The sequence below is a fragment of the Ooceraea biroi genome, chromosome 2 (genome assembly GCF_003672135.1).
Source record: "Ooceraea biroi isolate clonal line C1 chromosome 2, Obir_v5.4, whole genome shotgun sequence".
NCBI lineage: Eukaryota > Metazoa > Arthropoda > Insecta > Hymenoptera > Formicidae > Ooceraea > Ooceraea biroi.
Window position 1 is genome coordinate 4377513 of NC_039507.1, and position 124199 is coordinate 4501711.

Here is a 124199-nt window from a genome sequence, read left to right on the forward strand (position 1 = left end):
TTGCGAATGAAATGGCACGAAAATCGATTGCATTAGCGGTGACGCAAGTTGAACCGTCATCTCGCACGAAACTCGTTATCGTGTATGATGCAAGATTGTAACGAAGTCGCGACTCCGCGATGCTGTTGCCGGAAGTTCGTCTCACCCTTCAGCGTCGGGCGCGATCGAATCGAAGCCATTTCGAAATATCGGAGAAAGTAGAAGAGGAAGAAGCAGACACGAGAAAGGAGACGGCGACGTCGGTGGATGCTTCCTCCATGTGGAGGAGTCGGAATCGTCCTTCGGGTGGCGGCAGCGGCGACGACGACGACGACGACGTCGGCGGTGGCGGCGGCGGCGATGGTGGTGGTGGTAGTGTTGCAAGTGGGGGCACGAAATAAGGGTAGTTTGCGGGGGCGGGGGCGGTGGTTCGTCAGTTTCCGGGTTGTTTCGGAGTGAGTGAGGGCGAGATGGGGCGCCACGGGGGGCGAGCGGGCAGGAGCCGCGAGCCACGACACGACGAGGCGTCGCGACGTCAGTAGAGCGCCGCGCTATCGACCACCGCCACGAGACACCGTCGTCGTCGTCGTCGTCGTCGCCGTCGTCGTTGTCGTTGTCCTCGTCATCATTGTCGTCATCGTCATCGTCGTCTTCCAATATCGTCCTCCGATACTTTACCACATAGTTCGTCCACGAGACGCAGCGGTTTACCTCACCGACAATTCGCGGCGCGAAAAGAGCGATCGCGCGTAAACGGTGTCCCGCACGAAGAAGGAGAAGAAGAAGAAGAAAAAGAAGGCAAAGGGGGGGTAGTTACATTGACGTGGATCGCGAGAAGTTCACAGAATCGTGAGATATCGCGGGAACGTGAGGTACCGCGAGATCGCGAGGTGGTCGGTTCAGTTTTCGGTGAGGATCGCAACACCGGACGCCACGAGGATCGTACGACGGCGCGGCGCACGCACGCGTGTGATTCGCACGCGTGACCGTCGCAAGGTAATCGTGTCAGGAACGTGCGAGAACGTTGGGTGCGTGCGTGAATACATACTCGAAGGATCGTCGTCTGAGCACTACGAGCCACCCCGTGTGAGACCCAATGACTGTCCATCCAGGGACCACGGGACACACATGTTCGTTATAAGGTCAGTGCACGAGCCGCGCTGTTTGCCTTCTTGCCGCCCCCGTAAAGTGCTTTTCTTTCCTTTCCCTTGCGATGGAAAATTGCGAGAGATTCGTCAGAGGATTCTCGATCGTGCGAATTCGGTGCGGAGCACGGAGCGGTACAGGGAAAACTTACGTAAACGTGTGATCTCGTTTGTGTTTGAAACTCATAGAGTTTCAGTTTGGTAGCTTCCAAGAAAGATCGCGCGGAGACGGTATCTGCGGAGAATTCGCGGCTGGGAGGGAAATAACGCGAAAATTTGCTGGTTCGCCTTGTGCGTGGGAATATCGTGGCGAATTTACGGTAGCTTCCACAGACGCGGATCCGTTCCAGCTTGACCTTTAGAATTTCCGAGCAAGTGCGTTAAGGCGAGCGGATACGTCGATGAGCAGACGCGCGTCTCGACCGCTTCCGCGATTGCTTCGCATTCTCGCATTTGCGAGGGGTAAGTCGTGGAACCAATGTCGCGCGCAGATTTATCGTCTCCGGTCTCGTTTCGCTACGTTTCCGCGGGAGAGCGTTCTCAAAATTGCGACGACGAAATCCATTCTAATCGCGGCCGTCTTCCCCTTGCTCCACTCCGAGCCGGCGACTACCGAGGAGACGGGGGAAGAGGGCGAGAATTTGCTCACAGCTAGACAACACGAGCAGTTTGTCCAAGGCTGAATTAAAGGGATAGATTCGTTTCTTCCTGCTGGAGCTGTTCCGTCCTCGCGCGCGTCACGTATCTTCTTTCCAGATTTTGGCAAGCTTCTTACTTTCCGTGCAACTGGCTGCCTGAATTGTTAACGATTTGCACAAAAATGCACGGCACTTACGGCGCGGAGATATTACTTGACCTCCTATTTAGCTGAAGCTACACAGGGAAATTGTACGAATGCATTAACGCAATTGAGCATACTCTTCGAGCGCCGAAAATACGGGAAACGAGTGCGAGTGTCGGGATGGATGTCGCGCGGAGACATCGATTGGAGGGTGGAGGGTGAACCAAAGGGACTAAGTGACGCGACACATTTTTTACATATTTTTCTTTTCTGTTCCAAATTTCTACACATGACATCACCATGGTGATCATCACCACTTCAAAATAGTTTTTAATTAAAGAAGCTTCAATTATCCGAGATTCCGACAAATATATTTCAATTTCACAAAAGCAATTTACATCTTTTACATCAAATTACAGTTTTTATTTTGTTGCATTCAGTTGATTCGTGCTCGCAGTGATAGCAGTACATTTAAAAATGTGTCATCACCACGGAAGATATTTTGTGTCTTCCATTTTCATCCTTCATAGCCGGTGTGTCATCGATGAATCTCGTCCAGAATCGCCAGAAGGATCTCGAACCCTCGCGATTCTCGCGTTCGTACGCGCGGTGATAGTCCTTACGCCTCGCGTAGCCTTCTGAAAAGCGAGACCCTCCGCGATATTTTCGAGTCAACGACGTCCTTGCTCACCCCTAGTCTGCTCGTGCCTCCCCGGGGCGTACAAAAGCCCGCGTTAGGCTCGACATCGTGAGGGGACGATTTCCAAAGGAATTCGCGATTAACGCGTCATCGCCCCATTGCGCATCAATCTGCTTCCGTTTGTCGACCCGCGGGCGACGCTCGTGCTGGTGGAAACAAACATCCGTATCCCACGGCTCCGTCTGTGATTTCCTCCGGCCGTGCGTCTTCCCGAGAAAATGGCGCCGGATCGATCGGGCTTATCACGATCCTTCTGGAAGTTGCAATGCCCTGGTTTGAGAAAACTGTTTTCTCAATATGCTGATTCATCTGCATCATGTGATATAAAGGACCCTAACGTTTTTTAATCGTAACAGTTGTAACCCAATCAGAAACTGCAAATGAGTTAACTTGAGATTATGATATTTTGCAGCGATAATCCGATTTTTACATGAAAGGTTGTTGTTAATTTGATGTAGATTTTGTGTAGCATTTCGGCTACACGAAATTCTCGAGTGGCTTTCGAGAACGTGAATATTAAAACCTGGAATGTGACAGATAATGTAGTTTTCACGTGCTGCAATTATTTTTTAAGATCCTTGTTAGCACAAGGAGGGGAAAGATGGAAATGAGGACGCGGGCAGAGCAAAAGAGGACTTTCAATTTCTGCATCGCGCTGGATTACTCAGTTCGTCGGTTCGTTGCCCACCGTCTTATCCCCGTGTTAATGAAATTAGGAAAAAAAACATACTTACCCCGATTGAAAGTCCAATCCAAATTAAAAGGATGCCGAACCTGCCAAACTTGAAAGGGTGCCAGTGCTTACGGTCTCTAGGTTAGCGAACTGGGAATATATACCTTGGCCCTCGCGTATATTACAGGGTCGAACTAGTTTAGCGAGTTGGACGGGGCCGAAGAGGCACGTGAGGGGTATGAACCTTTCATCGCGTTGAATTTCAAATCCGCGTATCCCACGGGAGAAATTGGCGCCGCTCCAATCGCGACTCGACGCTTACCTGCCCGTATTCCCCCTCATTCGTTCTTTCTTCGTCGCCCATACTTCTCGCACCACTGCACGTTTTATCATGATTAAATGATGTAAAAGCGGATTGTGAAACTCCGTTTATCATGTAAAATTTGAATGTCGACGATGGTCGCGAGCACTCGACAAGCCTAGAGGATTGTTGCAACAGACATTTCGGACATTGGAGAACCAACGAGAGAGAAAGCCGAAGGAGAGCAACGAAGACGTAATCCCTCGTGATCAATATATTTCAAATTAATACTCGAACTCTGTGTCTTCAGTTCCGGTTTACAAGCTCGCGCGGCACGGGTCGTTTTATTTCCGTCAGCGGCGGCGGCGGGCTTCATTGTCAACGGTGAGATCTCGAGAGGTCGGCCGGCTCAGAAGTGCCGGGAGCCTTGACTCAGTCACCCTGAAGTCTCAAGTGTCACCGCGTCCGTGCCTCCGCATACGGCGTACCGCTTATCTGCGACGTGTGCAGCGCGCTGCAGAACAACGCGCGACCGTCGCGCGAGCGGACACGCCATGTTTCCGCGCGTACCGAGAGACAGGTTGTATTGTCGTGGCTATTGTCGCCGTGGCGCGAACCTCACGCACCCTTTTACCCCTACCGCCGTAAATACCCGGGCACGACGGTCGCCGTGCATAAGATCGCGGCGGCTTGCCAAAATGCTGGCCGTTGTTGCGTCGCTCCGGCCGACAAGCTGCGTTTTTTTACGGAGATTGACGTTTACGGGACATGGCCGTTCGTTATTTATTTCCAGCCGCGAGAGTGCCGGAGTACGGCACGTACATATGTGCGTGAGCGTGCGTGGCCGCTCAAGGTGGCGGATTTGACCCTAGTTTAGTGGGGTTTACGCTCGCGCTGAGAATAATTTGCATAACGGCCGGTACACGGCTCGCGGAACGATCGCGAATGAATTTACGCATTTCCTTACGATCCGCGAGGCCGCGGGTATTAATGGCGCGAAACGCTTTCGAAACGCTGGACCCCGCGCGTCCGGGGCCTCAATTAAAGATCTCGAACGGCGTCGCGCGGAATTTACCTCGGCGTAAATACATGCGCCCGTAAAAACTCGGTACCTTGTTCTCTGCGGATATTTTATCGGCAATAATGTAACAAAATAGTAATAGAGAAAACGCGGCGCTACGCGACTCTCCCGCGCTTCATCATGGGACACCGCTCCGGGCAACTTATCGCTCCTACGCTTCCCCATCGCATGTGAATCTTCCTTATTGATTTTTACAACGCGCGACTCCGTCGTAAAAATCGACGAGGAATGTGAAATGTGACGCGTGTTCGCGCCTTGAATGCCGCTTCCTGATGACGGTGCGGTGTGCGTCACTGATGATAGTAAATTTACCGAATTTAAACCTCGTCACGTCGGAATTGCGATCCACGAAGTTAAGCGCGGAAGCTTTGAAATCCTTGGGAAACCTAATCCTGTAATCTTGTGTTAATTAGATAGAAATCTTGGACCTTTGCATCTGCGGCTTGATAATCTATTCTCTTCGGCGCTATAATTTACGATTTGTAGGTAATTAAAATAATTGAACGAGTGTTACATGGATTATAATAAATCCAGAATTGGACGTCTACACGAGTCACGAAGATCAATAAGACTCATTGGTTATCGATACAGGTATACCAACGCAGATTCCAGATATTCCAGCTTATTGATCGCGGCAATCGATAAATGCCGTATCGCGCGAGTTTACTCCAGTTAGAAAATTCCCCTGTATATCACGTCACGGCGAGCGTTGTCCCACTGTTACGTGGAAGTTTGCGAAAAATTCGCGCCGAAATTGACAAACGTTATTGCACTCGCGCGCGCGTAATTCGTAGCGCGCGGAGTCGTCCCCGTCTCGCCGAATTGCGCAACTGCCATTACCATTCTGGTTCCGAAACTTACGACGTCTCGCGCGATTTATATATCGACAACTCGCGCCGGTACCTGTTTACGTTCGCGTCGCGCGCTGGCAGCGCGTTGTAAATCAGATTTCGGCGACGCGTGGTCCAGCATTATTCGGCCGCGTCGCTTTGGGGCCACGCTCGCTCGAGGAGAGACGCAGGTGCCGTTATATGAGAGACGCATTCGCACTTCCCTCGAGTGGACACACTCCGCGCTCTCTTCCAATAAATTCGCTTTACTGCCGCTCATTGAGACGGCTATCGCCGTCCGATTGTTGATCCGTGTTCATCGGAGCTCGTAAAACGATCCTCGTCGCGATCTTCGTCCTCCTTTCTCGTCTGGACGCTCGTCCCACCGCGATACTGCGCGCTGCATTTGCGAGCTAAGTCTCCTTTCAACGCGAATCAACATCAATTGTAATGTGGAGTACGCATGATAGATGATGCAGAGTAAAAAGCGGCATGCGTTATACGAAAGCGCTAAAGTAAGTTTAATAGTTTTCTTAATTTTTTTATCACAAAATGTACAGAATTTAATAAAAAATTATAAAGGTTTTATTAAAGATTTCATTTTTCGAGCTCGGAAAACTTAGAATTAAGGATTACAGTTTACAGAGAAGCGCAATAAGAGAGCAAAGTTTTTATAAAATCGTGAGAGTTTAACATATCGTGACGGGAAAATTAATAGCGACAAAATTCAGCATTCGTGCATGCCACATATTACTTCTTACTGAATCCTCTATCCTTAGTATCCGTAACATTGCATTTGCGTGTGTCGTGAAGGTAAGCCTTGCATTGTAGACACTTTATGGACTCGGTACCAAGCAATCCCTGCTAATGGCCGTCGCGCAATAAACGCGACGCGGGGTGAGAGAGATGCTTAAAGCCGTGGACGGAGTCGACGGGGTGAAAATCGGCGGATTTATGGGCACGCGTCATCCTTTTAGTACCAAAGAACGGGAGTACCTTCTTCCGCGGATATAAATACCGATGAGTGATAAAATTCTACGGTGGTGCGCGCGTACATAACTGCGAAAATGATCATTCCGAGATTTCGGATCTTCCGGCTGGCTGACGACAGCAATATCACTGAAGAGAGAAAAAGAGAAAGAATACATTGACGAGAGCACATAGCAGTAGACAAGAAGAGTCTCGGCTCTCCCATTGAGACGCAATCGCTGAATTAACAACTGCCTTCCGTTCTTTCCTTCAGCCGGATTTTCGACGAAACGCGTCACTTCTCAACGAAGCGAAACTATTCTCGGGAGGGTTACGTAGCTTTCCAGATTACAGGCAGTTTTACGCGAGTTAGCAGGTAGGGCGGCTCTCCGAGGACCGTGGCCTCATGGGGACCGGAATAAAGAGGGATCCGTTGGCGGCATCGGTGTGGCGTTAGAAAGTTCGCCTTGGCCGGTGTTTGCTCTAACGCCTTGGCGACTGGTCTGCGGTTATCCAAACGGACGGAAACCCACTCACGAGAGCACCTGTGGAGCCTGCGGCTCCGCTGCTGCCGCCGCCGCTGCTGCTGCTGCTGCTGTTGCTTTTGTTCTTCCAGCCGTTCTCTTCCCCCTCGCGCCACCCGGTTGCACACCGCCGATGCTGCGCCGGTGGCCTCCACCGTTCTACCTACCTACCTACCTGTTGTGTTACTTACGCTTCGCCTGCTGGTCACACTTCTCAGGAGTCGAGGGCGGGAGTCACTTTAAAGGGATTAGCACAATTTTCGACTGCGACGCCGGACAACCTCTGGATGACTCGTAGCCGAGAGTGAAAATTACGGTGCGCCATGCGACCTGAAGGCGAGAAAATTACAGGCCCGGCTACGTTTCCAGCACCTGGGATGTCGTACCCTTTAGATTACCTGGCAGCGTCGACGCATTCTTCAGGAAAATCGCCTGGAGACATATTTAGTTTTAACACGTTGAGAATTGACACAGTTTAATTCGGGCTTTTTATTAGCGCGTTAGTAAATTGCACTTTACGAGTTACAAAGCAATAATTTATTCTGACAGCTCCTCACGTTCTCCAACTTTGTTCTTTTACAGCGTCTTTCTTACGTTTCTCTAACAATTATCTGTCGCGAAAAATGTGCGCGGATGAAATACCGCAAAAATATGCAGAAATGAGTACGTACCATGAAATAAGCCTTGAAGATGCACTTTGCGATGGAAACATCTCGACCGATTCAAAATGTGACACAACGGTGCTCGTTACGTCGCTCTCGTACTCTCGTCATCGTTCACGGCGGGAGTTCCGTCCCTCGCCCGGCTGGAAACCTCCAATATTCCGGACACGAGAAACTTGGTCAAGATACCTGCAAGTGGGTCGAGTCGAGAGCGGAATCGGACGGAATCCGTGCTAATTGAGCGACCATACATGCCCACGGGATTTCGATACGGTGGCCGCTGGATCGGCATGGAAATGCCAATAGGAAGTGCATCGCGCGTGGCTGATACGACTTGTGATTCCGACCGCTGAGACTTCCCGCGCGAGAGGCGCGGTAATAAATTCGTCCCTCGGGAAAACAACTGGCAGCGATTCGGCTGTGTGAGAGCATCTTCTCGCATACAACAAACGTAGTCGTGCTCTCGATTCTCTCCACTCGCCCCGGACCTGGAAAACGTCGTGGACGCATTCGTGCACACGTGTTTTATGGCTCAGCTCTCTCAGTCTTCCTCGTTCTGGCGGCGTCGCGCGTACCACCATTACCGGGAACGCCGCGACCGAGGATATTTTCGCAGGACGCATTCTTTTCGAAAATACTCGAAACTTGGACGATTTGTCGTCCGCGCCCGAGTCGAACTCGATAAAGCGCCGGTCGCGTCGCATCCGATCAGCTATAGTGCACATAGCGGAATAGAAGGGAACATAATCGATGCAGGCGTAAGAATTGTAGATACGAGGCAAGAGTCATACGAGGAGCCGCGCGGGGGATGAAGGGAAAAGGGAAAAAAGGTTCGCGTACGAAGGACGAGAATGGAAGCACGAGCGAAGGAGGATGAAAGGCGGGGACAGCCTGACGGCGAAGAACTTAATCACGTAAAATTCTTAAAGTTCATCTCGATACGACGCGATGCACTTTGATCGCGGAATTTATGTCCGGGGTGCAACGTACCCGCCATTAAATCCCGTGCTCGTCGGTGCGTGCCGCGGAAAATTCATCGCGAAGATTCGCGGCCAGGATTCATTCTCCGTCATTGATCGGTGTGGTATACAACGCAGAAAGGAGAGAGTGCTTTTCCTTCCCTTTTTCCCCGTCGTAAGAAAATATTATTCTTCCGAGAAAAAGTCGGTGCTCGCCGACACCGGATTTTCGAAGTCCCCGCGGTTTCTTTTAAGTAACTTGCCGACGAGAAGAATGTGTGAAATTCGTCGTCGCCAAGATCTTTATTCGCAATTAGAACTTCGATCCGTCGTTAAATATATTGCGCGATCCGATTTTTAGTCCATCTTGGATATAATTTATTCAAAATTTCTAAAAAAATTCCAAAATATAAAATTTTTTAATCGTTTTGCATCGATGGACGTTCCGAAAACGTGAAGCACAATCGATCTTTGGTTCACGTTGGCGCTCCCACGACTGTGATCGCGCGTAAAGTTGTCTGAAGAAAGCTTTTAGGAGAAAGGTGGTATTCCGGAAAGGAAAGGTCGTCGGTGCGTGTCGGGGAATCGGATTGTCCTCTTATAAGAAGCACATCGACGCTAGATGCGGATGGATCGCGCGGAAAAGCCGGCCATCCTGGGGGTGGCTTTACGGTCCGCTGCTAAAGTCAGCAAAGACAATGAAAACATCTCGGTAAATCAGGAGAGACGACCGGTAAGCAGATTAGTAGAGCTTACAAGGCATTACCGCGGTGCGAGACGGAAGGAGACACGCCGCAGTCATCTCGACTTGGGTGAGCCGGCTGATCCTCTCCCTGCGTTTCGCTCTTTCTCGCAAGTTTCTCTCGTTCCTCGTTCCTTTCCAGCTTTTTCTCACTTTTCGCGTTTCTCGTTCTTTCTCGCTTTCTACTTGTCCGTTCTACTCTGCTGATCGCACTTCTCTCTCTTTTTCTCTCTCTCTCCTCTGGAAGTGCTTTGCACACGCGAAGTTAACCACCCGTGAAGCCAGCACAATATATCTCGGAGATAATTCGCTTGTTAGGGTCGTGCGCCTTTACATTAATTTCCATACAGTCTATCTTGCGACCGTCTCTTTGCGTGCGGCAATAACGACAGCCGTCTTTTCGTGGCGCATCGCGCTCTTTGAAACGAATAATTGCCGTCTCAATTTACCGCGGTTAATGCGTATTATCCCTGCGTCTCTTTCGGCGTCTGAACAGGTCAGAATCCCGTTTCTCGCGCATTCGTAACTGTTACCGGAGGTCTCACACGTACGGTATCTTCTTCACGTGTATATACGACGACTTGTACGCCAGTACGTGTGTATCTCTTAATGTCCGCGCTATGTACATAAGATATTGTTTCGGCGGATAAATGGGTGAACCTTCTTTGAAGCAACCGCACGAAAGCGCGTGTCGCAATATCTAATGCAGTTACAATGTACCATGTATCCGATCTCGATTACGCCAACCGTCTGATTTAGCCAAACCCAGCTTGACTCTCTGGAAATGCTTTTCTAAATGGTACCTATTTACGACACAAGTACTGAGAAATTTACAACAAAGGAGTGAAGTTTTATTTCGTTTGTGTCCAACCGGCGGAAGGATTGTACATAAAGTTGTCGCCGCCTCGCGATTACAATGCTTGCGTCTTGGTCGCAGCTATGTCACTGAGACAAAGGTATTCCTTTCGTGGCACGTAGGTAACTTGGAACGGTGTGCGAGGCACTTGTCGTCGTGTCGATGCCCGCGATACCACCAGTTGCCTGTCACTCGGCCTCGATTGATCGATTCTCGCTTCTTCACTCAAGTCCAGTATCCCACCCTAGTCTCTCCTTCGCCATCCTCCGCCCGTACGTGTCTCGCACGGATGCTTTCTCCATCGTCTTCGACGTCCTTGTTCCCTTTATCGTCGTTTCGCTTACACGCGTATACTCCCCGCACTCGACGTAGCCTCCACTAATTTGATATACGAACGGCGGAGACCGGCTAAAGACCTACCTGATGAGTCGATACGCCCGAAACCGATCCAACGGGATCGCGGTCTGTTTATTGTAGCAACTTGTAACGAACTATATTCACTGGCTCCATTGGCCTTACACGTTTAAGCGGCTACAAATTAATGATACGATGTTATCCCTTGATTGTTACATGCCTTTTCTTCGGGTATATTTTGTTTTCTTGTATTCGCCCGAGTTGTGTAATGCTCGAGGAGTTGAACAGATTAACGTGGTATAATCGTCTGAAGAGAGATACCTTGCAAGTTTCATAATTTATTATTATAAAAACTATAAATATAAAATGCTATATATTCGATAAGAGAAATCTCTTAATCGCTTATTTGTCAAATTTATTTTACGAGCTTGTTCTTTTGCCGGCTGAAGACTGGAACATATTGAGATGTAATTCTACCTCTAAGAAAATAATATTCTCGTATTATGGAAACTACGCGATTAAAGTATAACGAATAGGCTCTAAAAAATTAATCCCGATCGATGCGCTAACTGAGTCGAAGTTCACGAGCCATAAAATCAATGAACCACAAACACTCCGTGATGTACGCATCAGCATCGCTCAGAGAACGATCTTGAGCTGATGACAGGGGACTTTAAGCGTTATAGTGGTTTGGCGTGGCCTCATGAGAGTTTATTCCAATCAAACAGCGTGTTAAGTCCAAATTATCGCGTCGTAAAATTCCGTTAGTCGGCAAGATCCGTGATGTACGGGACGATGTCGATCCCCGAGCGCTCGTCTAAGCCGATGGTACACCTTCATGATAAATATCGTGCTGTGTCTTCTTCCGAGACACCGAGTCATCGAGATGCACCTGTACGCAATACGTGTATGTATACGCCGATCATTGTTGCCCTTACGGGAGCGTAGGTGCGATCGCGCAGGGATTATCGAGCATTACGCTGTGATGTGCGCCGTGACAGGGCCGTAAACTCGAGGTGAGAGAAAGAGAAGGATGGAAAGAGAGGATCGCTTTATGGTGGTCCCTGGAGCAGCATGTGCCGAGATAATCCCCACGATCGCGTCACGATGCCGATGCATTAAAACGCTCTTAAATCCGGCGAAGTCTTGGCGGTAGTCGCGCGCGATCGCAGCCAGCCAGGCAGGTCGCCGAGAGAGTTCAGGCAGTCTATTAATTTGTCATAAACGTAGCACATATACGTGCGTGATACCTGCCGATAACCGGGTAGATTTATAGACCCACCTCTTCGCGCGCAACTCGCCTTCCCGTATTATCGGTAAGTGCCTGTCGTTAAACACGGCCTGACAATCGTCGACGTGTCGACTATGATTTAAGATGTTCCTCCGGTTACGTACGCGTACGTCACTCCTGTCGCCGTGATTATTTCCGGAGATTGCGCTGAACACTGTGTGTGCTTCTAAATACGAATATCGATATGTGAGCAGAATCCGACGAAAAATACGAGAGTTACAGCATTCTAGCTCAAATTGCAATATTAAAGCATGTTGAATGAGGAGGAGGACGATATAGGGTAGTATCCCGATTAGCAGAGTATCACACAGCTTTCCCCGTCTACTTTAGGCTTCCGCGTGTATGATCTCGAGGCTTGAAGAAAAACATACAGGTATAATAGTAGCATCGCTTGTTGAACGTCACTGCACGATGACATGCGTGGCGCGTGTTTGGGATGCTAAATAATAAAATCATCCCGAAAATCATCCGAGGAGCGCCGTTTCTAATAAAATGGGATAGAGCTCTCGTCTCGCGAAGAGCGTGTCGAAGTCGGCCAATCAGACGTGCGTGAACTGAACAGGCTGCCACCAGCCTTGCCGGGGCAACTTCTATAATCTGATTGAAGTCGCTCGATGGGCTAATGAGCAACGTCTCCGCATTCCGTTCTCACCTTTCCAAGCCCTTTACGCGTGCCATTAAACATACACGCGTACGTTTCGAAAGTTTCCGAGCGAGCCCCTCGTGGTTTTCCTTTTACTGTCGGCACACGAGTAGACCGGTGTCGTCGACATTGCGATACGGATACGTGCGTGTACGAACAAAATATATTCGTTATGCAAATTAAGATACTTAGGCCGTAAACGTCAACGGCGTGGAGATCGCGGGCGTTCAATATTCCTATATGGGGAATAAAAATCTACGGCGCATACGTTAAGTTTTACCGACTTCGTAATTACGCACGAAAGAATGCGGTGCAAGATACGTGCGCTTTTAACGATTTCATAATCCAGAAGCAGATGTGCATATCCCAAAATACGTTATTTTCGGTATGTAGATATCTTGTCTCGACCTTACTACGTAGTATACATGATATATTTAATTAATAAATTTCACAAAAGCGATAATTTTTTTCTCAGTGGGGCGTGCGTTCGCAATTTTATACTTACTCGCAAGATACTTGCGATCGCAAGATTTATGAAATTATTAAGTACTGCAAAAAGATCAAGAAGAATTCTATCGACCAGGTCGATCAGTAAGTGTTGCTTACAACTTCTGTTAGCAATCTTCAGACAGGAAAATATCGTTGTTTTCCAGCTAGAAGTTTCAAGGTTTAATTTTTGACAAAGTACAGAACATGCATTATTATTTTTATCGTCGTTGATCCTTTATAAATCTTATCTTGAGAGACTTGAGATTACTTTGTTGAAATATTTTTAATACATTCTTTATATATCTATCCTTCTCATGTCGCAGAACGATATCACTAGCGATTACGCTCGTGCGACTGCTGACAGAACACGTCCGACGTGGCACAACACCTATCGGTGCAGCACAACCAGCAGCATCTGTTTTACAATCGCGAAGGTGGAAACGGTGCGCCGGCGCTCGATAAGATCTCCACGAGGCGGAAACCGGTATCCCGATCCCGCAAGTTTCGCACGCGGAAAGAGGCACCAGTAGCGGTATGATCGAAGTATTGAACTGCGCGGGGCACCATTCACACGTGTACACGATGTGAACTGCGGCGTAATGCAAGCCTATCGTCGCCCATCGGAGACTCACCAGGGAACCGAGGAAGACCGCTCGAAGTGCGGACTACAGTGCCAACTGCGTTATAAATATGTGTCCTGTGAGCCTAAGACAAGTCAGCTAGTACCCGGTACCAATGTCGAGGATGTTAATGGCAAAATTTACGTGCCTTCGACGACCCGAGCAACATCACTGCGAATCTCATCTGATCACCGTGAACGGGGGACCAGCAATGATAATAACAGTAACGCATATTCCGCGCCGTGGCCGACCAGGGATGTTTATTATAATCACGCTAACGTATCTTTACAACCGTCGTCGTGCTAATGGAATTAGGACCGCACTCTTGTCCAGCGCCACTCGATCATCCCGATGCGCTCTTACGTCGCCGGTATCTCCGGTTTTATCTCTCCCTCGCGCGCGTGCTTGTCCTTTACACGCGCGCTAAGTTCCGCCCGTTACCGAGTAATAATGACGATGACGACACGACACCTCTTTATTGCCTGGCCGCGGTAATGGCTCGAGGACTCCCTTCGTTCCTACCCTCGCGGTCGTTTTAATAAGTTTCGTATAATCGCCCGTAGTGGCGATTATACCCGCGCGATCCGCCAACCGGATTCCGCGTGGAAAGCTTACGTGCGCACTTAAGATGCAATTTCAGCCGGGATCCATTTCCACGCTCGTTTCACACGTGCTCGCGGCTAACTCTGTGACAAAAACCGATAACCGAGTTGCCGTGCGTACTAGAGTTCAGTTCATTCCGAAGAGGAAGAGAGATAGAGAGCGGGAGAGAAATGAGTCGAGCGCTGGGCGAATGGAATCCAATTAGTAAGTTTAACGCATCGGTCTTTGATTATCAGAGTGGCGCAGCTTGAATAGTCGCATTAGCGAGAGTTGGCTTAAGCCTAAACGAGTTCGTCGTAGATGTTCTCGCTTATGTCACCCCCTTAAGCGACATGTTTGCTGCACCTCTAAAGAGCATCATTATCAATGTAACGATTATTAGATGTGTCTGATGCTTATTTGCAACTATACTTTGAAAACATTTATTGGATTAGGTGATAATTAAATCAAATATATTAATTTATTCATAGATGTATCCATATTTGTATGTATTTATAAACGGTATATTTTTAACAATAGCTAGAAATCATTAAATTGATTATATATATATTATTTTTGCAAGCTTTAATTCCAAAACGTCTCTTTTTAATTTCACATCTCGATCAGTTTTATATTTCCCTAGCGGTCGGTTCATGGTTCTTTTTCAGTAACGATCCCCCTGGACCGAGCGCGGATCAATGTTCGCGAGAACGTTGGACGATTTGTAACAATTACGGGCTGATGCCCGAAAGCAGATAGTAGCCAGTGGCGCGACAATAACCCTATGTCATCCTGAGCCTCGGACACGGGCTCATGGAGCAAGGGTGTTGCAGGCGAACCGCGCCTCGGAAACGCTTGGCGTCCGGTAATCGTGTTAGCGTGTAACGGTGCCACCCTATTCTCGGTCCCTTCTATCACGATCTCGTCCGTTAAAGCCGGCCGTTATGCAGTCGCGTCCAGTATCTATCGCGTGATCGTCAAAACTGTTTCCGTAGAAACAATATTTTGTAATCAGATCAGAATCGTTAAGGCAGGCGGCGTAACGCGTCACGTCGCGACGCGTAAACGGGGAACGGATTCTACGAGCACGATGCACGCGAGGTCATCCCTTTGTTATTACCCCATTTTGCTATATATAGAAGGATCATAAAACCGCTCGACTACCGACGAAAAATAACGCTCGGGAGCTCGTTATCCTTGTCGCCGAATGTCAGGCGGGAGCGGCGAAACAATCCTGGGTTCGCTTCTGGCTGGAAAATCACATTTCGCACATTAACGAACGTGGGAGACGGAAGGGGTCAGCGGGGTGGGCGGAAGACACAACCGAGGAACCGCGAGAACGGTGATGGGGAGAGCGAGAAACGCGACGAGAGAGAGCAGACGTGCGTCCATTTCGCGTATTTGTCCGCCGGGTTTTCTGTCGATCGGAATGTACGATAGGCAGCCAAACTGGTCGCGCACTCCGACGACAGGCGGGTCCTTCCCCAGCGCGTCCTTCGCCGATCTTCTCGATCCTTTTGCCTTTAATTTCTCTCGAGGAAAACGAGGATCCCTTGTGAATTCTGTACGGATTTGCACACGCTCGCGTGCGATATCGATGCTCGGCGATTTTTTGTCGCGACATGCCCGATAGCTTTATCGATAAAGGCAGTAACGTATTTCGGGCTGATAACCGCGATACGTTAATAACAGGATATTATGATTCGCGATAGATATCCGTGACGAGGGGATCATTCTCTGCTCCTCCTATCGCGCCTCCTCCTCGGTCCTCTGCACCTTTGGCCCAATGGTTCTCCTTTTATGTCCCTTGGGAATGTTTTCGGGCAACGACGAGTATTCCTCTGGACATGCAAGCGCCTTGGCGCTGACAGAAAGAGAGGGAAAGAGAGAGAGAGATGCAGGGAAAGGGAGGACACCGAGGGCCTCGTGAGTATAATGGGCTGAAACACGAAACGTATGCAAACCTGAAATAATACGACACTCGCGCGACGGGGCCTTTCGATGTGAGATCCTTCCTCTCTTCTTTCCCCTTTCGCCGTTCCTCTTCTCATATCGCGGTCCCGGTGGTATCTTACGTACCCTCTCGCCCTCATCATATTTGCCGCGGGCCCAATAATTCCAAAAGGTCCGCATGGAACTTGAGACTTAAGACAATATAACGAGACCGACGGTCGCCGAAAAAGCCCTCCCTCACTTCTCCCTCCCACGATCCCGGGATGCGAGATGTAGCCTCTCCTCCTCGCCGTGACTCAACCCCGAGTGCATTTGCATCGCGAAATTCGCGCGTGGCCAAAATATATCAAGAGATTTTGCTTGAAGCGGTTCTCGCGGGTGTTCGGCGTACGTTTAATCACTTAATCAATACAGAAATTAATAGCGGCGCATAATTTACGGAGAGAGGAAGATGTCGGCGGCGTCTAGTTCGTCGGACAAAGCTGACGCCCGCTCACGAGCTGTGAAATTTAATTCGTGGCTCCATGCGAGGCTCTCATGCCTGCCAGCCGATGGGACATGGGTTGCGGGTTAGCTCGGAGCACGCGTACGTGTGTGCACACGTGTATCACCGTCGTGCGTGTCCGCGTCTGTCGTGGGGGTTGCTTGTCTGAAAGGGCGACAGGCTGTACCTCGGGGCGACGTCCCGACAGTCGGTTCCTCTTACAGCACTTCCGAAATTATAAATTAAATCTCATACTTTCGTGGGAGTCGGCGCCGCACGCGAGAATCGTCTATCTTTCTATTTCATCTCTTGTTTCCTCTCAGCGCGCGGAACGCAGCACAATAACCGTGAGATTCTTGTGACTCACGCGATATATTGTTATACGATATTGTTTGTTATTATATAGGGTAAGAGGTACAGTTATTGATAGGGATACAGTTATTGACACATTAACTCTTTTAACTTAAATTTCTCGTCACATGCACGATGCTCGTACGCAAAGTTTATATGCTCGTACAAAGTACCTTTTCGCCAACAGATTTACTGAGTTATCTTAGATTTCTGTTATTGCGTTTCGAAGCGGGCAGGAAAAACATGCACTGATCTATTCGGAGCATCGCCAGGAGTGGGTCAGTGATTGTTTTTGCTACCGCTTCGAAACGCAATGACAGAAATTTAAGACAACTCAGTAAATTTATTGGTGAAGGAGTACTTTGTACGAGCATATGAACGTTTCACACAAGAGCCATGCATGTGTCGAGAAATTTCAATTAAAAAAATTAATGTGTCAATAACTATATCCGTGTCAATGATTGTATCTCTTACCCTAGTATCTTTTGATGTTGTCAACGTCGATGAATACGTCAATCGATTTTCGTAATAGAGGCTCGTTGGGACGGATCCGCAAATGAGAACCGATGGCGGTGTACTTTTACGCATTATTATCGATAATGCTAATAACGTTCTCGGCAGTGCTCGATCGACAGAAAACGAAGTCAGTATTGACATGTAATTGATCATCGCCGGCCGCGGCCGACACTAAGGAGATATCATTTTCAATTGAATAATCTGTCTCATTATATCAATTTTTGACCGCACCTCGACGCCTCGTCCCGTGAGAAACCCCACGGCGGTAGCGCCGTCCAATCAAAGAGAGCCCTGAGATAGTCCCGGGTACCGATAACAGAATGCAGGCCCAACACCGGACTACGAAATGCAAGTTCGATGAATCGAACTCGTGAGAAACCAGGCAAGTACCCGTCATCGACCGGTGATTAATAGAGAGCGTCGCGATACCGGCTGTCCTTAAAGAACAGGACACCCCGATTTCTGTACCGTTCTATGCTCTCTCCCTCGCAGGCCTACACGGTGTCCCATAATCGCCTGACAACTCGATGCTCTTCTAGGAGCGCTCGGTGACGAGGCATCGATCATCGAAAGTATTTCAGGCACGCTTTGTATTGGATTCACTCTCGGTCGAACGGCATCTGCTTCGGTATCTTGGTGCATCGGAATCGCATGCGTTTCGAAAAATTTCCACGAAACTTGCATTCGTTGCTTACCTACCTACTAGAGTGATTTTTATTATTGTTACTTGACATATTATTGTATGTGAAAAGATTCAATATAAATTTATCTATTGATTAAATTTAATATAATTTCAGATATTAATTGATAGAATATTTGCAATAACTAAAGCTTTATTAATCGGATTTATCTACATATTTTTTATTATACGCGAATATATTGTAAAAACTATTAATTTATTGCGTTAATAGTTTGATCGAAGAATGTAGCGTGTTATTTATTTCAATGTCGTCGAATGGAATAAGATTTATGTATGCGAGAATATCGACGGTATCGTGCACAAGTCGCCATTCGGATCGACAAATTACTCTGAGACTAGTGCTAGACAATGACAAGACGGAATCGTAAACCCGTCTTCCGTGCCGTAACTTTTTTGCCTTGCCTTTCAAAGCTTTTTCTTCTCGGTGGGTTGCGCTTCCCAGACACATCGATCGTAATGTATTGCACCAGATTACTGGGAACTTCACAATATGTCGGTTAAATATAAAAGAATATGAGACGATTTATTAGATTATTTATATATGTGATAGCATGTTTGAACTATATTCATATTAAATATAAACTATACACAAATTATTAAAACTTGAGAATATTTTATTATAGAATATTTTCTTCTTTACTTTTTACTTTTCTTTATTTTCAACAATAAAGATGGACAAACAAGTGTTGAAAATTGTATGATTACAAATATTACTTAATAATTAAAGTATTGCGTTAAAATCCTTTACCAACGGAGGAAATTAAAAGAAAAATTAATTAATTGAGTATATATAAAATCTTGATGTTTACATGGGATAAAAATCTAGAAATGAGATCAAATCCTCGAAATTCGCCCGGAATTCGGGCGCTGACTCAGAATTTACGGTTTTTCCCGTAAGCAGCCGACGTTGCTGCCGGGATGAACGCCCTCGCTTCCTTCGTCGCGTACGTGTCTGTGGCATTTGTCCAGAAGATCTTGACCTCTCTCAATTCGACCCTACCGCAGTGGGGTCAAGCTGTCAGCGTACTTATTCTCATGGGTACATATCGATCTCAATCGGCGTTTCATCGGCGCTATCGACCATCTCGACGAAATTATAGGCCGCATCCGTAAGCCTCAGTGACTCGACACAATGGTACCTATCACCTGCTTGGCTCTCTCAAGATAGATCCTCCCACTCATTGGATTGTATCTCTCGTATCGGGTCGAGCCGGCGCTTCTTAATTGGTCGGTGTTGACTCAATGTACTTCGATACGTCATTACATTGACTGAACTAAATCTCTGCTGTTCGTGAACGTTCCTCATTGCTATCAAAGTTATCATTGTATTATCGAAGTTATCTTTGTAAATCGCGGTCACTTTTGATTAATGTTGTATAATGGGAGTTATCTAATGTGATTGTTACGTCTTTGAAATACGTTGTGTATTTTATTTTTGTCACTTGTAAATTACTTTGTTCTTCCTCTATAATTTTCACGCATTTTTCATTTTATGTGAAACATTGCTGCCGTTCCGATTCGGGGAACAAGAAGCATGGGACGTCGTCGGCTATATCTGCTTCAGTAAACTGATATTGAACGTATCCTTGTTTGTCGCGTCGGCGAGATTGATATCGTAATCATCGCAGGGAGAAAAGTCGCGGGGGTGAGAGACATGCAAGATAGAGCGACTTTGAATGGCATTACACGCGTCTGCCAAGGGGCATTCGTCACTATCACAAGGGGGGTCGAATGGAAGCAGCTATCGGATAGGGATGTAAATTATTCGTCTGCGAAGTCGTAAAAAATGCATCTGCGGGGGTCGCACTGGGAAACGTCGGGACACCCCGGAGCGTACGGCTTATAGATAGATATGCGAATCGTGTATTGGTGCAAACTTTCACCTACGGTCTACTGAAAAATTGATAGATATGAGCGGACGGCGTACTGCTACTTCCGCGTTTCTAACATCACACACAAATGACATTTAAATCCACATTTTTCTAATTAAAAGGACAATTCGGAATAGTTTTCTTAAACGAGGTCTATAATAAGGATAACGAGAATTATTGCATAAGAGTTCATAAGAACAGCGGGTTATCGTCATCGGTTCAATTTCTCGAAATGCCGGGGCACTCGACACAAGCTGAACTCCTGACACCCTCGTAACTTTTACGGGCGTATCAAAAACACCTTCGGAATGCCATTCCCGTTCGAAACAAGGTGAACGAGAACATATGGGGTCACAAGAGGGTGGGAGTATTCGGCGAGAAGACAGAGGCCAACAAGGAGGGATAATCGAGAGAATCAATGGACGAGAGCGAGACAAGGGAGTACGAATGCTCAGTGGGACATATGTGGGTCCCCCGGGGGCTGATCCGCTCGGCGGGGCCCCTGATATACGCCATCGTAAACCCCGTGAAATTGTGCCACAAGTATCGGCTGATGCCTCCATTAAGACCCGCTGATGTTATTACAGCCGAGTCCGCTCTCCATAATTTTTGTTCTCTTTCTTCCACCGCTCTCTTCTCGGTATTCCTCGTCCGCGCCTCGCGTTCGTAGACAACGTGTGTCCCAGTTTCCGCTGTATATCTCGTGTCCCGACAGCGCAGTGGCAGCGCAGCGCTCCACGAAGAGCGCGTCGCGCGCGAACGCGCGCGCCCTTTCCTTTTTTCTCCCGGCGTGCGCTGCGCCGCGCACATCCGCGCGCTCGAGATTCCCAACCACCCTTCCGCTCTCCCTTTCTGCCTATCCCGTCCCCGCGCCGAGGCAACCCTTTCACGGTTTAAATCAATCATGCATTCCTGAGAAATGATTACGACCGCGGCTCCAGGTATGGGAAGCACAGCTGCCCGCGCGTGTAATTTACGGTGAAACATAAAACGATAAAAAACGATTGACGAAATTTTCGTTGATATCTGGCCGCTTTACAGTGCATTTTATTGCGACTTGTTGAACTAACGATGACGGCTTCCAATTATGAACGTGCCCTTCCGCTTGTTCCTCCAGTCGGATGGTGTATCATGTCATTAATCACGTTTTGAACGCTTGTTAGGCTGATTATCAAAATGCGTCTACTCGAATAATACTTTGATTTATTCGATAGAAGTATGCGTGTTTTGCTTCTCTAAAATATGATATTTTTTTAGCTGTAACTGCTTTCTTTGTCACGATCTAGTATATATACAGTATGAGCAAACATTGGAGAAGAGAACTATCCCGAGTCTTCTGAGAAGTCTCGGGCAAGCTAGAGGGGATCAGAAAACATGACGATAGGCGATATCTAAATATGCCAATTAAGGCGGCCCTGACCCGCGCGAACTCTGACCCACAATGGATGGCGGAACGACCGATCTGTGCAATGACTCACTGTCTACATGGATTTTTTGAATGTACCGATTAGACGTTGCCTACGATACGCGCCAAGGTTTATCGCTTGAATGAAAAGTGATTTTGTGTTTTCATAAATTATTAATATCAAATATGTGTCAACTTCTCTTTCAAAATTAATAGACTATTTATATAGATCAGTGTCTTTCTTTTCTTCGCATGAAATATGGACATCCATTAAACGAACACTCTGTGAGTCCCCCTTCATAGTTATTGACGTTCATTGTGAATTTTATTGTTGATTAAAAACCGAATTTAAATGCGACTACAACCAACGTGATAAATTGGACGCAATGCAAAATATTTTCGTCATTATGCGGTCGCGGGCGCTGTGTGAATTCAGAGTCTCTCGCACAATTCTCACAACGAGATCGTGGGCCGTGAGGTGAGCGCTGCACCCTTTTTTTGCGGGGACGTTAACACCCTTCGGCACCGACGGAAGGGCTTATTATACGAAACCGATCCGTCGCGACACCCCCTCCCTATTCAGAACTACTTCTTTTTATTGGTCGTGCTTCGTGCCTCGCGGCTTCGCCACCCCGGTATTCATATGCAAACACGGGGTTGCCTGTGGGTCTTGTTACGTTGTCAATGGTGTTCAAATTTCTCGGGGTCTCGTTAATGACGCCGTAAAATTCGGCAGGACCGGTCGCGGTTGAGCACCACTGGCCCGCTAAGCGTATGCCCCAAACAGCCCTATAAAAATTCAATCCACGCAGTCTTAAAAATAATAACGCATCACTAACCTATACGGGGTCCCATAACGTGCAGACGTATGGATGCGCGTATGCATCCTACCTGCGTCGCGCCTGCGGTTCTACCGGACGTTTTTCTTCCTTCTTGCGCGTCGTCGTTCCCTTTGTGGTCTCGTGGATCGTAAGTGGCTTTGTTGTGGCGCAATTAACGGGAGAAATCACTTATTCTCTTTTACCGTTAATTGAATTGGGATCAGCGACGCTATTGTCGAGGAGTCAACTGCAAGATTCCTCTATTTACTCTCGCAAAGACTAATCTCATTTTGTCTCATTTGCGAAAAGTACAGTAGTATACAATTTATTCAATGAATGTATCTTATCGGATTCCTTTTCCAGATATTAACGCCACTTTATTGTATATTTTTTAATATGTCGCATCATATAGGAAAAAAATTTCTGATTGAATCCATTCACTTTGCCTGTCCAATCGCGAATCTTTCATGTTGTGACAAACATCACATAAAGAAATGTCGATTCGATGTCGTAAATTCAAGGCAAATGCACGTTTCTTGAGTCCTTGAAATCTTAATATAATTTATTGCCTTTTTCGTACTGGTAAACATTTATAAAGGCAGCTTATGGAAATGGAATATCATCTCCCAGTGAAATAATACGCTGAAATATCGTGATGCTATTCTGGATACACATAATGTGTATCCTGAGAAGCATAACACAAGCATTTTCAAAAGTTTTGAGGAACAGTTGGCACTCGTTGAGTTTTACTGTTACCTCACATTGTAACATTCAAAATCCATTTGCAGTATTCACAGAACAGTTATGATTACGATAGCAAGCGTATATTTATTTACGCTCGCTCATGCACGCAATGCTACAAAATAAACATATTACTTTTCATCGCGGTTTATATTTCATTGTGAAAAAGCGTACGTACTTTATTGCAATTTACTGCAAAAGCAGAAAAATGCTCTTTCTTAACTTCTTTAACGAGGCATGCATTATCAAAGCAGATTTTTCAAGAAGCATAAAAGGGATATTAAAAGAGGGAATCGATATTTCTCTCCGATGGTCCTCGCTCGTGAAAATTTTAAATACGTGATCTCGGCGTTTCTCTTGCGGCGCGATTATTATAATTTCGCCACCCTTGTGTTTTACGAAGTACGAGGGCCACGTGCTGTACGCGCACGCATCCCCTCGGTGATTTACTGCTAATTATCGTCCTGCCCGAATAGCCTTACGCCTTCCCGGTGAGAATCGGCCAGTCAACGACCTCCCGGCGCGTCCGGGAACGCGCCGTTTCGCAAAAATCGACAACTCACAACGTCGTGTGGCGTGCGCGTTTCGCGGCGCGTTACAAGCACCCCGACGTCGTATCCACGTCGTGCACATCGGACGGTCGATTCTGGGGAAAAGGACCCCGTGCCGCAACGAGCCGAGCCCCATGAGCCTACTAAATTATTGTTCTTGCATCGCGGTGCCAAAATGTTTACAGCCTTCGCACGGCGAAGGTACGAGGTACCAGGATCAAGAAGGGAGAAGGTGGAGAACAGGAGGTGGAGGAGGCGCGCGATGCTCAGCCTCGGTTAGTTATGACTGAGCTAAGAAGAGCCGCCTTCCCCGAAGAAAGCCATGTCCGTGCCTCGTGGCTACCTACCTCGGGTAGGTTTTATTCTCCGATGGTGCGATGGCAGTTGGCGCGCACCACCGTACATACGTACGAGCGTTATTGAACCGCGACCGAATAATAAAAGTAAAACGGGGTTATGCAATAAAATCGATACCAGGCCGCGTATTAATTCGGGTAATATCGATGCTGGGCTCGTACCGCGCGGAGAATTATCTCGCAGGCACATTGCTTGTAACGATGCTTTAATAGACACGATCCTTTCAGGGTTACACTGACATCAGCGCATTGATCACGCTTTAATTATAGGCGCTATTTCAAGATCGCGTATCGCTCTGCCTGTGAACCGAGTGTATAGTTGTATTTAAATAACGTTCGACAGCCGAATCTGTATATTTGCTGGAGTATTTTAGTGACGGAGAAAGTTGCGTGGGAAAATAGCCGGAGACATTGGCTAATCTCGCATTCTCTTGCCTCGTATTCTTTCGCGGTCTTCGCCACCGCCGTCTTCTCCTCCGACGCTGACGTCTTAGCGATTGTAAACTCGTGAGGTTACTGTCAGATCCTCAGACTGAGCAGTGAAAAAGTCATTGGCACAGTGTGTAACACCCCAGCGTATACGCGTCTCTACGCCACGGCGTAATTTTTCCGTTATATTGTTTTTCCCACGTTACGAGTAGCGCAATAAAAGTCGTTTGCTCCCATTCACGGATACGGTGGAGTCATCTCGATATCGCTGTGATCGCCTCTTTACATTCTCTCTCTGTAAATTCCCGATATTATAGACAGGTTTGTTCGGTCGAGGAAAATTCAACACGTATCGCCGATGTCAGAGGTACGCTATCTGAATTGGAATTCTTCCCGGTTCTCCCTCTTGAACTTTACTTCCTCGTATTTTAATCCCCGATATTCCGCTTGGCAAGGGTTGTTACTCGGTTATTGTGCCTCCAAATTCCAGTTGATTTTTTCGTCTCTGTTATGCTACCTTTTATCTCACATTGCTTTTGCTGGCGTAATATACAGAGTGTCCCAAAACTATCTCGCTACCCTCTTTGGCTATGAATTTTTTGTAAATGAGTTGACTAATTATATTTTCTTACATTACTATTTGATTAAGTGCCAAAGTTTTCATCCATTTTAAGTATGTAATATTTTATATCTTTCTAAATCACTAATAAAAATGTTGTTAAAGTAAAATTTGCCTGAAACCGAATTTTCTTATAAATTTAATTCGTGAAAATCTTTACATTTTCTTTAACGGATTTTTCATGTCAACTTTAGCAAAAGTGTTGTATAGAAAAATTTGAATTATTTCAGATCTATGTGAAAGAATATTAAATGTAATTCTGCAACAAACTTGTCTTATATATCAAACTTAAATGCCAAGTTAAGTTTTGGCGACAGTCTCATGCGTGCTTCGGCGACTTTTTGCATGCACGTAAACGCGGTGAGTCGGCACACGTGTGGTTATTTACTCGGAAGAGGCCGTACGTATTCATTCTCGCTAAAGACACGCGATCCGACTAGGGTCTTAGGAGGGCAGAAAAGAAAAGGAGACTTCGATCCACGCCCAACTGACCCCACGACCTCGGTCCCTCAAGGGAAGAAAGGCGCCGACGCGCCACTATAAAATAAGCGCCATGTACGTATCCCTCACGTGCACACATATGCATACATCTATAAAAAAAAGTCGTAAAATTCAGTATCGTGCATTTATGCGGTATCCACGTTTTCATCGAAAGCATTGATATTCAGTTTCTTATCGACGTCATCTTTTGACACTCAAAAATTTACGATGATGTAAGTTTATGGATTATGGCTTATGATGTATGGAAAGAGAAAAATTATATCGAAAGAGATAAATCCGAGATACGATTATACTCGGAAGTTGGAGAAATCGTGTTCTGATACAATTTAAACCGAAAATTCACGAGAAAGGGAGGATTGTTCGTGGAATGTTCATTACAGGCGCCAAAATGTTGGACCAGATTCGACGATCGTTTTTTTTAATTATTTGCGAATAACTGCGGTGATTTGGCAATTTATACAGGTAATTATGGTCGCATCTACGGCCTTCGGGGCTTGATAATGCACTTCTAAACATCTTCATTATGTCGCGGATTAAAGCTGGATAATCACAACGTTCGCAGCAGCGCTATAGTTTCGCTCGTAATGATCGGCCGGTAGGAGATAAACGGGCCGCTTAATAGACTCTCTCGGTTCGCAAAGATTACTTGATAACTGCAACGATTCTTATGCAATTTTGGTGGCGAAGTCATCAGTCTATAGAGTTCTATACTTTTAACACATTAAAGACTCAACGAAATAAACAAGTAAATCTTAGTGTAAAAATAGCGCTTATTATTGACGATACCGTGTTTTGAAGTGGACACACTAATGTATACACAATAATAACCGATCAACGGCTGAGATAGTCTTAATCCAGCGATAAGGAAGAATAAAAGTGCTCCTGTGCGGAGCAAACACACTCGGGTTCTAAGGTCGGCTATCTGTAGACACGTGCACCGAGTTAATTTCGCTAGTCCGATTACCTGAAGCGAACAGGTAGCTACATCCAAAGACAATGTTAGATCATCATCGGCCAATATAATAAAGCGGTAAATTCGAGGGATGACAACGTTAAACGAGTTCATCTCGAGGTGCGATAATTCCGACAATTATTTGCCGTGTACATCCGTACATGCGGCCCTGCCGGGGGGTGAAGACAGGCATGAGAGGTGGAGGAGGGCTACTATGGTCTCTCTAGCCTGATAATTAAATCCTCCCACGGCAGAGGATTCATCCGTGCGGCGCTCGACGATATTTTGTGGAATGCAGCCACGAATGGCGCCTCTCGGTATCGGCGAAAGGGGCGACTGAGATTGATGGCGAGACGATCCTTCCGAGTCTCGGGAATACACGTCGGGGGCGAACACGCGTCGAGTGCTAAAGGCGCTCATTAGCCCGAGCGAATCAAGATTTGACGAACGAGCGGACGAGTGTTTTCGCGACGGGATGCGTTCGCGGGCGAAATTCGGACGGGAGGGGCTCGCAGTCGGCGGTGCATGCAAATTTTGCTTTCGATCCGATGAACAAAGGCGCACCTTCTGGCTGCTGCGTATTGCAGACTGCATAGAGAGTCGTCAGACCAGAAACAATTAAGCTCCGTCGGTTATCTTCCGCGGCCACGCGGCTCGTCCAGTTGCGCAGTGGTTTTCATCCGATTTCGTCGCTCTAGAAGTCCACGAGTACCGATATCAGCCTGAAATCTGAAGCCTGAGCTCTAAACTTGGAGGCTCTGTAGAGTCTACAAGAGATTCACTGTAAGAGATACTGTATTTTAAAACATCTGCTATATTATTAGACTTTATCGTTATCGTGACGATTCTCTATCGTCGTAAACCATCATCGTAGGTAATATTATATCAGATGATTGGTCGAACGTAAAAAGTTTTCCAATCATTTCGCAGGATTAGAAATAAAAAATATAATTACATCATAGCGTTTATCTATAATATAATATTTATTTACGACAACTTGCTAATTTTTGTCGAAAATAGTTACAGGGAAAAAGTGTGCATATCAATATATATATCAATTGAAAGAACAAAGAAAAGGCCGGGTGAGTGTAGGAATAAAGCCGTAGTTATAGGGTACGTTGATCGATATACGACTCGTCCTGTGCTGCAAGAAATGCATCGGCCACAAAGACTTTAACCCTTGCGCTTGATATACGCGCACATTCGTACATATTTATGAGGTTGCCATACAGCATGGAGTTTTTGGTTACCAGGAACCCTCATAGAAATACTACGGCGTCCTGTCAAACTGTTTACCCTCCAAAGCCTCGCACATCAACGCCCTGAGCCGCTGATCCTCCACCACGGATTAAATCTTCCTGGTTGTGCTCCGCACAACCCCCGTGACATTCAATAATATACCGAGGGAGAACGCCCGTTGAGACTAGGGGAGCGAATTGACTTGTTGTAATTATCGCTGTATTGATGTGTTTGTACAGAAGCAGGATGCATAACAATACATGAAATTTGCGGTTGTAAATAGATTAAGCATTAGGGCACAACAAGCTTTATGGTCTCTTAATAGAAAAGACAACAATATAACTATAATAACATCAAGAGCGAGATTCGACATAAAATTTTATTCCTAAATTTTCCACTCGGGTTCAGAAACAAAATAAATACTTTAGTAGATTTTATAGTGCGATACATCTTGCAGTCGTTACATGATTTTGAAATTTGCTTAAATGGATGTAAATTAATTATATTTCTCATAATATCCGATCTCAATTTAATTTTCGCGTTTCTCATGACTACACCCTTGCTCGGAACGGCTCTCCCGAACGCCCTTATAGGACAGAGCTTCCAGAGTTGACAACCCCAGGGCGAATTGCAAGAGCGACGCGTGATCGTGACGCGATCCATCCGCGAGGCACAGTGTTCCGTGCGGAGAACGAGTGGCGCGTGGCGAGGGCCTGAGGCCGATACAAACCTCGCGTGCCGCAAATTGCTCCGGCGCTCGGTGAGGTTCAGTATAGTTTGCATACGGCAAGCTGTATGCATTCGCACACTTATTCATTTGTTCGTTCGCACCGTCATCGACGCGCGGTAGACGTTTTAGAATCTATAACCGCTGTTATCCGCGCGCAATCCTCCCCATATGTATATATTAATGGCGCAAAATGTGATACTACTCTCTCTCTCTCTCAGTCAGTAAATTTGCCATCCTTGCTTCTTTTCCTCGATTGTCTCATCATTCCCCGACACCGGACAACAACATCTTTGTTACTAGCCGGTCGTTATCCCGCGCGAGATGAAAACGGACGCGAGCGTGCGCTATCATACCGCTAGCGACGGAATTCGCGGCGCGTTTACGCTTACATACATACACACAACGTGCTACGCTCTGACGTTATCCTTTGCTTGTTACATTTTTCGATGAGTCGCGGCAGAGTCTGGTCCGCACGTTGCGAAATTCAAAAATCTTGTTCCCGGCGTCTTACGGAGGGAAAACACCGTACGTTTCGCAACTTGTGCCACTTCCGGGGTAATGTATTATGATATCACGGCGTGTATGCACACTCTTTCGAATGACGCGCGCGTTTCATGTCGCCGATTTCACGCACGGCGATATATTGCCGTTCCGTGTCCGCTCTGTGTGCCATGTTTCTACGTCGCTTACTTTTAGATCGCCCCGGCGCGACCGTTTCGCTCCGAGGAGACGCTGACGCGGGACCCTTTTCTCACAGTAGCCTAACGAGCCAAACGCAACCCCCGTGTCTCGTCATGGGTCCGCTCGTTCCCGGCGATCGTCGCCTCTAAGAAACGGCGACCCGTCTGGCCCCGCGTCTAAATTAGCCAATTTACACAGACTGACGTTCGACGATTTCGGCCGCATCGCCGCTTCTTTCACTTTGCAAAACCGTGCCGGCCATTAGCTGCGTCATGGCGGGGAACGGGGAACAAACCTGCGGCACGACCGGCAGGTTTTATATTCGTCGCCTTTCGCAGCTCGCCGCGTACATTAGGGAACGTAGAAAGGGGCGGCATACACGCCCGCTAATATCTTTCGACACCCTCCCCCTCCTCCAGCTCCGACAAAAGTGATATTTTCGTAGCCACAAGGCACGAGGGGGCGTTCGCGGATTTTAGCAAGGAGTAATTACCGTTCTCCGGCGCGGTATTTATTTTCAGCTAAATGGGGTGGAAGAAGATCATCGGGACGCGATAATAGGACGAGATTCTCATTTAATTACGACGCGCTGGCATAGGTGTGCGGAGCCGCCTCGTCCGCGCACTACAGCCCCCTTAGGGTTTCGCCCCTCGTGTCACACGGTTTTTTACGGAGCGGATTCGAAAATGTTCGTCTCTTCTGTTGAACGTGAACGGACGAACGTTCGTCTATCTCTCGCAGGCCGCCCCGACGCATAAATCGGTGCCGGCCCCTCGTTAGCGAGGTAACAGCGATTCCTCGTAGAGCAGCTACTCCAGCAACGGGCCTCATCTAGAGAGTCCGATTGTTTCTCCGACCTCTGGCTACCCGACGGTGGCCGTCACCTGAGTTATTTTACGTGAAAAGGAACGCGTTCCTCAGTTTAATGGGCGGTCGGGTGTGCAACATCCTGTCCTTAAGTTTCTCAGCCACTACTGCTGAATCTCTCGAGACATAACGCCGCATGTGATTGCACATGCCTAACGGGACTTACATTCTATCTTTGACGATTGAAAGACTCGGAGACGTCTGTTTTAAACAGTTTTATGCTCGCAATGCGAGCAAGACGTAGCCTTAGGCTCAGTAGAAATTTATTTGTTTATTGAAAGGATCGCTTAACAGGGGGGCAATTTATAAAGTCACGTGCACGGATTCTACTGGAGAGCAATCTCCTTTAAAAGTATACCGTGGAGATGGCTCTTTTCCGTCGGTATCCTCAATTATCGTCAAGGTTATTACTGAAACGGATTCGTGCGATAATTTAATGATGCACTTATCCACGGCAAGAAGCCTCGGAGCACTCAGAGAATGTTGCGGACTACACTGGATGTGAACGACCTCGACGGCGCGCTAGAAGCATTCGGCGATTTGGTTATGCAACATCGTACCGCGCCGTCATCGTCGCTCGACTCACCTCGTAACATTATTCGGAAGCGTTTCGTAAGAAGTGCACACTTTCCCCTAATTTCATCTCCATCGCGACTACCTGCGAAAAAAATGACGCGAATTAACGAGCACGCGCGCTTTGTTCCTCGCTCGTCCCACGCTATAGTTTAGTTGCAGTCGTTTGAGCTTGCAAATATAATAGCGTGGATTTCGTCATTATAGTTTATAAAATGAAAATGAAATCGGTAAAAACATGGGTTCGAATGTTGTATCTATATATTCCCTGCAACAAGTATTTAACGGTATTATATGTAAACGGTTAAACGGAGCGATTAGGCTACGCGAGTTCGCGCAGCTGAGCAAACTGGTCTCGCCAAAGGGTCGGCCCTTTATGTCGACATAGCGTCCTCGTAGTTTCAATCACCGGCTGCTAAACGGCGGTCGAGTTAATCAGCTTAGGACGAAATCTCTTCTCTCCCATGCCTGCGGTGTACTCCATTCCGGTTTTATTGTACGGCTCCTGAATCTTTGACAAGCGTAACAATGATTATTTGTTAGAAGTTTAGTATTAATAGACATTGCTCCATGAGATCGCTGTTAGAATCACATGCGGTATGCCGCTGCGTATATGTATTATATTTATTCGCGAACCATCACGACTTGAAAAAGACTGCAATGAATAATAAGAAAGAAAGGTTGTACATGTTATTTCCATTGTTAGAAGATTATATGTGTTAGTCATTTCATAATACTGTTCTACTAGAAACACTTTGGTTGATAAAATTATGTGCTGATCAAAACTTACAAATGCTATGCCAGATAATGTCTGAAATAATTGTATTTTTCTGAAATAATTACAATAGCAATCGCAATATGCACAGCTATATTTCATAAACATTTTTATTTTTAGTAAATAAGTAATCTTATTTATCGATTTTGTTGAACACAAGGAATGATTTGTAACTCTTCTTTCCGAGAAGCCTTTTATTTATCCGTTTCATGGAGCCTTGACAGGAGACCTAAGCATGTCGCTTTGTGTTAACTCGCGTGCGTTTCGACGCATCGGCGCGGTGGTCGAGCGGATTTCCGTGTGTTACGCACAATAGCGAGCGAAAAGAGCGGCGTGCACACGACTCTGCCAGTCTGCCTTCTGCCCGCGTCTGCTCACGTACCATTTGGAAGAGATGAGCAAACATTAATCCGAGTTGTGCGACCCATGACGACGGACCGTCACGCTCTGATATAAGCCGAATAGAAAACAAACGTCAGAGCTTCACGATCGTGGGCCTCATTTGAATAGTTATTTAGACATTGTCCCGTCGAGGGGGACAGCAGGGAGGAGCGGGTACATCGATCCTCGGGTTGCGAGAACGGCTCAATCTTCAAAGAGGGCGAAAGTGAACGCTGAGGCCACGAACGCATCACAATACGTCTCACGCTGTGTCGAAGGATGCAACGAGCGACGAAGACAGCTCCACTTCTTCTTTCCGCTCGATCTTCTATGATTCTTGTGCTGGAGACTTACTTGAGACTACCTGAATGTACTGTGATTTACTGCGCAGCAGTGATAGTTATAATATAACATGATAAATGTAAACGTTATGAAACATCGCCGAAAACATCAATGATTCGTAGTTTTATGCCGTAGCTCATCCATTTTGTAAATAATTTAGCATGATCTGACAAGTCGGGTGAATGAAGAATCGATCGGTAAGGATTCTTGATATCTGAAAACGGTTCGGTGCGTAATTGCTCATTAGCAAGTCATTCGTTTAGCAAGATTTCGTAATTACGCCTCATTTCAAGTGGTATCGTATCTCTGACTGATTTATCCTAGTCGGGACAAATTGCGAACCTGATATCACGCCTTCGTCCGCACGATTAAGACACACCGAGCTTCTCTCGGCGTGAGGTCTCCCCACGGTGGCACGTTCTCCTTGTCCAAGCCGGTTTCAGCTTCGATTACGCGGTAGCGGTAGATTCCATTCCATGTTCTACGTTTTTCTTAAGCCAAGCATTGACGAGAGACTCGAAAACGTATGCTCGGACATCAGCAGACCGATAACAGTAGCAAGACCGTGAGAATTGTTGTGAGCAAACAGGTTTCCTAAATATCCGGATTTATTTTAATAATATCATCTTTTTCACGGCACCATCGGTATCGTGAAATAGCAGCCGATTAAATTACAGTAAGCTACAATTTTACTTCGTCGGGAAAAGTACATTGCACGTTTCTTGTATTTTTTAATGATAATGCGGGATCTTATCTGGCGGTTCTAGTAATATGGCATAATCGATACAAAGAATAGATATTCTCCAGATAATCGTCTCGATTGATTGAGAGACGATTTTATATCCACCAATCGTTCTTTCAATCTGGTTTGCGACGCCATCAAATTGAAGATGCCATAAGAAGATGCTCCAAACAAGAGAAACTGTCTAGCCAGATCGCTCCGATGTACATTAATAGACAGTGATTTTTAGCAAACGCGAGCGATACGATATCGAAATTCATCGAGCCAATATCATACGCCTGCCTTCCTACGTTGCTGCTCGTATTATGCTCCGGAGAACGATTCACGCGCGCGTCTCCGCTGGCGTCGCGCCGGTTTACGATCGCGGCCTCTCATCCCTCGCCTCTCTTCACCCTCTCGCCGCTCGCATTTGCATTTTTATATTTATCGCAAACGAGCGCCACGGCACGTTTGTTCTGTGCCCGCGTGTCATCGATGAATGGCCGTTCCTTTCGCTTCTGACAAAAATTTCTGCTTATTGATTTCTGTTCTTCTCTGTGCTTCGTTAATGTGTCGTGAGAAAACCGTTAAAATGAAAGTTGGCGAATAGTAAGAAAAAGATGCATATTATGTATACATGATGGAGTAGGCGTACATACGTTTCCTTTTCAAATGTAATATTACATTTACTTATATATAATTATATGAATGTTAGAAATATTTTGTTTAAAAGAATTTTTCCAATAGTTTATCCTTTCGTATATGGTTATATTCTTTTGTACAATATGTTTTCAATTGCGATGGAAAAAATGATTGTTCTCTCACGTTTCTGAACTAGAATTGGAAAATTTCAAAGTTTGAATCGCTGTCCATTCTACGTACGACAAAAGTTTCCTTCCAAAGAATTCCATGTTACCTCGCTGCGTTGGCGATTCGTCAGAAGGCACGCTGACGCTGAAGAGCACCTCGAGAACCAAGCTCGTAGAAAGAGAAGGGCACGAGTGCGATGGGAATGGAGTGAAGAGAAGGAGGAGAAAAAGAGAACGGACTTCGGACAATCCAGCCAAAACAGTCGAAATGCTAACGGCTGGGTCTTTACGACTATGGCACGTTTACTTGGGCACGACAAGAAAAATGTCGTAACAGGAATCCTATATGAAATGCCCAGCAAGGATCGTACATGTCGTTCGTATTAAAGGGTCAACGGTACGGAGTCGTTAAAATGTTTTGAAGACATGAGCGAAGGAAACTCGAAGAATATAAAAACGATTATCAGAAACTAAGCAATACGGAAACGCAATTCTTCGATACTTCCGATACTTCGATATTGCTGTGTAAAGATCGTAAATAGCGATTTTGCGACGAGATTACATGCCCTTATAATGCGATTCGTGTAAGTGACGATATACATTATTTTATAAAAAGATTAGCTATATAAGATAAATTATGTAAAATTTCATAACATGATAGACAAAATTCTAATATCATCAGTGAAATTTTAGAAAGGTAATTATTCAGTTTAATTAGTTGCTTAGAATAATATTTTATTATTTATTAAACTATTGGAAATTTGGAAACTTTTATTTTCACTTTTCTTGTATTTAATTCAATTTTATTTTACGTACATGCTGCTGTTGTATAAGCAAAGCAAGTCCCAAGTGTATTGTACGTAAAGTGCAGTCCAGAATTCTACTTCAGAAAAGCATAAACCGATACTTCTCATCTTGATTCTCTTTCTTCCTCCATCTTTCTTGTCTCGTGTATCGTGAAAGTCTAGAGAAAGAAAAAACAGTCAGGAAATGAAAGACGGGAGGCTGGCGACGGGTCGAAGGTGAATCCTCTCGTGCATCAACTGTCATGAAGAGTGTCGATACGAGCGCTGCTGTAAAACTACCCTTTTCGAATATTGCGCAACGTGCTTGTCCGAGCGAAGAACCGCGGAAAATGGTTATCCGAAAATATCGGACGATATTCGCGCGCGCGCGCGCGTGAGTAAAACCTCTGCGAAGTCGACGTCTTGACTGGATGTGATCCAGTGACGCGTCGCCCTTAGGGTCGCTCGCCCCTGGACTCCCTGCAAACCGGGTTTTCCCGTGATAGGACACTGGCAACTCCTGGAAAGAACACCCGTTAGAGGGAGCGTCGCCGATCGTATTATTCACGGCGGCGATGTGTACATCGCGCGCGGCCGCGCCGTCGGTGTGCCGCGTCGAGGTCCCTGCACCCTGGGACGCTGCCGATCGATAATCGATGGAACAAAAAGTTAGAATTTGTTTACAGTTTAGTAACCCAAATCAGGGCGGCGGCCCGCCATCCTCTCGGTCAACCCTCTCCAAAACCTCCCTCCGTGCTACCAACACTACTACTACTACCACCACCAATCCCTGCCGACGTCTCCGACCAACACGAGCGGGTTCCTCTTTCGACGGTATTCTCCGCCACCACCGAGCACCACCACCGTGCCGGCGAACGTGGCCTCGTCACGAACGACGCCGCGCAAGGGTACAAATACCAGCAGAGAGAACGGTTGTGCCGCTACCAAAGCGCTGGCGGCAGTTACACAGGCAGCGGGAAACCTACACCCCCGAGCCGTCGTCACCGACATGTCGACCGTATACCCGCTCGCTCGTTTCACTTTATTTTTCCCCGCTTTTCCCCGCGAGCGCGCCGTTTCGTTCCGTCAGACGAGTTTGCCGAACTACTTGCCCGTCCTGGCCCCGAATGCATTTGTCAAACGGTGAAACAAATTGGTAGACAGCTCACAAATACCAGCGCGTCTCGCTCGCCGCCGCGCACTCGTCGACCACGTAAACTGCCTTTGACTAATGTGTTGTTCATCCCCCGACACGGCTCATGTACTCCACATTCGACGAATTTTATAACTCGCGTCCTCTCCCTCCTTTCGTTCCCTCGTGCTCTCCGTGCGATCGCTCCCATCGGCAACGCCGATTTTCCTTCGCAAGAACGTCATTCCGATACGCTCGCGTACGCGAGGGAGGATTAACGTTTTACCGATAGGACAGAAGACTACTCGCCTTTAGGATGACCGAATTATTTCGTCGAGATGCGTTCATCATCTCGTCCTCATCTACGCGCTTCTGCCTTTTCGGAGTCGTCTCTGTACTCATATCCGATATTGATCTAAAAGAATTTGCTATACTGTCACGACGATGCGGAGGGAGCTCTGATCCGGATGTTTTTGCTTTGCGACTTGAACGATACGATCATAGTAATTCATTGAGACGAATTTAGCGTTTGATATTTTTGGACGAGATTAGCATTGTTGCCGCGTAGATCAATTTTGATATGGATGTATTTAATGCGATACTTGTCTGAAGAAAATATTTGCGTTGCGTGTCACTATCGAGATTCCACATAGACATACCGATAATTTTTTGAAAGAACTTGGGAATTTTTTTATGAGAAGACAGGTAGGGCACACCAGGTGAAGCATGAGTTTGCTCTTTTTTCTTCAAGTGCCTTCGTTTCAAGAGGACTTAGCTGAAATAATATACAGGATGAAAAGAAAGCCAAATATTTCTCTGGGGCAAGATATGAGCCAATTTCGTGTATTTGATTTGCGTGTGGCTTCCATTGTACAGACTTCTTTTCCCAGATATTAAGCATTATGACTACCACTTTCTGCGAAAGATTAAAGTTTTCACGAATAATTCCCATTTATAAAAATGGTCATAATTTTGTCTTTATATTTGAAAACGCAAAGTATATATATAAATAAAAAACACATAATATGAAAATATAATATATAATATCTAAAAAATATCTAAAAAAAACATACTTTCCAGTTACATATTTATATGCACACAGAGCAGTGAAAAGGCCCAGTCATACAAAGCTATATCAATTCAGAACTTTATATCTATATGTTCTGTCATGTTCTATCTATTATTCGTTGGAGGAAGCGACAACGTAGCGGCACACGTTTCACGTAATTATTAATATCAATATGAGTGTAAAATTAATAAAAAATATGATTTATATATGTAACTTAAACCTTTATAAGGATACAACTTTTGCTATTAGAATCTGCTACTATAGTATACATTCTTACACTCTAGCTGCCTTATATCGCTACGTACTTATTGTTACATTTCTCCATCGATGCGCCATCACCTTCAAACTCCGCAAAAAATAATTTCAAGTGTTCCGGGAATTTAACGTCGATTAATCGCATACCACACTTAACCGGCCAGTACAGTACATCCGTCTGCGAGATAGAAACAGACAGGAGAGAGAGAGAGGGAGCGACTCTTTGCCCGCACGTAGATACACAGATACGCTCTCCCGAGTAACTAGAATCGATCCGCGAGGCTCGCGGCGAAGCGCAGATACGCGAATGGCTGATGCCTAGGTGTTGGATTTTATGACTTATTGACTCTCGTCCATGTTTACCGGACTCGGTGCGACGGGCATGCGGCGCCAAGCGCCGAGAATGCGGCCACCTTTGCGAGAGCAAGCGAGCGACCGTCGGACCCGTCAGATCGATCGATCTCCCTTGCTCCACCCCGTTGTTTTTTGGCCGCTTTTTCTGCGCTCGGCTGGATCGCCGTCAATGTAGCGACGACGATCGTTATCGCCGACCGACGTTAATATCTTGCTTTATCCGTGTCGTGCTCGGTGTTAATCCCAATTGCGATGGTACGGATGAGCGGGCAATCATCGCCGCGGACGCGCGCGGCCTTTAATCTACCGTTGGGGATGTTGCTCCTCGTGCGCGCATAATGAGACGACGTTGCAGAACAAGAATGTAGCCGAAAGCCACGCTACTTCATCGTGATTAACGATCGTACGGACAGACGATAGCAGCAACGTTTCCATACGTCCACGAGGTGGTAGTCACATGTCTGGCTGCAGCGTGCAAATATAGACGCGCGTAAGGGCGCCGCTTTCCAGCGACGACGAACGCGAGGATCCCGCGTAATCCTCGTCTAGCCAACTCGCAAAACGCCGCGAGATCTCTCTCGCACAAATATTGAATTTTCTTGATACTGTGCTGCGCCGCTTGGTGATAAAGCGCGAGCGATGAAAACATGATTGAACGTCTTGTAAACTGACGCCGGAGAGAGTAGCTTCGCATGCATAAGCGATGCGAGAGGCAAAAATACAGGAGCAAATGTATCTTGACTAGCGTGTTTTGCCGAAACCGATCCTTAATTGTAATTTATGATAACTGGAACGTAGATATTCCGGTATTATTGATTTAAGCTTGAAAAATTTTATAATCGATTTCAATAGAATGTTCTTTTCCCGTTGACAGTAATGCAAAAACTTTTTACAAAATACATTTAAAACATATATCTAAAAACAAAACTTTGTTTAAATAAAAGTGCGAAACTGCTTAATTAGGCTATTCGATATTTTGCGTTTGTATATTTTCATTGTGCCATTATTTATATAACTCTATCCATATCGCTCTTTAACTTCATATATATCTACATTATCTGTAGTATCGTCTTCCGTTTTTCTTTTTTCCTTCTCGCGGCGTTATCCGCGAGTGATATGAAATTCACCTCGTGACGTTGCAGCTTTTATTTTTTGAATACGAAGAGAGAATTCCGACATATACAAAGCCTGAATTTTCCGTGATGGCATCGTAGACCTCGAGCATCGCGACGCAAGAAACGCCTATCGATGTAGCGCCGAAGGGGCGGCGGGGCGATGTCGGGTATTTATCAAATAGCTGCGGGATTAGTCCGTTATTGGATGATTGCGCGTACGCGACGTTCCAGTTATCTGCCATCGGCAAATACAAATGCATTTTTTTTCACGTGAATGAAAGAATGGAATGTCGATCGCTGCCACCGGAAGTCGCCTGGAGCCGATGACTGGTCCGCGCTTGAGCGACTGGTGCAGGCGCGTGTACAGGCGTCTGCACGTTGCTATTACGCCACGTGAAAGTATAGTTGCCACAGGAAAATATAGGCGTACCTTTATATAGCACAGCCATAGTTTATTTATGGCCGTTACGGTTTTTCGCGCTATTCGGTCTCAGTGACCTCAGAATCGCTTCTTCAGACATTTTTCGACTCGCTCCGCGGGACGGCCGGAAGTCCGATATTGCTCGTGAATAATTTATGGATCAAGAAACGTTCTGCCTAATTAAATCCGCACTTTATGTACACATTGGGTACAACCACGTATGAATAAACCAGTATGCAATTTAGCCTTTTTTTTTGTCAAATAACAGTTAGCAGCGTTTCTATTTCCAAACTGGAAAATATTCGTGAAAATCATTGAATCTGCAGAATTGATTATAATTCAAAGATTATCGATAAAGATTTTAGCATTTTTTAGCGAACGGGGGAGATAAAGGAGACGTGTACGTTTTACACAAACGTCAACGATTGAAAGATAACGTTACGATGTGTTACCGATACGTTTGCGTATCGGCGTGCATATCGCGATATTTCGAAGCGATTCGAGTGGCTCTCGTAGACGATGCGCGGCGTGTTGGATTTCGTATTCCTGGCTGATAGCAGGCGAGGCTGATTCCGCGAAAACGGCGAGAGGAGTTCGCCAATGCTTCTGGTACCAGCGGATGGCGACTATCACGAAGAAGTCGGACAGTGCGCTTATGCAAACACTTTTAACCGGGCGTTCTGCGGCCGCGTCGCGTCGAGCTGTATATCTGTGAAGAACTCCTTTTCTCCAGCCTCTTCGTTGTAGCCTCCTTGTGTTTGTCTACGCTCGTATTTGCCCGACGCATTCCACTGTCGCTCGCGTTGCACCGGTGCAATCAGCGAGCAGTTATGGCGAATCGTTGTGCTTTGTAAATTGTCGTTGTTTCCGAGAAATCTTGTTTTAGCCACATCGGAAACTGTAGTTTGCTCTTGTCTGTATCAACTTTGCGGTTACTGCAACGGTTGATTGCTCGTTAATGAGACAGTCGAGCAGTAAATAATCCTAGAAGTAATGCGCGATTGGCTAAATATAAACGTTGCTTGAAGAGAAAGTATATTTGGACATGTTAATAGTATCTTTCAGCGATACGAGATAATGACATAACACGTGTCACGAAAGGGGGATATTATTTATTCGTTCTACTCGAGTGGTTTTATTTATCCTATTTACATTTACACGCGTATCATGTTGATATTCACGAAGCATGTGTCAAGCTGGATTAAAAGCAGCGATGAAACATGAAGAAGCTTGTAGTTTGACAAAGGGGCCAAAAAGTAAAAATCCGCTTTTACCAATCACATTGACCGTAACACGTCGTCGGACATCGTTCCCGCGGGCGCGTACACGTGTGCGTGAACGTGCGTGATAACCGCAGGGGGATGTCCTAAGATTTGTCACTGTCGGAGACCGTTCGGCGATAATGTTCGCAAGACGGATCGACCTCGGTTTCGCAAGGTTTGCTGAACGCCACGCGTCTACATCTTCGATGTCTACACATTCGGGTGACGAAACTGGATCCACGTACGATACGCTCCGACCACCCACCGACATCATCATCACCGGCGTCATCTCCTCGCCAACCGCGGGCGATCCTGCGAGGAGGTGGGATTTTCTGAATAATAACATCTCGTAATTTTGATGTTTATTAGCGTGGCCGGCGTTTTTCTGTCGATGCGCTCGCTCTTTCATCTTTACATTAATTCAGACGAGTTATCCATTTGCATAATTAAAATGATACGGTATTCGTTTGTATACGAATGTGTATTTCGATGTTTTCCAGTTTTACGAGAGAGAAAGAGAGGGCGGGAGGTACTTATATAAGGCACATAGTAGATAGAAAGCTTCAGCTCGTACCAGTTTTCTGTACTTTTAGCGTCTTAGAATAGCTATTGAATACGGACGCCGGCGATTGTATTTCTGGTACCGGTTCTCTTCGATATGACGGAGGTCAGGAAAATTGGGACGTTAGAAAATGTAATATCGGCGTGTGCGAACAATCATGTACCTATTGATTCGTTGCACAAAGCCGCTCTTACACGGTCGCACGATTGACACTACTCTACATCGAGGATTAATTCGGAATAACATCGGCGATAACAGCTTTAATCTTAGCCGTGGCCGATATTGGCCGAGTGTCGGCTTATCGGCGATGTGAAACGGTTGGGTGGCGCTTGAAGAAATTACGAGAATCGTTCTGGCGAATATTATTCATTCGCTGAATGGATTTCGAGACGTCTATCTCGATAACGAGAAAATTTAATTGCTACTCGAAATCGCATACAATGTTTCAGCAACTATTCCGCCGACAAATATATGCATTCGCGTAAGGTTTTTTAGACATATATACGTTGCATTATTTTGTAAGAAACATCCTATTTATTTAGAATTATCAATGATTTTTGTGATAAGAATCGGTCGATATTGATTTCGTAGAATTAACCCGGTCATTCGTAGAAACTCGTAATAATCAACGAGAGATGGTTTTTTAACGTCACCGTATAGGAACGGCTTTATCAAAGAATCGGATACTTAACTTCAACACATATTTCTTTTCTCAAAACAAACACAACGAGATAACGACTCATTTATATTGTAAATCAAAAGTATATTTGCAAGAGAGCGGGCATCTGAGCGAGAGTTGATTTATTTTATGTATATTTGATGTCTGCGCACAATATCCGGTGAATATAAATTATGAAATAAATTATAATAGCAGGAGATCGGTATTTCTGCATTATGATGCGCAGAAATCGTTCACGGTCAATCGAATCGATTAACATTTAATAGTGTACACCTATCTATTGCGTTATTTCTTACCTGATGTGCTCTTCATCGTTGAGGCCTTGATTTATTGCTGTTAACGTTGTTATTGTATAACATTGATTTATTATTACATATATCAGCGGTAAAAAGTTTTTAAACATGTATATGAAGAATTCGTCAATTGTTTCACGGTAATCATTGATAAGCGAGATAATCGATTAAATCGCTTTTTATCTCAGGCTCATCTTAAAGTTCGATAATGCTTCAAACGTATCGCAAAATTCTGAAAGGAGCAATAACAGAATTTTCGTGAAAAGATTATAAGAGACTGTAATTATATAAATAGCTTATCAAAGCTTATCTATCTTTTAAAATAACTTTTGATTGCTTCAACTAAGTATGTCCCATTTGTATCATTTATTGATTAATAAAAACTTTATTTTATTTGCGGAAATGACCATGAGAAATAAGTTGGTCCAAAAGATTCGCGACTTGAATTGAATTAATTTACAATATCGATCGATGTTTGAGTCGGTTAACAAAATCGGGACGATCGATAATTAAAAGATCCTTACTCACGACATACAAGATTCATACAAGATTTTATACAAGATTTTTCTTTTTTTTAGCATATATGTATCGTTAAGTCGGCCTCGCACATCACGCACGAGAGAGATATCTGGTGCTTGCGTAAAACGTGATGATATATGTACGTGTTAAGTCTTTGCCATTAACCGCGCTCGCATCTCCATACTTGGCTGCCTCCTCATAGACACGTGGGGCATCGCGCATTGACACGTGGACTTCGTAACCTTCGTGTGGCTGACCACGTGGTCAAATATAGTGAATCAAGCTTTACCTACTATTTGCAAGAGCGGTTGAGCACGTATTTTCTTGGTAGAGGCGCAAACGTGTCGATAAATCATCGTTATTGTATAATTCTAATTAGCGATTCGAATTATGATTGCACTCACATAAGGCGCGAACTGCAAACGTCCCATTTCGCGATTGATGAATTAAAGTAATTAAATGAAGAGGTATAGAAATATCATCGTACGCGAGGAAAACGCATCTGATCTGAGAAAGATAATTTTGGACATCATAATTTTTGGTTGATATTTATTTTTGTATACTATATTATTATGTTTATTAATATATTTAACGTTATTATATTCTTCAGAATTTTACGTATAAATAAGCAATTGTCTTTTGTGTGTTATAAAACAAAACCTGTATAAAAACCTGTAAAACCTGTAAAACCTGTATAAAACTTATTGTTAGTGCAAATGTTTTATATACTGTCCTAGAGCGAAAAATTCAATTTGTTAGCGAACTCTTACATAAGTGTTTTTCTTTCCTTTGCATTATTGGCACGCTTGAAATAATTCGATTTCTTGATGATAATGGGGTGAATATCCTTGGTGAGCGCTGAATGCCAGGACGGATGCGTCATTGATTTCCAGCAATCCCTCTCATCGTTGAATTTCATCGCGCTGCACAAATTACGATACGATTGCAATTTCTTGCGTCACGCCGCTCACGGATATTTATTTTGATTAATCAGTGACTCTACATCCGGTTACTCGATACGATTTCTGGAGCGATATGATTTCCGGGGCACTTCTCGTAAAGTATCTGCTGGGGAACGGAGGAATGACAGACGCATACGCATTACGATTATTTTATCATATCTACGCAATGCTGCAACTCGATGCACGTCACATGAATTCTCCGCCAATCGATGCTGATCGCATCGGTATTTAAGTGTATTCGTAGTCAATAAGTAAGGTACATAACGATAACGAAAGTTGACGGACACGGAGTGAGGCGCAGTCTTATCGTGGAACGTAGACATATCTCTCTTTCAGTTACATTATTCTTCAATCAGCGGAATCTTAATTATGCGTGGCTAAACAGCTCTCATCAAGCATGCCTGTCTATGCACGCTCAAATGCAGACAGCCGTGCATCTCTGAATACACATTATATGTACAGAAATACATATTTGTGTTTGTACGCTTTACCATTTGTGATTTCGTTCGCGTGAATTGTGGTAATTATGATGATGTTGATGATAATGATGATGATGATGACGATGATGATATGTTCTATAATAGCTGATATATTATGGTACGCGATACAATTGCAAACTCTATTTTAAAGTACTATTTGACTTGTATTGGTCGTATTGTAATTGTACAATCGCATGAACTTAATTGTACTAATTTTTAATAATATTATTGAAATGTTGTGCTTTATGAAAAAACTTAAATTATTTTAAACAAGTGTTTTATGGTGTATTATTAACCCATTATCGATAAGATGTAAATTTTTATAATTATATTTATTGGCGCATATTTTTATAAATATTTAATATATACACAATTATCGCGGCGTACCGTAGTTGTACAGTTTATTTATATCCGTCTGTCTACCTTTGTGGATAGAATCCGTCTTCTCTTCTCTTCCTTCCTCTCTTTGGAGAAAACAATTTTTTTTTAACTATTATTACCCAATAGAATTCAGGCAAAATAGAACTCAAGTAAATAAGCCAGTACTTGAAGGATCATACAGCTGTAACAGTTATTATTATTGAGTCAGTTAGGAAAGACACAGAGTCGAGTGGATCACAACTTGGTAAGATGAGCAAACTGTTATCATAAAATATGAATTTGTCAGATAAAAGAAAGTTAAATAAATGTTAGGTTTTATATATATTTATTGCGCACATTTTAATTTATTTGGCATTAAAATTTCAATTATTTCGCTAAACTTGTTTTGTTTGATATTTATTTTATTCGCTAAATTATATAATACCTTCAATCTTAAATTTGAGTCATCAAACAAATACTATTTTATTATGTGATTTTAGCATTTGAAAATATCATACAAATGCTAAAATTAAACAAAAAACCATAATATAACTTTGTATTGTTAAATGTTTTAAAGGATGATATTAAATATTTTCCTAAGGTATTTGTATCAGCGTACATAATAATACACACATAATGATGAAAGTACTGATAATTATCATCCTAATTTTGGTGTACAATGGTAAGATAATAATTATAAATAATAGCTTTATTGACTATATTATTTATATTTTATTTTATTTATATTATATTTTATTTTACATATTTTAGACTTTATATATGTGTATATGTAATTACATATTCTTCATTACTAATTCGTTACGCTATTTATTTGTTGTTATTAATTTATATTTGTTAACAACAAATTCGAATGTTTGTTTATTTCCTTTTAATTTAAATAGATTTAATAGCTAACACAATTATATTAATATAATATTATAAATTTTTGCCTATAAGAAACAAACTGTTCAGTAACAAAGAATTTATTTTATACTTAAAGTATTTTTATACATAAATTATATAATAATAATTTATTTGCAATCAAATTAAATCAACGGTAACACTAAGCTGAATAATAATTTTATTATTAATTCAATTTTACATTGACAATTTTTCTTTTGCACAGATTTAATCTATTTTAAATGTAATTAATGTGTTATAATTATTTTGTTAGCAACAATAGCAGAATATCTACATTCGTACAATCTAACGGAACATAAGATATTACCGACTAACAGTACATATACAGAAAGTAATATAGAATCCAAAATCACACAGACTACTACAAAGAGTAATATTGGACCATACGGTAAACAGAAGGAAAAAATTAAAAGTTCCTTACCAAAGCCTGTTAAAGGATTATTAATTGCTATCGTGATATTGACATTATTTTTACGGTAAGTCAATATGCATAATTATAATATAATATATGTGTGTTTATATGTGTGTATTTTCTGTGTGCATATAACATGGAAATATAAATTGGATATAATATTTTCATTTATCTTTATTATCAACGTTATTATCTTTATTATTAACGGTAAATCGCGATAAAATTATTAGGTACGTTACATATAATTATAAATAAATTTGTGAGTACTACACCGGTGTGACAAATTCTAAAAAAGTTTACTGTTTATTGTTAGTGGCAATTTCCACTAATTCTTCTTTTACTTTAACTATAGTCTAACGTACAATCGACTATATTAATCTCCTCGTCAACGCATTGGTGTTCAGTGACAAAAAATAATTCTCTATATTTAATTACATTCTGTAGTGACATATATTCATATCACACATGCACAAATACTGTTATGTTTTTTAACAGAGTATTCTATATCTGTTGCTGTACAACTCCACCAGAATCTGAAGGGTATAGAAATATGCTATCAATGAATAGCAAAGATATCTCACCAAAGTATAAAAAAGATAGAAGAGATGATTTTGCCATTGAAATGTCGAGTATTGATTAATGACACATGCTTCAGGTACAACTTCCAATAAATATTCTTTTAATTTAACCTTTAATAAAAAAGAAGTAATATCTTTTAACGAACAATTCATCTAGAAAGTATCACTTATCGTTACAAAAGTAATGGACGTTAAATCCGTTTATTGTATACCAGCTTCAAACCAATGATTTAATAACATTAACGATAGTAACGAGAACGACAAGTTAGATGAGGGATACATATCAATATGGAACAGAAATGTTCTATAATTTAATTATTGCAACACTTGGGATTACACACCCTGTCTCTGTTTTATGAAATTAATTTCAATACATTTTTAAACAATTTTAATTTTTCTATGTATTCTATGTATTTTATTTTTATGCATTTGTTTGTATTTTTATATATTGTAATTATACATTGTATTATTTTGTTTTGATATATTGTATTTTTATTCTTATTATATATATTATATATTGTTTAAATTTTAATGAAACAATACTAAATACAATTATTAAAGTTATAAGAATGAATTATTAATTATTATTAAGAATTAATTATATTAAGAAAAAATTCGAATATTTTTTAATTTTCTAATATTATATCGTTAAATATCTTTTTGTCATTATTATTTTTATATTTAAGCAATATTATTGTTATAATTTTTGCAGGCGCAACTAGATAAGAATTATGTTTGACGTGTAAATGCTGTTATTATTACATATTTCTTAAACTTATATACGTTATATACGTTAGTGAAGTCAACTTTATTTAATGTACGTGCGTTCTACCTACGTGAAGCAGCTATTTCTCCTTCCGCATTAACAGAAATCAATTATTTGTTAAATATAAATATTATATATATATAATATTATATAATTATATAAGATATTATATAGATATTGTATAGATATAAATATTTTTTTTTTGTATTTTTCGCATTAACTTTTAAAAAACATCTGGTTTTTATTTTAAAACATTTTTTACTTATATTATAAAAAAGCTTCTAATATATATGTATTTCATGTCTTAGTAAAACAATTTAATTTTTGAAGATTTCTTTCTATTTATGTATCTGAAATTAGTGAATAAAATTAATATTGACATAAATATCATTGTTATATTCAAATCTATTATTTATCATTAATTATCATAGCATAGTATGTTGTACATTATGTAATTTGGAATTATATTTAGGAATGTCCAACACAAATAGGAATATCCATCTTCGTTATCTGTCTTACAGCGCATATGGAGCATAAAAGAGTTAGGCATAAAAGTGATGCATAGAGCATAATATTCACAGTATATTTTTCAAAGATATCATCTTATAACCGACAGTTATATACGAATGAATATATCACATAAAATCTTGTAATTGTCGACTTTATAAAAATTCTTTAAGTTACTTATGGCGAATTCGATTGGATGCACTAGTACGTACTGAGTGCACACCAAGGTTTGTTTACAGTCAATTTTTATATTTATATTCTTATGTTTCTTCTTATAAAAATTGATTGTAACCAAGCCTTAATATGCACGCAGTGCGCACTAGCGCATCCAATCGAATTCGCCATTAAACAATAGTAAAAATCTTTTCGTATTCCGTACGATTTTCATGATTCGACTGGAATTATATATATCGAATTAGCTTCAAGAGGTTGTTCAATCCCTAAAAGTGCGAGAAACACATATAAAAAGATACGTGGTTCATATTTTTATTTCCTATGACATATCCGAAGTTTAAGTTCAAAAATTGGTGAAGATCGGATAATTCCGAGCGTTTCCTCGTAAGCATTATAAACATAGCTCTTAACTTCGCGCGCCTTTCGGTGATTGACGGCGAAAGAGTGTGGAATAGACGAGAAAGCCGTGAATGGAAATCTCGCACGGAGTCCGGCCGCGCTTTCTGCGAACAGAAAATCCATTCACACGTTCGCGGTCGTTTAAACAAGAAGGGGACAGTCCGCCACTTGTTGAGGCGCCGTTCTAACGCGTCTATTACCTGTTTGCAAATATTACCTTCGTAACTTAGAACGTTCCCGTGACGTCTCGCGACATTCGTACTCATTCCCATCTTCCGTGAAGATTCCCATTTTTCTTCGCACTCGGCGCGGGCAGCAAAAGCCGCGTTAGTTAGAGGCGGTCTCCGCAAAGAGATCATCGATCCGCGCAACGAAAGCAGAAGATGCATCGGGAAAATAATTTAACGCAACAACAACATTTCGCTGCATACGTCGAATCAGCGAACGTAATGCGAGCTCGCGGTATCGTACAAAAGTCATCGCGCACGCGTTTCCATTCCGTGGTTACAATTTTTGCCTTCGGGACGCAAGTGACGCTCGAGAATGCGAAAAATCTGAGCACCACTGTCTGAGGCCACACATGTAGTATTATTGTTGCAGAGTGGATCTCTCGTCTCATGGGCCGTGCTGTTGTTGTAGAGACGTGAATGTTATTGCAGCGGAAAGTTGTGGTGTCACAAAGCTGCGGTGGGTCCGCGCGGCGTGGCGTTGTGGCCGCCAAGCATAGATCGCCTAAAAGCGTCGGGTATCGACATGGACGTATGTCTTTTTCGTATTACCGTGAAAAGAGGGTGGTACATTATCAACCCCGACCGTAAATTCGCCGGAAGCGCACAGAACGCGCGAGGTAGCCGCTACGGCCGAGTCGCAACGACCGAACCGTGCCGTTACAGAAGAGCTCGAGTTTCAGGCCCGCGGCAGTAAAAGGAATTATTAAGCAGTGAAAACCGCGCCGTTTACCCGCTTCACGTCTTTTATGTTTATAGCTACGTCTTCATTCGCTTCTCTCGCGCGACTCCATCTAGCTAGCCGGCCGCGCTCTTTTACTGGCTTTGTCCGCTTCTCGGAAGAGCAGGGTCATCCATGGACCAAGGAAGTGAAGATTTATTGCACGCTGAAGTAGATTCAATCATGGAACATGTCACATGATGCGAAGCGAAAAGTGTCAATCTGCGTTACGTAATTTATAAGCGATATTATTAATTCCTGACTTTATTAATTCACTATAGTATGAATATTGATTAAATTTTAATATTATACTTAATATTAAAAGTACTAGACTCGGTAAGGACTATGTGTAATCCTCCGTAGTAAATTGAACTATTATATGTACAGTTTATCGGAGCTCGCTTCTGTTCGGTTAGCTTCACGTTGGTGAAGAGTTGGCAGGGTTTCCAGCTCCGAACGAATGCGTCGCTTATTAATTCTTAAGCGGCACTTATAAGTCGGTACGAATGCGCGTCCGGCGTTGGCAGCAGCAGGGATCCTTGACAAATTTTAAGATTGACGAAGGAATCTCGGGGAGATTGTTGGTAATAATTTCGGGGAGCGCGATAGACCACACAGGACCTGTGGGGTGTACCCTCTCGGAGGGTCCCGACTCCTGAGATGTGTAGGTATGTGTAAACCTTCTGGCACGTTACGGTGAAATAAAACGTGAGCGTACCTGGCGTGCCTCCATCCACCTCGAGGTCCTCTCTCACGAATCCTGCGAGACATCGCCGGTCGCGTCGTTACGTTAATGGGACGGGCGCTATTATTTAATTCCACCAAATTGCCGGTCGGCCCACTGGAACAGGCGTAAAACCTCCTAAAACCCGCCGCGGATACTCTCGTGTACTCCTGAATCCTATGCGGGAAGGAAGGGAAACGGACCGAACGGCCAAATAAAATTCGAGAGATCGAACTCGGCCCTCGGACAGGACGCGATCGTCCTGCCATAATTTACATTTGTGCAGCCCGATATACTTGTATGTATATTTATACGGAACTTAATTACTTCCTCTCCTGTCGTTAATGCCCCCGTTAATTTATATCCGACCGCATGAAACGGAGCGACAACGGGCGCACTGCTAAATCCACGCGCGGGCCAATAAAATAATAAATCCTCTCTTCGCGATGTGTCCGATTTTGCAGCGGTAATCTCCATATTGCTCCAGCATACTATAATATATCCGCGGTGATCGTGCGATTTCCAAAGATTCCAACTTGCAATAGAATCGCTCCGCCGCCTCGTCGGACTCGCTTTCTTTCTTTACGGGCGTACAAAAGGATCGCGGACGCGATCTCGCCAGCTGGCAACCTCGTCGTCCATCTGGAGAAAGGAGCGATCGTTCGCGTCGCCAGTATTGCGCGGCGAACGCGCGTTGTACACGGGAGTTGAGTTACGTCGCGGTGTCGCGCGTAGAGCAAAGGAACGGTGGAGAGGAGAAAACGTATTAAAAGGGCATAAGAGAGCGGGCCGCGACCGCAAACTGATTAAATGCGGTCGGAGCGGGCCGCGCCGCGGGACTTAATACGCGCGTCGTGCAAGCTACACGACACGAAGGGGGACCCGTGTGACGCGCGCGTCTACTATACACACTACTATACATGGTGCCTCCGCTTCCTCCGCTCGGCCTCTTTGAACCAGTTTCTCTCCCTTTGCGTTTAACGCATGTATTCGCGCGCGCGCGCGCGTTTGCGGCTACGCCGCGAGCGAGTCGGGGGGAAAATTCTTTTTGCGTCTACCTGCTGAAAACGATCGCGGTTTCGTAATCCGCGCGTGAGAAGCGCGTTCCTGCCGATCTTACGTAAACCCGCGGAGATCCTTACCGTCGTAACGGCAACTATAATAATTGTCGCGTGTAGTTTCCTCGTCCCGTCCTTCCAACGAGACCCGGGAGCGTTAACGTGTACATCACGCGCGCGTTATTCGCTGCCGCTGTAGGAGCGTGGCACGTATGCATTATACTCGTGTAACGTTTCATCGCATCATGTGTGCACGTCGAGAAAAGTTTTGCAACGCTTTAATATCTCGCGTTCTTGCACTGTGACGATGACATTGTTTAGTCTCCCTGCTGGACAGTTTATCTGGCAGTTTACCTGACAATTTATTCACTAAGGGAAAATTTCTACGAACTTTGCTGTTACCCAAAATTATCTGTAGATGCTATTCGTTCGATGGAGGTAGAAGGTGCAATTATTAAATATTCAAAATGCTTAGATTGTGTTTCAAAAACATAAAATGGCAATGTCGAAGCAAACGAGAATTCTTCGTTTATTTGAGCATCGCCTGTACATCGGAAACCGAGAGGTCTGACGAATATTGAGATAAATGTATATTGGAGCATATTGGATCACATGAGCTTGATTGGCACGCAGTCTACAATCTGCGACAGCGATGACTCACAATAACATTTCGTGAATCGTTCTACATAGTTAGTAGGAAGATAAACGGTGTTTTGGCTGAACGTGCGCTCCGAAGAGCGTCAAAAGATATTCGCATATCATTCTGCATATATATTACATTATGTATATTTCATATCTAACAGCATGCTGCTATACATTTTTCCATTTGCTCTTCCATAAAGCACAGTTAATTGTATTTTATTATTAGCACGATTGTCCATCTGTTTCCAACACAGCGATTTAAATAAATTCCCCAACGGATTTATAAAGCGAATTACATAAAGCGCACGATTTAAAATGTCGTCCGCCTGCAAAGGAAAAAAAACAACGTTTCTCCGATATCCCGTTCAGCGCAATGTTCAACGAAATGAGTCGCGATTTGTTGCGTCCTAAAACTGGTCGCAGGTTGCAAGCAGGTAGCAGATTGCCATGAGAGTGACTAATTGGTGCGCAGACTGCAATCTGCTGCCTGGTAAGCTTGTGACAAATAGAGGTGGAATAAAACACATCGTTCGTGACATAACGAACCGCTTATAACGTTTCCTGTCTATAAGACTTATCGTATCATTTATTCATGTTATAAATACGATGCCTATACTGCAACGTCGTTGCTGTTTATCAATGTAGACATTATTATACATCTGTGATTATTAATCACTGTTTATTTAAAAGCAAGTTTCTAGGCAGATTGCCAAATCAACGTAAAATTGGAAGAAGAATCTTTAAATGAAAGGACCTATATAAGACTGTACCTTATATAGTGGCAAAAAATCAAATGATAGTAACGTTCGATGTAAAAAAATTGCATCGAATTTTCGCATTAAAGTAATTAATTATAGAAAATATTTCTGCCAGCAAACAGCGTTACGGTATTGTACTCTGGACTCAATCGAATCTCTGCCGGCGCAGATCTTCCAAAAATATACAGCGAGCGGGTCGCAATCAGTCCAGCTGATTACCACGTGTACAGCAACGCTCTGACATAGCCGATAAAGCGGTACGAGTCGCGTTTTATTTTATTTATCTATCATGCGCATAGGAAGATTCTGATCGTGATACCGTTGTGTTTAAGTTCTACGCGATCACCGGCGTTCATTAGCATCAATTAATCGCCCGTAATCGCTAAACGATCCTCGAATTCGGGATTCGTGCGATCCTTTCTTGAAGCACACGCCGCGACCGGATCTAATATAATAAAGACCTCGTGCACGCGGACTCATTCGTTTTATGTCGGCCAAAAATAGAAGAAAGGACGCGCACGTTGAGATATTTCAATCCGTGACCGTGTCATCGGTTACTCAGCGTGGAAGAGTTCTCGAGGATGTGGGCAGCTCCTGCGGACGATTCGTCATACGAGCTGGCCGCAATACGACGATTATCAATCCGAGTTACATTCATGAGTCTCGTTCTATGTAAGAAGAAACACGCGCCGTGCCTAATCAACCGTTCTTGCTCTTGCCTCGCGTTACTTCGGGCTTTAACCCGCAGATTGAGCTTTATCGGAGATCGGCACACGGTCACTGTCTCTCTTTCTCTCTATCTTTCCCGCTCGCGATTCAGATGCTCGTTGTCGAAGGTCGAACGGATATCGAAACGGATCGGTGATAAGGCGTTGCGTGTACGAATCCGTACCTCCGACGCAGCGAGATCGACGAGGGTCTCGCCGAATGATGCCTCGTGATCTTTCTTTGAAAACGTGAACAAGGGAAGTAAAGGTATCTTCCCTCGGCTTTTCAGAGAGTTCCGTCCCAACCGACGAACAAAGATCCCGTCCTATTGTTCTATGATTTACGCCAGCGCCAGGCCTCAGGTATCCCAAATCAGGTTTCTGGTGAATTTGGCCCGTACCACCGGCACCGACACTTGTCGCCTTCGGTAATTAAGCGAGCAACCCAATTCACCCTCGTCTCAGTTAAAGTCGTCATTCGCTTCTCTTTCTGCCGGTGTTTACGTGAGCGCGTGTACGTACGTGTGTCGTGTGAAGCGAGTTCCTCAAAAATGGCTCCTAAATGACGCAACGTGTAGGGTAGGTAGCCCAACACCGATGGTACAGGTTAATTCAGATAGGCAGAAGCGCTTTGTACCGATCAAATATACCGACTTTCAGGACCGTACACAGTGGTGCTGCCGCTAATGAAGCTGATTGAAACGACAGGAGCAAAGATCTCTCAACATTTCTGCTACTAAAGGGAGGAATGTTCAGACTATTTCCGAGGAAAATTAATTTTGACGCAAATGTTCTAACAATCTATCAAATCGCACTAATTGATACAATAATTGATTAAAATAAGTTAACTAAAACTTTTTTATTCGTCCAGTAAAGTACAGCTAACGTTTATTACCTTTTCGATCAGTTGTTAAAAGATCAAAGAGATACGAAAGTAGCTAGAGGCCTCGTCGTGAGCAAGATCATGAGCCGTTGGTGTGTTATGCGTGTGAAACGATATTTTACATTGCGTACGTGCGTTGAATGGCCGGTATCCGTCAAGATACGGCCCTAAAAGACGCCGACTGCGTTCTCCCACGTAAAGTCTCGTCGTTGTTCGATGAATTAGGCCATTTGGAGCAAGATTTGGCGACACGTAGTCGGCATTTTAGGAACAGCCGAAAAGGGACGGCGGACTGACTCTCGTAAAATAGCGAGACCCTAACATTCACTTATCGGTCAATCGTCTGACGCGGACGAAACTAATTAAGGTAATCTGATATGACAATTCGGGAAAATTAAAGGCCGCCCTCTAAAAAGACGCTCATCACGGAAGATGTACCATTTTGCCGCGTGCATTCAGAGATACTTGATCTGGAAAATATTAACGTTTAGCGTTGATGCTAATATATGTGTAATAAGATAAATTATTTTTTTCGCAGGTTAAAGTTTTAATTGAAAGATGTGCTCTTCATTGACTTTGTGATCGCAACGTCAAATATTTTAATACACGCACTACAAACCATAATTCTGTAAAATAAAAAGGCATTTGAAGTTAATTGCAGAATAAGATTTTATCGCTCGTAGCTCCAAAGCTTTATTATCACGACGCACGCTGTAAAACGTGCGCGTCACACGAAGCGTTCTGCAATGTCGTGTCTGCGCTATCATCGGCTATCTTGGCTTGCCGCCGGGCGTCATCTCGGATATTGAAACCACGTTGAACGCGCATTTAATAGCGCAGCGTAAGCAGAACAGCGCAAGAACGCGTACTCACTCGGGGGCAGACGCTGATTCCTTGCCGCTATCAACGCGAAACGAGCGGCGACAATCAAGCGCGCGCTCATACGCGCGTCAGGAATAATCAGCGCGCGCTCGCGGCTCGATTGATAATTAATTATCTCGTTGTTGGCGTTGGGCCACCGGGCGTTCGTGACGCCGCTACGTTCCATCATCAGTGTCTCATCCTCTCTCGCGCCGCGGAGATGAGCTGCATCGCGGATCCCTTTCCTTCAGCACGCCGTTCTCCGCGCGACCTCGCGCCGCCGCGTGTATCGCGGCATCCTCTCGTTCACCTCGTCACGGGGCGGACAACGCGAAAATCACGCGTGTTCCGCGAGAGGGTCCTTGAGTGCCTCGTGAATGGTGCAACGCCGTCCGGCGTCTATTGAAATATATTAAAATAATCGTGCCGTTGACTCACTTAGAAAAACAAACCTCGGGCTCTCGGCTCGCGGGTATTGCGCAACCGGCCGCTCGTCACCGCTCGCCGGACGGTGCGTGCGATTCAGCGCGGCGGAATACCACACTGCCGATACGCCTCGCGCCGTGATTTATACACCGCCTGGCCGTCACATCCCGGCGGCGAAACGAAAGTAATAAAAAAGAGATAAATAAATCGCGCGCGCGAATGGCGCGGGCTCGCCGCGCCGCGCGCAGGAACACTCGCCGCCGACACGCCTGCCGATGGCGGCGGGATGTTGCGCTCTCTCCTTCTCTTTCTCTCTCTCTCTCTCTCTCTTTCTCACGCGCGCACTTTCAATTCGCGGATTGTCCAGCTGTTATAAAGTGACCTTTAAGTTATTGTGCGCCGAGTGTTGCGTGATGGCTTAAAAATGCGAGTGTGCGAAACGTTCGATCGTCAGCGATGGCAGTTGTGGAGAAGTCGACGCACATCAGGAAGAATATTCAGAGAAGCGTCATCTTGAGAGACTGGCCATTCCCAAGGAATATATTCCGAAGGAAGAATCGTGTGGTACCAGCAAGATTCGCGTCGATGTCGCGGCGTCGCCATTCTGTTCCGTTGTATATGCAGAAGACGCAATGCCAGTGACTGTCACAGCTAATAATTTATCGAGCATCGGGAAGATAATGACCGACCCAATCTGCCAGGAATACACCTGATAACGCTCGCACTTCGAGAGTGTGGCAACTTTAAAAAATCAATATACTGAGTTGCGATTTTTCAGCGATACGACAGTTGGCGGTAAGACGAGTCACAAGGACTTTGGATGCAAATCGGAAACTCGTCAACGACGTATGATGCATTTATCTTTAACGATTATCGCGGAATCCCGATCGAAATTCTTGCTAAAGAATGAAGAATTTTTCGGCACACAAAGAGCGTTTAAAGACACACGAACTAAGGTAAATGGTTCCATCCAGCGACGGCGTTCCTGGGAGATCGCAGCCGGCGAGGTACGCGAGGGTTGCAGCCGGCGGAGCACGGGGGGTTGCTGCCACGTGTTGCCGTGAAATCGCCGCGGACTTTCCCCTGGTCGGGCAGCAGCCACCGACGCGCGTTTCCATATCATTTCACTATAAAAGAGAGCGTACGCTGCGTGCGTGGCGGAGGTAGGGTTGCGCGGCAGGCGCGGGGGCGTACGTCCGAGGAGTACACGCCGCGTGAGGGATAGAAAGAGGAGGAGGTGGCGGAGGAGGAGGAGGGCGGGAGGGGTGGGGAAGAGAGAACACGTCGATGGAGGGGCAGCCTCGTGTACGATACGAGTGGAGGGGTGGCGTGAGAGGGGTGGGGGTACACTCTAGGCGAGCGGCGGCGGCAGGGCAGCGGCCAGGTAAGCGACGAGCGAGCACTAGTGGGGCTGACTTGCGCGCCTCCGAGCCGTCGAGATACACGGCGTGCAGCTGCACCGTTGTCGTATACTGTCGCGCTACATGCGTGCCACGGTCGTGTCGTCGCACCGCCGTTGCTGTCGTCGTTGTCGTTGTCGCTGTCGTTGTCGTCGCGCCGCAGCCGCCGGTCACGGGAAAAGGAGAGAGAGAGACCTGGATGCATCTCGCCACCGCTGACAGCGCGGCCGGCTGTATCTCGCGTTCGCGATCTTGCCGGCTTGACGCGTGCACCCTCGCGCACGCAGGAAGGTGCGATCGTTCCTTTGGAGGGTTGCTCGCGCACCGAGAGGACCGTGCGTTCTCCGGAGTGTCCGTGGAGCACGGCGTTGCGCCGCAACCACCCCCGGTTGCCCACGAGTGTTGTCCACGACGGAGCGATTTCTCGTAACTCGATTAGAATGCTGGCGTGCCTCGATGCCCGGCTCGAAGCGATGATGTACCGGCCACGCTGCTATCACCCCGTTACCACTGCCGCTCGCCGCCGGTCTTGAGTCGCTGCTACCGCTCGGTCGTTCGCTTGCACGTTCGGGGGGTGGAATCACATCGGTGCGCGGATGAGAGGTTTCGCGCGGACCGAGCGAGCCGACCGCGCATGGTCGACCGGAGTCGCTTGGATACATAGGATTGTGCCTCATAGGATGTGTCAAGCTTACCTGTAGCCGCGGTGCTTGCTGGCGATTCCGCTAGTGGATAACGCCGGTGGTCCACGCGAGAGTCAGTGTCGCAGACGCAGCAGTGCATAGCGTCCAGTTTTGGAGCAGTACGCGGTTTACTCCAGTTACTGAGCGATATCGAATAAAGTCAACGTGGTGCACGCGACGTTGTGTGAACGTTCAAAGTGTTGCCGATCGAATCGGCGGAGATCGACGGTGCGTTTCGGACGACGGAGAGGCAAAGTGACGAAAAGGAAGTCAGCGCGGCGTCGTTAGATGCGAGGATTTTAAAAGCAGCTCCCGGAGGCCAGCCCGACGCAATGCGTCGACGCTGCTGACGCAAACGCGCCTGGATGCGTCTCACTTTTAGCACGTGAGTGTCTTTTTATTAAGAGAAATATAAAAAAAAGAGTAAAACCAGAAAGCGGAAGTAGGCGCAAGTCAACCCCACTTTCGACGGCGTTTCATCGGATGTGCCACGCGGCGTGGCCCCGCGTTATCTCGATCGAGTCGTGCGAGTCAATCACATTAAGATGATTCCGAGGGGGTCGGGTGGAAGGACGATCTCAGCATCCCCGCCACGTTACAGCGACACTTGAGCATTCCCCTCGCGAGTCAGAGGAGCGTGCATGCGCGCGTGTGTCCACTCGCGTGCGACAAGAAAAGAAATTCGCTGCCCGTTCATTCTCCGTGCTCCGTGGTGATCTGCGTGTATTAGTGCTGCGTGCGGTGACGGTGTTGTTGCTGCTGTTGTTGTTCCTGTTCTTTTTGTTGATGGTGGTAGTAGTGGTCGCGAGTGCGACGACGAGGACGAGAGTGGTGAATGATCCTGACTCCGAGCTGACCGAAAGTACTCGTACACGAATACTGGGATGACGTCCGCTCCGGATCACGCGGTTCCTTCACGATCTCGTCAATCCACGTCGTTTAACGCGGAACCAAATGTAAGTTCTACACACACGCAGGATCATCACGGCACGTTGGCGCGTTTCTCGTGACCCGACGCGGATTTACTCGTAAAAGTGCGCGTAAAAGTACGCTTGGCGACGGGCGACGATGAGCTGGAAGCGATAAACTTATACTCATGAAATAAAATTCAAGCATATGCAATAGAACGATGGCATTGCGTATTAGTTGTAATGCTCATTATGTGTGTTCTCATGAAATTATTTGCGCTAAAGTTTTGTTTCATGAATAAGCCCTTCTGTTCTTTACAGTTTGTAGCTCGTTCGCCAATATGCACGCGACCTAAAATCGGTTCTTGATTGGGCATTTGACTGATTACAAATCAGTTCGAAGATTTCATTTAAGATTAAACGTACACAAGTACTTCGCGTGTGCGCTCGAGGTCGTTCAACGGTTTTCGAAGTTGTTTGCGTACTGAAACTAACAATATGCGATGGGAATGCGAGATTGATGGATCTTGGTAGGCAAAATGTAGACTTTGACCCTCGAAAGGGACGTGTCCATTTTGGAGACGTGAATTTTTCACGGAAAGCTGACAAGTAGGTTTCGGCCTGAAAAAGCGTGTCGGTTTTTCAAATGCAGTTATGATCAAACAAGACCGAGAGAAAGAAGAGTCGTACCTCGCGGGTATGACGGCGCTTGCATAACGGTATTCGTTTCGAGTGCGGCGTGTGCTACTGGGATAGTTTAAGGGTGAAGATTGACTACTCCTCCGAGCCCTTCTTCCCTATACACGTACGAAAGAGGTGCTTCTGATGGTAATCTGCATGGCAATTTATTTCGATAGCTTGTCGAACGAGATTGCATTTTAACTGGCGAAACGTCCAAAGAAGGAAAGTACAGCTTTCATTCTGAAGCGTCACTTTTAATTTATTTGCACTGCTGCTGGTGCATAACGGTCTCGGGCAGCGGTACTCAACCGATGGCCTGATGTGCGCAACCCTTTGCCACGCCGGATCAGTAACCCCTGCAGATGAGTGTAACCGAAAGGGCCTTGACACGGTTTGCAGTCGGTTAACGAAAAGCCTTATACCCTTTTAAGCCAACGGCTGCTCGCATTGGTTAGGGGAATTCATGCGTGATTTCACGGTACACCATTTGTTCGACTTGTGCATCTGATTCCATTCTTCCTTTTTCTGAGATTTTCTCACTCTCTACGTATTCTATATTTTTTAATTATTATTGCAGCGAATGTAATTATAAATATAATTATGAATTTTATGTCAACGTGTTAGCCATATTAAATGTGCTATGTGTTATATATTTTGTCAACAATTTTTGCTGATTTCCTTCACAAAGATTCGTAGGTAATTAAATATGCATTAGTGAGAGATAATATCCTATGTAAATATTACTCACTAGTTTCTGCTAATGCCACTTATCCCACAACATCACTCAACGTTTTAATCCTCAACATTCATCTGCAGTAGTGGGAGTTTTCACGATGTTGATCTAAGCATTTCGCCAACTTGCTTAAATGAACAAACTAAAAAGATAGCAACTGGACTTTCGAATTGTCGAGTGGAGACACTCCTCGACTTATCGGAGATCTGCGCGAATAAGTTTCGATTTTGCTGGCGACACACTGTCGCGGTGGATCGCCCTGCTCCAGATCGAAAACCGAATCAATATATAGGAAGGCGACGGCCGTAATAGATATACATGAGATCGTTTGCGTTTGAACAGGTAAACACTCGATCATGGAATTCCGCCGCTTTGGCGATTATCAGACGGCGGCGAGTTGTCAGCGAGAAAAATCAAATGACGCTGCCGCGATAAGGGGGCATATTTTAGATAAGGAAAACGCGCAATTAAAATGCTTTCCGGATGAGCTCCGCGTGATTAGGCAACGCCACGCGTTTCAGCCTCTTTGCTCCCATGCTTTCTTTTCCCTTTACCCTCTGTCTCGCCTCTTCTTTCCTTGATCTCTCCTCCTCATCGTACTGGTCGTTTATACCTCATGTTCGATCAATTGTTACAAACTGATTGAACTTTCGTTATCGATGACAAATTGATGACTCCTGATCGTGTGCCGTGAGCGTTCTTCTTTGTCTTGTGAGATCGCGCGATGCCATTATCTGCATTCCGATTTATTCTGCTTGTGGTTGCAATCCCTATAATCACAGGCACGTTTTCGATATTTCGTCGGCGGGGAAAGGAGAGAGAGAGCGCGTGCGCGCGCGTGCGGGATAACGTAACGCGTGTACGTAGGTCGTTTATTTTGCACCACATGGAAGTCAGTCTGAATTGCAGGGCATTATCTCCTGTTCTGACATGAATGACAGCATTCGTTGCGCCGTCTGATCATAAGCCGCCTGGGACCTTTCACGACTCGTTGGGTTTTATCGTGTCTCTCCGGTAATGGACGGAAGATTTTTGTGGTCGCGTACACCTTGCACCTCCGAATGGAGTTTCAAACAAATTGATAACGATGATTAGTCTCGGATTTTCTCGTCCATTTTCCACTTGATCTTAAATCTCGATTATTCCCGCAACGACGAGGACAACATTGAACTGCGTTCTAATGACACCGCCATTAAATTAAACGCCTTTCATGGCTTTTACGCGAACAAGAAAATCTTAACAGTGATGCTTAATTGTCTCTCGAAAATTAACATTTATGATTCATGAGAAAGATCCTTGCGAACATTTCCTCGTGCTGCGACCGATCCACGCCCGAACGGTGCATCGAATCGAGCACGTTGTCGGATAAGTTCGACCTACGCCACGATGTGCAAACATTGTAAATCCGCGACGATGCGTGTGCTAACATGAATAATAAGTGAACATAAGAAAGATTTTAGCGACCATGGGAACAGTGATTGCATATAATGATTCATACTTAGACCTCATTAAAGAAATGCGTGAAGCAGGCATTTTAGATCTCTCATTGTTCCTTCTCTTGAAACACTTTTAAGACTTTAACGCACTCGCGAGCTCAAATATCACGCGCAAGGTTGCGACGTATACAGGTGTAATATAATTTTTATGCGTATGTACGAACGTTATGAGCACGATGATATTATTTTGCAAAGAAAACATAACTGCATTATTATTTTGCACTAGTTATGGAAATAATTTTTATCCTTTTTCTCTAGCAAGGATATTAAAATGTGTGAAAAATCTTGGGGAGAAAATTTTGATTTCGGACATAGTTGAATTTATATAAAATCATTATATTAATACATAATCAAAAGCAACTGGTGGAATGTAAAAATGGTAGGTTGATCTCTCGCTTGCTCGTTTACTCTGTTATTATTGGTTATTGCAACGTATAGTAGATCGAACGGTATCCACCACGTATGGATGCGAAGACAATCCAATCAGGAAAACCAAGGTTGCGGTAATGATATTATCTGTCTTGTGTCACAGTTTGATATCGAATACTACATTGCGACAGGGTTTCATCGAACAAACTGTATATCTGGGTATATCTGCGAGCATAAAATCCTTGAGCTCTCCGTTGGATTTTTTGTTCGATTGATACTCAGATGGGGGTCTCGTGAATAAATGATTTCAAGTCCGATTCTTTTTATAGAACTGAATCTGCGCGCTTTTGATTATCAAAGATAAAAAGAATAACAAACGAAAAGCGCGAGTAAGCTGTGCCATTGTGCATTTTCATTGATACCGTAAAAGCAAGATACTTGTCTATAATCGACGATCTTGTTAATTAAGATCAGATATCCTGTGAGCAAAAATAGCATTAAAGCAACGCGAATGTACGTTAAATGCTTATCTTAAACGCATTAAGAAATTTTGCAAATCTTATGTTTCGCATTGCACTTTGGAACTGATTTATTTTATCATTGTCGGTATTGGAGAACGTATTATTTTTAATTGCCCGCATTGATTTGTTTGACTCTTAATCTTTCATTTAATATTTTGTGAACAATAATAATAATAATAAATTATTTTGTGCATATTTAGATTATGAAACATTTCGAGTGTGACATTTTGTTTTCGACAAAAGATCCATTATCATTATCGATTGAGGAACTCGACTCGAGTGAGGAACGAATATTCTGACATTTTCCAAACAGGAGAGCATATACGTGATTTTCCAGTCTCTTATCAGTAATTTGATCAATTATTAGGCACGATAACGTGTTAAGTAAAGGCATTCGTTTACAAGCAGAACTGACCTGCGTCTGCTGCAGGTGTACCGTTCAGTTCCTCCGATTCATTTATCTCTCTTTCGAGGTAATAAAGGTGTAGGGACAGTTACCCCATTGGACTCCTGCCTAATAATGGCACCATTCATGCCGTCAACCAGCTTTTAAAAAGGTACATGGTTCCTTTCTCAGAACTAATACAATTTATATGCATTTTGTATTTTTACCTGAAATCTCTTCACTTTTCTCAAGCTTCTCTACAAAGAACTTTTTACTGAAGCTCTCAAACTTAAAATTGATTGATTGTTACACGACTCTCTTTCTTGTTCTGCGTATTTTTACATTCTGGAAAAGTCAATAAGAGTTAAAACTGATCTGAAAGTCAGAGTTTACTCCGCTTTCTTACACTATCAATGCAACCTGGATACTGTGATGCTGAAGGTCTGAACAGCGGCTTAACATCATGGAAATCAGCCGCAATCGTGGACTGGCAAGTCCGACGCACGACAAACACGGCATGAAAGTAATCTAACGCCGCGTGTACCGTGCGCGTACATAAGTCCAGTACTTACTCTCCCTGTGCACACGTAGGTACTCACTCTCTCGGTTCGTACGGGGAATTGCTCGGGAGCCCGCTGGAATCGAACACGTACGTATGTCCACCGTGTACAAGTTACGATAACACGTGTTACGGCTTGCATCGAAATCGATATTTAAGAGAAATGGCATTCACGAAGAGAGGGAGAGTGGACGGCCGCGTGAAGCCGTTATACAATAGATACTAAGCCACACGGAAATATCTGTGCCTCATCTGTCACGGAACATTTCACGCGATCCTCGCAGGTGCGAGCGGTTTAAAGTGCGAATGACCGTAGGCGGTATGCTCCTCTAATCGACAATAAATATGCCTGAGAAATTTTTCCATCCTTTTCCATACATGGCTCCGTTTAAAAGATCGCTCAGTCTTATAGCTCTTAATGTGAACAGCATTCGGAAAACTGTAAATATCATTTGACACTTGAATGCTAAATATGTGTTAGAAATATCTTTTCGCGCAAAGAAGTTCTGGCGAACGTCTTTTTCTGGTTTATTGATGCATTTTACGTGATAATTGCGAGGATGTACATTGTACCTTGCTTCTAAGAACCGTGCGGGTGACGGTATATAGATGATCACGCGTGGTAGTTGATTTGTTCGTGCTTCGTGCGTGACAGTCGGCGCCAGGTCGGATTGAGTTCCAACCTCGAGGCGAAGATCGAGAGAGCTGCCCCGCCATGGTACACAGCGACGACGGCATCGGAGGCGGAGGTGGCCGTGCGAACGCTACCATTGCTACCATTGCACGCAACACAGGTAGCGGCGGTGGGTAGGTAGAGCAATGCGCTGGCTCAGGACATTTCTTCATCCGGTGTACGTTACTGGGCGTAAGGCGAAATAAGACGGGTGTAGGGTGACGTCTCTAATCCCTCGGAATTGCGTATTCGCTCCGAGCGAGAGGAAAACCCTCGCTCGTGGAAGCGAGAGTCACTCTTTCCTGGACAATCCGATGGACTACCTGAGTATATTCCACGTGGAGATATCCTACTTGGGTGTACTTGTGCTATGAATCGCAAGTTTTGTGATGTGGTTACATATGTAAAATGTATTATTTAAAATTGTTATTCTTTTCCTCTCGAATTCATGTTGTGATAACATTAGAATAATTGATCTGCCGTAACATAATAATTAAACAAGAATCGTTCTCCCATTTTCCGAGAATAATACAATGATATTCTGGGGAAATCGATTATGTTCCCAATTAGTGATATATTTATCCCAAGTTGGAGAATCGATACGCTTGTGCACGAATGTATTATGAATAATCCCCCTCGCCCTATCCGAATATTCCCTTTCACGAGAGTCTGCTTTTTATTTTATCGTCGTCACTTTCCGAACGACTTGGCAAATCGATCGCGGTCGCTCATGACGTATTTATTCGGGGCGTTCAACCGCGACTGAATTTGCACCCGGTGACAAAGTGTAAAGTCCACTATCATCGAAGGAGGAAGTAAATCGCGCGGACCGAAATCCATAAAGCCGTAAGAATGATCGATGGTCGTGGTCGAATCGACGCGACGGTCCATGCACGCCGCGGCCGACAGAAGACGACACCCTCCGATCGCGACAGGTCCAACGTTGGTTTCTCAACGGATTTAATTGCGACGACAGCATCGTCCGTAGTATGCGCGATTGGCACATCTCTTTTCCTCCTTTTTCTCTTTATTATTATCTCAGATCGCACAAGATTCGATCCAAGAGACAGCCGTTATTGACGGCCGTTACCGGACGAGCGGGCCGCGCATCATGATCGGGTTGTAGTGCAACTTTAATGTCGCCTGCCTGAGAGATATCCAAGATTCGGTCGCAAAAGAAACCCTGCATATTCATTCGCGCGCGTGTGTACATGCCCGCCAGCACACGGAAGAGGTCGCATGCATATATTCCACTTCCACCCTCACACGCAAAAAATAATGGAGGCTGTTCGCCTTTTTCGCCTACGCACTCACGTGGAAGAAAATCTGCACGCTCATTGTTCCTCGATACGTGACAGAGAAATACTTAAAGCTCGTAATCGATTATTCCACGTGTCGTGGTACCGCCCGGCGGCTCGTACGTCGCGCTGCACGAGCGGGACGTTAGCCTAAAGGAACTCTGCCCCCTCGACGTCGTTCAAACCGATTTCTCTTGTTTTCCTTCCGGCAACATTTGTCTCTGTGGGAGGTACATTTTTGTATCTCACACTCTTGAGTATTATGGGATTGCTCGTTCGATGCTAGAGGGTTGGTTCGAATGATATTTCATTTACATGTGAGTCTTTGACATTCAATTTAAGTAGCCGGTTTCCTATCGCGGGGGAGGATTTAATGACTAGACTAAAGATTCCTGCAGGACGTGTTAAAAATACACCACATGTGAGTTATATTGAAGTAGAGTATAATTTTTGATAGCGCTTTTCCATAACATTTTGTTTGGCAATATGTTATAAAATTATTCACACATTTCGTAAATATGCGATAGATGAAGTCGTACGATAATTTTAATAATTTAAAAATAATGTTTAAATTGGGAATTCGGTCGTTTGAGGGAATGAGAGAATGAGAATAATGAAGACTATTTCGTTGCACTAATAAATCAATCTCTTCCTTTTGCACTGCGTGTGGATGCATAGGTATGCACGAAGACCTCGGAAATTTAATCGCTCGTACGTGAGGAGTGAATAGGTTGCTCGCGGTATCTTGACACTACATCAGTCCTGCATAATACGTGGAAGGTCTAATTATAGAGTTATTTTACATTGATAATTAAAGGGCTTTGGCGAATTGAATATTGAGCGGATAGATAACAAAATCTTGCACGGTTAATTTGAATGGATCTTTTAACTGAAATTTGTTAATTTCTTCGCTTAATTACCAAGAGATTTAATATGTCTGAAATGAAAACGTTGTACAAAATAATAGTTTCTTAAATTTTATTTTCAAGAGAAACAGATCTTTCTGTAATATTTCGTGAGATTATTGAACGAAATCATCAACATTGATATTAATAATAATATTGAGTGAAATATTAATATTATTCCGAAATAAACAAGTACTCCATCAAATTTTAACATTACGGATGAGTCGTGCCGCTTTCAGGATCGAACTGATTCGAGTGTTTTAGATCCGAGCTCTTTGTAACCACGCCGCCGATCGGTTTTATAACTTGTCATACGCTTCACATAATCACCTGTGCGGCGTGCCCGATCTTTTTTTAGCCCTTTACGTTTGTCTTCGTCCACCTGCTCCGGCGCTGCCGTATCAAGCCGATCATCTCGCCGGCTAAAACCAACATAGTTAGTGACAAGGCGGGATGAAAGCGAGATTGGTCGTTCGTCGCAGACCGATGTAAATGATGTCAAGCGACGAGGACGACGCTCATACACACACGGCGATTTCCAGTTTGCGTATTACCGAACTGGCACGACGATCCGCTCGCGCGGAGTATGAGAACTAGGGATAAGGGGGTCGGCGATCGTAATTGCCGGGCGCGGGACTCCAATTAAAAAGTCAATCAGCCCGTTCCTCGGATGTGATGATCCGTTAGATGAATGAGAGGGAGGGAGAGGACTGTCGCGTCGACGTGTAAGAACCAGAAACCGGGACTCCCAACGATCCTTAGAATCTCTTTTCTACTAGGCGACATTTACCTTTAGTTACCTTTAGTTATCGCGAGCTTTATAATAAAGTAAAAAAAATCATTGCCAAATTAATTACGCTAATTAAATATTTCCATTACACCTGCTGTGCTCATTGCGCGCGAGACCTTGAGTATCACGTTGTCCACGTATACGCGCAACAAGAGAATTTTAGCGGCGTGAGCTCCGACATTTGCATCAATGATTTATGCTCGCGCTTATAAATTCTTCCGTTGTTTCACTAACCAGCTGCGATTAACCGGTCGGGCAATTCGTGATGAGTCTGAGGTTTCCATTTCAGCTCGTCGTAACGAGCTGAAGTGCTCGTAAAAGGGTTCGCCCGTTCCTGGATAGGTCGCGCACCCTCCACGAAGCGGGCGGTATAATCCACGGAACAGTTGTGTACCCTCCAAAACAGCGTAAATCTCCCCCTCTTTCTCTTTCTCAACCCTCGCCGGCCCCCTCTCTGTTTGGTCGGTATCGTTAACGATCGTGTAAATCACAATGAACGGCCAAGTAGCACGAATGGGACGGGAAGCTGCGGATCGTCCGGATGAATCGACCGCCACCATGCGCGCCGGACATAAGGGTAGACGATACAAGAGTCGTCGGCCCCCATATCCTCGTTACCGAGACCTGACGTCACTGGGACTCCGCAGCTACCTAATGAGTGTCTTGGTGTAGGAGCTGCGCCCCGGCGGCAATTAACTTTTCTACCGTGGCTACGTAATGGCGCGTCACGGCCGATGACAGGTACGCTGAAGATGAAATAGAGAGGCTGGGCGAGTCGAGATTAGCGGTTAATTCGATGACGTTGAACGCTGTAAAACTATCATCGCCTTGCTCTCTCTGGAAAGGGGCGCGAGCGTTTTATATCTTTTTCGAAGATGCATCTATTTTATAAGTGAAAAGGCAAGAGACTTGTAGATTACTGATTTTAAGATTGAACAAACCTTGTTACAATCTGCTATTATATGCAAGTTCTTTAACGTTGTGTGACCTGGCTTCTCTGACAAAATTATTATGTTATGAAATTAATGATAGTGGAAAATCAAGATAAAAATCTAGAAATATCTCAAAATAGCCTTCTATTATATTATACAAAAAATAAAATATTTTTCTCATTTATTTAACTTTTTGTCTTTATTCTTTCTCTTGTTTGCAAACGTTCCTTTTACCGTTCGTGCGCAAAACGATCGAATTCTACCTAACGATAGCGTATAATAGCCATCAACGAGTTCATCAAAGAGTTAACAACTTTCTCATCGAGCGACATTTCACAGTTAGCTACTCTGCTCACGAGTGTCGTCCGGCGTTACAGTTCGTCTCGCGTATTATTCTCGTTTCTTTGCCCTCCTTACTCCTCTCCATCCGAGGGATGCAATGCTTGGGAACCGTGCCGGTCGGGTTATAACAATCTTCCATTATTGAGAGCCTTGTTTACAAATCGAACTCGACGAGTTGATCGTGCGCGCCCAACCCATCCAGAACCCCTCTCCCGGCCATCGACTTTAGTTTAGAGTATTGCCACCACTGACGCCCACCCCCGCGCACTGTCGCTGTGCTAACCTCCTCGAATCAGGTTCACGGCAGACTCCGAGTTTTCCCAAGTTTTCGGGCGCCACCGCCACTGCCACTGGGCAAACTTTATTTCGCTGACTTGTCGCGAGACCAGCGCGTCTTGTTTTGTCCGCGTTTTCCACCAGCCCGCCTCCCGTCGGACGTCGAACCCGGTACCCTGTCACGTAACTTCCAGGGGGATGGTGCCGAGAGCTGAAGAAGCTAGTCTCCACCGTTACCGCTGCTATTGCCGTCGTGGCGCAAGATCAGGAGATCGCCTCGGTACACTCGGATCTTACGCTCGGACAATTTTATCCATTCATGTAAATGTCGGCATTACGTACCGTATCCACCTTACGCGGGCGACTTGTGTTTTCAGGTCGGAAGCATACGTTACGAAAGTCGCTAAGGTTGTACGAGTACGTAGAGTATCTGTTTAGTAGAATAAGATCAAGAGCACGATATATTTTTCTGTCGTTCCAGTATCACGAAAAATAATGGTATCTCACTCAATTTATTATTCGTTTGTCTATTGATTTTACACGCTTATCATTCCGCTGCTTATTTAATACATGATTACAAAATGGAGCGTATAAATCTTACGACATGAAGCTTAGTGCTCCATCACGAAATATATCATCACGATATCTGCTGTGAACGTAAAATCCGACGACTCAAACTTTGCGAAGATAATAAAGCAGCTATATTCACCAAGCGCCCATAAATGTTTCAATATTTCCGATATTTTCAGCAGGCGAGTGTCCTTGTGGGTTCGCTATCGTTCTAGCTATCGTAGACGGATAATAAGCATCCCAACTTAGATAGGGTTCATGTACGCGCACTACCGTGTTATGCGAACGTGGAAGCAGTAAAGTCTGAACAAGGGTAAGGAGGTACAACGTACAAAACTAGGAGGTGCGTTCGCGTATCGCGAATCGTCTCGGCTCGTAACGCGATACGAGGGCGATAACGACCCCAATGCGTTATCGCTCTTCCTCGACGGCGAATGCGCATATTGCATCGGTCAGTCGCATCGGGCTGCCACTGTCGCGCCTTGTATCGCGCACACATCGTAAGTAAGATCTAGCCCGTACTCGGATCGTGATTAAGACGGAATGGCATGCGTGCGAGCAGGCTCGTTGGGACGGGTCAGTGATCGCGAGACTAAATATTTAGAAGATGATCGATGTCGTCGCTCTTTCCGCTTGTATTATCGGGAACCGTATCTCAGCTGGTCGGGCAGGAGGAGAAGGAGACATGTGGTCGGCCTTTTCATAGATTATTTCATTGAATTATTAACACTAGGAGAGCTGACTCATTCGACTCGCACTTACGGCGTAGCTACCCTTTCAGATAAGACATTCCGTATGCAGAATCTTATCATTGCTAAAATTAGAAGCGCAAGATGGAAAATCGTAAAAGCGGACTGGTTAGGAGGTAAAGAAAGACGTCCGAGCACCGTGATACAAGTCATTACAGATGCCGCGGGATGACTGCCCTTCGCTTTTTATTACCGATTTTCCCACGAAATGTTTATATCAACGAAACGAACGTAAATCACGAAATATGGAATTTATTGTGACAGGTTTTACGACATAATGTATAAAGTATTATGACGAATGTTGCATTCTAAATGCTGGAGACAGTTGATAACTTGATGTGTTTCGTGACTTGTTAAACAAAAAATAATTATTGTAATATTCATCGTTAAATATCAACGCTTCGTCGTTCCTTCTATTTTCTCCGATGTGGTTTCTCGATTCGTTGTTTTCTTATGCATTCTCTTTATGCAGCTACGGAGAGAAGTCTGGTTTTACACATGCGTTATTGGGTTACTTCAGCAACCGGCATTAAATATAGTACACTTGGGGTGAATGGTTACTCTACATAGCAGAATCTACATGTAGTTATCGTGGCTTTACATCCTTTAAGGCGGACAGAAAGATCGGGACGAAGACCAAACAGCGACGTTTTCTGCGGCAGATATCGACTTTCTCAGTGACGACGACCCCACGTGGAGACTTGTGAAAAATTCATGAACTCACGTCTGTTCGATTGCCCGGTTCTCTCCACAATTTTCCAGCCGTTCCCGAGCGGATGCCCTGCTCCCGATGCCGTTCTGGGCATGACTAATTTTATAAGGCAACGTCGAACCGGAGGATTGAAATAACGAAGCGTTCCGTGATCGCGGCCGTGCTGTCTACTTCATTTTATGGACCGTCGCAATTACGAAACAAATAGGAAACGTCTGTTTCTGCATAACTGCTGCATTAATGCAGCGATAGCGAGTCGGCAAATATTACGATCGACAACAGATAAGTGTCACTAGTGGCACACATTATCTGCGGGTGTATTTCGCGGGTGACGACATTGTTGACGATTGTTGAATCGTACTTTGCCTGTAGCACGATGATTTTTCTCCGTTCTGATCGCATTGCAATTGTCATATCTATTTTTGATCATCACATCATAGTTTTTGGAAGGATGAAGCTTGCATACATATAGAATAGAATAGAATAATACATACGTGTCGTGTTTGAAGCTCGCGAACAAAAGATTGAAGATGACACATATAACGAACTACAGAGTTATATATAGTATCGTACTTCTCCGTTATATTTCCGTAAGCGAACGTTTTATGGACGAAGCATAGTACACGACGATGGAAAACCTCGCGTGTAATGTGCGCGTAAAGCCGGTTTCCCCGAAGTTACCCAGGTATACTCCAGTTGTACGAGTTCGCTTCGCGCCTGGCGTAACATAGCTGTCCACGGTATGCTTGGGGACGGACGGCGCGATCGAAGTGTCGGGTCTCCGGGAAAACTCGCGGACACTCGACGCGCACGGTCGCCTTCCTCGAGGGTGCTCCATGGCATTCTTCGTGGGAAAGCCAAACAAACATCTTCAGTTCACGACGCGGGCGGCCTGGATGTTTAGTCACAGGGAGTGTCCACCGTATGTTATTCACCGCACGGTATGAACGAAGTGCACGACGGAGGCCCGTGAGGTGACTAAGTTTCGCGCTGCGAAAGGCTAAACCGTATCTACTCGACATATCCGTTAAAATTTTATTATTCTCCCATTTTCGAGCGATAATAACACCGGAAGTATTAATCAAGCTTTGATGTCTGATGGATTTGAATCGTATCGTTACCTTCTGAATCGCATGTTGTTAGATTCTTCAATTCGCAAATGTCGCGAAATATACGATTAGAGTACTTTGACGTTCAGTTATCGCGAAATTAATGTACAAATTTCTAATCGATGGCTTATCTCTTGTCGGAACGTCTACTAACATCTCCCAGAGTGTAATTCTGCTTGGAGTGTACAGTTATGTGCACGAGGCAGTTAATAATCACGCTTGGCCGGTGTGTGAGATCAGCGAGAGGAGCCGGCTAATCGCCCCGTTAATAGACGAATATATACTGCGGCAAGCGGAGGAGAGGCAAATAAAACGCGAGGACGTAGCTAGTTAAGCCGTTGAGTTCGCGACGTCTCGTCATAAGGATGCAGGCCTTTAAAATGGCTTTACACCGTCGTCTATACGTCGTTACCGAGACCACCTACGAGGCGATCTCCCTTGTGGTTCGCGCGTCCATGCAGACGTGCCCCGCAAATTCGAGGTTTTGAGGTCCGGGACTCATTCGCGACCCTGCTGTTCGGTAGGTCCTAATAGCCCGATCGATTAGGCCCAGAAGAAAGAGCTCGCGCGCCCGATCACGCCCTAATGGACCGTTATTTCGCACTGATCGCGACGCAATTATACATTCAATCAGAGAATCATTATTCCCGAACCCATATATCAGTACTCTAACAACGGTAATCATGGTGGTTGCATCACTCTCGTCGAGGTTGCTGCAGCGATTACGATCTGTCACTAACGCCCACGATGCGTCTGATTCGATGTTCAGCTGAAAACAAATGTTATATTTTATTACATCCGCCGCGTTTTCATTGCGTCGTAATTGTTTACGTTTACGTGAGATAAACAATGTAATAATCCATTATAGGGCTATCATTCCTGTGAGGATAATGCGTTATCGATTAATAATGTGATTCAGGGTTTGTAGGTCAGCGCAGTTGCTGCACCCACGACACACAAAGACGAGGAACGTATCGCTTCGTGGTAATGAACTTGTTTAAGAAATGCTAAGGCGCACGGCTAATATTTGCGTGTCAATTTGTACGTGCGGATTCGTGACCGAGGTGCTCGTGCATTTTTGTTCCCCACTTTTGAGCGTGCTGACGGTACGTACATATGTGGGTGAGAAGGATCGCGAAAAATATTCAGAGTACACTGGAAGAAAAAAACAGGAAAATTAACGGGTTGATTCGGAATGAACCGAAGATCAATAAACACGTTGGAAAATACGAGTGACTAAATGTATTAATAATATAATAGTGTGCGACTAAAGGAGTTTTCATGCCGCAACACCTTGTTTTTCCTTGAGATTTATTATGTATGATCTCTGCTTGTAGGATGTCGAACTTAGACTTACCGTTAATAATACGGGACAAAGAGCGAAGTGTGAGCAGCGTACACTTATCACAACAGTGTCACGGAACATAGCGGGTGTACCAATGTTACGGTTGGACAGTTTATAGCCTTAATCTGGGTCAGATACCGAGACTTCGTTACTTGCTACAAAACAACCCTTCATATCGTACACGTTACTCGCGTCGGCTTCTTATTTCTTAATCGGCACGGATAGATAATCGCATATTTCCGCTCGAGATAACGCCTTTATACGTTTACATAAATTATCTAAAACAGAGCACGTATCTAAAAATTAATGAATATCCTCTCCTTGTTTGAAACGTTTACGATCACACAAGTTGAAGCGTTCGGTTTGCAATGAATTATGCCTCCGCGCGAACTTCACGAGCTGTGCATCCCGTGCAGACTACATTAGGTGCATTCACTAAACTTCTATCCCGCGTGCACAAGTGTGACTTGATGCATGAATGGCGGCACGTTACACGGTGACACGGCATTAATGTATTACCGACACTCTGTTTACGGTTGCGACTGGACGAGCGTAACGCGATCAATCAACCGCTCGGATTATTGCGCACTTATCTCACCTGCAGTCAGGCCTGAAAATAATAAAACGCCCTGGATGTAGCATCTTGGGCATTGAACGGGACAAGAGCTAAGTCGGCCTCTCTTCTACTGACGGAAAAGCTTCGCGACAGTCCCGTTTCGCGTACTTATGATTTCCGGATCGTTGTGTAACCGTCGCGAGAGTCACTCTCTACGCTAACATGGATACGCAATTGACGTCTCCAGACTTTAACGCGCCGTTGGTGCATTCATGATAATGCCCTATCCATCGTAATCGGTTACGATCCGGATTGCTCCATTAATCGGTGGACGGGCCGATATTCATAGTGATTGTTAATATTTATTTGGACGGATATTTTCTGGCGATCAGACTTCGCGTATATCTTACCAGGCGATGTTTATGTCTGGTATTATGCTCGGAACGTTAATGCGACCATCGATTCTTGCTCTTATTTGTCTCTTTGCTGCGCCGACCGCCGATTTTCGAAGACACCTCCGCGCTTGGACGAAATTATGCGAATGGCCGTCTTTCGAACGGAAAAAAGCCAATTTTCTTAATCTTTGCCGCGTATAGATATATGCCGTATGCGCCGATCAGAGTACGAAAACGACTCCATTATCGTAAAGAGTCGACGTCGATATCGAAACTCAACTCGACGGTACTTGGTATAATTCGTCAATGTGCCTTTACCGGCGATATTAAGTAAACCGCGCGTAAACTTCGATTAAGGTACATGGATAGCGCGACACCGGCTATTCACACAGAACACTCTTCTTCCTCGTGGCGACCGTGCATCCCGATACGTTTCGCGCACTCTTGGATTTCCCAACGAAAACCACCGAGCCATTTTTGTCCTTAGCGTCAAGCTGGTTCGCTTGGCAGAGGATCTTAATGTCTCCTTAATGGCTGCGATAAAGTGGAGTTATATACGTTTGGTGCCAGTATAACGTACTACACGTATTCATGGCAGTGCGTTGGTACGTGTACGTGTGCACGCACATAATGTGCACTCGATAGCGCCGAAGTAGATTCATCTGCCGACCGAAAGGCAAAGGACGCGGTTGACAATAATTGCTGCTCAAGATAGAGAGGTAATGGTGGATATACGAGCGATTAAATTCCGAATATCAAGGAGCGCTCCCCTGAGACTCCTTGGCCTGGTTCGTTCCTTAAAGCCACCGTCCTTCTTCAATAAATCAGACAAGAATTTCCCATCTATCGACAGGAATAGCGTCTCTCGATTCTCTTTCTTCTTTGAAATTGTGATTTTTCTTTTTGATCCGAGAGGAATGTCTCTTGACCACATTTTGTTGTTTGATCCGTTACGTTATCCGTGTTTTTAGTTGTAGATCAGATTATTAAATTTTAATCATTCGTAATTAAGTAACTAAGTAATCACAAAATAATCGCAAATTACGTATATGTATATGTCTTTTTCTTCTTTAAATATAATATTATATAATATTATGATAAAACACAGTCTTTATCATATTGAGTATAAAAATGCCGATTTTAAGATAGATATAATTGAAAGTATACATGTTATCACTATGAACGTTATCGAGAATTATAACATTTCGTATTTGTGTACGGAGATTAATATATCTATTTATTAGAAATTTGATTTCTGACATATTTATCCAAAGTGATGATATTTCAAATCATATTATGTCATGTATGGCGGAGAAGCTATGCGCTGATGGAAATCGTCTCGCAGTAACGTGCGCTACACGTGATACACCTATTTTACTTCAGACTCTCAAGTGTCTCGAGTCTGCACTTCGAGGACTGATGACGCTCGATCCTCTCGATCTCGATTGAGAGATCAATGTCCGGATGAAGAGATGTTTGGTCGTAAGCAAATAACAACGCCAAGATAGGAATTTCTTTCTCCAGATGACACCTTTTATTTCGCTCTCTCCGATCGCGGGCGTGCTAAATCGAATCGACTGAGAAGAATATTCGATCCATCATGTATAAATTTCTCTTGTCGTACGGCGACAACGATATTAACTGCGATAGGACTCTACGATTACAGTGTTGTAACGTATAAATGAACCGCACAATATCTGTATTGCGCTTACGTAACAAGCAATCTAGAATCGTGTCAAGTCCAAAACATTGAGATTTTGTGTTGTCTTTTTGCATGCATGCCACCTTCTGATTACAAATACCGCAGCTGTGCATCTGGCTCTCGATATAAATAACTTTACTCGTGCATGCGTATACGAGTACTACGCAAGTGCTTCATAATTTTTTTTCGAAGTTTGCGTGATAGACGTTCACCCATACAAAGACGTACACGTCGATATATTATCGCGAGATTAGATTATCGCCATGGCGCCAATGTATTGGATGACAAAACGTGAAAATGCGGCAAGTGAGCGAGACGATAAGCGTGGCGAAGTTTTCCGTAACGTTCGCCAAGTTTCAATCTGTTTGTTTCTTGTGGAATTTCTGTACCTTTACCTATGGTTGGTTTCGTATCTTGATAATCACATTGAAAATTTATTGAAAGTAATAAAATCGATTGATCGATACAGCAAATGACGAATTTCTAACAAAATGCGCATATATTAATAAATTACAACAGAATAATAAATTACAATAAAAACAGCAGATTAGCTGAATATGTCCTCAGCTTCCTCTATCGCTTTGTATGTGTGCGAAAAAGTTATGTACGTTTATTACTTCCTATCCTTGATATCGATAAAGTTTGAAGTGATGGCTTAAGTCGAGCTAAGAATATACGTCGCCCGCATTTTTTCATTTATAATTTTCTACTGACACAAAACGGATATAGCTGGATTACACGTGATCAACCGAGAAGCGATAATCAACGGTATACTTAGACTATAGATCTAAGTAAATTGCCAAGCGATTGCACGCTTCGTAGCTAATAAAAAGCAACATTCTGGAAATCTACCAATTCTACAGAATAGGAAGAAGTACTCTGCGCGACCGACCGAAGAAGAATGTGCTCGTAGCGTTGTACCGTACCATTATCATCGCCATTCTTTTAATTTCCCATTACGTCGAGCGTGGACTTTCCAAATGTAAGGGGTTTCTTTTTCATTTTTATCCGGTCTTTAAAATTCTTAAATTTTTATCGGAACAAGATTACAAAATCCCCTCTCAGATAGATGTACCGGATGTGATAGAAATTTCTGTCAATAAAACGTTGCCAATTTCTTCGAAATTATCTACAGATTCCTGATATAAAAATCGATATGAAAATAATTTGTTGTATGCAATTTAATGTGAATTAATTATAATCACAGAAAACCGATGTTTTTCGTTTCGGCAACGCACAAGCACAGTCGATATCCGTTACGATCCTCCATCGTTACGATTCTCAAGATCGTTAATAAGCTCGTAAGGGGGAATCACGTCCGTAAGGAGGATCGCACCGAGATTTCCAATAGTCGGAGCGGCGCGGCACAAAAACGACAATACACGACGGGCTCACTATCGGCGAAGTGCTCTCACATATAGACGTCGCCGGACGGCAAATATTTTTGGCGCCAACTTTTTCCGCGCGCAAAGGCCTGTTAGCATTGTGCGAAGGCCTGCGAGGCCGGCCGCGTGCGTGCGTGCCGTGCGGTGATTATTGACCAAAGACATTATCGGAGAGGGTATGTATAAAGTACGGTGCGCTGCGACTCGTGACTCGCGAGAGCGCGGGGGGCTCCATTCACGAAGACGATCGGGCAGCCCCGGGCCCCGGGTCCAGCCTGAATAATCGGCGACGTCGTTTGCCTTTGAAGCCGGCACCGATTCGCGCCGCCTGCACGCGCGAATAAATTTGTATGTAAATGGACAAGAAGCGGCCCGGCACCGAGAGAATGAGTGGGACCGGTCCGCGCGCCGCCGCCAATCTGTGCCCCCAGAATGACAAAATTCTGTCGGGCCGTATCCAAAATTCTTGTTAAAAGGCCGAAGCTTTTCGGAATCGTCATGGGCGGATTTAATCGTCTGCGCACGACTGGAGAACAAGAAAAGAGATGTTGGAATCTAATGACATTCGCGAAATTGGCGAGCGCGCGAAGACATGTGCAGCGGATTTGGAGTTATTCATCATGTGGCTCGTCATATATGATATGCGAAACATACTGCGAGACAAGCTCCTTGGGATAAGAAGTCAGCAGTATTCTTTCTGGTGTCGTTAACGAGAGAGAGAAAGAGAGAGTGTGTGATCCTTATCAGGAGCGTGTATCACCGTCAGTCCGTATGCTTGCAACCGCCGCTTTATCGTCTTATCGCACGGCGGTAGACGATTCGTACCTCTCGCGCGATGGAACTAATAATAATTGCGATAATAATAATAATATATAATACGACTTTATGATCGAACGCGCTGAACGAACGAGATAGCATGCCAATAGATATCGGACAAAGCGCACATGGATCGCGTGAAATCGCACGACACGATTTACAGTCGTTTAAAATCGATCGTATATTCACTGGGACGTGATAAGAGCGGCGTTCTATTGAGCCGATAAGAGCAGAATTTTTTCATTTCTCTTCTCTCCCCTGTACGATCAAAATTACGCCTATGGAAGGTGAACGTATGAGATCTGCGAAATGGCTGTCGAGTACAGAGATTCATTTTTGCGCGATTTCCTGCTCGATCCTTCACGATTCATTCGCTTGCCGTTCTTGCTCCATTGCCCTCAGGTTACACTCCTGATCGATGTCGCTAATAATTTTAATGAGCGGCGCTATTCCGCTGTGACGTTAAAGAACTAAATTACTTCTCGCTTATGCAATAAGCTCTCTCGATCTCTCGAGGTCCGAGAAACCGCTGTGTCGCTTGACGCCTCGTTACTCCGGACTCGTTTTCTTCGCCGTTGCACTTTTATTGGCTCGCGAAGCCTCCCGTAGATCTATCGACGATTTAATTAACGACTTACGGCTTAATCGCCGCCTCGATTGCCGCGACGCAGCTTTCAGACTAAATGGCCGGCTTCGATTCCTCGCGGTGATGAACTTACGAGTTGTAATCACACCTGGCGGGGCTGGGTAGTCTGATGTAATATTCTCTGGCAGAATATTTCTGAGTCGGCGCAATTGAGATCGCGAAAATGCTCGTACACTCACCAATCGTACGTCACACTAGATACGCAGATCGATAAAACTAGCTATGCTGGTAGCTAATCAATCAGCTGTGCGGGTAACCGATATACCGAGACTCTGTGGTTGTGTGCACTGGAAAATTATTGATCACGAATCACGTTACGTGATAAAGGAATCGCCAGTGCGGTTGTTTCATTCGCGTTTCATGAGATGTTGAAATTTTCATCAGCTGTATTATCATCATTCTATTATCATCATCTATTGTCTGAGCGATGGCATGAAGTAGCATTTTGATAATTGAAAAAGTAATTGTCTTATACTTAAGATGAAGAGTATCTGGATGTCGGATGTTGTTTGCTGATATGATTTCAAATATGATGCAACGCGCAACGCGTTATATGCAGATAGTATTATAAAAATATGAAAAATATATTTCCATTAGAAATATTTTAGAATATAAAAACTACATCAATAACAATTATGTTAATGATAATAATAAATGTCATAATAATACATAAATTTATTTAAAAAAGCTATAAAATAATAAGTTTCGGCTTTATAATTATCAGTTTTTATTTATCTAAAAATTGGAGATCAATATATACACATAGTCGGAAAGTGCTTTCATTATACTTTCCTAATATGGTCGAAACGTCGATTGTTATAAACGGCAAAATTTCTTAAGCAATTGTAGTATTTCGAAAGTCCTTCACGTCCAAATCTTACCGCACGGCCCTTGGAGAAAACCGATCGAAACAGAGGGAGAGTCGCATTCCACCGGTACAAGCCGCCAAGTACAAGTGCTCTGCAAACAAGGTAAATGTATTTATAGAGGGAACGACGTACGACATCTTGCCCGTTCTCTTTGCTTCTCCTCTCTCGTCGGAGTAGACTGGCGATCATCGAGTTCAGGACGCTCGTCATTCACGGATTCAGGCGGCTATTTGAACGTAGGAGTCAGCTTCCGCTGTTGTCCTTCCTCTCAATTGCGTTTTCTACGAACTATCGCATTGCCGCGGGTTCGGTATGGGAATTATCGTCGGCCATTGTACAGTTAAGCGGTAGCGGAAGGTGAATGGAAGATCGAAAGGTGAATTGAATTTTAAATTGAAATGTTAGCTCGCTTGTACGTTCCCTTCCGCTCGTTGCGACTTTACCTAGTTTTGTTTTACCTCGTTGCGTTACCCAGAAACAGTTACACTTATGCCCGGCTGTTAGACTTTTTCTGAGCTTCTAACTTTAATCTGCGAGCCTCGCTCTTTATTTCCATTCAGCTGATAGTGTTACGCGATCGTATCGTAGCGTGACTGTTTCTTTCATACAGATTCAGATAACTCTCAAAGCACTTTAATTCTTTTATCGCTATTCCAAGATCTCTGACTGGCGATAAATAAAGGAAAACAGGAGATGTGAGAATTAATTCAGGAGACGCGCTCTCTGAACGTGATGCCTCGCAGTAAACTCATAATCGGAAGTTTCCCTGCCGTCTGTAAAATTCCATTCAAGTGATAAACATCGTCGAGCGACGCTCACACGCAAATTGCATAATTTTCCGGCGTTGCATTAGTCGCATGCGTATCGCGCATGACGTACAAAATTGTTGGTGATGTGAACGCGTGCGACAGACAACGCGGCACGCGGATTTTACTTCCGTACATACGCGTTTCGGGCTTTCTCCTGATTTGCATTTCGACATCTGCTTCACTACTTGCGGTCGATATTTGCCGTTTCGATTGGAGCACGTGTAATTTTTTGCGAGCCTCTTGACACAGTGGCATTTCATACGTTCGACAAACGCGTTCCGATTGAATCGTTGTGGCTCATCTACTATGATGTAGTGATGACGCGGAAGCTATCGACTAGTTATAGAACACGTATTCATCATCCGTGAATTACTGTTATTCGGAGAAGCAGTCGAAATGTCGATTTATTTCGACAAGGTATTAATCCATAAATCGTTTGAATGACGCACAGAATAAATACGATGCTCCCAGTTATACTGTCATTGATAAAACATGTTGCTATATTTATGTTGTACGTGGCAAATTTCGAATATTTCTCGCTTCTATTTCTTGACATTCTCTCTATTTGTAATTTTTAGTACATTTACATATCTCGGTATTCTTTCAAAGAATACCGAGATATGTACGCTGAGTTGATCTGAAGATTATCGTGTCGGTATGGGTAACCATTGGTTTGAGGATCAGAAGCTTTATGGATAAGCGAGTGTGACACAATATATCATAATAGCGCTAGGGACCAATCATGCGGGTGTAATACATTTAATAATACATTTCGTAATGACGATTCAGGGCACATTATAATTGCTAGCTGCCGAGACAAACGATACTTTATCCTAAATGCTAATTTATTGCGCTTTTAGGAGATGTCTCAGAGCGGTATACGAGTGAGAAAACGTTTTCACTGCGAGCCGTAAATCACGCTGACGTAATTTTGACTGTATATACTTTCCCGTGTAAATTGACATTGTCTCCGTACGACTTCAGTGCAGTACGGATCGAGTTCCGTATTTCAACTTGAGTGGAGTTCCCTGTCGTCACGTTTCGCGAATGGCACTCGCAAAGATTTAAGATGTATCTTCTGTAGTGAAAGATATTTCAATAACATAATCAATCCTTTTGCGATTTATTCTATCTTTATTCAATTCACGAAAGATGTTGGCAGAAATTAATTCTTATCGCGTGCGCAGAAATAATTAAATTGGATGACCCAGTTTCTGCAATAATCAGCACTATTCTGCAATAATTAGCACCTAAATTAGTATCTAAATTATCAATGTGGTGCGCTCTTCTTGTCAATGGGAGATAATGCGGTCAGTCGCTTCATTCGATGAACAATTCAATCGCACTGCAGAACAGACAGTTATTAGTCGAATAACAATGGTTCTCCATTACGAAGACGAATGGTATCCTTGACACCATGCACGAGAAGAACGCTGCTGCGTTCTCTAGATGCTCGGCTGCGTCTAGCTGATGACGGTGTTCCAAGGACGTGTCTACCGAGGCACACGCCCACATGAGGCTACCTTGCGTACACCGTGTGCTTTCCCATCGGCGAGGGTAAAAAGGTGCCGTCGGTGGTTGCTGACGAGACGAAGACGGTTGCGGCGGACGAGCGCAGGACGCAGGCGTTGAGCAAAGACGAGCTCGCGAGATGAGCTGGGCGGAGCGGAGAACGTTGCACTCCAAACAAATAATCTAGGACGTCTCAATCCTGTCAGGCGGCGGACGTCGCCGCCGCCTCCTCTTCCTCCTCCTCCTCCTCTTTTTCTTCCTCCTTTACCTCACGCAATCTCATTCCTCCTCACGTCGCAGCCTTCCTCTGTCGACGATGACCTAGCCGGTCCTGGTGGTTCACGATGTTCGCGAAAAGATCGACGAAAGCCCGAAATCGTCGTAAATTATTGCGCCGCGGACATGTGGCGTTTAGCTCGGTGTAATTGATTGCCCGTAACTAGGAGGGCCCGGGCGAGGGGGGACGAGAAGTGCACAGCCTCGGGGGCATAAATTATAATTGAATTAGCCTGAGCTCTTAATTAGACCGCCAGAGAGAGGACCCTTGATCTGCTCTCTCTCTTTCTCTCTTCAACACCGTACCGCGCGCGGTATCCTTTCTCGTCGCGCGTCTCTCCTCTCGCTTGCCCTGAGTTTCCGGCAAGGCACCCCGTTCCTCGCGCTTTGTCCACGTCGTCGTCGTCCGTTTCATCGTCCATCTACCCCCGTCCCACTCTCGACCGCTCGTCCCCCGCAAGATAATTTACAACGGGGGCGTCGCTATTGCATGTCTGATGCGTGCGTCTCTTTTCTCCATATCTCTCCGTGTTTTTGTCTCTCTCTTTCTGTCTCTCGTTTTCCTTCTTTCTCCGACATCGGTGGCGGCGGCACGGGAACTCTTTGTGCAAAATGGCCGACGAGGATATCCAGCACGTCGCGTTGCGCTACTCAATCCCATAATCGTCGGTCCTGATGCACAGCGGTGACGGCGGCGGCCTCGTCTCGTGCGTCGTTCTCCGATCGCCATTCCGACGCGCCAAGGCAGAAGGAGACGGCAGCGGCGACGGTGGCGGTGGCTGCTGAGGAGATTGCTATTGCGGCTATTGTTTTCCTTCTCGCCAAAAGCCCGGCTCGTTCGTGCTTTACGAGCAGAACTCACTCACACCGGACTGTAATGAATTACGAGCGATATCTGCGAAAGAGAGAAAGCTAAAATCGGCGCGGTGAGAAGCTCGGTAAAATGGCATACTGAAGGGGAATGATAGGGGTCGTGGTGTACAGAAGAAAATAACACATGTACCAATTCACGCGTATTATAATAATATTTTTAATAAATTCGGATTCCGCGGCATAAGTTAGGAAATAATTAATTTTCAAAAAAATCGATGAGTTCCAGTCTAAGCTTCCATCGTGCTCACAATAAATTGAACTATTTAAAAATTGAAAACAGGAGATTTTTCTTGCGGCAAAATTGCACAAGGTAAGCTGCTGGATAACAGTGAAAAGTAGTTTCGCAGACCAGAAGAAGACAAAGAGAGCACGCGGTTTCCCAACGAACGCGAACGTTACGCGTCACCGGCGATGACTGCCATTCCTGCGACCGCGAGTACACAATCGCGAAGGCATGCAATTAACGTGATATCGATCCGAATCGTGCGGCGTGGCGGCCGACGGGCGCGTCCCCCCATCCAGCACGGCACAATCTCCTTCCCGGCTTCTCGACTTAAAACCCCCGATCGTAACTCCAGCTTTTATCGGGGAGATTCGTTTCCGCCGGCGCGTGCAAAACAAACGGCGACGCTCGCCGGTATGCGAGGCGCATCCGCAACTCCGCTCCTTTCCGCGCTCTACACGTATCTACTACGCTTTCCGCGCTCGTAAAAGGGACGTTTATTATCGCGCGTGTCCCGCGATAAGCATGTCCCGTCCATATGCTGCTTCTACTTCGTCCTGCTCGTCCGAGGACACGACGTCCGGACAAGGAACCGTTCTCGGATCTCTGAATCGTCCGTCTGTGCACGGCGCTTCAGCTATGAGCTCGAGCAACACTCTTGTGAACTATCCGAGCGTTTCGTTCCACTCTCACGCATTTCCGCACATTTGGTTTTCTGACAGCTGGTTGATGAGCAAGTCGAAAAAAGAACGAAACTCACCTTGACACGCGAGGATTGAAAGCAGAGGTATTTTTGCAATCGAATGGATCTTAAAAAATTAATTCGTCAGTTTGGATGTGATTCTCTGGGAAAAATGTCCTGGTTCCCGGGATAGTAAATATGTTTTAGGTCCGCCAGGGAACGCGGATCGTTAATTTCGGCGACGCAGACACGCGACCGTTGATAATTAATTTCCACGTTCAGCGAGATCGCATCGGCCGCACGTAGCGCCAGGCGCGTATAGCGCGTATAATAGCTAGACACGCCGGCGGATTCTGAGGTCGTACATCTTGCTCTTCCTTTTTTGGTCGACGAGCGGAGGGATAATCAGAAGAACCGGGAGCGAGAGAAAGAGAGAAAGAGAGAGATCGAGAAAGTGAGGGAGAGTAAGGGTGCCCCCGTGGTTAAGAATAGCGGGCGGTAGCCGTTCAGGCGATGCAAATTCGAGAGACCGAAAACATTCGCGATGTATAATTCATCGCGCTGGCCCGCCTGGCGTCCGCCTACACGTGGTACTACGCGTGCTCTCGTGACAATGACACAATGTTTGCGGTCACGCAAGCGATGTCATCGTGCGTCGTAATCGCGTGCAGTGCGCGGCCAGAACGCGGCATTTAATGCAGCTCGTGCCACCGACGACGACGTATGCATGACGCTCGTCCAAGTATACATACATAAATATACATTGGAAAGTATCGAATGGAAGGAAATTACAAAGTCTTCGACGTACACTTGCAGTGGCAAGTAGGAAAACCACAGAATCGCAAAGTTACCCTTCCTCTTTACGTCTGTTCTCTGCGCTTTATTAATTTCACTGCAAAGTACAGCGCTGCACGTGTAAATTCGTCGGGAAGAATCCGCCTTATCAAGCGAATTGCGAACTCTAATGGCTTAAGTTTCCTGATGTGCCACGCGACATTCGCGGAGAAGCGGAGACGGGAATGGGAAGAAGCAGGGAGAAACGAGACCGTGCCCACGGGGGATTCGGGTATGACGACCGAATCGCCGTTGGAATCCGGGTGCCGATCGTTGAACCTGAACAAACGGAGCAATCGGCGATACGGCTCGTAAAGCCGTAAAAACAAAAGTATCTCGACTCGGCGGCTGCCGGCGTACGTGTAGACGCTCATGGCGCGCGTCGAACATCACTATGGACCGGCGACGATGCACATAGCCACATGCACTCACCCACAAAATACGCATACGGAGACAAAGAAGTTGATCCACGCGGCAAGGGAGGAGAGACGTACGCGTGTATACCGCGCGAGAAGAAAGGCACCTCTCCGCTTTCTCTCCGACTCTTTACGTGGTAAACTTGCGCTATAAAAATGCCTTGACGAATGATACCTTACGAGACATCCACTTCGCAGACGAATTTCGTCGAGACGTCCGCCGAGTCTCTTTACGAAGCCTGGCGACTCTTTACGCTTCATGCAGAATCATGGGAAAATTCATAAATATGTCATAAATTGAAACGTAGCTCTTCTCTGGCTCATTTTCGTTCAACGCGCAGAAAGCTCTGATTGAAAATATGTAGTATATATTTACTATTTTCCATTAGACCTAAACACTAAAGACACGAATATGATGTAGGTCTACTTTCATAGTCTAGAAATGTGCGTTATTTTTTGTAAACAATTAAAATAAATCTTAAATCAATCTTAAGTCAATAGCTCAATGGCATAAGTGACTCGCACCATTTACATCTCTCAATCAATAATTTAACTTAATTAATATTACTCGATAATTTAATATGTTGCGGTCGATTTGGGCGACGAAAGCAGTTACGCGGGGTTTGCGTCTGACTAGTGCGTAGGCTATCTACTTGTGCTCATCCGTCAAGTCTGCCTGGTGTCTGCCTAACTCGAAACGTCCCGCAGCGAAAGTGCATGAAACATCATCGAGGTATGCGATTGCTTTTCGCGAGCACTCGTAAATTTCGGCAGATGCGCGAGCACGAGGTCTTAACTAATTACGTTTGCCAATCGGCGATGTATTTTTGGCGGAGACTCGCAGACTTCCTATTTTCGGAATTCCGCCGCCGGAGATTCGCTTGTTTGCCGCCCATCAGGCTGGGATGCCCGATGATGCCAGATCCTCCTCCCGTATATATTTGTTGCAATTAACACGATCTCGAGGTTCCCCTTTTTTACGACCGGGGGGGAGGGTGGCGACGTCGTTTACTCCTGGCATGTAATCGCTGCGCGATTTAATGACATGCGTAGCGCCAGGTATTTTAGCACTTGTTCCGAAAAGCCGAGTGTAAACAGAGAGAACTGGGATTGACGAGTAGGGGCGTGTGCTCGCACGAGGAGAGAAAGGCACGATGCCTGCACGCCGGTGAGTACATCGGTAAGCGATTTGGCTGCTCCTCGACATGCTCGCTTGTTAATGGCACGGGAAGATCTTGTCGAGATCCCGCTAAGGAGTAGCGGTGTAGAGCTTGTTGATAAAAAAGGAGCAATGAAGATATTTCCTCGCTCACCCGTCCCGCGCACCTCCTCGGGCTAGTAAAGCTAATTAAGAAATAAGTCGGACCACCAACGACGGTAGATAATTTGCATCCTACGATACGAAGATCGAATAACGCGATATGAAATATTACTAATCGCATAGATTCCCCGGTACTGCGTAACGTCTTCCGATGCTCCTTTTCGCGCTGATAAACGGCAACCGGCGGCTTTACGGGAGTATCATTCTCTTGAATAAATCAAAATAAGTTACCAAAATGTAAATAAAACATCCAACGTAAAAAATAAAATAAGCTGATCAAAAAACATCATTTTATATAATTTGTTTAAACGGACGATCAAATATTTATCAAGTTTCGTCAGGAAAATGTAACGCCTACAAGTAGCGATCGCAAAGGTACTTGACACTTGAATCTTATAGGCTCAATCCAATTTTAACGGTGGTAATGGAATTTTGCATACGAAATTTCGAAGAAGGATCGCGGCGACACGCTGAAACGCGAAGGTTCAAAGCTATCGCCGATGCCATCCGTCCGCGGCATCGGAGTTATTCCGCCACGGTGGACCACCTGATCGCGGTTAGATGATTGTCCGTGGGTATCGGGGCCAATTAGCAGCAATCCATACCGCCGATTGGATACCACGTTCCCACTGACTATATCCGCGATTGGATATCACTCGGCCATGACAAAGTCCCTCCCGCGAGCGGAGAAACAGCCGCGGCATACGTCCGCCAACGGACTGGTTCTACGCTGAAAGCAGGAAGGCTCCTTCTCTCTCTTTCTCTTCCCTCTAACGGGTTCTCTAGTCCTCTCTTTCTCACCAGCTCGCCGGCTATCGTCAGTCGGTGCAAATCACTCAGTAATTACATCTAAAACAACTTGCACACATGAGACAGCCGTAAGGACATGGAGAGTAGGAGGAGACCTTCGCATATCAGCATGCAGCATCGACGTTACGGACACACACGCTGACACGGCTAATGGCGCTCGTGCGATTATGCATATTGATGGCTGGATCCGCGGCGATTGATTTCATCGCTAATTGTACCCAATCGTGTTGCTCGTTATCGGGAAAGGTGCTCCGCCGTGTGTCTGCGAGTGTCCACAAGCGTAGTTCCCTCCACTTGCACGGCGCAAGTATACCGCGTTTATAGCGAAAGTTTTTATTAAGTCGGCTAATAGCGGACCTGGAAAGCGGGTTGTTCGCGAAGACAATAAGTGTAGCGCGAATTTGAAGATTATCGGCGCGGCGGACCCGGTCAAGTTATTAAACCGGAGCGATTCCGGTCGGTCATTTCACGGCGGCTTAAAATCACCTCTCAGCTCGGTGCAAACCGTCACGAAGGCCCTACGAATGCTCTTTTTTGCGTGAACCGATAAGCCCGTATTAACGGTGTAATTATCCGCCTCGGATAATTAGAGGTAAATTAACTCTCTACCGTTTAAACCGTTTAAAGGGGATCTGAGATTATCGCAGCGTAATGAAATACTTGGCGATCAAGACGTCAACGTATCTCTGACGTATCTGGTTTGCTTTTCCGCCTCCTGAAAAAGGAACGCGATTATTAGATTATTATGGCATTAAGTTCTTGCTAAGTAGACGTAACGGTTTTTCTCTTAACTTCATTAGTTTCTCAATCATGATTATATTAATGAAATTATGAAATTCACGCGCTTCCAGTGCACGTATTATAATACTTCAGTTGTCGCGAAATGTGCATTTGCGATTTTTTCATTTTTTTGCGTATTTGTCAGTTGGCTTGGTCATAAATGATGCTTGTCAGTTGAAACGATTGCCAACAAACATGATGACGTTGCTCATCATCGGTAATGTCTGAGGATATTTCAGATAAAGATTCGATATCGGATCCCTTTTCTGGGGTAAGCAAACATTCGATTGTTCAACGTTGATCGCAAGAACGATGTCGGGCTTACTTAGATATCACAGTGGTGTACGTTAAGCCATTGATGTAACGCGTTTATTTCGGGCCTGCACCGCACAAGCGATTCCACGAAATTCCCAAGAACGATTACACGAATTCCATCCCGGCGACTTTGCGAGTCTTATCTCCACATATTCCCACGCTCTCGTTATCAGCAATCGCGAGGCATCGCTTTTGTATCTGCGATATTTTTACTCATAAGTAAGTGCGCGATCATCAGGTTTCAAAGTAACGAATGACCGCCGAGCATTATTATCTCTATTATGATTATTTATTAATTTATTGATAATCCCTATTATGATTAATTATGATCATTTGTTCAATTGAACTTTCACCTGATAAATAAGTATCGGGGATGATTGGTTTGTTGCATTACTCGTCGCGTTCTAATTTGGAGATAGATTTCCAACGACTTCGTACAGTGCAAGTATAGGATCAGTTCGAGTGATTTCCACATTTTCGCTTCTCCAATCCGCGCGTCATTACGTCTCGTTCTGGTCCCGAGTTGCCCGATCAAGAGCAGCGTCGAATCATCGGACGGCCATCGACCGGCTTGTCATTAAGCGCAGACCATAAAATTTCCGCGTACATTTCGTTAGCAACCCGATTTAATCTTCCTCCTTGAGAGCGTTTTTCCGTTCTCGTCCGACGAAATTCCACGCGACAGCGGCATATCCCCGATGAACGACTTACCAAATATAAATTTAATCGGTGGATCGTTGCCCGAATCGATCGCCGAACGCTGTAGTTCGAACCGGAACTGTCGTTCTCGGTGGCTTCGATTTGCTGGGAGAGTGCCCTAAAAGTGCGCCCTCGCTCTTGTATGGATTCGTCGACTAACCAAGTTTCGTATGACTAACCGCCGCTGACTCATCCACGCTCGCTACCACGAGCGAGGAAGATCCGTCGCAGAATTTTGGCAGACACATTTTCTGCCGACGCCGTTTATTTTCATCTCGGTAATGCAATGTTACCGCAGACATCCGTCTTCGTCCATCTGTGATTTTCCGTCCTGGCCATAACGATCAAGATTTCGCATCTCCAGCATCTTACGATGATCCTTACGGACGCGACCCTTGATCTTTAGGGACGATACTTTTTCAACGGTGGCGAATAGTGGTGAGACCCCTCTAGATCGGCTGTATAACGGTAAAAAAATGGAAAGCCAGCGAGAGCAGTCGTTTTTCTTCAATCGTCAGAGCGTGCGCCTCTGATAGCACCGCGGTTCTGAGAATGGGAAGAGAGAGAGAGAGAGAGGGACGCGAAAGAGAGAAAAAGAAGTGGAAAGAGTTAAGTGATGGTGGGTGGGCGAGATGGTTATTTAAATGCCCATAGGAGCCATTAGAGATTACGGTCTAACAACAAATGCCGACGTGGATGAGCCGAGTCGAACGGCGATATGTTGCTCCTCGAAACAAGACTTTCTACAGCCTTCATATTTTTCCACTCCATCTTTACTTTTTCCGCACAATGGCACGCGGCTGAGACGAGGCGCACATGGTCTCCCGGATTATTTTGCGAATTATATCGCAAGTATAACAAATACGCGTCAGTATCCTTGACCGTTTCTCTTTCAACATACATGACCGGTTTATGACAATTACGTCCATTTAAAATGACGTAGATGTATGTGTGTGTGTGTGTGTGTGTGTGTGTGTGTGTGTGTGTGTGTGTTGCGTGCGTGCTCGCTCACATAACGATAACTTTGTTACCATGATGAATTCGTAGATGAATCATGTTCTCGGTAATATGATAACCAGTGACTGGAAATGCTGCACGAATCATCTTCAGAGTTTTTCTGATTCTAAACAACGTACAAGATTAACATGTGTTAATTAAGTACGCGTTTTATAATATGACTCCTGAGAATTACAAGTTTTTCCCTACATTACTATTATTGTGATAATACCGTAAGATGAATCGATAAATCAATCGCTGGAATAACAGCGATTTACGATAAAGTTAATAACACTCGAAATAAATTTCATCCTTGAGAAATAAATTTCATCCTTGAGATGTCACTGCGCACCTGAAACTTTCCCGATGGAGCTCGCGCGTGATTTACGCTGAAATACACTCTGGATTCTCGCGATCACCCACATCGACCCGTTGAAACACGAAAGTATGTGCGACGATACACGTAGCGGCTCCTCTTTTAAGAGATATCGTCGCGTTCGAAATTCCCAGACGTCGGTCACAACGGGCGCAGCACGTCGGGGAGGGCACGTTGGGTTATCGGCGACGAAATGAATTCCTAAAACTCAATTAACCGTGGCCTCTTTAACGACTCGGGCTTAACGAAGGAGACGCGACGGATAATGAATGGCCATGCAGGATGCGCCGGGTTTCGATCGGCTCGAGCTATCCGTGGACGTTCATCCGAAACCGATACCCGCCCTAAGAGCATCGAATGATCCAACCCTTTTAAGTAGGTCTAAGTAAAACGCTAGGAATGCAAGGGATAGAGCTAGAATGATAGTACTTCATCGGCGGGGTACGAGATCGGTTTCACCGGTGAGTCATCGTGAGTTCGTCGGTGACACTGTTTCAACTCGTTTTATGATCGTAAGATCGTAAGTGCCGATCGAATTTCAGCTTAAACTAGCCTGGAATTGAAAAGATTAACGGAACTGAGATTCGATATTAGATTCTTGAATTACGCCGAGTGTTTGGCATTTTAACAGCGGGATGAACGCAACCAAATTGTTGTTACAAAATGTTCAAAGAACATGGCTACGTTTAAAAGGAATATCCCTTTAAAATTCATGAATATAATAATTATTACACATTGTGGAGTAAAGCGTTGCGTCATGAATGAAAATCGATCGATATTATAATCGCTCGCTCACAGCTCGTTGCTATGGGATCCTCGAGAACCGACAAATCACCGTGGGCGGTTTTTCCTTCGCAACGATGATATTTGCTCATCTACCCCTCTCGTCCCGCCACTCTGTAACCGTTTTTTCCTCGCGGGAGGGATGACGAGGAGCGTGTCAGAATGAATGTGACGCCGGCGGAACGTCGCGGCTTCCGAGCAAAAACCACGTCGCGTATACTCCTCTCGCGTGGCTCCTCTTCTTGTTTGTGCTCTTCTTCTCCTTCCTTATATTCTCTGTCTCTCCTCGCACTCCGCTCGTATCCCGGTCGCGGTATACTTGACGCACGACAGTCCTCTACGTAGCGTTACAGGACGCGTTTAGTCGCTCGTCGTCTCCTTATCCGTTCTCCATAAACGCACGACGTCGACGGCTATCTACCACTTCACGTGGCACCAGCCTGGAGACACGAGTGTGCTCGTGTTGGAAGGAAGAAAAAGTCGAGCTCAATCAACGAGATAGTTTGCGCGCCTGTACCCTTGCCGGTGTAGTTCCACGCACAGAATGGTTCTCGCGTTGTTCTCTGTTTTTCGCAAGTGACGTACTTGCTCGTCGGATCCGTTGCACGCAGATTGCACCGAACCGTTGGCGCCTGTAACGAATCTGTTGTTGCAAAAGTAGAAATTTTGCTCAACTACGTTGCATAGAATATATGTTCTCGTCCACGTACAATTTTCAAGAGAAGGAAACAAAGAGAAAGGGGGAGGAGAATTTAAAATTAAATGGAGATAACAATATTGCTTTATCTTAACTTCCAAAATATTAAATTGAGAAAGTTATCTAAGTTGTTGAAAGTCATTAAAAAATATTCAGCAATGATCGGTATTAATATTAATTAGGATAATTTGTTAGAAGGTGATACATGAATAATTGAAAGATTTCCCAGGAAGATTGAAATGTTTCAAACAACCTGATGCATTAAACGCGCGTAATAAAAGATGAGTGTTCTTCGTGACGTAGGGAGTGCCATGATGATGAATTCGGCGATGGTTCGCATAATCTCCTGGAACTCGGAGGTAGCCGAATTAAGCAGGCGAATTAACGCTTTTCACGGAAACGCCGCGAATGACTGGTTCGCGTAAATTCGGCTATGAAGGTCAAATTTAAAGCATATAGTCACGACCACTTCCGTTGTTAGTCACTGGTCTTGGTCATTGACGAGGCACGCAATATGGGTGAGACCAAATTTGATCTTTGATGCGTGATAGACTTGATTTACAACGTACTTGAGATTAGATGCTGTGATAGACTTACAATTGCGTTTAATATTGGGTCGTCCGGAAAGTTCGTGCTGATTTTGAAGGAAAATTCAAAGGCAACATTTTTTTATGTCGATAAATATTTATTGACTTATGTATGCACCGTTTTGTTTCACAACCTTTGTCCATCTTTCACGCAACTGGAAGATTCCATTCTCCCAGAACTTTTTAGGTTTCTCGGCGAAAAACTCCTCGAGGTGGTTTTTTATGTCGATCAAAGAGTTGAAGTTCTTGCCGCTAAGAGAATTTTGCAAAGACCTAAATAAGTGAAAGTCTGAAGGTGCAATGTCTGGTGAATACGGTGGGTGAGGTAGCACATCCCAGCCAAACTCCAACAATTTTTGTCGGATAGTCAAAGAAACATGAGGTCTAGCATTGTCCTGATGGAACACGACGTCCTTCCTATTAGCTAATTCTGGACGTTTTTCCTGAATCGCTGTCTTTAATTCATCCAGTTGCGAGCAGTACTTATCTGCATTTATCATTTGGTTGTGTGGTAGGAGGTCATAATATAGAATTCCTTTCCAATCCCACCAGACACAGAGCATGACTTTTTTTGGATGAAGGCCGGCTTTCGGAGTGGTTAATGCTGGTTCATTTCGCTTACCCCAGGATCTTTTTCGTTCTACATTGTTGTAAATGATCCATTTTTCGTCACCCGTCACTAATTGCTTCAAAAATGGTACGTTTTCGTTGCGTTTGTACAGCGAGTCGCAGATGGAAATGCGATCCATTAAATTTTTTCGGCCAAATTATGCGGAACCCATACATCATAGCGACTTACGTAACCAAGCTTCACTACATGATCGTGGACAGTGGTTTTCGATATTTTCAGTATCTCTGCTAATTCACGTGTCGTGTAGCGCGGGTTATTCTCGATCAGTGTCTTGATTTGGTCATCATCAGTAGTAGAGGGTCTGCCCGAGCGTTCTTGGTCTTTAAGGTTAAAATCACCAGCTCTAAACTTAGCGAACCACTTACGTACGGTTCTTTCAGCTAAAGCGCCTTCTCCGTAAACAGAACATATCGAATTTGTTGCTTGTGAGGCATTTTTGCCTTTCCGGTAATAGAAAAGCATCAAGTGTCTAAAATGTTCTTTGTTTTCTTCCATCTTCAAAAGAGTACAAAACTGACACGAATCAATTTATCTCAAACAACTTTTTTCCTAAAGATGCGTTGAAATGTCACCTTTAAGCATATGTATATAAATCGTATGTTTTTAATAACATTGATATATTCAGACATGTTCCAACGCCATCTATTAAAAATCGGCACGAACTTTCCGGACGACCCAATACTTTGCAAACTAAGCGACTTCTGGCGAAGAAGCGCACATCGTGAAGTGAAATTCACTGCATTAATACCTACATTTCAGGTATTCTAATTCTAATTCTAACGAAAATATTCATAATTTATTACGAAAAGATAACACAATCGTTCCAAGTGTCATTAATTATTTATTTAAATACAAAGATTAGTATAGTGAACTACACTTTAGAAGTGCATCAATTTTTAATTTGTTGCCTTTATTAATCATGAGATATGTCGCCAATGTGTCAGTACAGCGTGCGATTGCGGTTACGGCAATTGCGGATTGTGCCCGTTGTGCGATTATGTCCGGTCGGTTAGCGGTCGAATTTACTGGTTCTAAATCAAATCGTGACCCGCGTTACGGATTGATCTTGATCACGCTGGCGATGCGACACATTGCCGCCACGATTGGTCACGACGATTTACCGTGGCCGTCTGGGGAATCCATTGACACGCGTGATTTGTCGCGATTTGCCACGGCTATGTAGGAAACATTTCGGAGCGAACCTTTGTGACGCGATGCCAGGTGACTTTTTTCCTTGGGGCGTTTGCGTAAATCGGCTCGTGCTGCACGGTCACTACAAAGGTAGTAAATTTCGTGGTTGTCCTGAATGGAGACGTCGTCGTCGCGTTTATGTGTCCTCTCCCCCTGCCGTAACGCCGGAAACTCCGCTGAACAGTTTACTGAAAGGCCGATTCGGCCTTTCGGCAGGCAGTAACGATAAAATGATGTTTTTATAATTGAATATTAATATCGAGTGTTGAGTAAACTGTAGGCTGTGCCATGAGGTAATGTCTCGGTATAAAAAAAAACGCTGCGTTATCAGAATTTATCAAGCACCGTGGCCTCATAACTTGGTCACGTTTACCGCAACACGTCGCACTGTGCCGCGATGTGTCGACTATACGTTGCTCGATCCGTAAATTGATTTAGTTGGCGACGCAAACAAGTTCCTCCGTGCGCGCTGGGCAGTTTTGTCGGCCGACAACCTGCGTGTGATCGATCGGATCGCTCGTCAGACGACCCTGATGAACGCGATCATCCTCCGGCGTGACTCTTCAGGGTCGGGCGACAGGGGTGTGCGTAGTCATGCACGAAATGCCCGCCTAGGCGACAGGCGGTGTCCAGCTGAGAGTCATCGGCGTCGGGTCGGTAGCCGCGTTTTTCATCGGCGTGTCGGAGCCTATTCAAGTGTTGGCAGTTTTTCACGCGGCAGGCGACAAATATCCCCACCAAAATCCTCCTCGGATGAGTCCCCACGTGGTCCGGGATGTCACGCCGGGTCGCATCCTCCGTCGGCATTCACCGTGCCGATCTCGTCCCGGCGACTAGCGGAGTCGCGTGTGCTCGCGGAGTGACCTTTTTCGGATCTGTGATCGCGATCGATCGGCTCGTTGCGAGGAGGATCGTCTGGCATCGAACGGAGAAGTGATTTCGCGCGCCGACGATCCCATCGAGCGATCTGATTTCCCATTCGTGGCTTGCGGTCGAGCTGTCTTTGCTGTCTCAGTGTCCGATAGTGGACTGGTGTATCTGATGCCATTAAAATTCGGAGCTTCCGCCGGGCGCTTTCATAGTGACACGAAGCTCGATTCGCCATTCTAGCAACGTCTGGGTGAGATCGGTCAATCGGCTTACGGGGGAATCACTGTTCTCGTGACCGCGCTGGGATTCGCGTGTTACGTCAGCGCCACGAGCGTCAACGCCGATATCGGCGTAATCCAGGTTAAAGCCTCGAAGGCTCGTGGATTGCGCTTTGATAGACGCGCGGCGCGAAATTCACCGTGGTTGCGCACGTAACGCCGAAAACGTACATAGGCTCGCTCCGCTCGCGGGCTTTTCCGCAGAGAGCTCGTCTCGCTCGTGACGCGCGCCGCGCGGACAAAATCGGCACGCGGTCTTCCCGCTGAATCGCGCGGCGATGATGTAATCGCGCTCGCCGCGTCACGCTGCTTTCGAAAACTGGATTGCTCGCGTCGATCGCGACGCGTGCTGCAAACCGAACCGAAACCGAACGCGCGTGAACGTGTCATCGACCCAGCGCGAGCGTACTCTATCGCGCGCGTAACGTACACCGGTCGTAGATTGTGCATTATCGCCGCGGCTACAGCGGAAACCACGAGAATTCGTGGCGGAACGACGTGCTTGAATCGTTATTGCGGCTGGCTGATCGTAATTCGCACGATTTACAATGCATGGACTGAGATGACACGCCGAGGCGGAGACACGCAGCTATGTCTACGGCGATCGTTGGGTGAGTTACGGCGATTTCGTCGCCACGTTGACACGTCCCGCTGACGCGTCGCCCTGAGATTCGAGTCCTTCGGATTCCAATCTGGGAGTCGGTGAATCGGTAACAAAGATACACTCGGGAATCGTTACTTTTATCGCCCGATCGTAACCCCGCGCCATTGTCACCGCGTCGCGTCGCGTCGCGTCAAATCACGGGATTTAATGATACAACTCGGAGAAACTCTGAAATTCCGCTTTTAGGAGCTCCCATGAAAGCGCGCTCTTGCCGTTTATTATATATTTCCTTCGGATGGAAATAACGAGATACGGATTTTCTCCGTAACCTTCTTTCGGACTCGGCTGTTAACAGATATCGTATACAAGCGTAAGTAATGAACATTAACTAGATGCTGCGTCATAAAGTGCGCCACCGCTGCGCGTGACGCGCGCGTGGTGCTCTTGCGTGTTGGAATTTGTCACAACAGGGTTTCACGACGCTCCGGAATTTCGCTCCTCCTCGGAATTCCGTGACGCGCAGCCACGTGTGTCCGTCCGACTATGAGCGCGTGACACACACGCAGCATTCAATGGCCCGTGTGATCGGTAGTCTCCCCCGTGATAGTCAATTTATTACCTAAATTTCTCTAAAAATTTCAAATTACTAGTTCGCGACGTAACATTGAAATGAGAGAAGACGCAAATTGACGTAAAACGATTCGCGCGATGAATAAAGAATGTCGCTCGCTCGTCGCGATGATCCATGCTGGAATTCTTCGTCCTCGGCACTCTTTCTGTCCTGGTGACACGTTTCACCCGTCCGTGAAGCACTCACGGACATCTCGCTCGAACATTTTTCCTCATTACGTAAGACATCCCGGGAGATCCGAATGTTAATGTATCCCGCGCCTTTCGACGCTGCACGCGCGCGCGACGATTACCTTCGTCGCGGCACACACCGCGTGTATTATCGCGTCCGAGGTGATCCACGGCCGTTAATGAAACGGCTAGCAAGTGGTTGTCAGCGGGACGTCGATGTGACTAAGTTCGCAATTATGTAAAGCGGTATCCCGGCGAGTGGGACACTCGTATACCTTGCTTTAGAGGCGGTGGTCTTCGTCGATGTGAAAATTGAAAAATCGATATTGACGTTACTGACGTAAATTAGATACTTTGGTATGTAGTATGTTCCGCGAGGTACGTTTCATGAGTGGCTCTCAGCGCAGAAGAAACGGAAATGTCCGCGTCACGATGGTGATGAAACGCAAACGATGGTGATCTACTTGCATCGATCTTCAATATCTCTTTTTATTACAAGAATATTTATTCTTATCTACTCTTTTGAAGAAGCATGGCACAGTTTTAAGAAAATATTTAATTACTACTGTACATTGGATGGAACGGGTAATAATTCGCGACTATCAGCGACTACGCGAGCTCAAACGTATCTTCAGTTTCCATCACGTTCCCGTCTTTCGAATTTTTTTAAGAAATTTGCGCACACTTCAGAGGTCTACCGATTTAATAAAACATAAATCGTTTCTTCATACATCCGGCAGCAAATGTCGAATCCAGTTGTGTATTTGCATCGAGTCGCTGCGCTGCCGCTGCCGCAGTCGCGCCAGTGCAATTAAACCTCGAAACCCGAGTCGGCCGCGTATGCTGTGCCGCACTCCGCGTCAGACCTGATGTATATCGCAGAGTGCGATGATGAATACACGACGAGGACCTGCGGCAAAATCTGTATCGCAAAGCTCCCGGTGTCCTTACACCGGTGTCGGTATCATAGACTTTCTATACGACTGCGTCAGGTGGAATAATTTCTGCGATGGAGATCGCGTTGGAGGTCGCGATCTCGCGTCCACGGAGAATCAAATCCAATTATTACATTGCTGTTTAATCGAGACGATCTCGGGATCTTGCGATGTGTCCTGGGAACATCGCGACAAATAGAAAGGCTGAAAATAGCTATGATAGCTCGCTCGGTGGAAAAACACGTCGTGGTCCTCCAGGAGAATCGTTCGACGGAGCGAAAGCGAAACGAGCGTTTTAAAGAGGGTCGGGGAGGTCCAGTGGCATTCCGCGCGGCGCATCGAGTGCATCGAGGACGAGGTAGGCGGGATGAGGCGAAAGAAAGGCCCGTTTGGTCCACCCCATTGGCGGTACCACGGGCGAGCCAATAACCCAGCCGAATTAAAGAACGAACGGGTAACGAAAGCACCTACCGACGCGACCGCGGCCACTGTTCACCTGTGTTCTGTAACACGAGATGCATTCGCATTGCGCAACTGCTTGCGGCCGCACGTAGCCGCACGTAGCTCGTATGTAACTGGGTTATTATTTACAGCCGCGTCGCGTCATTACTCTTGATTTCTACGACTCTCCCGGCCGCCCCCTGCTCCATGTATCGTCGCTGATATCCATGATTTTGTGTCAGATAATACGCGTCGCTTCTTGTTTGAAGTGGCGCGTGCACTCTCTTTTCTGTAGCGAAAATCAAGAGTAATTACATTTAGGAAATAAAATATTGAAGTAAATGGAAATGAAAGGAAAGATTCTAGACAGGAAAAAAGAATCTTATTATGTTATGGAAATCTAAAATTAATCGAGATTAATTTCAACGCTCTTGGGTCACGCTATTGGTACTGGAATTTTTAAATTATAGAATTTATGAAAAGTAATTGCTCTTCTAAATTGAAGCCTAACTTGCAAATATATTTAAATGAATTAAATACGCGTATAATCTTCTTTGGTTCGCAGTCATATCATTTTAATATTCTTTTCTCGTGCACGTTTCGCTTATCGGTCACGACCGATCCAGTACATCTTGTGCTTTCATCACAATTGGTGTAATTAGTCATAATAATGACCGTAATACTGTGCGAGTGTACCCTATAATCACATGCAATTTACCTGTACACGACAAATTATTCAGAATCACCACAAATTGAAACGTACCGAGTAAAACGAGCTTATCACGTATTCTCGTTTGTGTGCCGATCGATATTTTTCAACTAATGGATATATTTCTGTTGTTTCTAGGTTACCACAGCTTGCCGTTTTAGCGAAGATTTTGTGCCTCCTGATGGTAAGTATTTCTGAATATTTAATACACTATGAAAGAATTACAGTCACTCTCTGCGTACTTAAAAAATTAACGATCCTCTAAAATGCAAATATTTGTTCTGTTATTTTAATATTATATTTACTCTTATTGTTAGATCTCTTGTTATACAAAATGGATGACTTATATACATTATTATACTAATTAGAGCAACACTGTGTCAATTAATTCTTCAAAAACTTTAAATACTCGTATCAAAATTATTGAGACGGCAAAGACACAAAGAAGTACAGAAAGTCCAAGTGTGGGCGCGTTTATCGCGTTATAATTGCTCCGTAATCTTATCTTCAAACGTGTCCGACATTTGTGGCACGAACCAATTGCATAAAGGTAATCTGATGATCAGTCGGCCTAGTTTCGTGGCCGGCATAACGAGCGGCATAAAGTTCGTGCTGCAACTACAGCCGCAGTTCCGCTGAAGCCGCAAAATCGCCTATTTTGTGGCTCGTGATGTGTGTATATGCAAAAGATATACAAGGTTGGTGGTATAATCGCGAGGGTGACTGGGTCAGATCAGAGATATCCTCCGCGCGAGGACGCCTGGGTGGATCGCGTGCTGAAACCCGTGCCAAGACTCGAGTAAATCGGCGATTACGTCGACACGCGTCTTACCTGCCATAGATTAATGATCGGCGCTTCCACTCCTACGCGCGTCTACGGCACTGACAATTTATATCGGAGGCTCGGCACTGCCGGCTTCGGACTCACCTTAACTCATTGTGGCGTACCGTTTAATTCCCCGCTGTGGGCGCCGCGAAGCGCTATAAGCTCTTTCACGTCGCTTGAATTCTTAAAGCGCGATGCTCATTGCGGAACCGCTAGCTCGCCGTCGCGTTTTGATTAACTGCTCGCGCATGTTGTACCTTTTGCTTTGAGTCTTTTTTGTTTCTAACTCGTTTCGAAGTGTCGTAACATATATTTGAACGCATTTTACGACGCAGCCGTTAACAATCGAAGCAATTTATTAAGTCGGTTTGTATCATCTAAAAGCAGATATCGATGGAAAAGTTAATTGTTGAATTATGATCACTTCGATTTTTGCAACGATATCAAAATTTATCTGTGTTCGTATGGCATTCGTTATTTATATAATATTATATAACTTTTGATATATTGATGCGATCTATGCACGGATTGAGATCACGATGATGAGAACAACTTGCACGATACTTTAATCGCGCTGAAATCCGAGTAATATTTGGATAGGATGTATGCAGCTCGATATCAGCTGTGAGCAGAGTAATAAAATAAAAACACCAGTTCAATAAATAATTAACTGGATGATCGGTTGAATCGCGAGCAATAAACTTAGCAGTTGGAGCAGTCTGATAAATCGCGACAAGCGTATTCGACTCTGATTCGTTTTGATAGTATGTCCGTTAGATGAGAATTTATATATTAATAATAAATGGTCGATACATAAAATTGCAAAGCCGTTTGCCGCCGATTATCAATTATCCGCGCGCTTCCTTACGGTGTGGAAGTCCTGTCGATTAAATGATAATGCGGATATATCGTGAGACGGTGATGCGGAATTAATTAGCGAGTCGAATCTTCGATACGAGTATGACTGCGAGGCGCATGTAACTATGCGGAATTCAAAGATTTTGCGTCGAAGAAAATTTCAACGATCGCTGCTTAATTTTAATGTTTTAAGCTCTAGAGAAGAGCGGCGTGTGTCATCTTCCTAGCTCGGCTCGTCGTTCGAGTTATGTAGAATCGACCATTTCGGTACATTAAAGGGTCGGCGTTACAAGATCGCGGAATCGCAATAAAGCCACATAATGCGAATTTAATTGCTCTTGGTAAACGAGAAACGCAATTCGCCCATTCGCACGTATGTATCTGTTTGTCGGCCTGCGCGCGCTTGTTACATTGATGGCATTATACAACGGTGGTATTTCCTCGTGATAAATCTTGAGGCGATCGCGCGAAAAAAGCAGCATTGATTTTATCTAGGAATAACCAATCTGGCATATTAATATTTAACAGTAAAGATCCGTCGTGATTTATTCGTCGTCATAATTTAGATGTTCACGTGTGTCCAGTGAATTTCGCACGAAACTATAATTTAAAAGTATGTGCGTCATGATATCGATCCTCTTAATGTCCCTTCTTCTAATATTTCTCCGTCTCCCTCTCTCTCAGACATCATGTATACATTACATATGCAGATTTATGCGTCATTCAAGAATTACGATTGTTTAATCGTGTCCAAGCTTTCTGTCTGTTTCGTTGTTTGTCGGACCGTTGCGTGTTGCATCGGCCATCGTAACACACTGTCGGCGCCACTTTTGATATAAACGAAACGCCAGTTTCGGTAACTATTAATGGATGGCTCGTGTCCGTCCGTTAACGAGGTCCCTGCCATCAACGTGCACCATCTCCGAGCGGCTAGCACGACGACTTTCCGTCTTCCTCTGACACGGAGCATTTTTATCCGTGTGCATCCTCCGCCACGGCGAGGATGAACCGCGCAAGCGAATCGACGAGTGACTCGATGTCGCGATATGTGAACCGATCGTAAAAGCGTTCTTCTTGGCGGCTCTGAAAGAATCTCGACGTCTTTTAACGACTCTCAGTTCGGTCATCGCTCTGAAAACACGGCACGCGAATTCTTATCTCGGCCACTCGGTCCTTCTATTAATCGAGAAATCACCATAATTCCGCAGGGAATAATGTAATGCGCGATTCTAATTTCGGACCGAGTCGCTCCACCCGTCGTGTTTCGTGATTTCTTAATGTTTACTACCCTTCATACTTGGTTCGTTTGTTTAAAATACGATCGTGCCTGCATATGTATCTTCGCCGGCATTTGAATAATTCATCAAATATCTGAAGTATAAAACTACGTTCCCCCCTCCCCCCACCGGTTAAAGCAATACCGCGCGGATCATAAAACGGGTGTGTTTTGTACGGTTCTTTTAGAAATCGTAAAATACACACACATACAAATACATCGCTGTGCTTTTGATACTGACAATAAACGACAATACGTGCCGTGATTCGTGGCATTTACGACTATTTTGTTCTCCAATGTTCTAATTTGCGACTCGCCGAAAAACGACTGGTCGTGCACTTTGTAAAATTGCTATTTTATACTCATTTCACGATTGGCGCAGCTCCACAGGAATTTTGGAATACACGAGCGACTCTTCTAATTGCAGGTGGTGATGTGCGGGGCGGTGCCGGCGATGGTGCGCTCCGTGAGTCTCTACTCAACCTGCAGCAGCGGCAATGTTACCGTAATAGGCCGCTCGATCAAAGCTATGGGACGCGATGATCACAATGCACCCTACCGTAAGTAAGACCAATCATATCTCTTATTAGAAACTTTAATGTGACAAAGACAAAGACAAGTAAAACGTTTTTATATAGTCGTTGCACTATCAGATGCTTCAATTCAGAATTTCGCGGAAAGGATTCACACACAGCATCTTTATATCCGGTACATATTTATAGAGCTTTATCTTTATAGCTCTTATGACACATAACCAGATGTTCTTATAACGATCCGTTAGAATAAACTTTTTTATTTGGGAACAAGGAGATTCTTTCTTATAATCTCTGGTCCTGAGATTTCTAAATATTTATACATAGTTTCAGCTGATAATTCTTGCGATTTACATTGTTAATTTGTCATTTGTTAAATGTGCTTCATGTGTTTGGAGGAATATGATCTTTTGATATTAATTAACTCCAAAGCAAAGGAGATCCTGTTACACGCGTGCAGTGATATGACCATCTGGGATGAGCTAATCAAATCTGTTAATTGCATCGATTCCAGTCACCGTCCCAGCGTCTCGTTATTGCTCCGATCGATAGTTCCGCGCGTAAAAAGGGGATTTTGTACCTGTAAACGTCCGAGCGCGATGCACTAAAGAACTTAATTTACTGCGATTCTTATCGATCAGTCTCGGTCGTCGGGGGACTTATCTCTTTCGCTACCGAATATCTCCCTGGCGGGGCCTTCCGGGGTAAATCTCCATTTTTACGAACTAATAACTAGCATTCTATTCCCGCGAGCGGAGTGCCGGCCACGCGGATGTCGGAGGAGAAGCGCATGGGGTAAAAGGGGGCGGCTACCGAGAAAGAGAAGCCCCGATGAATTACGACGTAATTCTACCTCGTCTCGATTGTTTTCGGCTAGACACTGTTTATCTCCCGCCGTTTGCTTCATCGTACAACCCACTCGTGCGTTTCCCCACCTTTATTTATTGGAATCGACTGTCGCGAGTATTACCAGAATTCAATCTTGTTTCTTTAAAAATTTTACTCGAAAAGCGGCAAAAGCATGCGAGACACTTATGTCCGCTCGTTTTATTTATCACTTGCAATCAATCGCTTTGACATATATTCACTATGACAATAATGCTTGTTTATGGAAGGACGAATATCACGACGATACATACATTTACCAAGCAGTACCAGATATTTCATATTCTCGGCTGATCCACTCACACCGGGCGAACAGACCGCTCGCACAGGAGCATGATGAATGATCTCTCCTCTCGTGTTCGTCTTGCATAACTGGCATGTTCACGATAACTCGCCGATGATACTAATGACAGTACGAAACCAAGTCTTCTCCAACACAGATGCGGATAACGTAATTGAAGTTAACGATGCCTGAAGAAATTACAATCTAAAACTCAATCTTGTAACGTGTAGTTTAGATTAATACATTTATATAAATTGTTTCTATTTTTTATATATAATTTTATTTTGACACAAGCTTAGAGGATGATTCGAATATGACTAATTTGTACATCTCGTGTCCATCTGTTGCACGATATGACTATCGCAGTGTCAAATTTTGTTAACATATCGCTACCATTACGCAGAGTGCTGCCTAATGCAATAGAAAATTCTTCATTGAGCTTAGCGCGAGCTCCATCAATGTTCGTACGAATTTATCACCACCGAGATGCTCTCCGCGTGTCGTCACTTCTCGTCATTCCGCGAGTCCGCGGGAATTCCGCGCACGCGGTATTCCAAGACGGAACCGAGCGTACGGGCTGTCCGCCCTACGCGCGGCGCGAGTACGAGGCGGTTCCTCTTGAGACGGTTGCCGACGAGGAAGGGGACGAAAGGAAGGTTCGAAAGGAGGGAAGAAGGCGCTCGCGCGCGCTTGTGCAAACAGAGGAGCCAGTTTTCGCGCCGCACGCTGCGCGCCGCGTCTGCACCTCCCCGAGATCCATCACCTTTGCGTACCTCCTCCTCCTTTTACCTCCTCCTGCTTTTTGCCTCCACCTTTTCCCTCTGTTACTTTTCTTTTCTCTCTCTCATCTCCTCTCACGGCAACGATCCTCCAACAACGATCCTCTCCTGACTAGCGATTACTCAAGCCTCTCTCGCGAAACGGCGGAACGGCGTGTGCTGCTGCATGGGAGATTGAGACACTGTGAGAGCGTCCTTGAAGAACCGTGTATCCAGGCCTCGAGGAAGAACGCGCGGCGGCGGGTCTACGGGAGTTCGGGGTCTCCTGGAGCTTCTCATTGCCATGCATGTAGTCGGATCCTATACCTGAATGCCAGCTAATGTGGGGAGTAAAGTGAGCACCGAACTGCACGAGTCGTTCCACCGTACCCTGCGGTAATTTGCTAAACGAAGGCGAAGTCACGTAATGGCATGTCGCGCGTGTCATGTAGTTATGCGAATAGCCGCATGCAGTGGACCTTCCGGTTGTAGACACCTATCGACCGTGGCAAAATACGTAACGGGAATTGTGAAAGCATGGCGTCACCGTGCACTATCGTGTTTTGCACGTGTAACATGTCCATTAATTTGATCGTCGCGTTTATATATCGCTCCACGATTTAGTAATCCGTAATGCTGAAAGCGCACAGGAAAACGAAAGAATTGCATCGAGCGAAAAGGAACACGCTACGAAATAACACGACAAGTCATAATTCAAGCACGTCGGGGATAACACGATAATGACCATCATCCGCAATCAAGATAAATAACAATTATCGACTTTTCGTCGTTACCCGCACACCGCGAGCAAACGCAAGTGCGATCGACGTGACGTGCCGCACTTGTAATTATCATGACTTATCGCACTGTAAAATGATCCTTCCCCCTCCCCCAAACGCCTCGTTTGACGTTACGAAATCGGGTGTCCTTCGGACTGGTACTAAATTCGCAAATTTCATCGCGGCGTTGGGCGAGAGAAGGAGGGCAATGCTAAAATGCCACTTGAGAGAAAGGGACACGTAGACGCAAGTGGACGGGCCGGCAGCAACCGATCGCCTGGACTGGAATTTAATTATTCGAGTCGCGGCGGGCTGTGATTACCGCGTCAGCCAGATAAACCAGGCTTCACCTGTCGCACCTTTGATCCGTCCCGTGATACCCAGCGTTGCATTCCCATCCGTCCCGATGCACCGGTCTTCGTCCACCGTTCATGTCGGAGTCGGCGATCCCGCTCGCGTCCGGCCAATCGTGCGCGTTTAGGTGTTAATGACAGGGTCGCTATTATACGCGCGCGCTCATAACGAGAGAGCTGCTGCGTCTATACCGCGGCGTCTCCCTTTCTCCTTTCCTGCCTTTCCCTTTTGACTTTTTCTTGCGCTTTACACGGTCGGTACCGGCCATCTCTCCCTCGCGCGGTTGTATTATAGCTTTCATAACGCCGACGCCGCGAAATTGTAGCGTCCCAGTGGTTCTCGGCCTGACGCGTCGCCTTACCTTCACACCAAGGCCAGCATCGTACCGACTGCTAATAGCCGCTTTGGATGCTTTTTGCGTGTAATTTTCCTTTCCAATTTTCCGTGAAAACGATGGAGTCTCCAACAGCTGGTCCGGGTTCCCTGGGTTGGTTGAGTCGCGTTGGGTCAATCATGAGATAAAATCGCCGCTTGGGTAGTTCGCCTCGGCGCGATAGAAAAAATGCGGGTAGTTGCGAACCTGTAACAAGCGGCGAATTGGTTCCTATATCGCGAGAAGCACGTAGAAGTAATATATGGGATCCATTCTTCTCTCCCTCTATCTTGCTCTTTCCCTCTTATGCGCGCGGGCCCATCCTACCAGTTATTATCCGGGGTAATCGTGCCTAAAAGCCGGTGCCCGCTTTTGATTAAAATTGGCTTTTAATTCATTTGGCAGCCTCTAATCTTTCGCGGCGGCTCCGATCAGAGAGAACCAAAGCGAGAGGAGCCGCTGGAGGGAGGAGGAAAAGGGGGAAGTTGAGGGAGAGAAGACAGAGGTTTGAAGCGAAAAATTTAGTGGCTTCCTCTCTTCATCCTTATACGCGCCGCCGAACTTGCAAGTGCGCCATGAATAAATTCCGCTGTGGCATCTTTCGCCAAGATATATTACATCGCGATCGATTCTTGTAAAAGGAATGCATTCTTACGATGCTTCTTACATGTTCTACATTTTGTACGTCAGCAAATCGCATCAGATATATTATAAGGATTTTCAAGAAAAATTCTTGCTATTAGTATTATAAAATAAAAAGCAATTATATTTTATTGCGTTTGGGAATTATTGTTTTATCTCGGTGAATTGATCACATAATCGAGGAATTCAATTACAAGAAACTCCAAGTACTTTGTTACATTTTTCAAAATGTTAGCTAGGCTTTATAAAAATGATTTCAAATATCTTTTCGTCGAAAAATGGAAACGCTTATTTGTTCGGCTCGCATCGCGGCGCGTCAGGAAAGAGATTTATCGGCCAAGGAGATCCGTTAAATGGGAGATTGAAATCAATGTGTCGTAGACGCCTGTCTCGAAACTCGCCGCGCGTCTAGCAACCAACTTACCAACAAATGCGTCAGCACTCGAATGGCGCGCCGGTCTCACTTCCTTTCTTTGATAACGATAACCATCGCTTCGACGGGACGAGACGCAACGGAGTTTCGTCGCGATTGCTCCGGTCGCCGACAACGTCGTCGACGGCGACGAGGCACCGGAAATGTGAAAGTTCGGTAATGGGTAACTGGAGCGAGCAAACGCGTATACACGGAAGACTTTGCAAGAGACGCGGTAACGTCTCGCTGCCATCGGGTCGTTATCACCGTATCTTTTTCCGCTATTGTACCGCAGATATTGCGCGACGCATACCTAAAATTCCGGTGTCGTGAACCAGAAGGAGGAGAATATTGACTCGCGCGTATCCGCGCAGTCGCTGACCTGTTTGCAACCATTGAGATACTTGCATTATCATGTAACGCATATTCCATGTCCCCCTGCTGCTTCACTAGTTTGGTTGCTTTCACCAGTTTTTTACTTATGCTGGAATTTCTGCATTCAGCATAACAGATAAATATAATACCTAGATGTTTTAAGAATAGATTTTATTTTTCGTAACCCGTGTATTGATTGATAGATATAGAATAGGTTCAGTCAACGAATTCTTAAAGTAGAAAATATTTGTTCTATATTATTATATAATATATATGTAATATAAATAAAAAGATAAAACTTTACATTTGTGGAATATTTTGGATAGTTTCTACGTGAAGTATTTTGATTGTTAATCCAGTTCTTCAGATGCAAAGTCGTTGCTTCAAAATATCAATATTCATAGAATTGATCTAGGCTGTTGCTTTTGCCGTGTAGGCATTTTGTCGCGTGAACCACACGGAATAAAATGTTGAGCGGAAGGGACAATCGTCCGTTCTTTTTAACGACACCATCGGAATCGGCGTCCCATTGCGAGGAGATCCAATTAATTAACGTAAGTGGCGCAATTAATTGGCGCAGACTGCACACATCGTGATAGGCGAGTGAGACAGCAGTTTAAGATTAAGTCTTTTCTCGCTTTTTTTCGTCTACCAAAGACCTGTGAAGGAGACGGGGCGGGAGAAAGGAACGCGGATGGGAGATAGAGAGAGAAAGAACTAGAGAGATGGAGCTCGAAGGAGGGCTTTACGAGGCAGTTCGGGGACATTCTTGATTTCGATGTTAGAGAGGGCATCCGACGAGAACCACTTGAATTTAACGAGGCTCCGGCAAATGGGCCACCCTGCACAGACTCGCCTCCTTTATTTTCTCTATACTACTGAACCTCATGCCGCACTAGTAGTCCACGGACAAACACTCGATTTCGAGATTACGCCTTCCGTCACAAAGTTTCCGGGAATCCTTGCGATCGGCTCTAAGGCAAACCTATCAGGGAAAGGACGAAACTTTTGCCCTTTATCCTTCTCTCATTACGTTTCGTACTAGCATATGTCGTAGCGCAGCGATTTCCGAAGCTTCACTGCTCCCAGAAGCATTACGAACTACTTTCGATTTTAGTACATCAAGAATTTTAGTACATCGCGCGAGCGCCTTGGAAAATGCACTTGTAATATAAAACCGGAATTCGTCTCACGCGCGCAAAACAGAAGACACGAAAAAAATATTCTCTCGCTCTCTCCCAAAGGAAGGAACGAGGAAGGCATCAAATCGCGTGGCGCGTCGCTTCTGACCCACTTCCGGCGGCGCATTTTACAATGTATCGCCGGATATTTCTCGCGTCGGAAATAGATAAAAAAAAGAAATCTCCGTCGCGCACCTGTACCTAGCCGGTCCTTTTTTTCTTCTTCATCCGGCGGACAAAGGGTGCCTGCTTCTCGGTCGACGAAATTTCGTAACACTAGGTAGGTAGGAAGAATAAAGAGAAAAAAAGACAGAGAACGAGAGAAGGAGAAGAGGAAGACGGTGCTGCACCGGCTGCGGTGTGCATCGTGCACTTCGGGGTCGAGGCACGACAGGATCCGCTAAGTGGCAAAGCACACACCGGACGGTCTGTGCCTCCTTCATTAGCACCAACTAGCCTCGGCGGCAGGCTTAACCGAGTCTTTTCTTCTTTTCTCGGTGCCGAAGAGCGCCTGGCGGAGAGGTCCCAGCGTCGTTGTAGGTACAACTCGCGCCATAAACCTCGACGAGGTCTCTTCTCGGAAATATGCCAGCGCGCATACCGAAGCACAAAACGGTTCGCTTTGTGCATCCTGTCGCTTGTCCTCCGAGATCGAAATCCCGTGCTGGTAGAAATTGCAAGTTACAAGGGTTCTCTCGAAGCCTTTTGAGTTCTCTCGAGTCCGTCTGCGTGATTAAAATGCGCGTTATGCTGCGCGCGAGATTGTTTTTTTCTTTAAGAAAAGACGGGATAATATTATATTAGAGATTTAAGAAATATTTTTCAAATCATGCATATTGAGTAAGATTTATTAATAAATGATTCTTTTTATTTGTTATAAATGTAATATCTTCTTTCGGTTGTTTTGCTTCAGGCGCACGTTAAATTCTCCCTTGTTTTGTGTGTTACAGAGAAGCTCACCACACAATCGGAAGATTTTAGTAGGAAGCTGTACATCTATGCGGAGAAGAGCCAACGATACATTTGCTTCAATAAGCGGTGGAAACTCGTCGGCTTGGTAATTACTTTGCCTATCAATTAGTAGACATACTTCATCATTCCGAATAAGCAGGATAGACTTGCACGCTAGTAAACGCCTCGCATTATACCGTTCGTAAATTTCTACCCGTCGCTTCTGTACACAGGGTTGTAATTTAGAAATTGGATTATTAACAGTCTCATGATTTAAGGCTTCAACGTTTATGACATGTATTAAGGTTTCATCTCGTTTGATTCATCGTACGTTAAGTACCGTTCAGATACCGAATCTCCGTTTAGGACGTAATAATTATTGTTTATTTCTGAGCGCTAAGAAAAATCGCTTTCTAATTTCCTAATTTCATGAAATTTCTAATAAAATATTATTTTATTCATTCACATATTTATTCATTATGATACAGTCTGGAAATTTAATAAACAATTCTTTATTATTCTTGCATCATATGCTACAATATGCAAAATCACATTTGTCGAATTCTTTGAATACGTCAATATATTATGACAAGGTCTTTACAATATCGACCCATTTGTGATAGTATTTTGAGACGCAAAGGGTTGATGCTCGAGTACGAGATAGCGTGTCATGAAGCGTTGACGGTTCACTTTTCAGCCAAAGAAGCAGAAGGGACCGATGTGCCAGTTTTACGAGGTGTACAACGGCTCGTATCTGAGGTACAGGAGCGTCCTCGACGGGTCGCGGTATCTCGGCTTCAACAAGTTTGGCAAGCCGATGAAGAACCCCCACGGCAGGCAGGAGTGCTTCAACTTCATCAAGTACAACCCCCACGCCGACATAAACCAGCACAACAGCCTAGTGAACGCGGAGATGGGCGGCATGGAACCGTACGTCGTCTCGAGGAAACCGTCGCCGCTGATGAGGGCCACGAAGAACTCCCTGTTGCAGGCCGACAGCGCGAGGGAGCTCGTTCACACGTCCGCGCATCGCCATCGGCACTCGAATCGCTGGAAGATGCGGCAGAACGGGGCGGACTCGGGACCCCGAAGACGGCACGAGAGCCGCCTCCTCGTCGAGGCCAGCAAGTATTGAGCCGCGCGCGGGCTCGCCGATCAAGACTGCCTCCTTCGTATCCCGTGAAAGCCCGAGATCAGACTGCCAAATACGCTGGTGGATCGCGACAGTCGGGACGTCTGGAGAGCCCGCTTAAACGGCGCCTCGTGAGTCGCGGCTCGAAGCACCGCGTTATTCGTTCGATCGGCCGGCGAATGGAGAGGCGAGGGCGCGCGCCACCCCCGTGCACGCGCCTTTAGTCGTTCGGTTTCCGTTTCCGGCCTGGAGCTAAGCCGCTCCGCGGCACGGACGGGGGTGCCGCCGCCGTCGTCGAGATAGCATCCGATTATCGAGGGATACGCACGAGGTCAAAGCGTCCGCGCGAATTCCCGCCGATGGAGAAGCTATCTGAATTTTCACGTGGTTTAAGTTCGATTTACACTTGCCCCGACTGACCCCTTCAGGCAAGTATGTACCTCGTAACGGTAAGAGCGTTTCTTTCTAATCGTTGATTCCTCGTGAATTTGGTTCGCGCGATGAATCGTTCGTTACCCTCCTCCTATCTTCTTTTCTACTCATTCTCTATCTCTATCTTTCTATTCCTCTTTTCTTACTCTCGTGACGAAGCGTAGCAAATTGGTACACTTTTTTTTCACCTTCGATGCAGCAGTTAATGCGCGAGACAGCTATGTAAATTCGTTGGAGCCATTGTCGCCCCCCTCAGTCGATCGTTTGGCGAATGCGAACGAAAAGAATTCACATCGTGTAGGAATCGCAACCGAACGGCTACTGTGCTTCGAGCGCGTTCACCGATCCGCGATGGTAGCGCAAGGAGACGCGCGGACGGCGCATGCAGACGGACATGTGTTTCCCGACTTGCCTGACAAAGATACTCCGTTTCGGATATCGTAAAGAGAAGTACAGAATTATCAATATATATATATATATATATACACAAAACATAATGTCTTTCAGACATTAACATCATTTCGCAGACTTGATTCGTTCAAATAATATCGATGTGAGAAATTCAGCTAAAAATGTATCATTTGCACCTTGATTGGAAAAAAACAATGCTCTTGATCTCGATATCGTGTACCAAGGAAACGTGAACGTGCGCCTAACAGATTGATCATTTCCGCTGGCGTTACGCTCGGACAAGAGCGATCAGTGCACCAAATTCTGTTCGAGCGCTCATCCGAGAAGCGAGTTACGGGACGAGTGCGAAAAAATCACGATCTCCGGCGCGGTACGTTCCTCGGCGAATTAAAGTGGGAACGCTGTCGGCGCTGATCCAGCGAGGAAATATTTGTCACGTCGCGGATGCTCGTACGTGGCCGCTCTTTTTACACCCGTCTGCGCAATAGAGCTCACGCCGCGCAAGACTCTCTCGCTCGCTGTGCTAATTACGCCGCCTAACGTAGCGTGCGTGCGTGCGTGCGTGCGTGCCTGCCTGCCTGCCTGCCTGCCTGCCTGCGTGTATGAATAATGTGTGTGTGCCTGCCTGCGTGCGTACGTGCGTGCTCGCGACTCGTGATACGTATACGCAGGCCTCACCGCCGCCGACGCACAAACCCGCGGCACGATCGATTACGAATGTGCCGAGTCCGACGCGATCGACGACGGTCTCTTTGACTTTTTTCACAAAACAATCCAAATTCGGTTTTGCTCGAGTCCGCCGGCGCATCGCGACGTTCCGACGTTTGCATTGGGACTTATGTCTTTTAAATTGATTCGCACGATGTCATTGTGTAGTTACCAAATGGGAGATAACAAAATGTAACGTTTCAGATGCAGGACATTTGAAGGCTTCATGTAAAAAAAAGGCTGGAATACGCCGCTTTCGCGGGAAATTTTATCTTTACGTTTGAAGAGCTCTCTACGCTACGACGGTACAGTCAAAAATTGTACATGTAATTTTTGATGGGGATTCTTAGGGGGTATATAAAATGGGATAGGATATATAAAGAATATTTTTTCTATACTTTTTCCATGTAAATGAATAAGATGTAACTTTCTCTCTCTCTCTCTCTCTCTCTCTCTCCGCTAGCTTTTTATTTTTGAATACTCTTCTTGCACGTTTCCTCAATCTATAAAACACAGAATGACATCGATTGATAAATCGTAAACGCGAATTTCGAAATCAATTTCGGCAAAGTTCGTCTCTCGGGACACCTCTTCCCGCAGGAAGTCGGACGACGGCGATCGGTTAGAACTGCGTGTTTGTGCGCGAGCATATTATATATTATATTCGTGTGCATTCTGCGTGCATATGTACTTTGCCTCCGGAAAGCGTGTGAGTGCGTGTAATATAATGCATTATCGTTAATGAACTTAATCCTTAGAATGCTATCGCAGACTGTATTATTAGGCTAGGTATGTGAATATATGACGCGGTGGCGACTCGACGAAGGGAATCCGGGGGAGAGGGGGGAGGGGAGGGGCGAGTCCTTTGCAATTCGCGAGGGAACGTCTAGTGTGCAACCTTATTTTTCTGCCTCTATTTTCCGAGATTACGAGCGCCGCCCTTGCGCGTCGCATCGTTTTGAACCCCTAAATGGGCGCGAGGGAACGGGCACCTCGGGGTGGTTCATTCCCGCAGACTCGCCACGTAAGGAGCTCTTCTCCTCTTCTCCCCCCGTCTCCCTTTCCCCAAAAAAAAGAAAAAAGAAATCGCTCCCTAGGTAGCTTATTTATTGAAATCATGTTTAGGTATTACGAATGCCGAAACGCCCGAAAACAACCCTTATTCCCCGGTGTACGTATATATGTATATGAAGATATGCGCTGCTCTCTTTTTATCGTTTTTCTTGCTCGCCATTTACCTTCTTCCCATTCTCCTCCCCTCGTTATCGATTACATTCCTCGATCATTTCGCAACATCATGTATTAATCGCGAATCGTTTGATACAATGTTATCAGTTACTTACTCGAAAGTATTTCATCGTCTCAGCTTATATATCGTTTCCTCCTCGATAGAAATTTCCGCGTTTGCAAATTCTCTATGTGTAAGGAAGTAACGATGGACAATATATTAACATTCAATATGATTCGTCGCATCGCTATAACAGGAAGTAACAGTTCGCAGTGCGTATTTAAAAAAGTTTTAAATTTAAAATTTTGATTAATGTTTCTGTTGTTTAATGTTTATTAAAATTTCGATTTCTTCATTTCTTAAACAATGTTTATTAAAATTTCTGCATGTTTTTCTTTTTGTTCTGTGCTTCTTCACTCGTCCCGATAAATGAAAATCGCGTTTTTTACACAAAACCTGAGAATACTCAATGTCTGATTAATTTAATTACACACACGAGTGGCAGTGCATAGAGAAACTTATTCCTATGGATGATGTTTGTATGTGTCGTTAGACAATTGTAGGGAGCAATACGCACGTAGTAACGCCACGTTTCGTAGAACGAATCAAAAGATCCGATTTTGTGACTCGTTTTGTACGTGATTAAAATATTTGCTCTCTTTTGGAACGACGTAGTTTTCTTATCCCGAAAATTCTTTTCTCTTTCTGTATTTTTTATTACAAGCTATTTTTTTTAATTGGATCGAAATGTCACTCCTTTCGGCGATTCGTTATCGGCACGTGGCGAGTGCAAGCTAAGCACGATAAGATGTCGCGTGTAAACAGAAATTAAACGCCAGCAGCTGACCACGAGAAAAGCATAAAATTCCGACGCTTATAATTTAATAACAGATAACTAATCTAACGTGTATATGTATATTATGTATTGTATGTATGTGTGTGTGCGTGCATGCGTGCGTATGTGTGTATGTGTGTGTTGTAATATGGGTATTGTAACTCTCTCCGCCTCTAAAAATTAACCAACTTGTTTTGTATGTGTAAGCCTAGCGTCACGTAGCGATGTGCAGAGAATCACCGCGGCGTTCACGGCGATGCGGAAATAATGATGGAATAATTTTTATGGAATATGCGAGTCTCCTCGAAAGCGAGATGCGTGTTGTCACTGACTGTCGTTTACACACACATACACACACACACACACACACACACACACACACACACACAACAAACAAATACATACACACACACATACGAAAGAAAAAAATTCAAGCGATTCCCGACCAGCGTCATTTTACGACCTCATCGAACTGCTCGCGATCAAGTCATACCGGGATTAATTCCGAGATTATGGAAATTTCACCGATTGTTTGACGCATTTACTTGTTTATACCATATTTTTATATTAACAAAAAAATCTCTTGCTCCCGGCTTTCAGGCTCTATTAGCACAACGTGACGGGTCATCCTGTTATCGCCATCGCTGACTCGATCGCGAGCATTGAGACCATCCTCACTGTCCCAGTCCTACGCTCTCGCCTTTTTTTTACTTTCTCACCATCGACGAACCAGAAAACGGCAGATGAAACGAACAGAACACAAGAGATGAATCTGACTACCCTATAGATAGATAATATACATGATAAATGAAAAAAAAGAAAAAAGATAAAGTATAAATATTATATATATAAATAAATATATGAAAGATGATGTGTATTGTAAGATATTTAATACCGACTTGTCTTAGGCACACCCGATGACGATCGATAACAATGAAAACGACGATGATAATTATTACGATGATTGTTGTGTAACGAACGACGACGATGATGATATTCTACACTGTAATTCGCGTTGTAATATAGAGGCCCACCCGTTTACCCACTAAATCGATGTGTCGATGTATCCCGGCCGTGCTCTGCTCGTGTGCGCATCTCGCGAGGATGAACCGAGAGGGACATCGCGGAGCATTGCAGGTGCGTCGCGCTTTGGACGCCGGCCAATCAACCGAATTGAGATTTTTCTACGAGCAAGACCCGGGAGCCACTTTCGTAACTGGCCGACGTTCAACAACTGTCGCACCCCGAGACGGGAAATTAGATCGGTTTCGATCGCGCGCGTTCGCGCTGCACGGCGTTAATCATCCGGGCTGTAGCGCGAAAGCCACACGTGTGTGCACACAGAAGCACACGCAGCCACTTGACACACACGTACACATAGACACGTATACGTACACACCCTGTTTACGAAGTGCGGCAGCCTATTACGAACGAGCATAGCACGCCCGGCAGCAAACTAGCAATAATATAACATTCCAACTTAAATCGCATACGTACTGCGAATTCTAATAATGTATGCCGCCATACGAGAAAGAAAAAAAAAACACTGTCAAATACACGCTCATACACTGCTATTCTTTCGTATTTATTATCACTCCGACTCCTTATCCCCCTAACGGCCGTAATCCTTGGGCGTTTGGATCCGCACGAAAAACGACAATGTGAATGAACGGTAGCTAAACCAGTCTCCGAGGCGATAAAGTAGAGGACATACGATTTCGTTCAACGAGTTATGCAAACCGCAGAAAAAGATTCGCGAAAGAAACGAGCGAGGTGAGTTTGTCACGGCGCGTAATGTCACCTCGGCGTCCGTAACGCAGTTAGTCTCATTTATACTTCTGGCTCCCCGCGAAGTTTAAAGAGTTCATAACGGTGGCGTTTCCGCCGTTAAGTACGCTGCGCGTGATTCGAAAGCGCGCCAGGCCCTTGCCTGTGCAATGCAACAAATCGGCTCCACCGTTCCAGATTCCCCGCGCAGCAACGCGGCAAACATTATCGCTGGAGATTCTTCAATGGCGGTGCCGAGAAAGGGAATTCCGTCGTGAAAGGAATTCGAGTTCACAGGGAGCGCCGAATTTCTACCGGGCGATGGATTTGTGAGCTCTCAATGTACTTACCCATCCACTCGAGCCGTCTCGAGTCCAAAAGCCAAAATCAAACACGTTCTGATGGTAGGCGAGGGCGGCAACGACCGGACCGAGTGGTCCCCTATTTGCAGCGGTGGCTGAGAAAGAATCAGGATTTTTTACGTAGACAGGGGAGGCGGAAGAGACACGCAGGAAGAGGCGTCTCATGAATCTCTCTCGCGCTCCCCTGCCCCGAATCCCGCGGGTTATTTCCCACAAATCTCGTGCCATATCTCGTTATTTTCGAGTTCGAGTATTTAACTTAGAATCTACCCAACAAAACTGTTGAGTCGCGCCCTTCTTATCCTTACACAAAGTAATCCGTCCCGCACTCCACTCTTCCCGAGTCATCGCGTACCCCTTTTCTTACCTCTTGGCTTCCCCCGATCCCTCTATATCGGCGTATACATTCACGCGTCACCGGGTAGATTGACAATGTGCCACGGTGCGTAAGTTCCCGCATCCAGATCCCGAGATTACCTTCTTCGGCGCGCTTTTTCGTGCTCCCCCATCGGAAATTCTATCTTACCGGATAATACCTGCAATCCGCTTTGGTCTGGGTGAGTCGGTGCTCCCGGAGGATTTCACACGGAACGCACGCACCAGTCAACGGTACAATAAAAATGAGCCGTTTAAGATCTATATTATGAGATTTGTTTAACTAAATAAGTAACATTTATGTGTTTAAATAACGTTGCTTTATTCACCGAGCCTATTACCCGCGTCAACTCGTATTTCTAACTTGTTTTAAATATTATAAAAATATATATATTTTTTATTTTCACAAGTATCCAAAAATTACTAATACCATAACATTCTGGCATACTCCAGATCTCCCTATCTTGCTTTGTAACATTTTACGTTGATTGATGACAGATGTATAGTATATCTCGCAGCACACACCTGTGCATGATGCGAGAACGTCAAAGACGAGCGTCATGAGTCCGCGAATTCACGAATGCGGTGACGAGCAGTTGGCGGTATGTCCGCGCAAGAGAGAGGAGGGTCCACACAGCCGCCAATTAAGATCTCTCAATTAGCGTATCTTATCTCGCGGTTGCTTATCTGTCTGGCCTGCCCTGGACAGGTTCCTGACGGCGCGTTTCTACCGATGGCGACGGTCGTGGCGGTGTTTCTCCGGACCAGTCCCGGTGCCGAGCGATCGGCCGGTCTATTTCCCGGGCATTGCTTCACCTGCGCTGAAACACACGCGTGTGCTTTGTGGCCCGCAGCAGTGCCGCCCTCGTTAAATCGAGCTTCCTCGCGCTGGGAGGATATTAAGTCAGCGATCATTAGAAGAGATTCTATCCGCGTCCCACTCCTTTGCTGGACCCACTAGCAGCTACCAGCTGCGATCCCATAGTATTTTGTAAGAGGCGCTTCACGGGAGAGCCTTCGCGTCAGATATACGACGCCGCGCTCTTGGACGTACCTTTGCAATTAGACGCGCGTGTACGCTTAATTATCCTGCACGCCGAACCATCCATTCGACTTCGAAATATCGGTTATTCTCGGCCAGATTAACCGACGCGGCTGCGCGCATAACTTGACACGTTATTAGCCGTTGCGGGAACGATCCTGATTTTAATATGCGAACGTGTAAATATAATTATCGTACGTAATTAGATGGTGTACTCGAGATATAATTTCTGTTCTACCCATCGTTTACATTTAAATTCAGATTCAGCGTAATAAGCGTAAAGCGTGTTTTAATGTTTATTGGTAGTGCAAATTTTTGCAGAGAATTTACTGGAACGCTGTCGATTGAGAGGTTACGAGAATTCTATTCATTGACTTGTCTCCTGCGATTTCTTTGTCGTGTGGCGCAGATCCTTTCGATTTATATTCCTTTTACATATACCGTGCGGTTTTCTTTTGAGACACCTCCATGTAAAGGAGCTTTAAAAGGCAGTTGTTCTGTTCTTTCAAAGAGGAGTGACTTGGAGACGTCCATTCAGCAAATTGGCCGCTGAGGCAATACCATTGGGTGGGGAAAAGTCCGACAATTCCGAAAGAGCAGTGACAATCTAAGAGAATAAGAAAAGATCGGACTCCGGGAAAAGACAAGGTAGGGTAGACAAGAAAGAAAAGAGAAAGGATTCTGTTTTCCATATTTGGACGATCTAGCAGTTTCTTGCAAAGAGCATGTTGCATAATCAGAGTACTCGGACATCTATGCTCACGTTTTGTCTTTGACAAACTCTGCAGAAAAGTTCAATATGTGAACCGCAAGCGCGATCGCATAATCTTAATTCCATATGGGTGTGTGCAGTCAATTTCTTAATATATATTTTACGTATGTATATTTATATACACCTGTACATTAATGAGTGGGAATACGTCATGCGTTGATTATTCACAATTTGAAATGCGATACTCTTAATTTATCAATCATTCCTACATTGATGTATTTTCCTTACATCCAGTATATATCTACGCACAGGAAGTCAGATATCGAGAGATTCGAGGCGTTGGAGAAGAGCTGGCTTACCGACGTCGTTCCGGCGACAATGAGGAACTGACCTCGGTAAATATCCACGACGGACAGCCCGCAGCATTGTGGCACGTCGACTTCCCTCCTAATCGCTACGGATTCCGTTGTGGATGGATTTATGTTCCGGACATGCCGGGTGGTCACCAACACGTCACGTAACGCCCTTCGGAGAAAATCGAGGAAATTCCATGTCGGTTTTTCGCGCGTTACGCCCCTTCCCTTCGCTCACAGGAGCAGCGGAAGCACCAGGTGGACTTTCACTCGGTTTTTCACCCTTGTGTTCGCATAGCCTGGTTCTCACCCGAGTAAATGCGACTCTTTGGGCGATCCGAATGAACGGTTACCGTGCCTGCGTGAGATCCTTTGTTATACGTCTCACTATAGACACCGTTCTCGAACATGCTTCATATTTCATTCACGAGAGTTTTTCATCGAAGAGTTTTTTAAATACATATTACAAATATTCCTTCATCGTTATTGGCGCCGCTACAATAGCGAGATATATAAAATCAATTATGCAATATTCTGTTATTGATATTTCATTGGAATTAATAATGTTTTGAAACAAATACAAATTATTTTGTATAGAATGAAAAATACATTTATTTAATTAATACAATTTATCATAACAACGAAAAAATCTTTAATAACTTATATATTAGTAATTTGTGAGCTCCTAGTTCCCACATAGTCATTTATCAATTGGATGATAATGGACCAAATTTATCCATAAAACTTGTAAAAATAATGTAACTCAAATATAATTTGTACATTAAAATAAAATAATGTTTTTTATATCTATACATTGAAATAAAAAGTAAAACTTTCTCAAACTATTCTTCTCTAACCTTTTCTCAAAAATTAATGTGAAATGACAATGACCGATCAGATTCAAACGCAGATACATTCCTTAAATCGTTTTTATTTTCCAATATTCAATCTTCTGTGAGACGTGCCACGCATCCATCATTTCTGGCATTCACACTTTCCCCGAAACATCGTGCAAGTCTGAACAGGGTTTACTTCGTCAACTTGTTATTGATTTGGTGTGTGGCCACCAACCGGTCGTGGATAAATCTTCGAAAATCGTTGAGATCTTGTGATCGCCTTGCTACCAGTTCGTCTTAATTGGACCAACCATGAGTACACATTTAAATGTGTACCGACCGCTTTTCGACGATCGGCCTTATCAGCCCATTATCCGTAACGGCTACTCCGTAACCGGAAATATCGTCGTTCCTAAATGGTTACATGAACGCGAAAGAGAAAGAGAGAAGGGAAGAGAAATGGGAAATGAAGAGATGGAGGACAACTCGTAATTCTGAACAAAGCCCACCGACAGAAACTCTGCTAAAGACCGATTCGTTAACTTGATAACATGAACCACACTATTCCAGTTTCAATGATTCTCAAGGGCTCCTAATGATGATTTCTGGTCTGAAATTGGAAAGGCAAAAGGTACTGTGTTCAGATATGAGATAGCCGCTTATTATGTAATATACTTTAAGGTCAATCATCACTTAACTTTATTTATCTCAATAGTTAAGATATGACTTAATAGCTCAGGAATGATTAAAACTGTTAAGAAGTTTTATGAATCTGATTTTGATTATCTTCAGTATCATTATTGACGAATGAGTGGTTTATTATTATGGTATAAGTATTTAATAGATTTCAACGTTATTTTCCATTGTCATCTTTTGTGCCGCTTTTTATTCATTTTATTATTTATCTTATTAGTGTTATTATAGTTATGACAATATGATAATTATTATCTTAAATAATATAATTGTTACCCGAGTCGAAATTTTAGTTCTACATTGAACCTCGAATTCTTCATTTGAGGCGCTATTCAGCGTCTATTTAGCTACTACTTTAACACTAAAATATGTCCGAAATTTCCTTTTTTACCGCTAGAGCGTCAAAGCAGGTTACGATCAAGATTATAGCCGAATGTTGCAGGGTCAAAATAGCATCTTAACATCTGTTTGTAGGAGTTTGAGTTTCAATGTAAGAGTTCTAGGTTCTATTTTCCTAAAAGTAGGTTCGTACGACTGCTAAAAGCATTAAAGTAGGCGCAAAATTTCGACTCGGGGAATCTCGCGTATATTGTAATCAAGGCGTGAGTTATTGTCCATGACGTCAATAAAATCCACGATGATAATACATTTCTGTTGATTCTCGCATGATTTATGATATCCATTTACACAACGCGAGAAATTTGACACCAATAAACTTCAACTTTTCATTAATCATTATATGATGCGCGAGTACGTGCGAGATATTTCATCGATTGTTATCGCACGAGTTGTTTGGAATGTTTATGATAGTCGAAAATTCATCACGCGAGACATAATAATCTAGAGATCAGTAAATCATCGGTCGGCACGCTATTAATCCAAGCAGTACGCGACATCGCGACACGCGTGACGAACGCTTCTAGAGAAGCTTACGTGAACTGTCACAGATAATACTTCTACGCCTTGACCGCAGCCGGTTTCTTCTCCTTTTTTTTGGTACATTCAAAAATAATTTTTTTCAAAATGACATTTAAGAAGAGAGAGAAACTACTACGTGGATTATAAATAATAACGAGTTGTGTTACAAAGCGGATCTCGGAACCGTGACTAATCGTACACTCGATTCCCTCAAGTGATTCCCTTTCCTGATTCCGTCATTTATCTTATCGTCGTTTTATGGCGAATGTAATTTCACGGAGGAACACCCTCGGAAGTGATACGAGAGGTCGTCATGAGCTCCTGTGCTGGCACTCGCACAGTAGAGACAGGTAATTGTGCGCTACTTTACGAGAACGATAAGTTAGCCCGGCGCAAAAACTAATACCCGGCAAATAACAGGGCATTACTTATATACTTATACAGAGGCATGCGGCGTCGCCAGGGCGTCAAGGCCCCTGGGCCAAAGGGGCCCCGGCCGATATTGCATTACGCCGGTATGATATATGCATTCGCGCCTTTTACAACTTTTGCGCTCGTGACAGCTACTATACATGAAGGCATATGTAGAGAAGCGCTCGTTATGTATATCGATGGCATTCTCGTCTTGCTGAATCCATGATGATAATAAAAAGAACAAGGAGAAGAAAGAATCTTGTTATTTTTTATTAACTAAGAATTCCCTCTTTTTACCTCTCTGTGTCTGTTCAAAGAAAAAAGTATTTTTATATAAATATCTATTTTGCATGAAATATTTGTTCTCTTATTATAATCAAGCTAATATTATTCAACTCTTTCTACTGAATTATCATTAATGATTATGAAAAATTCCATTATACTTGAGATGTGTAAAAATTTATCTGCAATTTTTATAGACAAGTACAGAAGTTCATAAATTTTGATAAACTACTTGTCATTTTGCCGTACATGAAAATATGTCATAACAAGCTAAAGTAGATATTTGAGATTCTGGTATACATAGAAGAACGTAGGAATGTCGGAGCACGAAATATATTCTAAAAGAAGCCAACCGGGTCGACTGTTACACAGAGCGCCAAAGGCGGAACCGCGGCAGACTCGGAAATTCAATGAGTATTACGAAATTTCCTGCTGGCGTCAGCCGATTTCGTGGATATTCTGCCAGTCACCCCGAAGGGGCTAAAAAACTCACGTGAAAGGATTCTCTCCCTCGTGGCTAATAATAAAGCAATCTGTGATTCTGATCTCGGTTCTCGGGGTCCTTTGTTCTGTCCCTTCGAAGAAGCATCTAGTAAGCCAGGGCTTTTTAAACGCAACATTTCATGTCTTTTTCTATTATTCCAGAAAGTCTATTAACTAACGTATCTTACTGCGATATCATAAAAATTGCTCCAACAGTTTCCCAAGTTTTACAGTAACAAGACATTAATAAAAGAGAATTTATAAAGCAACAAATACAGAATAGTTAGAGAACAGTAAGGATTATGATCCTAGAAATCCTATAGAAGATATCCGTTCGATGAACTACCGTGCAAGATAGAAGAGGGTTGATATACGACATCGACGATACCCATGACGTTCTGATATCGCCGAAGAGTCGGTCAGAAGCATTGTTCCGCGATAACACTATCGACAGCATGATCTATGGAGCAGCAACGGTGGCGTAAAGGGGGATGCGAGAGCATAAAGTAAACGAAACTCAATTATATAGCGGGACCGTAAAACAGGCGTAAATTTCCCGCGTTCGTATCGAAGTGTTACGCGATAGGGTATTCTTTCTTGAATATTCACTCGCGCTATACGCCTCTCTCCGTCCTCTCTTCTCGAACGGGTCCTCGATGCACCGACACGATGCACGTGCGTAGCTCCCTCGCGAGTACAGCAATTGAGAGCGACGCCATAAATATTCATCCCCCTCGTTATGTTTACCCTTTCGTCATTTTTGAGCCGTATACAATACCGCTGAAGCGTGCCGAACGGTTTCCCTCCGCAGAAATATCGCTCAAAAGCTTTGGGACGCTCTTGAAACCATATGGAGTTAAGTTACGCGTGCAGGCTTCAATAGATATATCGAAGAACCGTAGCACACTTTTAATATCCCCTTTTCCCTTGTACTAAAAACCTCAATTTTATTATATTTATATATTTTATTGATCCTCTAGGTACAATGAAAATTAAAATGTGATAAATTTTTGTACTTTAAAACGTTCAAATATTCAGATATTTAAATACTAAAATATATAATAGGAATTGAAAATTATAGTATCCCTCTAAAAAAACCTTACAAAGGTAAAAAAATACGCCAAGTACATAAAAAAGCAAACTAAATATGATGCAATCCATAGTTAACTAGCCAAGTACCTAGAAGCAATTCAGTTTGAGGATTTGTAATTTGAAATAATACTTTGTTACAAAATTTGTTTATATTTATGTTGCTGGAGTTTGTTACATGTCATAGCTGTATATATATTTATATTATAATTTTTATTTACATAATGTTAAAATCTGTTTTAGATGGTTCCATTTCTTAATGTTATGAAGTTGTTCTTGAAGAAAACAATACTAAGTAAAAATCTCGATGGCGTTGTCGAAAGACGCTTGCGTCAAATCAAAAAGACAGAATTGAAAGTTAAAAACCTAGTAAGTGCACCATTTCTCAAATAAAGAAAATGTGTTTATGGAAGTGTATTATAAACATTTCCACACGTAGTTGCTCATTATAAGTTAGTGTTTAATAAATATATTTAGTTTAGTAGTTTATTAGTTTATTAGTTATTATATAGTATATTATTATAGTCATTTATTTATTATAGTGCAGTTATTATTTTGTTAGTATTTCATATGTTTAGCTTTTATATGTCATATTTATAAACTGACATTTTTCTCTATTGAATTTTAATTGTATTCAGTATTATTTACATTACTATTACATTATGTCTCTTATATCTTACTGTTGCTTTTCTTTTTCTTTATCTTGACATTTACTTTTTATTGTATTACTGTTTATTACTGTTATATAACATTGTTCTAAAATACAAAGTGGGACATTAGAATGTACTAACAAAAATAATTATTTAAATATTGATTTCATGTTAAAACCTTTTATACAAAATTATAGAATTTTAAGAAGTCGATAGTTTTGTGATTTATTTTTCTTTTTTATATGATAAAGTTTAACACATAAAGTTTAACTTAATTTATTTAATTTATTAATCGAAATATTGTTCAATTAAGAGGGATCTTTCAGGGTGAGCCATATAATTCTTTACAACTCGACTTCTCGGAAAAACTATTTTATCGATCATAAATATTAAGTTATTGAATTGTATAGTTTTAAAAGCCCTTTAAACTAAAATGAAGATTAGTTCCACAACTCTTGTTGCATAGGTGGAACGAGGATTAAATTAAAAATTTTTATGGAACCAACAAAAATTTTAGTTTTGAATTGTGTGGAAAAAAACAATTTAGTTTTCCGAAACATTTTAAATATAATGTGGTTTTAATTTGTTTGATGAAAAAAATGAGAAATTATAGAAAGACGGAATCATGAAGTTACCGCAAAGATGGCAAATGATAGCGGAAGAAAAAACGGCACATGTAGTTAAACAAGTATTTATGCACATATATAATAATTGTCTTGAAATTTCACTGAAGAAACAAACTTTTGTTACAACCCAATATATACTCACTACATTTTCTTTAAGCATGGAAACTTCACAGATAATCTATCGTCCAGCAGTCTGAATAGCCATTACCTCACCCCCTGTGCTATTTTCGAACCGCGAGCGTCGTAAACGTTACTCGTGTCGTCTTGGAAGTGAATTACTTTTCGCGGGAGACCTCCGTGATGGTGGAAGTCGCCCGACGATCCAGCATGATTTACGAGAAAGGATAGAACGCCGATTAAGATCAATCGATCCGGCGATTAAGACATAAACTTGTTGGCCGATACCAATACATATATGCACGGTCACTTTGGTCCTATCGTGTTCCACGTAGCCGGCCACTGTGCTGCATTCGTTCTCGTTCGACGATATCTGGCAGGAAGGGGATTGGCGGCGAATAATATATTAGCATTCCACTCGAGCGCGAAGTTTA

The 124199-nt window shown here is 44.6% G+C and overlaps 2 protein-coding genes across 4 annotated transcripts; both read left to right on the forward strand.

Annotated features, from left to right (window-relative positions):
* The first annotated feature begins 498 nt into the window (after positions 1-498).
* On the forward strand, positions 499-114620 carry LOC105281715 (fibroblast growth factor 18). Of its 2 annotated transcripts, none has more exons than XM_011343143.3 (5): positions 499-1121; positions 97953-97998; positions 101202-101334; positions 108300-108406; positions 108998-114620. In XM_011343143.3, the coding sequence occupies exons 1-5, from the start codon at positions 1108-1110 to the stop codon at positions 109433-109435; spliced, it is 738 nt and encodes a 245-aa protein (XP_011341445.1). In that variant the 5' UTR covers positions 499-1107; the 3' UTR covers positions 109436-114620. The 2 variants fall into 2 exon arrangements, with proteins under 2 accessions (XP_011341445.1, XP_011341444.2); XM_011343142.2 differs by lacking the exon at positions 499-1121 and adding an exon at positions 55971-57028.
* LOC105281714 lies at positions 44216-46648 on the forward strand. 2 transcript variants are annotated; one of them, XM_026975394.1, is made up of 4 exons: positions 44216-44478; positions 44971-45193; positions 45625-45784; positions 46420-46648. In XM_026975394.1, the coding sequence occupies exons 1-3, from the start codon at positions 44433-44435 to the stop codon at positions 45767-45769; spliced, it is 414 nt and encodes a 137-aa protein (XP_026831195.1). In that variant the 5' UTR covers positions 44216-44432; the 3' UTR covers positions 45770-45784; positions 46420-46648. The 2 variants fall into 2 exon arrangements, with proteins under 2 accessions (XP_026831195.1, XP_019887960.1); XM_020032401.2 differs by lacking the exon at positions 46420-46648 and adding an exon at positions 45865-46103.
* Positions 114621-124199: the final 9579 nt, after the last annotated feature.

Coding starts and splice junctions, on each gene's coding strand:
- LOC105281714 (XM_026975394.1), top strand. CDS start 44,433: ATGATGAAAGTACTGATAATTATCATCCTAATTTTGGTGTACAATG. Junction 44,479..44,970: donor CCTAATTTTGGTGTACAATG/GTAAGATAATAA, acceptor TTATTTTGTTAG/CAACAATAGCAGAATATCTA. Junction 45,194..45,624: donor ATATTGACATTATTTTTACG/GTAAGTCAATAT, acceptor GTTTTTTAACAG/AGTATTCTATATCTGTTGCT.
- LOC105281715 (XM_011343142.2), top strand. CDS start 57,009: ATGCGTCTCACTTTTAGCAC. Junction 97,999..101,201: donor AGATTTTGTGCCTCCTGATG/GTAAGTATTTCT, acceptor TTCTAATTGCAG/GTGGTGATGTGCGGGGCGGT. Junction 101,335..108,299: donor TGATCACAATGCACCCTACC/GTAAGTAAGACC, acceptor TGTGTGTTACAG/AGAAGCTCACCACACAATCG.